This window comes from Lactuca sativa, chromosome 1 (genome assembly GCF_002870075.4).
Source record: "Lactuca sativa cultivar Salinas chromosome 1, Lsat_Salinas_v11, whole genome shotgun sequence".
Taxonomy (NCBI): Eukaryota; Viridiplantae; Streptophyta; class Magnoliopsida; order Asterales; family Asteraceae; genus Lactuca; species Lactuca sativa.
The window spans coordinates 144,434,638-144,575,755 of NC_056623.2; the positions used below are offsets into that span (position 1 = coordinate 144,434,638).

Sequence of the window (141,118 nt, forward strand, 5' to 3'; positions counted from 1 at the left end):
CAATAAGCTTCCAATTTGACTACCATGGGCTTAGAACCCTAATTGGGCTCTAATTGGACCCACACTAATTTATTTCAACACTATGGGCCATGTTGGGCCTAGAATGAAATGAATTAAAAGCCTTGATACATGAATAACCTAAACTAGTCCAATAAAAATATAAAAATCCTACCACATTCTTTTAGGCTTAAAACATACCCAAATTAACTCTAATATTGGGCTTAGGGGCAAAGGCCCAAATTTTTCCTTTTCCCTTCCAAATTCTCGGCCCAAGGCCCAAGTCCAAGAGGAAATGGAAGAGTTGACTATTTGCTTGCCGCCTCATTTATACCCAACATGTTTCCATGCACATCTCATACTTCTAGGAGCATATCACTTCAAAGATCACTTCTTTTCTTCCTCTCTCTCTCTTGCTCTCGGCCATATCCAAACACACACACAAAATTCACTCATTCTTCTCTCAAAGAAACTCTCTCATTTCTCCTCCATAATTTCGAGATTTAAGGAGCTTTCAAGGAGAATCCATCACCAAAAATCATCATCTAAGGTAAGTTGATGACTAATCCATGATCTAGCTACTTCATTTCATCAAAAATCTCTTCTAAATCTATTCCAACTTGTGATCATGCACCTTAGAAGTCAGCAAACTCGAGATCTACCAAGGAAAGGTGCTAGGGCCGAAAATCACTTCACTTCTCTTCCATCTTCTCTCCAAAACCGAAACTACCCCCCTAAGGTGAGCTTCATACCCCCTATTTTCTGTTTTTATGAGTTTTGTGGGGGGGGGAGGGAATACAAGTGAAAGTGTAGATCTATATGTGTTTTGTATGCCTTGTATGATTTCTATGCTTATATGTGTGATTTTGTGTGTTTATAATGTTGGATCTAGCCATAAACCCCTAAAAATCGAGATATACTTTATGTTAAATGATATTAGCATCAAATATATTTCTACATACAAATTGTTCCAAGAAAAATAGCTAAATGGTCTGATAACATCTTCTTTGGGCTAAAAACTCAATTTTTTGACATAAAATGCTAAAAAAATAAAGTTAAAGGGCCCAAATTGACAAATTGTGAATTCTGATGGATGAGAAGTGTCAAAACAGTTTCAATATAGTGTTTTCTGGAAATATAAACTTTTGGAGGATTACAAATATGAATTTCAAGCTTAATGGGCTAAAATGACAATTTCGGTCCAATAGGGCCCATTATGCGAAATTTTCTGTTTTGGAGGGCCAAAACTGTGTTTTTCTGTAAAACAGTGGACTACTAGTGTTCCAAGTACTTTTCAAAGGTTTAAAATGCTTTTCAAATTTAAAAAGGACCAAAGTTGCAAAATTTTTCCAATTTGGGCCAAAATTGTAAAAACTGCGAAAAAGAGGGGTTATAACCGAGAAAACTGCATTTTCAGGGACTTAAACTGTTTTCAATGAAAAATATGCTGAAAAATATTACTTTAAATAATTTTTGGTGTTAAAATGTCAAGAAAAATGATTTAAGGACCAAACCGGAAAGTTATTAAATTAAAGGGTTGAAAAATGTAAATTTTACAAACAATGAGGGGCTGAAAACAGAAAACTTCCAAGGCTAATTCAATACACGCAATTTGATCAAATAATGGCACTGCGACTATCGACGAAATACAATACACAACAATACCAAAAATCGTTGTTAAACGAATTGATTCGGTCTCGAATGCGAACATCGACGCCTACATATCGAGATTTAGCGAACTATCTCTGTTGTGCCCGGGTATGATCACAACCGAAGGAAAGAAGATTGAGCGATTTATCTGGGGACTGACACCTCCCATTCAAGGGAATGTGATAGCTGCGAACCCTGAAACGTTTGACAGTGCAAAGAGATTGGCGAAGAGGTTGTATGATCATAACAACAAAAGGGAGAGAAGCCAGTGGAGGCTGAGAAGAAAAAGGAGGGTGATGGCAAGAAAGGGAGGAACAACAAGAGAAAGGGGCGTCAGGGCCCCGAGACCTCTAAAAAGCAGCAGACGGTGGTAGTTAACGCCGTCACCGCACCGGTTCCAGCCACACCACATGCTCCAGCCTCAGCTACTTCAAATGCTTCAAGACCCTATTCCGGTAATCTTCCCAAATGCAATAAGTGCGGTCTCCATCATCACGGCGAATGCAGGGAACTCCATTGCACCAGTTGCAACCGAAGGGGACACACTGCAAGGTTCTGCAGGACTTATCCTCCCCAGAATCAAAATCAGGGAAACAACCACAACAACAACAACCACCGCAATAACAATAACACCAATGCCGGCGACAACAATGCAGGGCCTAGCCACACCTGCTTTGGGTGTGGAAGGACGGGGCACTTCCGCCGAGATTGCCCTAACAACAACAATTCAGGAAACAGAGGAGCAGGAAGGATGCTGACTATGGGTCAGGGTGATGCAGTTCAGGACCCCGCAGTTGTGATCGGTACGTTTCTCCTAAACCACACTTATGCATGCATCTTATTTGACACCGGAGCGGAGCGAAGTTTCGTAAGCGAAAAGTTTAGACATTTACTAAAACAACAACCCCAGAAACTAAATGAAACCTATACGGTGGAAATGGCCAATGGGAAAACCGAATCCACTGGGGAGATCTACATCGGATGTACCTTAACCCTTAACCAACACGTCTTTCGAATAGACCTAATGCCAGTATCAATTAGGAGTTTCGATGTGATTATCGGCATGGATTGGTTAAGCCCCCACCATGTTGACATTATGTGCCACGAGAAGGCCGTTCGCCTTCGTCTCCCAAATCACGACCCTAGTAATTTACGGGGACAAACCTAGCACGAATCTTCGTCTCATCTCGTGCATCAAGGCACAAAAACATCTGCGAAAGAACAACTTAGCGTTCTTGACTCACATAGTGGACAAGACCAAAGAAGAAACTAACATCCGAGATATTCCGGTAGCGTGTGAATTTCCAGACGTGTTTCCTGAAGATCTTCCAGGAGTACCCCCAGAGAGACAGGTTGAGTTCCGAATCGACCTCGTTCCAGGAGCAACTCCTCTCGCTAAATCACCCTATCGGTTGGCTCCTGCTGAAATGCAGGAATTGTCCAGCCAACTCAGTGAGCTTCTGGACGAGGGATTTATCCGACCTAGCTACTCGCCATGGGGAGCTCCGGTGCTCTTTGTCAAAAAGAAGGACGGATCTTTCAGAATGTGCATCGATTACAGAGAGTTAAATAAACTCACTGTTAAAAATCGCTACCCACTCCCATGAATCGATGATCTATTCAACCAGCTCCAAGGAGCTAGTTATTTTTCTAAAATAGATCTACGGTCCGGATACCATCAACTCAAAGTCCGGGAAGAGGATATTCCAAAAACCGCTTTCCGAACCCGCTACGGACATTATGAATTCGTCGTAATGCCCTTCGGTCTAACAAATGCACCTGCCACATTTATGGACCTAATGAATCGAATCTGTCGACCGTTCCTTGACAACTTCGTCATTGTGTTTATCGATGACATCCTCGTCTATTCTCGAAGCAAAGAGGAGCATGGCCAACATCTCCGACAAGTCCTAGACACTCTGCGATCGGAAAAAACTGTACGCCAAACTCTCCAAGTGTGAGTTCTGGTTCCGGAGTGTGAATTTCCTAGGCCACGTAGTTAGCCAAGACGGAATTCATGTGGACCCCTCTAAGGTCAAAGCTGTGGAAGGATGGACAACTCCGACCACGCCCACAGAAATTCGTCAGTTCTTAGGCCTAGCAGGCTACTATAGGAGATTCATTCAAAACTTCTCTAAGATCGCCAAGCCGCTTACCTCACTTACACAAAAGGGTGTACCATTCAAATGGACAGACCGACAAGAGATTGCGTTTCGAACTTTGAAGCAAGCTCTCTGTAGCGCTCCTGTACTATCTCTACCTGAAGGAACGGAAGATTTTGTGGTCTACTGTGACGCGTCGAATAAGGGCTTAGGTTGCGTTCTCATGCAACGTGGAAGAGTGATAGCATATGCGTCCCGCCAACTAAAAACGCACGAAGTAAATTACACGACCCATGACCTAGAATTGGGAGCTGTAGTCTTCGCTCTGAAAATTTGGAGGCACTACCTGTACGGTACGAAGTGCACCATCTTCACGGACCACAAGAGCCTCCAGCACATCTTGAACCAGAAGGAGCTGAACATGAGACAACGAAGATGGGTGGAATTACTAAACGATTACGAATGTGAGATCAAGTATCACCCAGGCAAGGCCAACGTGGTAGCTGATGCATTAAGTCTGAAGGAGTACTCTAATCGCCGTACGAAAACTCTCTCGATAACCATTCAATCTCATCTGGCCACTCAAATTGCATCAGTCCAGTCGGAGGGTATGAAAACGGAAAATAGAGCTAGCGAGACATTGCGCGGGATGGAGAAGAACCTAGAAGCAAAGGAGGATGGGGTATACTACTTCATGAACCGTATGTGGGTCCCAAAAATCGGAGGATTTAGGGAGGTTGTTATGAAGGAAGCCCACAAGACGCGATACTCCATTCATCCTGGTTCGGACAAGATGTATTTGGACATTAAACAACACTATTGGTGGCCTAACATGAAGGCGGAAATCGCGACCTACGTTAGTAAGTGCCTTACGTGCGCCAAAGTGAAGGTGGAATACCAGAAACCTTCAGGGTTGTTACAGCAACCGGCAATCCCTGAGTGGAAATGGGAGGGGATTTCAATGGATTTCGTGACCAAGCTACCCAAGACGTCGGACGGACTGGACACCATATGGGTAATAATCGACCGACTGACGAAATCTGCCCATTTCCTGCCAATCAAAGAATCCTACAAGATGGAGAGATTGACGCGTTTGTACCTACGAGAAATTGTGAGACTCCATGGAGTGCCACAGTCTATTATCTCGGATAGGGACAGTAGGTTCACATCGCGCTTTTGGCAATCACTCCACAAGGCAATGGGAACTCATCTCGACATGAGCACTGCGTATCACCCACAAATGGACGGTCAAAGTGAACGAACCATTCAAACGCTTGAAGACATGCTTCATGCGTGTGTGATAGACTTTGGGAAGTCTTGGGATACCCACCTACCGTTGATCGAGTTCTCATATAACAATAGTTACCATTCGAGCATCAAGGTGGCTCCTTTCGAAGCACTGTACGGGCGTAAATGTAGATCACCGTTATGTTGGGCTGAGGTAGGTGACACCAGCTAGCAAGGACACATACGTCGGATAGGGCACTAACGGGACCAGAGATCATTCGCGAAACCACAGAAAAGATCGTCCAGATCAGAGCTCGATTACAAGCATCGCGTGACCAACAAAAGAGCTACGCCGACAAACGGCGAAAGCCCTTAGAATTCCAGGTCGGTGATCGAGTACTGTTGAAAGTCTCACCCTGGAAAGGGGTTATACGTTTCGGAAAACGGGGAAAGCTGAACCCGCGATACATTGGACCTTTCGAAATCGTCGCCCGAATAGGTCCGGTAGCCTACAGACTGCAACTACCCGTAGAACTAAACGGTGTACACCCCGTGTTTCATGTCTCTAACCTGAAGAAGTGCCTATCATATGAAACCCTTGTCATTCCTCTTGACGAAATCAAAATCAATGAGAATCTCCTGTTTGTTGAAGAACCAATCGAAATCATGGACAGGGAGGTGAAGCGTACTAAGCAAAGTCGCATCCCGATCGTGAAAGTACGGTGGAACGCAAAGCGTGGGCCAGAATTCATGTGGGAACGCGAAGACCAAATGAAACAAAAGTACCCTCACCTATTCTAGCATTCTCAAATCTAGCTTCAAACAGAATTTCGGGACGAAATTCCCTCTAACGGGGGGATGATGTCACAACTGGAAATTTTGTGTCATGTAATCTATACACTCAAGTTAATGTGAATCAAAAACTTCAATCAAATACATCATACAAGTACTACAAATAGTCATCAAACAATTGGAAACCCTAGAAGTTCTTATTTAGGTCCACCTTGGACTAGAACTTCCTTATTGAATCCAAATGGACCAATAAGCTTCCAATTTGACTACCATGGGCTTAGAACCCTAATTGGGCTCTAATTGTACCCACACTAATTTATTTCAACACTATGGGCCATGTTGGGCCTAGAATGAAATGAATTAAAAGCCTTGATACATGAATAACCTAAACTAGTCCAATAAAAATATAAAAATCCTACCACATTCTTTTAGGCTTAAAACATACCCAAATTAACTCTAATATTGGGCTTAGGGGCAAAGGCCCAAATTTTTCCTTTTCCCTTCCAAATTCTCGGCCCAAGGCCCAAGTCCAAGAGGAAATGGAAGAGTTGACTATTTGCTTGCCGCCTCATTTATACCCAACATGTTTCCATGCACATCTCATACTTCTAGGAGCATATCACTTCAAAGATCACTTCTTTTCTTCCTCTCTCTCTTGCTCTCGGCCATATCCAAACACACACACAAAATTCACTCATTCTTCTCTCAAAGAAACTCTCTCATTTCTCCTCCATAATTTCGAGATTTAAGGAGCTTTCAAGGAGAATCCATCACCAAAAATCATCATCTAAGGTAAGTTGATGACTAATCCATGATCTAGCTACTTCATTTCATCAAAAATCTCTTCTAAATCTATTCCAACTTGTGATCATGCACCTTAGAAGTCATCAAACTCGAGATCTACCAAGGAAAGGTGCTAGGGCCGAAAATCACTTCACTTCTCTTCCATCTTCTCTCCAAAACCGAAACTACCCCCCTAAGGTGAGCTTCATACCCCCTATTTTCTGTTTTTATGAGTTTTGTGGGGGGGGGGGGAGGGAATACAAGTGAAAGTGTAGATCTATATGTGTTTTGTATGCCTTGTATGATTTCTATGCTTATATGTGTGATTTTGTGTGTTTATAATGTTGGATCTAGCCATAAACCCCTAAAAATCGAGATATACTTTATGTTAAATGATATTAGCATCAAATATATTTCTACATACAAATTGTTCCAAGAAAAATAGCTAAATGGTCTGATAACATCTTCTTTGGGCTAAAAACTCAATTTTTTGACATAAAATGCTAAAAAAATAAAGTTAAAGGGCCCAAATTGACAAATTGTGAATTCTGATGGATGAGAAGTGTCAAAACAGTTTCAATATAGTGTTTTCTGGAAATATAAACTTTTGGAGGATTACAAATATGAATTTCAAGCTTAATGGGCTAAAAATGACAATATCGGTCCAATAGGGCCCATTATGCGAAATTTTCTGTTTTGGAGGGCCAAAACTGTGTTTTTCTGTAAAACAGTGGACTACTAGTGTTCCAAGTACTTTTCAAAGGTTTAAAATGTTTTTCAAATTTAAAAAGGACCAAAGTTGCAAAAATTTTCCAATTTGGGCCAAAATTGTAAAAACTGCGAAAAAGAGGGGTTATAACCGAGAAAACTGCATTTTCAGGGACTTAAACTGTTTTCAATGAAAAATATGCTGAAAAATATTACTTTAAATAATTTTTGGTGTTAAAATGTCAAGAAAAATGATTTAAGGACCAAACCGGAAAGTTATTAAATTAAAGGGTTGAAAAATGTAAATTTTACAAACAATGAGGGGCTGAAAACAGAAAACTTCCAAGGCTAATTCAATACACGCAATTTGATCAAATAATGGCACTGCGACTATCGACGAAATACAATACACAACAATACCAAAAATCGTTGTTAAACGAATTGATTCGGTCTCGAATCAATAACAATCCGAAAATACTAACACGACGATAACTCGATTCATACACGAAAACATTTGGTAATTCAACATACATGCGAGTGTGCACAGACGTCTACGCACCATCTTTGGGCCCCAAAAGTGTAAAATCTTGTTCGTTGGGCCTAGCTAGCCCAATGACCTGATCTTAAGGCCCGAAGACTTCTACCTTACGAAGTGTTGGGTTTTACCGATCTAACACAACGTAAAAGGACTTTCAATGGCTTGTATACTATTGGTCCCCAAGGGTCCTTTGGTATTGCTAGTAAAGTCGATATTTCATGCGAGGCGGGTCAGGGACCCCTCGTACCTTTTTTTTATCCCCAACCGGTTAATGGAGTCATCGGGGCCTTCGTGTCCTCTTTCTTTTCGGATGTGGGACTACACGTAGTCAGGGCGGTTGGATAACGTGATTAGTACGAACGACGCTTACGGGATCGTTAGTAAAGCTATAAATTGGTCGTTTGTGTAACGCGTGTTTGTAGTAAATAATCATGCTCAAAAATAATCCAACGTCGCCTGGGATTGATAACTTCACGCGTTGCAATGGTTTCATTTTAACTTCATTAAATTCAAGAATTAGGAAAACATCGGGTTTTCCTAGGGTTTTTCAATACATATGGACTCGAAAAGTATACAAGTTTAATGAACAATTTTTACAAGTATAGAAACAAACAAGCATACCTATGGATCTTCACAAACGTTTTCAAAAGCTTTTCTTTTCAGAAAATATCGGATTTTCTGGTGGTTTTCAAACGACACGAAACATTGTTTTTCAAATACCGCTTATGAACTCACCAACATTTCAAATGTTGACGTTTTTCAAAATACTTGTATTCTCAGGTAACAGATAAAGTGAAGGAAGAATTGTACTCAATGATGTTTTGTTGTGTGTTAATTAGTATCGAACAATCTACCTTTGAGAATGTAATGTTTTGAGACAATGTAATGGATGTAAACACTATCAGTTGTAATATTCAAATGTTGGTGACGAATGATGTTATGTTTCATGTATATTCATTGTGATGGTATTCAATTGAGTCACGACAGCCCCCGGACGTTTCTGCCGTCTGGTTCGGGGGTGTGACAACTAACTTTACCAAACTCAAAATATTTACATAACCAACCCCCAAGCTATATACAACTATACACATTTGTCTTAAAGTAAATATATTCCAATACCTATTAGTGATGAACAAACCTACTGCTCCCTTTATTGTGATGCCCTGGGTCGTGGCCCGACTCGCCCTAGGCTTGGGCCGTCCTTGTGGAGGGAACATAGTAAATCTTGAAATTTTAGAGTTTATCAAGGTTCATAGGTGTTAAGAAGGTTGAAATCTTCAAGATCCATGCTTCTTTGCCCAAGCTTTCATGCATTACCACCAAACAACACCATAAGAGCATAAATGAGCACCAAAATGAATTTAGGAGAGAGGATGTGTTTCAAACATCATAAGGGAGGCTAGGGTTTCTTTAGAGATAAATTAGAGGTGGTGGAGGATGAAAAATGCCAAACCCTGGAGTTAAATGCACTTAAATAGGCCCAAATCCCAAGGCCTAAGGCCTAATCCCAAGCAACGGGGGCGCTTCACAACCAAAATGAGGCACTCTGTGCTTCGGGCCTCATTTTAGTTCACTTCCAGTTTTCTTGTGGCAGATTCCTTCACGCTTTGATCCATAACCCTATCTTTTCGTAGACTATAAAACCCCCAAACCAAAAGTGAAAATACAATCGGAAAATGGGTATTACAATTCTCCCCCACTTGAATTAGATTTTGTCCTCGAAACCCGTCTCGGCTAGAATCTCAAAACCCAGCTACATGCTTAACACATATGCTTCCTCTAAACCACTTCATAAAATCTAAGCATCCGTAATGGGATTTGTGAGACCATTCGGAACCTAACCAAAGGTAAAAGAACACACGAAACACTCAACTGCATCGACTACTTTTTTCCCACTAACAGTACGACCCATCTCCTCAGAAAGACCACTCAAAACAGGAAACCACCAGTCTATAACTCCAAAAATCATACCAAAAAGTATAGCGATCATCCCTCTGTCATGCCCACCCCTAGTCCATAACTGGGAATACCACCAAACCATGTTGAACCGAACACTCGAAAAATCTGATCATAAATTCCCAACTAATCCGAGATCCAGAAATTCATGCCTAAAAGACCTCAAATGCACACTTGACTTCCTGACAAGTTGTAACACCGAAAATTTCAAACAATTTTTTTCATTTCAAAATAATCGTTTAATTCTTAGAAACACTTGTTTAAAATCTCATTCATAATCAAATTACAAAAACATGACTCCATTTCAATTGTATAGAAAACCAGGATCCTCAAACATGACTCTTTCTCTGGTGTGTACAATCAAGCCGGTGCCGTCCCGTGATACTGAAAGAAACCTGCAACACAACATAAAACAAAACACTGTAAGCACGAAGCTTAGTGAGTTCCCCAAAATACCACACACATAACATATATTAGCCGCTCGAGGCTATATCTCTATGGGTCCGTGCACCCAAACTCTATGAACCCTCAGGTTCTAACTCTGTGAACCTTCCGGTTCTAACTCTAGGAACCCTTCGGTTCCAACTCTGTAAACATGCACAGCATAAATCACATAGAAATAATGCAGTACAACACATAACATACATAACATACAAATACTCTGTCACATAACTCTGGTTACCTACTCAAGGTAAGGTATAGTGAGAAGGCTCACCTGGCAAGCAGAAAGCAGATATCCCCACACTTAAATCTCGAACTCGCCACCGCCTAACACGTAAGGCAAATACTCTCATGAATATAACTCTCGAGACTAGAATCAAGCCTCTCATGGCACCTTCTTAAGGGTAAAACACTATTTTACCCCTCTCTTGGCCCAAAGGCCACATCGCTGACCAAACCCTAAAAGTCAACGGTCAACCCTTGGTCAAAATCAAAGTCCTCAGTCAAAGTCAACCCCTGACTGACCCTACTCGCCGAGTCACCCCGAGACTCGCCGAGTCCAACAACTCTAAGTCCACTCGCACACAACTCACCGAGTCATCCCTTGACTCACCGATTCTCGACTCAACCTGGGAATATCGGGACCCTTCGACAAGACTCGCCGAGTCTAAGGCTATCATCAACCTACTCGCTGAGTTGTTCTTCCAACTCGCCGAGTCCCAGCTCATCTTCAAGCAACTCGTCGAGTACACCCATGTGACTCGCCGAGTACCACCGGTCTGAATCCATTCAGAAGCATTCCAGGCCATGCAATTGCTCCAAAACATAGATCTAGCCTCCTACCACTCATCCATCACGTAAAGTGGCAAACTTTACGTGAATCCAAAGAGATCTAGGCCATTTGCACATTGGGCTAGGGTTTGGGGACATGATGGCTCCACAAAACACTCCAACACAGGGACTTTCATGCTCTCTGATCCTTCTCCATTCCAGATCTGAGGTAGCAACCTCAGATCTAACCTCTAGACTTCCAATTACATCCATAGACAAGTTCCCACAATTCCCAAAATGAAGAAACAACATAATAACAGCCCAAGAACGAGATATTACCTCCAAGAGATGCCCCAACTGCAATGTAATTCGAACCCAAGCAAAGCCCCTTGCTCCAAGCCTTCAATCTCCCAAAAATTCCTTCAACAATTACTTCTCCAAGCTCCAATCCACTCAACAATGGTGCTTCTCCGCGATTTAGGGTTTTCTGAGGCTCAAGGGGTGATAAGGAGGTTGGGAGGAAAACATAATGTTCTTTATATAGGGCTCAACCCCGAGAATTAGGGTTTTCTCCAATCAGCGCCTACTCGCCGAGTCCTCCTCACTAACTCGCCGAGTCGGCTACTTAGCACGCGACCCAGTCGCGACTCTACTCGCCGAGTCCATCCATGGACTCGCCGAGTCACTCTTTCACAACTTACTCTTTTAGCCCTTCAACTCTAGTCTTGATATTTCGGGATGTTACAATTCTCCCCCACTTAAATTAGGCTTCGTCCTCGAAGCCTATGGCAACTCGACTCCAAAATACTCCCACGACGCGCCACCTGGCCCTAACTGGACCAGGTTCCTCAAGCATAACCATCGAACTCGAACTCACTTCCTCTTTCCTTGCGGTGTCCTGACCATTGTCTCAAACCGGGCACCGGCTGTACCCTCTGATAATCACACTCAACAATCGAGAATTACCCGAGATGCATCACTGCTCCAAATCTCAACAATCGCTCGACCCATAAGGGCTAGAAAGCCATGAACCATCGGATCCCCGATCCGAATCCCACTCTATCCATTCCGTGCTGACAGAAAGAACCACTCTTCAATCTCAGAGCAACTCCCACGAGTTCTCCTCTTGCAATCACATACGCATGCTGAACTTTCCCAGCACCCTCAGTTTGGGAGAAACCCGATGCATTGATGATATCCTCCAACATCCCCCCAGGATGAACCACTAGTACATATCCAATACCCTGATCAGAATCAAGCTGGGAGTCCCAGACTCCCTCCCTGCATCCATCTTGAGACTCTTGGCTCTACTCCCGCAGAACCCCTTCCGCGTCCTCAACAGACATCCCAACATGATGTCATTCCATACCACTGTCACAGACACAGTGTTCAACCACCATACTCCAAATCATCCATTCTCACTACTACTTTCACTTCCTTGAACCAACACTCCCCCCCCCGGGGGGGGGGGGTTACATACCTTTCTCTTCCCTTACCCAGGGAAACCACTAGCCAACCTTGCCACTACTCCATGTACCACACATGCTCTGGATCTGCTCGCAAGGGCCCTCGGGTCCATGCGCTACCTCTCCCCAACAAATGAGGGTCCGACACCTCCTCCCATACAACAGCTCAAAGGGTGGCATACCAATGCACTAAAGATGGCTGTTGATATAGGATAACTCAACCAAGGATAAATATGTGCCGCAACTCCCTCCGAAATCTAATACACATGCCCGAAGCATGTCTTCGAGCGTCTGAATCGTTCGCTCGCTCCGAAGTGTCCTCAGACATCATCATGATAAGTTCTAGCTCATTTCTCATATCCCTCTTCGAGACTGAGCACCAGGCCAACTTTTGACTCCACAGCTGAGCCTCCAAAGGTCACCCATGTCATGATCCAAATAACCCACTAACTTCCTCCCTGTGACCATTATCCCGGCCCAGGGACGCACAAGTCACAAAATTCTCTTTTCCTCATGCAAGAAAATACAATCTCACCGAGGATCGCCTCAACTCTGATCTCTGGTTTCTGTTGTGCATCTCGCTGCATCTCCCGACAGAGACGGTGACCCCAGTCTCGCCCCCGGTTCAACACCCAGGCTCCAGAACTCAATACTAGGGATACTCAAGCCCAAAACTCTTCCACATCATACACTGATCGGAGATCATTCCATCATCACATTCTCTTGCCATCTAGTGAGTACTACGGCTCCCCGCAGTATCACAACACCCTCTGACTAGTGAGTACTATGGCTCCCCGCAGTATCACAACACCCTCTGACTAGTGAGTACTACGGCTCCCCGCAGTATCACAACACCCTCTGACTAGTGAGTACTACGGCTCCCCGCAGTATCACAACACCCTCTGACTAGTGAGTACTACGGCTCCCCATAGTATCACAACACCCTCTGCTTAGTGAGTACTACGGCTCCCCGCAGTATCACAACACCCTCTGACTAGTAAGTACTACGGCTCCCCGCAGTATCACAACACCCTCTAATTCCACTAGCTCATGATCCGCAGACTATCACAGGCAGCTACCCATACTCGACTCGAATATGCATCACAGACTCTGGAGGCAATCGACATATCAAAATGCCCACCCTTGCGAAGGTCCACTCTTTTAATAATCTCCCTGGATGCCCATACTCGAAGGGCTCCCACTAGATCCGTAGATACCTGATACACCACAAGTCGCCTCAACTCCAGATTCACGAGTAACCCCGAGATAAAGATATCATACCCGGATACCTCGGAATATCCCAACCGAATCATCACAAGATCCTACCATAACCACTGATCTCCTGCCCCCAAGCATCATATAGATACAATAATATATTTTCTCTGAACCCCATAATTAGATCTACATCTTTCCCAAAATGCAACTTCAGTGTATCCAATTTCTCAATTGGAATACGAGAAAACGCTAGCGCTACGAAATACGCTGATAATTCTCCAAAACCCTTTTTCCCACTGCTCAAAATCCACGCAAGGATACGCATACCGACCCGGGAGTTGGCTGCCCAATCATTCTCTAACAACACTGACCACTACCAGGTTCCTGACCATTAGACACCTGCCGTGGAGACATTCATCCTTCTCAAACAAGTACCTCCCGCATTAACTCACTCTGACCCCCTTCCCTCGATCACCGACATCTCTGGTCTCATGATTTCTTACCGCAGATCTCTATACTCCACTTATAACTGCTCTTGGCAAATCTCTACTTTCTTACATACGGTACCCGGTTCTCCCCCACTCAGGGTTCGAACCATCACTAATTAGCACACAACCAACCCACAACTATTTTCACCAGCAAAATCGCACCTGCCCCTGGAAAGTGCTACACAACGCTCGATAATCCCCTTTAAGGAAATCAATCGATCTCATATACTCTGAACCTCTGATGGACTCCTCAAAAACTTCTCGACACGACTGCCCCTAGTCGTTCCAAATCTCGTACCAATCTAGCACCAAACAACTCAACTGCTCAATAACATCTCTGGCTCATAGACTGAACCACAAAATCATCATACCCCTCACCTCAACTCATCAACCATCGCTCCCACACCGGGATCATCCCAAGAACAGAGAACCACTCCCATATTCAATACCCAACATAGATAGAAAACTCTCTGCACTGCTAAACTCGACTGGACTCCCCACTGATACCTCTACAATACGCCCTACTATGCTCAAATAGGCGTAACATGGTCCTTGACTATCTCAGTCCCAGCTGACTATCTGCTCATGGTAAATCACTGTCTCGCAGCACACATGCTACCTGATACTCTGGGAGAAATCATCATCAATAACGACCTACAGGGTTTACCCCCAAACCCAAAACTAAAACATCAGGCCTCTCATGTTCCGCACACGAACATAAATAGCACCACTCACATAGAAGGTGACCTCTCCTCTATCGACTGATTGCTCAACTCAGACCGAAATTCTCCTCTCCCTCTAACTCCTTACTAAAATACTCTGATAAGCTCTCGACTTCCCTCTCGAGGGACGCCTCTCCAAACTCAATCATGGCCTACAGGCCTAAAACCCATAGCGTCCAATCTCTACCTCATCAATCGTCACCGGATAACTAGAGAATCACAAGCATCATTCACTACGAACCATGGTACTCATCCCATGACATCTCTTCTCAATATGCTCCGGTGTATGGTACCCGAACCATAGCATCACTCCTCCATCTGCTCCGATGTATGATACTCGAACCATAACATCACTCCTCAATCTGCTCCGATGTATGGTACTCAACCATAACATCACTCCTCAATCCGCTCCAATGCATGGTACTCGAACCATAACATCACTCCTCAATCTGCTCCGATGCATGGTACTCGAACCATAACATCACTCCTCAATCTGCTCCGATGTATGGTACTCGAACCATAACATCACTCCTCAATCTGCTCCGATGTATGGTACTCAAACCATACATCACTCCTTAATACGCTCGTTAGAACCTTCAGAATACTCCCTGTATCAAGTATGGGTCCTCTGCTTTCAGTAGTACGGGCCCATACTACCTGCCACATCTACCCATACTTTCCACACGGACTATCCCGGAGCTCCTAAGTAGCTGCTCGACCTTCTCGTTCACCAATTCCGTCGCGCGCTCGCTCCCCAGCGAAATTCTCTACTCTGCCAGTGCACTCATCTGGCTAAGGTTACTCCCTAGGCTCTTCCCAGATTCTCACACTTCTCTGCCATCAGCTGCTGAAGAGCTCCTAATGATGCCAGCCATCTACCTCCTGAATATCGTCATATTCGCTTGGTAGCTGACTCCCATCACCGAGAGTTCCACAAAGCACGAAGCAAACAGCATTCGAGCATCGAAGAATATATATATATATATATATATATATATATATATATATATATAACTCACTCTGGGTGATAACTCCGCTTGCTTTGCTTATCCTTGGAAGTACCACCGAACTCTGCAACTCTTCCCCTCGCGGGCTCTAACTATTCTTTCTCCAAGTACCACAGTACTCATCTAGGTATCTCCCCTAGATTACTCCTCTACTCAAATCCCCTAAAGGATTCCAATCAAATATTCTCACTCATCACATACTCAAAAGCACATCGCATATCACAGCAATTCCTAGGCTAAGGCATCACAAATCAGGCCACTCTAGCCCTAAGATATGGAATACCTAGCCTGTCTCTAGCATGCAATAATATCTCATAAAGTGCATCATAAATATCTCATAACACAAAAGTAAGGGTATTTTGGGAAATCACCGTTCGGGCTCTGGCTGATTGTACACACTTCTCTTTCTCGTTTTCTCTTTGAACTCTTATTCGCTTTATAAAATGATTTCTTTGAAAACTTTTCTTACTTCCTCAGTTTGAGTCCAGAATTACCCGAAGGCGCATCCGAATCCCTCAAACCAAGGCTCTGATACCAACTTGTAACACCGAAAATTTCAAACAATTTTTTTCATTTAAAAATAATCGTTTAATTCTTAGAAACACTTGTTTAAAATCTCATTCATAATCGAATTACAAAAACATGACTCCATTTCAATTGTATAGAAAACCAGGATCCTCAAACATGACTCTTTCTGTGGTGTGTACAATCAAGCCGGTGCCGTCCCGTGATACTGAAAGAAACCTGCAACACAACATAAAACAAAACACTGTAAGCACGAAGCTTAGTGAGTTCCCCAAAATACCACACACATAACATATATTAGCCGCTCGAGGCTATATCTCTATGGGTCCGTGCACCCAAACTCTATGAACCCTTAGGTTCTAACTCTGTGAACCTTCCGGTTCTAACTCTAGGAACCCTTCGGTTCCAACTCTGTAAACATGCACAACATAAATCACATAGAAATAATGCAGTACAACACATAACATACATAACATACAAATACTCTGTCACATAACTCTGGTTACCTACTCAAGGTAAGGTATAGTGAGAAGGCTCACCTGGCAAGCAGAAAGCAGATATCCCCACACTTAAATCTCGAACTCGCCACCGCCTAACACGTAAGGCAAATACTCTCATGAATATAACTCTCGAGACTAGAATCAAGCCTCTCATGGCACCCTCTTAAGGGTAAAACACTATTTTACCCCTCTCTTGGCCCAAAGGCCACATCGCTGACCAAACCCTAAAAGTCAACGGTCAACCCTTGGTCAAAATCAAAGTCCTCAGTCAAAGTCAACCCCTGACTGACCCTACTCGCCGAGTCACCCCGAGACTCGCCGAGTCCAACAACTCTAAGTCCACTCGCACACAACTCACCGAGTCATCCCTTGACTCACCGATTCTCGACTCAACCTGGGAATATCAGGACCCTTCGACAAGACTCGCCGAGTCTAAGGCTATCATCAACCTACTCGCCGAGTTGTTCTTCCAACTCGCCGAGTCCCAGCTCATCTTCAAGCAACTCGTCGAGTACACCCATGTGACTCGCCGAGTACCATCGGTCTGAATCCATTCAGAAGCATTCCAGGCCATGCAATTGCTCCAAAACATAGATCTAGCCTCCTACCACTCATCCATCACATAAAGTGGCAAACTTTACGTGAATCCAAAGAGATCTAGGCCATTTGCACATTGGGCTAGGGTTTGGGGACATGATGGCTCCACAAAACACTCCAACACAGGGACTTTCATGCTCTCTGATCCTTCTCCATTCCAGATCTGAGGTAGCAACCTCAGATCTAACCTCTAGACTTCCAATTACATCCATAGACAAGTTCCCACAATTCCCAAAATGAAGAAACAACATAATAACAGCCCAAGAACGAGATATTACCTCCAAGAGATGCCCCAACTGCAATGTAATTCGAACCCAAGCAAAGCCCCTTGCTCCAAGCCTTCAATCTCCCAAAAATTCCTTCAACAATTACTTCTCCAAGCTCCAATCCACTCAACAATGGTGCTTCTCCGCGATTTAGGGTTTTCTGAGGCTCAAGGGGTGATAAGGAGGTTGGGAGGAAAACATAATGTTCTTTATATAGGGCTCAACCCCGAGAATTAGGGTTTTCTCCAATCAGCGCCTACTCGCCGAGTCCTCCTCACTAACTCGCCGAGTCGGCTACTTAGCACGCGACCCAGTCGCGACTCTACTCGCCGAGTCCATCCATGGACTCGCCGAGTCACTCTTTCACAACTTACTCTTTTAGCCCTTCAACTCTAGTCTTGATATTTCGGGATGTTACAATTCTCCCCCACTTAAATTAGGCTTCGTCCTCGAAGCCTATGGCAACTCGACTCCAAAATACTCCCACGACGCGCCACCTGGCCCTAACTGGACCAGGTTCCTCAAGCATAACCATCGAACTCGAACTCACTTCCTCTTTCCTTGCGGTGTCCTGACCATTGTCTCAAACCGGGCACCGGCTGTACCCTCTGATAATCACACTCAACAATCGAGAATTACCCGAGATGCATCACTGCTCCAAATCTCAACAATCGCTCGACCCATAAGGGCTAGAAAGCCATGAACCATCGGATCCCCGATCCGAATCCCACTCTATCCATTCCGTGCTGACAGAAAGAACCACTCTTCAATCTCAGAGCAACTCCCACGAGTTCTCCTCTTGCAATCACATACGCATGCTGAACTTTCCCAGCACCCTCAGTTTGGGAGAAACCCGATGCATTGATGATATCCTCCAACATCCCCCCAGGATGAACCACTAGTACATATCCAATACCCTGATCAGAATCAAGCTGGGAGTCCCAGACTCCCTCCCTGCATCCATCTTGAGACTCTTGGCTCTACTCCCGCAGAACCCCTTCCGCGTCCTCAACAGACATCCCAACATGATGTCATTCCATACCACTGTCACAGACACAGTGTTCAACCACCATACTCCAAATCATCCATTCTCACTACTACTTTCACTTCCTTGAACCAACACTCCCCCCCCCCCGGGGGGGGGGGGGGTTACATACCTTTCTCTTCCCTTACCCAGGGAAACCACTAGCCAACCTTGCCACTACTCCATGTACCACACATGCTCTGGATCTGCTCGCAAGGGCCCTCGGGTCCATGCGCTACCTCTCCCCAACAAATGAGGGTCCGACACCTCCTCCCATACAACAGCTCAAAGGGTGGCATACCAATGCACTAAAGATGGCTGTTGATATAGGATAACTCAACCAAGGATAAATATGTGCCGCAACTCCCTCCGAAATCTAATACACATGCCCGAAGCATGTCTTCGAGCGTCTGAATCGTTCGCTCGCTCCGAAGTGTCCTCAGACATCATCATGATAAGTTCTAGCTCATTTCTCATATCCCTCTTCGAGACTGAGCACCAGGCCAACTTTTGACTCCACAGCTGAGCCTCCAAAGGTCACCCATGTCATGATCCAAATAACCCACTAACTTCCTCCCTGTGACCATTATCCCGGCCCAGGGACGCACAAGTCACAAAATTCTCTTTTCCTCATGCAAGAAAATACAATCTCACCGAGGATCGCCTCAACTCTGATCTCTGGTTTCTGTTGTGCATCTCGCTGCATCTCCCGACAGAGACGGTGACCCCAGTCTCGCCCCCGGTTCAACACCCAGGCTCCAGAACTCAATACTAGGGATACTCAAGCCCAAAACTCTTCCACATCATACACTGATCGGAGATCATTCCATCATCACATTCTCTTGCCATCTAGTGAGTACTACGGCTCCCCGCAGTATCACAACACCCTCTGACTAGTGAGTACTATGGCTCCCCGCAGTATCACAACACCCTCTGACTAGTGAGTACTACGGCTCCCCGCAGTATCACAACACCCTCTGACTAGTGAGTACTACGGCTCCCCGCAGTATCACAACACCCTCTGACTAGTGAGTACTACGGCTCCCCATAGTATCACAACACCCTCTGCTTAGTGAGTACTACGGCTCCCCGCAGTATCACAACACCCTCTGACTAGTAAGTACTACGGCTCCCCGCAGTATCACAACACCCTCTAATTCCACTAGCTCATGATCCGCAGACTATCACAGGCAGCTACCCATACTCGACTCGAATATGCATCACAGACTCTGGAGGCAATCGACATATCAAAATGCCCACCCTTGCGAAGGTCCACTCTTTTAATAATCTCCCTGGATGCCCATACTCGAAGGGCTCCCACTAGATCCGTAGATACCTGATACACCACAAGTCGCCTCAACTCCAGATTCACGAGTAACCCCGAGATAAAGATATCATACCCGGATACCTCGGAATATCCCAACCGAATCATCACAAGATCCTACCATAACCACTGATCTCCTGCCCCCAAGCATCATATAGATACAATAATATATTTTCTCTGAACCCCATAATTAGATCTACATCTTTCCCAAAATGCAACTTCAGTGTATCCAATTTCTCAATTGGAATACGAGAAAACGCTAGCGCTACGAAATACGCTGATAATTCTCCAAAACCCTTTTTCCCACTGCTCAAAATCCACGCAAGGATACGCATACCGACCCGGGAGTTGGCTGCCCAATCATTCTCTAACAACACTGACCACTACCAGGTTCCTGACCATTAGACACCTGCCGTGGAGACATTCATCCTTCTCAAACAAGTACCTCCCGCATTAACTCACTCTGACCCCCTTCCCTCGATCACCGACATCTCTGGTCTCATGATTTCTTACCGCAGATCTCTATACTCCACTTATAACTGCTCTTGGCAAATCTCTACTTTCTTACATACGGTACCCGGTTCTCCCCCACTCAGGGTTCGAACCATCACTAATTAGCACACAACCAACCCACAACTATTTTCACCAGCAAAATCGCACCTGCCCCTGGAAAGTGCTACACAACGCTCGATAATCCCCTTTAAGGAAATCAATCGATCTCATATACTCTGAACCTCTGATGGACTCCTCAAAAACTTCTCGACACGACTGCCCCTAGTCGTTCCAAATCTCGTACCAATCTAGCACCAAACAACTCAACTGCTCAATAACATCTCTGGCTCATAGACTGAACCACAAAATCATCATACCCCTCACCTCAACTCATCAACCATCGCTCCCACACCGGGATCATCCCAAGAACAGAGAACCACTCCCATATTCAATACCCAACATAGATAGAAAACTCTCTGCACTGCTAAACTCGACTGGACTCCCCACTGATACCTCTACAATACGCCCTACTATGCTCAAATAGGCGTAACATGGTCCTTGACTATCTCAGTCCCAGCTGACTATCTGCTCATGGTAAATCACTGTCTCGCAGCACACATGCTACCTGATACTCTGGGAGAAATCATCATCAATAACGACCTACAGGGTTTACCCCCAAACCCAAAACTAAAACATCAGGCCTCTCATGTTCCGCACACGAACATAAATAGCACCACTCACATAGAAGGTGACCTCTCCTCTATCGACTGATTGCTCAACTCAGACCGAAATTCTCCTCTCCCTCTAACTCCTTACTAAAATACTCTGATAAGCTCTCGACTTCCCTCTCGAGGGACGCCTCTCCAAACTCAATCATGGCCTACAGGCCTAAAACCCATAGCGTCCAATCTCTACCTCATCAATCGTCACCGGATAACTAGAGAATCACAAGCATCATTCACTACGAACCATGGTACTCATCCCATGACATCTCTTCTCAATATGCTCCGGTGTATGGTACCCGAACCATAGCATCACTCCTCCATCTGCTCCGATGTATGATACTCGAACCATAACATCACTCCTCAATCTGCTCCGATGTATGGTACTCAACCATAACATCACTCCTCAATCCGCTCCAATGCATGGTACTCGAACCATAACATCACTCCTCAATCTGCTCCGATGCATGGTACTCGAACCATAACATCACTCCTCAATCTGCTCCGATGTATGGTACTCGAACCATAACATCACTCCTCAATCTGCTCCGATGTATGGTACTCAAACCATACATCACTCCTTAATACGCTCGTTAGAACCTTCAGAATACTCCCTGTATCAAGTATGGGTCCTCTGCTTTCAGTAGTACGGGCCCATACTACCTGCCACATCTACCCATACTTTCCACACGGACTATCCCGGAGCTCCTAAGTAGCTGCTCGACCTTCTCGTTCACCAATTCCGTCGCGCGCTCGCTCCCCAGCGAAATTCTCTACTCTGCCAGTGCACTCATCTGGCTAAGGTTACTCCCTAGGCTCTTCCCAGATTCTCACACTTCTCTGCCATCAGCTGCTGAAGAGCTCCTAATGATGCCAGCCATCTACCTCCTGAATATCGTCATATTCGCTTGGTAGCTGACTCCCATCACCGAGAGTTCCACAAAGCACGAAGCAAACAGCATTCGAGCATCGAAGAATATATATATATATATATATATATATATATATATATATAACTCACTCTGGGTGATAACTCCGCTTGCTTTGCTTATCCTTGGAAGTACCACCGAACTCTGCAACTCTTCCCCTCGCGGGCTCTAACTATTCTTTCTCCAAGTACCACAGTACTCATCTAGGTATCTCCCCTAGATTACTCCTCTACTCAAATCCCCTAAAGGATTCCAATCAAATATTCTCACTCATCACATACTCAAAAGCACATCGCATATCACAGCAATTCCTAGGCTAAGGCATCACAAATCAGGCCACTCTAGCCCTAAGATATGGAATACCTAGCCTGTCTCTAGCATGCAATAATATCTCATAAAGTGCATCATAAATATCTCATAACACAAAAGTAAGGGTATTTTGGGAAATCACCGTTCGGGCTCTGGCTGATTGTACACACTTCTCTTTCTCGTTTTCTCTTTGAACTCTTATTCGCTTTATAAAATGATTTCTTTGAAAACTTTTCTTACTTCCTCAGTTTGAGTCCAGAATTACCCGAAGGCGCATCCGAATCCCTCAAACCAAGGCTCTGATACCAACTTGTAACACCGAAAATTTCAAACAATTTTTTTCATTTAAAAATAATCGTTTAATTCTTAGAAACACTTGTTTAAAATCTCATTCATAATCGAATTACAAAAACATGACTCCATTTCAATTGTATAGAAAACCAGGATCCTCAAACATGACTCTTTCTGTGGTGTGTACAATCAAGCCGGTGCCGTCCCGTGATACTGAAAGAAACCTGCAACACAACATAAAACAAAACACTGTAAGCACGAAGCTTAGTGAGTTCCCCAAAATACCACACACATAACATATATTAGCCGCTCGAGGCTATATCTCTATGGGTCCGTGCACCCAAACTCTATGAACCCTTAGGTTCTAACTCTGTGAACCTTCCGGTTCTAACTCTAGGAACCCTTCGGTTCCAACTCTGTAAACATGCACAACATAAATCACATAGAAATAATGCAGTACAACACATAACATACATAACATACAAATACTCTGTCACATAACTCTGGTTACCTACTCAAGGTAAGGTATAGTGAGAAGGCTCACCTGGCAAGCAGAAAGCAGATATCCCCACACTTAAATCTCGAACTCGCCACCGCCTAACACGTAAGGCAAATACTCTCATGAATATAACTCTCGAGACTAGAATCAAGCCTCTCATGGCACCCTCTTAAGGGTAAAACACTATTTTACCCCTCTCTTGGCCCAAAGGCCACATCGCTGACCAAACCCTAAAAGTCAACGGTCAACCCTTGGTCAAAATCAAAGTCCTCAGTCAAAGTCAACCCCTGACTGACCCTACTCGCCGAGTCACCCCGAGACTCGCCGAGTCCAACAACTCTAAGTCCACTCGCACACAACTCACCGAGTCATCCCTTGACTCACCGATTCTCGACTCAACCTGGGAATATCAGGACCCTTCGACAAGACTCGCCGAGTCTAAGGCTATCATCAACCTACTCGCCGAGTTGTTCTTCCAACTCGCCGAGTCCCAGCTCATCTTCAAGCAACTCGTCGAGTACACCCATGTGACTCGCCGAGTACCATCGGTCTGAATCCATTCAGAAGCATTCCAGGCCATGCAATTGCTCCAAAACATAGATCTAGCCTCCTACCACTCATCCATCACATAAAGTGGCAAACTTTACGTGAATCCAAAGAGATCTAGGCCATTTGCACATTGGGCTAGGGTTTGGGGACATGATGGCTCCACAAAACACTCCAACACAGGGACTTTCATGCTCTCTGATCCTTCTCCATTCCAGATCTGAGGTAGCAACCTCAGATCTAACCTCTAGACTTCCAATTACATCCATAGACAAGTTCCCACAATTCCCAAAATGAAGAAACAACATAATAACAGCCCAAGAACGAGATATTACCTCCAAGAGATGCCCCAACTGCAATGTAATTCGAACCCAAGCAAAGCCCCTTGCTCCAAGCCTTCAATCTCCCAAAAATTCCTTCAACAATTACTTCTCCAAGCTCCAATCCACTCAACAATGGTGCTTCTCCGCAATTTAGGGTTTTCTGAGGCTCAAGGGGTGATAAGGAGGTTGGGAGGAAAACATAATGTTCTTTATATAGGGCTCAACCCCGAGAATTAGGGTTTTCTCCAATCAGCGCCTACTCGCCGAGTCCTCCTCACTAACTCGTCGAGTCGGCTACTTAGCACGCGACCCAGTCGCGACTCTACTCGCCGAGTCCATCCATGGACTCGCCGAGTCACTCTTTCACAACTTACTCTTTTAGCCCTTCAACTCTAGTCTTGATATTTCGGGATGTTACACAAGTGATTGCTACCTCGTCGCTCCCACGAGTGTAGTCCAAGTAGATCCAAATTATGCATGACCACCTGATAAATTACCCAATAGATCCTCAACTAACATCCTGGTTTGAAGTTCCTGAACCAATTCCCAACAATGGTAACCAAACTCCTAGTAAACAACCCGCAAAAGCAAACATGGATCCATGATTGCAACACTTAGCTAGCAAGTTCCGATGTATAACTAAGACTTCCAACAAAGCAACATTCCACCAAACACATGATCAAAAACCAATTGGCCACTAAACCTTCAATAGTCCACTAATGCTCTAACACATAACCTTGCCAAAACATACTACAAACCGAGACTTAGAGTCTCAAACACATAACTATCGGGTCCAACCCACATCATCCATAAACTCAATGGTTCACGATACGTTGTGAAACCATCTAACCATTGGGATAATAACTTCAGTTCAATATTGTTCTTGATATTATCCCTCCATGGACCTGAAGACTCACGACCAACACCTCAGTGGGCCTATAGGAATTCGACCATCATCTCACCGACCTGTTGGAGCCCAATCAACATCCCCTACCACTCTTTCCAATTGGCCGAACACATCCTGCCAACTATCCAATACATTTTTACCGATAAGGCAGTTACTGATGACCGACCACGTCCTTACTCACATATTTCATCACTTCCCACGTCTTCTTCATGTATCAACAAAAAGGACACAATAGTCACCATGACTCTCAACATTCACCGCCTTCTCATGTCTCCTCCAGGGTTGTGATGTACATGGAAGAGATGTGGGAAAAATTGGTCGTTAAAGATAAGGGAATACAAGTCTCCAACCGGAAACCAACTGTCAGTCTTGTACAAGAACAACGTTTCCAGAATAATGACGCAACAATTTTGAAATCCTTTTTTTTTTATACATTAGATGCCAACTGTCAAAATTAAACCCGATGATCAGATAGAACTCCTTTCAACCGAATAAATCAATCGGTCACCAGCCTCTATAACCACTCCTTGGGTAGAAAACGATCATTTTGTCTAACCTCATGCAACATCAGCTAATGAAGAAGCAATGGGTCTTGTTGATAGACAGTACACCCACCTATTGTTTACTGTCTGAACGTTGTGCTATGACATAACTCTAGCTTTCTACCTGTTAAACGGTATGATTGCTTTTACCTTATCAAAATTGGTCTTAGTATTCATTGACTCATGATAACATTGCAACATTCGTTATACACGAGCAACCAAATCAAAACATGAAAAATTGCTAAGGTAATTTGACTAGATTTAAAAAAAAAAAACTAGATTTTTCACATGTAATTATACATTTAGCAAATGAACATATGCTAAAATGTACGATTACCTACTAAAATACCCTGCCAAATCCTATGATAACTGATTTTCGGGCTAAAAACAATAAAACATAGATAGAGATAAAAAAAATCTAACCGACTGTGTTGTCATTTCAAACTATTTTCTTTAAAGAGAATTTTATAGTGCTCTGTAAAAATGTAGCGTAAAAATGAGAAAAATGATTTTTCCTGTTTTTTTTATCCTCCAACCGAATCAGCCCTTGGCGAAAAGATTTTCACAGCCTATCCATACATATTCGTAGTCAACATGTCTAAAAACTATATAATTATACACAATGTTCTAAAAACCGGTTTAAACCGGCTGGTAAAATCGATTGGACCGGGAACCGGATAAATTAGTGGTTCAACTATCATTAGTTTTATGCCTATTTTTGAACTAGAACGAACCGTCAATTTTTACAAAAGTCCGATTAAATTACACCGGTTGAACGGCCTAAATTGAATAAAACACATGAAAGAAAATTATTTTGCATAACAATTTTTGTGATTTTCTTTTCACATTTATTTATATTTCTTCAAATAAAAATATATAGTAAATGTTATAAAGTTTTTTGATGCGTTTGTATTTATCTAAAACTATATTTTGTTTCGATATTATATTTTATTTTCATTTTAATGTACGTAGATTGATATAAAACTTATGATTATGTGTTATTTTAATATATTTGAATTAATTTACAACTTGTTTTTATATGTATTGTTAATATTTGAACTTGCGGACATCAAATTCTTGATTTATGTATGCATGTGTAGGAAAACATTTTTTTTTATAGAAACCGGTTTACCCTACAGTCGAAAACAAAAAGTGCAGTATTTTTTTGAATATTTTGAAAACTTCGTTATGTTTTTTAAGTTATTTTTCTATTTACCTGAAGTAACCGGTTACCATAATGTTTATTTGTACTAAAAAAACAACAATGATATTTTTTGTATAGAAGAAAAACAACAATGATATTTTTTACTAATGGTTACCTTTTTGTTTACTAAAAAAACAATAGTATTTTTTATACATTTTTATAACCGGGTAACATGATGATTATATTTTATATATTAAAAAAGTAACAATGATTTTTTTTGGGTACATTTTGAGAACTTGTTTACCTTTTGAAATAATTGTTCTCTAAAACAGGTCTTAGAAAATTGACAGGTTATTTTCTAATAAAATTATTTAAGATCCTTTTTCTCGTCATTATCTATTTTTTGATTTATAAATTATAATAATTGCCAGGTGGTGCTACAGTGCCCGCCACCAATCGCTGCGGCGACGCCGCTTCCCCCAAATGAACTTTAAATCCTTTTCAAGCAAACTCGACCTGCGTTTGTGAATAAACTGAAATATATCGAACGGAAAAGTCTAGCATTTCATCGGTAGACTCGTCGATCATCTACATTTTTGGGAATGGAAGCTTAGTTTTCGAAGTGTAAATTGCAATCTGCGGGTTCCAGAAGAAACACCTTATGCTTCTGAAGAGTGCGAATTATCGAATATGTCTTCTTAATCAATTGCTACTTTGCTACTCGTTCTAAACCCTCACTTCCGCGAAGGAAAACAAACCGATCGCCGATACGATTCCAATGCATATCCAACAGCTACATCTCAAGGCCGAAGAACTACAATCTCGACCTTCCAGGTATTCTTCCGTGAATCGAAATCACATAAATTTTCGGAAGTAAAGTGTCCATCATTTACTTGATCTGTTACACAACACATCGATCTACATTGTTTGAGATAATTTCTTATAATTACAACATAACATTTTATATCTTAATATACTGCAAGTCATTGTAAGCCACTAATCTCGATTTTGCTTTGAACCGAAAAAATCAATTTTTGGTCCTTAATTCATTTTGATTCATGGTTTATAACTCCTAAATCTCATTGACCCTATAAATGTTACTTATCGATACCAAATTCAACCACAGCAGGCATGACAAACTCCAGTGAAGCTTGATATCTGTCACAGAGAAACTAGAGTCAGGTCTACCCATGGGAAGTACTATCTTACAGGTAAATGTCAATATTCTGATCATCAATTAATTGACTATTATCTTTGCTGAATTTTTTGAGATTCATTGGTCTTCTAGCATCCTGATAAAGGTAGTAGGGAGCATACTAGGTAACTTTTTAGTTTATTTTTATATGTGAATAAAAAGTAAGCTGAATAGAAGTCTAGAATATATAACTTTTAGTGTCAAATATATGCCATTCAAGTATTCAACCATGTGGTAGTCATTATTGGAATCTAAAAAAGCTGTTACTTCCCTTTTTGGATGCTCCTCAAGTCCATATAGGCCAGTGATGTTTTGTCAGTAGATATGTCGATATTGCACTTATGGTGCATACTGTCTCCTTGATTCCAGCCCTAGAGTTTTAACTGGAGTTTCATCAAAATCATAATGAAATTTCCTGCAGTAAATAGTAATCTACTATTCAATCAAAGACATAAAGTTCATATAAAGGTTTCCATTTCACCAACATTATGTGGTTCAACTTCTCAATCATTATTACTATAAAGATTCCAATTCCACCTATTTTTTGTTCAAGTTTTTCTTTTTTTCAGTGACAACTTTTTAAAGATAACACACTAATTAATATGCAAATGACTATAGAATTATGATCCTTTTGGAATTTCGAAAATAGTACCAGTGATGAAGCTCAATTGTCTATCCATAAACTCATGAAACTTGATTCCAATCCTTGTTAACTTGTATAAATGACTGAAATACCCTTTCGAAACCTATTATTAACACTGCACTATGCTGGTTTCTTTGTTTTCTGTTGTTAAATTTATCTTTTTACCTAAAGATAGTCTTAATTCTTAAAGAAGTTTCATGAACAAGAAATTAATAAAAGGATAATTTAAATACTTTGAGAAGTACTTAAAAAAGCTTCTTGATCGAGAAATCAATTACATTCTAAATCATTTGATAGATTTAGAAGCCAAACAAAAATCTACAAAGTATGAAAATTTCACTCTAGATTGTGTTACAAATGTCATTCAAGTCATGATATAAGTCATTAGAAAAGAGTAAAGGGAAAGATTCCAAGTGGAGAGGCATTTTGGCATTTAATGAAATAAATTCCACTATTTTCATGATAATGCCAAGTCACCCTTGACAATGAACTTTATAAGTATCTTATAGTTGTTGATATAGTCCAATAATACATTATATCATCATGATTTTATAATTTGATTGGAAGAACAAATGTGGAATCTATTTTGATCCCATGTGATTATTATACTTTCCCTTACTTCATAGCTTTAAACATATTAAAATTAGTTTTGAACTATTTTAAGTATGTTTTATTGTGTAAAAACACTCCTACAAGCCTACAATAACATGAACAATATCCTAATAAGAAAAAGAATTAAAGATTGGAGATTTCTCAAAGTAAAATGCTTTAATAAGAAAAAAAAAATTGAAAATACAATGTTGTAATTGTGACTTTGACTTTGACTTTTGGAGTAAAAAGGCTATATTTAGCTTGTTGATTGATTTATATATTTATTTTACAAATTTACAAAGAGTCAAAGAACTTAATAACTACATTACACAATATAAACAACACTATGTCAGAAAGAAAAAGATTTTCTTATAACTTTAAGATAATTTACATCAATTTAGAATCAATTAAGTGGCTTTTTGACTTTAGTATTCGAATCAATAACCACTTAATCTCAAAGAATGAACTTTGACTCTTCCAAGAAACTTTGTTGACCCGAATTCCCAATTTTCCACTTCTTGCATCCCCAAAAAAGTAAAAAAAAAAAAGAAAATCCAAGTCAACTCCCGTGATAATTCGAGTCAATGATATGGAGGTCATGATTTCTTTTTTTGTTTTTTGTTTTTTCATTTTAAAATTCCTCCACTACCACACGTTGCTTTGAAAGGTCATTTTCGACTTTTCAAAATAATTATGATTTATATTTTTGGTCATAAGTCGAATATACCCTTTTGAAAAATTCTGTGGCCAGGAGCAAGGATTGCTAATGGGTCATAAGCCATTTTCCTCCGTTGAAAAGTCTCCCATGTTTGACCAAAGTGGGCCCTCCACTCATCTTGTGTGTGAAAATGTGGTAAATATTGTTTGACTCCTAAGTGGGCTTCTTTGCAGAAATCCAAGATTTTTTTATTCTGACTCAGTAAGTGTTGTAGACTATCTTTTCCTTTGGTGGATAAAGGATTTGCTTGTGATAGAAATGCCACTAAGTAGAATATATCTTCATCTGGTATTACTGCTGAACTCCTGTTGTTCCATCTAAAAAAAAAAGTTTACATAAGTTTCACTTCACCCCCCTGTAGACTTTTTCCTTTGCAAAACTACCCCCTCCGCTTCACTAAATGTTTTTTGTAAGGAATTGAATCTCTCAACTCGTGAAATTAGTTTAGAAAAATTAATAGTTTTACATTTTTATTTATTGTAAACCTCAAATTTATTTTTTTGACTGAAAAAGACCTTGTATATTTTTATTTTTTCCGAAAAAACCCTCAACTTTGTATTTTTCTTGAAAAAAACCCTCAACCTTCTAAATGCTTCTAAATAAACCTTCGGCTTTTTTGGTTTTTCTTGAAAAGACTCACGTTTTACAATTTATTTTGGAAAAAAATGTCTATAAGGGCCAAATTGGAAAAAAATAAAAAAAATACAAGGTCTTTTTTATAGGAAAAAAATAAATTTGAGGTTTAATCCGGGAAAAACATAAAATGTAAGGTCTTTTATGAGATTAACCCTTTTATCTATTGTAATTATATATAACTGAATTTTTGTTGTTATTTATTTCAGTATATAGTATAGGGTTAATCTTATAAAAGACTTTATATTTTGTGTTTTTTCCGGATTAAACCTCAAGTTTATTTTATTTTTTTCCTGAAAAAGACCTTAGATTTTTTCATTTTTTCCGATCTAGTCCTTTTAGTCATTTTTTTTTTCAAAAAGGTTGAGGGTTTTTGCGGGAAAAACTAAAAATGTTGAGGGTTTATTCGGAAACAGTTAGAAGGTTGAGGGTTTTTTTCGGAAAAAAAAAGACAAAGTTGAGGGTTTTTTCTGGAAAAAATGAAAAAACACAAGGTCCTTTTCAGGAAAAAAAAAGACAAAGTTGAGGGTTTTTTTTTGGAAAAAATGAAAAAACATAAGGTCTTTTACGAGATTAACCCTATATTACAAGGGTATTCTTGTCTTTCAATAAAAAAAATTGAATCTCACATTCCAATTCCTTCATATTCCGTTAAAATACGTAAACAAATGATGAATGTAATGTATATAATAACTAACAATAATAACCCAGTTCCATGCATTCAACATTCATCATTGTGTAATTTTATAAAGTAGAGGGGTTGATTTGCCAATCTGAAATAGTACAAGGGCTAAAAAAATTTACTTTGATTTGTTGACTGGGTAAACAAGGACAGGCCCATTGCTTGTATCTGCTAAAATCTTCCCAAAAACTTCATCACCAAATCTCTGAATTTTACTACTTGGAACAAGAAGATTTAGCCATGGATGTGGAACATCCCATAACCCTTTCGCTTGTAGTTTTATCTCTGCTGTATGTACTCTATCCAAAAACTCTATATACGTAACTTCAGTCATAAAAACAGTTGATGGAATATACCTCAACTCAGATAACATGCTCTCAATTTCCTGTTATCAATTTAAAATCACTAACACTTTAATAAATCAAAAATCAAAACTGGTTTGTATTTCGTTCACATTTATCTCACCTCATAAATCTCACCAGTGTTATCTGATGGATTGAAGTATTTCGCCAATTCAAGGCAAAAAAGGGTTTTTCCTTCCGACTTAAATTGACTTGCTTCATCATCATCTTTTGGGTTAAAAGATGATCTCCAATTATTGAGAAGACCTGTTCTGTTTATAATTACAAGTCCTTCTATGTAATCGAATGATTTTTTTGCTGATATTAATCGCTCTTGATCTCGAGTAAATGTCGAAAAATCTGAATACAACACTCTGATCCATTTCACCTGTTTATATTGGATTCAATTATTAGGTTAAAAAAATTAGTTTCTAAATCAAACCACAAAATTGCTCAAATATAATTCAAATATTCGGTAAACTTTTAGATTTTGAAAATTTCAAGGCGAATTTAAAATAAAAAATTAAAAAAAAAAAACGTAACGTACTTTTGCGGTTTAACCACTTTTACTTTATTTTTTCTGATTAAACCATACAAAAGTTTCCAACGTTTTTCCAAATTAATCATTTTGACCAAATATAGGTCTCACTATAATTAACAAAAAGTAACCATTTTGACCTGTTATATCATATATGACTATATCAAGTCAAAACAGTTATGTACGAAACCTTTATCATCAATTAAAAAAAAAAAACTATGTATAAATCCTTAAACCACAAACCCCCCCTTTTTTATTTTCCCATTTTTTTTAATTACATCAAAAAATAAACAAATTACCATTTCCGCTGCCGGTTCAAGTAAAATCCTTGCCCGTGTAATTATCCCAAACTGCCCAAGCCCTCCAAGAACACCATTAAAAAGATCCGCATTCTTTTCTTCTGAACACGTCACCACCTCTCCCTTTCCTTCATCATATTACATAATTACTCATTACATTTTCTAATTTTTATAACAAAAAAAAAATTATTTTTATATTTTATACAAACCTGTAACAACTTCAAGTTGTTGGACATTACTAATCTGAGGACCATGCCGAAACGCCTGACCACTAATCCCCGCATTCGACAACGTCCCTCCAACCGTCAAATGCAAATAATCAGTCCAAGATTTTGGCGCGAATCCAAACTTCAAACTCTCCTTCAAAATATTAATCCACAACTCCCCTCCCGAAACATCAACATATCCAAAATCAAAACCAAATTCAAATTCCATTTTCGGTTTCTTCAACGACTCCATATTCACCACAATCCCTCTGTGCGCCTGAGCCTGACCCTGAATCGAGTGTCCGTGCCCCCTGGCTGCAACCGTGAGCCCAGACCCAACCCCGAGGTCCCACACATGGCTCACGGTTGCAGATATGTCAGACACTGACTCAGGGTGCAGGACTGCAAAAGGAAGGAATTGAAATTGGTTTCCGTAATCTTTCGCCGCGAATTCGTTGTCGGTGAAAGTGAAATGCCCGTCGATACGTAAATCCGGGAGTGAAAATTGGGTGTTGGAAAAACAGAGGTTTAGTTGGATTGCTAAGAAACTTAGCAACATGATTGTGAAACTAATGCTTCTTATGAAGAATGATAAAGATCTCATTCTTTTTTTTTTTCTGGCTAGAAATAAAGAAAAGAGGAGGGGATTTAAAGAGATTTGATAAGGATCCGTGTGTAGACTGTCTCCTTTAAAAGTTTCTGACTCCCAAGGGGGTGCCTTTTTAGCTTCCTTTTTCATGGAAAAAGTCACAAGAAAAAAGAAAGATTTTGCAATCTTTGCACTTATTTGGTTACAGTTACAACCATATTTTTAACTTCCTTTTTACTATCTATTTGCCAATTTTTAGGAAAAAGATACATTCTTACATAGTTACAGGTGTCTAAAGATTAGTCGCGGTTTAGTTTTAGTTTTGATTTGCTGGAATTAAAATGGCAGTGTGGGGTCCACGAAATCATGCGAATTTCAATAAAGTTTTTGGGACCTCTTTCAACCAATGGTGTATGGACAATTGAAGTGATGACAGGTCATTAGAAGACATAGATATCTGTTGCCCATAATCACCCATATGCTTTAGTTTTAATCCAAGTAAGAAAGTTACATCCTTTTTTAGCATCTTACTTTTATATATTTTAACATGCTTCAATTTACTTGTATAAAATATTGCTATTTTACTTTTCATAATACAATACATTTTTTGGTTCTTAAGTATAGTTGAGTTCGAAAATTTGGTCCCAAAAAGTTTTCTCTTGCAATTATGGTCACAAAAAGATAGTAGTTTTACCTTGAACAGGGACCAAAAATGTTACAAGAACCTCAAATAAGCACCAAAATGTCAAAAAGAAAAGTTTTATGGACTAAAATTGAAAAAAACTCAATTATAAAAAATGTTATTACTATGTTTTCTTATTAAATGGGTGAAGTGTTTAATGTTCAATGCTTAAGAGAAATGAAAGCAAGAAGCTATAAAATTTAAGAAAGTACGTTGCTATTCCTTGGCTTTAATTCATTTAAAATTGTAAAAATAAAATGGTGAAGTTTGGGGTGTAGTGCTTTGAATGATGTTGTGACATATATGTGTTTTTTTATGGAATATTTAATGCTCAAAGTTGTCCATTGGATGCTAAGATCCATATCTTGTCCCTCCTTACCACAACACACTTGACCCTTTTTCCTTTGTGGGCTATGTTGTGTGAAATCTCAACCATCAAACCCTACTCCCATTTTGTGGTCCAAAACCTAATTTGACCTAATTCTCTACATACTCACCGACCATTGACAAAATCAAAACAAAAATAAATAAATATCTGCAGTCTGCAATGTGAGAGTTTCAGTTCCAATTAATTCGCCTCCTTACAGACACTAGGGGGTTACTGTGTACCTGATTGTAAACCGAAGAATAATTTTTTTGTGGAATTTAGGATGATGTGATGAATGTACAAGTGTTGATGCATAGGGTACAAGTGGAGTAGTGAGGAGTAAGGACATATCTTTGTGAATGATAAGGGGGACAAGTGGGGTGAGATTGTATGCCACTATGAAAGATGAGATTGGCTAGGTGCCCACTAATGGGGTCCTCTAGAAGTTGGTGATAATAACCATTAACCATAGATGCTAAAGAAAAAGAGTTGGTAGGATTTAGACTGATTTAGGATTTTGCTAATTAAGATTACTAGTAATCATGGATGTTTTATCTAATCATGTTACATGTCTAACTTTCAATTCATTCTACTTGATGTTGTTTTGTCTGATTCACACTCCATCAAAATCTAATTTGATTTTGATATCATCTCTCCATTCATGTCTCACATATCACACATTGTACTTGGACACAAAAATAAATCCATCTCTACCAAATCTTCACTTGTCTGTAACAGTCTATTTATTTCGTTATTCCTATTGTTACAACTTATTCATAAATAATGTTGATTTTGACTAATAAAGTTATAGGGTATTATTTTAAGATGATTTTGTTGCTAATAATATAACTGTTGGTTATCTCATGTTTATCTAGAAATTATTTTCTTAACTCATAAACTTTCTTTTCGTAATTATTACTTTATTTTAATGCATGTGTATGTCGTGCAAATGATGAAAGATACCATCCATATTCAACGGTGGCTTTTATTACCACCGTTTATTCATTAACATCATTTTTCTTATTCCCTTAGACCAGACATATTCCAACTAGATCCTCATCGACCCACATACATATATAAACACATACAAAACCATTAAAAAATATATTTTGTGATGTTAGTATAAAAATAAAGAATTGAATTATTAGTATATAACTATATATACAAATTTTGGTTTAGCTTAATTATATTTGAAAATGTAACTGATACCCGAATCCAATTGCATTTTGAGTTGGCCAGTTATTTATACGGATACCCTAATTACATAATTAAGAAAAATAATAATTACATAACTAAGAAAAAAAGAAGCAACCAAGACACTTTAGCAAAGAAACGTGGGGACTAGAAAGAAGAAGAAAGAGTAAGTGGACATATAAAATGAATAAAAAATGGCAACCAATTTGATTAATAGAAGCTTATGTTTATAGTCAACATATGCCATCAAATAGAAACGAAAATTTTTTAATATATCAACTTGTTTTGTACTTGAAAGATGTATGAAATGAAGCCTTGAAAAGTGAAAACTATAGTGAAAACCACGAAATCCCTTAAAAATGCTAAAAAAAAAACGAAAATTCTATAATTTATCATGGATGCCCACTAAAACTATTAAAATGATATAAGAAACATAATTAAAATTTTATAGAAGTTGGTGATTGGTGAATGAAAACAAGATGAATATTACTTATGATGGGAGTTTTTATAAAATAATATATATATATATATATATATATATATATATATATATATATATATATATATATATATATATATATATATATTTTGAAAAAAAATATCGGTATGGATGTAAAATTAATGAATTTTGATATATGATATTACTCTTTTTATATAATGAAATGTTGAAAGTTATGTGATCGAAATTTGTTCTTGTTTTCTAAGCTTTTTTTTTTTTTTTTTCTCGTTTAAACCTTTTCCGGAAATATGCGGGTAGATGATGAGAGAGAACCATTGGATCATTGAAAAGTGGAAGAAAATCTTTTCAATGAGCTTTTGATCTTGTTAACATCTTTCCATTTGCTAAAATGTTGATGTATCAATTTCTTAAAATGAATAGAAAATTCCTTTTCTTTAAACTTTGCTAAGGTTTGGAAGTTATACGTTAATTGTTGTTAAGTCATTGTTGAGAAGACATTTGCTGTGAAATGAGCAATGTTGAATTTCGTTGACTGTTGACTCATGATGTTTGTTAGAAATATTTAGAGTTATTTCATCTTATTTCAGTGACAATCAAATACTAAAACATTTTCCAACAGTTTTTATCCAGTATTTGAGATTTTTAACAACAATGAAGCTGAATTAATGTCAACACATTTGAGCCCTAGTGGATCAACTAAGTTCTACATGAAATAAGCTCTTAAAGATTGAGCAAAGTCACTACTATGAAGAAACGTGAAGATTATATCCATAAGTATTTATTATGTTCTAGGCAACATTTCAACAAATAAAAATAGTTGATAGTATAAAAAACGGTAATAATAGAACTCATAATCACCCATCAGAATTATTGGTTCTCAAGCTTGCGTTAATAAAATTCAAGATAAACCATGCAAATAAAGTTATGGTATATGCTCTTCAAGATATATAGATAAAACCATAAATGATAAAATGTTATCACGAACATTCACATATCTTAAACTCTCAAAGGAAGATGCCATTTTCTCGACATCAAGTTATCGAATAGCGTTAATAAAATTCAAGATGAACCATGAGAATAAAGTTATGGTATATGCTCTTCAAGATATATAGATAAAACAATAAATGACAAAATGTTATCACGAAGATTCACATATCTTAAACTCTCAAAAGGAAGATGCCACATTCTCAACATCAAGTTATGGTATAGCGTTAATAAAATTCAAGATGAACCATGAGAATAAAGTTATGGTATATGCTCTTCAAGATATATAAGATAAAACCATAATTGATAAAATGTTATCATGGATTTGATGAACACATGGTCATGATATATGAAGAAAGATGCCATATTCTCATATCAAGTGGTCCATGAAATATCTAACATAAACATACGTAACGCTAAACCATTCAAGTTATCATACAAATCTTGGGATGGATTTGACAAAGTAGGTGTTAATTTTGTTGGTTGAAAAACTTGCAAACATGATACCAATTCAATTCATTGGTGAATTTGATGAACACATAGTCATGATATATGAAGAAAGTGTACTAAACCAATACATGATTTTTGGAATAATTTATTGGGTAAATGGCATAAAAAACACTCTTTTTACATAGAAATTCGATTTTGACACCGTGTTTTTTTTTTTTGTGTCAATTTTGACACTGTGTTTTCCAATTTGTTACAATTCTGACCACTTGACCGATTAACCAGGTTACATGCTGACGTGACATGATGACATGTCAGTTTTGATGACGTGGTATACAGACATGATATGCTGACGTGTCAAAACTGATTTTTTTCCACAAAAAACACTAAGTTTTCACATTTTTTTCGATTTTGACACTATGTTTAATTTTTTATTTCAATTTTGATACTATGTTTTTTTTGTTTCAATCGAATATCATTTATCAAATTTTGTTCAATTTTGTCTATTTTCCATTTGAAACCGTATAAATATATTTTTTTATTACATTTTAAACCGTATAAACATATTTTTTTCGTTTAAAACCACATTTTTATTTAAATACAAGGTGTTTTTTTTATTACATATCTATTTAACAGACAAACTTAATATAATAAGAATTACTTTTATTAGAACATTGAATTAAATGTAAGAAAAAAAACATCTTGTATTTAAATAAAAGTGTGGTTTTTAAACGAAAAAAATATGTTTATATGGTTTAAAATGTAATAAAAAAATATATTTATACGGTTTCAAATGGAAAATAGACAAAATTGAACAAAATTTGATAAATGATGTTCGATTGGAATAAAAAAAACATAGTGTCAAAATTGAAATAAAAAATTAAACTTAGTGTTAAAATCGAAAAAGGTGAAAACTTAGTGTTTTTTTTGGAAAAAAAAATCAATTTTGACACGTCATGTAACAGCCCAAAATCTCAAGTATTATTTAATTGCATTTTGGGGGTGTTTTAAAGGAGAGACTCGGCGAGTTGGAGCCAGACTCGCCGAGTGGGGTCTCAGCTTGGGTCGCGGGTTCGCGACTGGACTCGACGAGTCCAGGTATGGACTCGGCGAGTCGACGCTGTTCAGTGGAAAACCCTAGCCGTTCAGTTTGGGACGTATATAAGGGATCTTATGCCGTCATTGTTCGTCTTTTGGCCGATTGAGGAGAACCCTAATCGACTGTGGCATCTAGAGCAAGCTTGAAGGCCATTATTGACTTTGAAGGAATTGTGGTGCAAGAAGAGGAAGGATTTTGGCCAAAGGAAGATCAAGGGGATCGAGTTCTGAGGTTTGGGGACACAGAGAGTACGTTTTCAGGTTATGTTTCGGATCATTCCTGTTATTTTGATGTGTACACGAATTTAGGGTTTATGAAACCCATTTGGAGATTAGATGGATTGTTGTGTCGTTATCCAATGTTTATAACCTTGTATTAGGACCCTTAGAGGTCCAGAAGGTCCCATGTTTGTATATTCGGGAATATATGTATCTCAGGAAGCAGTTCGATCGACTGCATGGCGTGGACTCGCCGAGTCGGATGATCAGACTCGGCGAGTAGCTTGAAGATTTACTGGGACTCGCCGAGTTTGTTCTTCAGACTCGGCGAGTAGAGTCGGGGTGGCCCCGCGATTCTTCCAGGAGTAACTCGTCGAGTCAAAGAGGATACTCGACGAGTAGAAGGGGACTCTTAGAGGATTGAAGGACGACCAGACTCGCCGAGTCGCCAGGGAACTCGCCGAGTCCAGTCGAGCTGACAATGGGCTGTTGACCAGAGTGGACCGGTGTGATTTCTTAGGGTCAGTTAACGTGGAAGATAGAAGTATTACTAAGGGATATATGGTGTTACAGGGAGCTTGTAGCTCGGAGGATCAAGTGCAAGGGATTTCAGGAGTTGCTATCTTCCAGTGTCCGCGAGGTGAGTCTTCTCACTATACTTTACCCGGAAGGGTTTGATTGAGAGACCGGAAGGTCGTATGTGTTATATTTATGCTATGGCTAGAGAGGTAGATGCTTTATATGTGATGTATGCTTATATGATGTATACTTATACGGGCCGGAAGGCGAGACTTCATGTGATAGGAAGAACGGTATGATGTATGACTTATGTGTTATGTGCGTTATGTTACATGTGTTATGTTTATACTGTTATGGGCCGGAAGGCGATTATGTTACGGGCCGGAAGGCAATATTATGTGGATCGAAAGGTCCGGGCCAGAAGGCAATGTTATGTGGACCGAAAGGTCCGGGCCGGAAGGCGTATGTGCGTAAGGTATATTGGGGAACTCACTAAGCTTCGTGCTTACAGTATTTATGTTATGTTGTTTCAGGTTCTTTCAGTAACGCGGAATGGCATCGGCTCGATTGTACACACCGAGGAAAGAGTTGTATTTTGGAGGATCCTGGTTGTCTATTCAAATGAAAATGGAACTATGTTTTGTAATTCGAATATGAATAAGATCATAAACAAGTGTTTTAAAATTTAAATTGATTATTTAAATGAAAAATTTTGTTTTTGGAATTCACGGTGTTACAAATTGGTATCAGAGCCTTGGTTTGAGGGATTCGGACGCGCCTACAGGTGAGTCTGGACTCAAACTGAGGAATTAAGAAAAGGTTTTCAAATAAATAGTTTTCTAAAAGTGAATAAGAGTTCAAAGAGAAAGCAAGAAAGAGCAGTGTGTACAATCAGCCAGAGCCAAACGGTGATTTCCCAAAATACCCTTACTTTTGTATTATGAAATATCTATTATGCACTTTATGAGACATTATTGCATGCTAGAGACAGGCTAGGTATTTCACATCTTAGGACTATAGTGGCCTGATTTGTGATGCCTTAGTCTAGGGTTTGCTGTTATATGTGCGTTATGCTCTTGTGTGTATGTGATGAGTGAGGGTATCTAGTTAGAACGCACGAGGGGTAGAGCTACAGAGTACAGTGGTACTTCTGAGGATGAGCCGAGAAGGTGGAGCTATCACAGCTAAGGAGTCCTATGTATGCTTCGATGCTCGAATGCTGCTTGCTTCGTGCTTTGTGGAGTTCTCGATGATGGGAGACAGCTACTAAGTGAGTATGACGATACTCAGGAGGTAGATGTTTGGCATCATCAGGAGCTCTTCAGCAGCTGATAGCAAAGAAGTGGGAGGACGGCGGAATGGGCTAGAGATTAAACCTAGCCAAGATGGGTGCGCGGGTAGAGTAGAGGATTTCGCTGGGGAGCGAGCATGTAAGATGGGATTGGTGAAAAAGAGCAGGTCGATCAGCTACTTAGGAACTCTGGGATGGTCCGTGTGGAAGGTATGGGTAGATGTGGCAGGTAGTATGGGCCCGTACTACTGAAAGCAGAGGACCCATACTTGATACAGGGAGCATCCTAAAGGTCCTAAGGAACAGATTGAGGGGTGATGTTATGGTTCGGATACCATACATCGGAGCGGATACAGAGTGATGTTATGGTCCGGGCACCATACATCGGAACAGATTGAGATAGATGTTGTGGTCCGAGTGCTATACGTTGGAGCAGCTTGGGGAGTGGTGCTATGGTTCAGGTACCATACACCGAAGCATGTTGAGGAGGGATGTCATGGGATGAGTACCATGGTTTGTAGTGGATGATGCTTGTGGCTATCTTGTTACCCGGTTATGACCGATGAGGTAGAGTTTGGACGCTATGGGTTTCAAGCCTGTAGACCATGATTGAGTACGGAGAGGCGTTCTTCGAGGGGAAAAGCGAGTGCCTATCAGAGTATTTTGGTAAGAGTCAAAACAGGGGAAAATTTCAGTTGAGTTGAGCAATCAGACGACAGAGGAGAGGTCACCTTTTGGGTGAGTAGTGTCATTTATGCTCGTGTGCAAGACGCGAGAGGTCGGGTGTTTCAGTTCCGGATTTGGGAGTACACCCTGCAGGTAGTTATCGATAATGACTTTCCTCAGAGCATCAGGTAGCGGGTGTACCGCGAGACAGAGATTTACCGTGAACAGACAGTCAGTTGGGGCTGAGGTAGCCGAGAACCACACCACACCTAATTGAGAATAATAGGTTGGGTTATAGTGGTAGCAGTGAAGAGTTCAGACGAGTTTTGCAGTGCGGAGAGTTGTCGTCTATGTTGAGAGTAAGTCCCTGTTCTTGTGACAAATCCGGCGTTGGATACGGATTGATGAGTTGAGATGAGAGGAACGATGATGCTGCGGTGCATTCTTCTGGCCAGATATGTTATCGAGCAGTGCAGGTGCTTAGTATTAGATCAGTATGGGATTTGGAACGATTAGAGGCAGCCGTGATGAGAAGTTCTTGAAGAGTTAGCTAGAGGTTCAGAGTATAGGGGATTGATTGACTTCATAAAGGGAGGGACTATCGGGTGTTGCACAGCACCTTTCTGGGGCAGGTACGATTTCATTGGTGAAAGATAGTCGTGGGTTGATTGTATACTAATTGGTGTTGGTCGAACCCTAGTGGGGGAGAACCGGGTGCAGTATGTAAGAAAGCAAGAATTGTCAGGAGTAGTAATAAGTGGAGTATAGAGATGCAGTAGGGAAGCATGAGACCATAGGTGTCGATGATCGAGTAAAAAGGGGTTACATCGGAGCTTGCGGGTCTGGTGGTGCATGCCGCAAGTGCGGAAAGGAGGGGCACTGTGCACGGGATGGTTGGCAGTCAGTGCCAATTCGGGATTTGAGGAGGACAGGATGGAGCAGAGCCCCAGAGGGCTCAGGGTCGTGGTTATCTGCGTGCGACAGAGGGAGACGGAGCAGTGCCGGAGACAGCTGCGGGTATGATGTTTCAGGATGTCTTAATTGTCTTGCATTGATTTGGCGTATTGTCTGTGCTGGTATCTTGTATGGATTTCGTTGCGGTATTCGTTGTTTCGCGGGTCTGGCATGGTGATGGATTGGTGTTTCAGGTTTTCGCTTTGGCATTCGTTGTTCCCTGATGATTGAGTATGGTTATAATTGGTGTTTTAGTGTCAGTAGTCTTGTGCGGTTTTCGATGTGGTGTTCATCCCTTGGGCAGATTGTGGATTTGGTTATGGGTTATTGTTGCGGATTCCTTTGGTTATCGTCCGTGGGGGTTGTTAGGGGAGATGCGGCACTGGGTTGATTGTCGGGTAGCATCTACAGTCGTGGAGTGGATGATTGAAGGACTAGATTCTTGTGAGCGGGTTGATCAGGGAGGATGTGTGTTTTGCTGAAGGTTGCTTGTGCTTGTGGGAAGCAGTCAGTGTGTAATCGTTCTCTTTGTACAGGATTGTTCTGTAAGGTCGTTAATGACGATCGGTGGCAGTTAGTCAGTGTTTTAGTGGGGGAGAATTAGAAAATTCTCCGGGAGATCGATGAGTATGTGAGGGTGCTTAGCTGTTGGGATTCAGCAGTGGTTGTCAGCGCAGAGTATAGGCCGACGAGAGTGAGCGTCGGGTATGCGGGGCGGGATACAGACCTAGGGCATTCTATTGTGGAGACCTGAGAGAAGGTCAGGATCAAGCTTGAGTAAGTGACCGGGGCTATGTGATCAGAGTATTGGTATGTTTGAGATACGTGATGGGTTGTACTGCATTAATCCCACGGGATTATGTTGTGCATGTTTCTAGAGCTGGAACTGGAAGGTTCCAGAGTTAGAACCTGAGGGTTCGTAGAGTTGGGTGTACGGACCCACAGAGATATAGCCTCGAGTGGCTAGTATGTGTTATGAGAGTCGGTCCAGTCATGCTGGAGACTCTGTTGGTATTGCTGGATCAGTTGAGATTGCGGATGGTGCATGTGCAGTGTGATTACATTGGAAGGTCGGGCCCTGGGGTTAGTGATCTTGTTTAGCTGAGGCAGTGATCTTAATGAGTGGAGAGAGTGCATGAGATTGAGAGCCCTGCAATGAGAACCAGAGTATGGGGATAGCGGTTATGCAAAAAGGGTGGTGTCGCTTGGGGCGAGCACCGTGGCACCGGTTGGAGTGGCATTATGGCCAAGAGGGTTCCTTGGAAAAAGGAAAAGAGGAAGGTGTGTAACTCCGAAGGGGTGCAAGTTCACGAAAGTGAAAGCTGCAGAGCAGAGTTATGATTAGAGTATTTCAAGTATGGTTTCGAGCATCGTGTTTGCGGCAACGAAGTAGGAACCCATCCGGGTTGGGATGACTGACGAGACTCAGAAAGGATGCAAGGGAATAGAGAATCTTGAATTCTCAGTGTGATTCTGATCAGGGTATGGGACGGATATTAGCGGTTCGTCTTGGGAGATGTTCGAGGATATCATCAGTGAATCGGGTTTTTCAACCTGCGAGTGTTGGGACTAGTTCAGTATGTGTATGTGATGGCAAGAGGGAACTTGTGAGAGTTGATCCGAGAGGGAGAATGGATCTCTCAGTCGGTCCAGAATGGGCAAAGTGGGCTATGGATCGGGGATCCGGTGGTTCAGGGTTTCCTAACCCTTATGGGTTGAGTGATCGTTGAGATTTGGAGCAGAGTGCATCTTGGGTGATTTCCGATTACAGAGAGTGATGAGCAGTTCAGAGCTTGTACTTTAGTTGACAAGGCAGACTCAGCAGGTTAAAGAGAGTTAGTGATCGTCTAGAGTTAACAGGAAAGTTATGCAGGCAGACGCCGTTACGAGCATGTGATTCCGGTCGGCGACCTCGTATTTCTGTCGGGGTGTTTCAATTTAGGAAGAGGGGTAAATGGGGGGCCCCGGTATGTTGGGTCTTTTCGTGAAGGTATGAAGGTAGGAAGGGTGACCTATCGTTGGAGCTGTCAACGGAATTGGGACGGATCCATGACGCTTGTATGTATCGCAATTGAAGAGGTGTATAGCGGATGAGTCAACAGTGGTTCTACTTGAGAACGATTAGGTGGATGCGAGCCTGTGTTACCCGAGAGGCCAGTGGCCGTCGGAGATCGGAAGATCAAGGTTCTGAGGAACAAGGAGGTACCTCTGGTATTGGTTCAGTAGCGGCCTCGGGAGAGATCGGTAGTGTCTAGGGAAGCCGAAACGTGAGATGCGGGAGCAGCAGCCAGAACTATTATCAGAGTGAGACTTCGAGGGCGAAGTCTAATTCTAGTGGGGGAGAATTGTAACAGCCCAAAATCTCAAGTATTATTTAATTGCATTTTGGGGGTGTTTTAAAGGAGAGACTCGGCGAGTTGGAGCCAGACTCGCCGAGTGGGGTCTCAGCTTGGGTCGCGGGTTCGCGACTGGACTCGACGAGTCCAGGTATGGACTCGGCGAGTCCAGGTATGGACTCGGCGAGTCGACGCTGTTCAGTGGAAAACCCTAGCCGTTCAGTTTGGGACGTATATAAGGGATCTTATGCCGTCATTGTTCGTCTTTTGGCCGATTGAGGAGAACCCTAATCGACTGTGGCATCTAGAGCAAGCTTGAAGGCCATTATTGACTTTGAAGGAATTGTGGTGCAAGAAGAGGAAGGATTTTGGCCAAAGGAAGATCAAGGGGATCGAGTTCTGAGGTTTGGGGACACAGAGAGTACGTTTTCAGGTTATGTTTCGGATCATTCCTGTTATTTTGATGTGTACACGAATTTAGGGTTTATGAAACCCATTTGGAGATTAGATGGATTGTTGTGTCGTTATCCAATGTTTATAACCTTGTATTAGGACCCTTAGAGGTCCAGAAGGTCCCATGTTTGTATATTCGGGAATATATGTATCTCAGGAAGCAGTTCGATCGACTGCATGGCGTGGACTCGCCGAGTCGGATGATCAGACTCGGCGAGTAGCTTGAAGATTTACTGGGACTCGCCGAGTTTGTTCTTCAGACTCGGCGAGTAGAGTCGGGGTGGCCCCGCGATTCTTCCAGGAGTAACTCGTCGAGTCAAAGAGGATACTCGACGAGTAGAAGGGGACTCTTAGAGGATTGAAGGACGACCAGACTCGCCGAGTCGCCAGGGAACTCGCCGAGTCCAGTCGAGCTGACAATGGGCTGTTGACCAGAGTGGACCGGTGTGATTTCTTAGGGTCAGTTAACGTGGAAGATAGAAGTATTACTAAGGGATATATGGTGTTACAGGGAGCTTGTAGCTCGGAGGATCAAGTGCAAGGGATTTCAGGAGTTGCTATCTTCCAGTGTCCGCGAGGTGAGTCTTCTCACTATACTTTACCCGGAAGGGTTTGATTGAGAGACCGGAAGGTCGTATGTGTTATATTTATGCTATGGCTAGAGAGGTAGATGCTTTATATGTGATGTATGCTTATATGATGTATACTTATACGGGCCGGAAGGCGAGACTTCATGTGATAGGAAGAACGGTATGATGTATGACTTATGTGTTATGTGCGTTATGTTACATGTGTTATGTTTATACTGTTATGGGCCGGAAGGCGATTATGTTACGGGCCGGAAGGCAATATTATGTGGATCGAAAGGTCCGGGCCGGAAGGCAATGTTATGTGGACCGAAAGGTCCGGCCGGAAGGCGTATGTGCGTAAGGTATATTGGGGAACTCACTAAGCTTCGTGCTTACAGTATTTATGTTATGTTGTTTCAGGTTCTTTCAGTAACGCGGAATGGCATCGGCTCGATTGTACACACCGAGGAAAGAGTTGTATTTTGGAGGATCCTGGTTGTCTATTCAAATGAAAATGGAACTATGTTTTGTAATTCGAATATGAATAAGATCATAAACAAGTGTTTTAAAATTTAAATTGATTATTTAAATGAAAAATTTTGTTTTTGGAATTCACGGTGTTACACGTCAGCATATCATGTCAGCATATCACGTCATCAAAAACTGACATGTCATTATGCCACGTCAGCATGTAACCTGGTTAACCGGTCGAGTGGTCAGAATTGTAACAAATTGGAAAACACAGTGTCAAAATTGACACAAAAAAAACACGGTGTCAAAATCGAATTTGTGTGTAAAAAGAGTGTTTTTTGTGACATTTACCATAATTTATTTATTGAATCTATTTGTTACTATCTAAATCATTTTTATATACTAAAATTTCTTGTTTTTTTAGGTATTTTATGATTTTCTTGCCACTCATGGAATCAATGATTATAAATGGTAAATAAGTGAATATATTTTTCAAGGATTAAGACCCTTTGATAGAAGCTATTCTACTTGTCTTCCTAACTACAAGAGGGGTGTTCGTTTGGATGAATTGGTTTGATCCGATCCAATCAAGTGAATCCAAATTGATTTCGGTTTTCAAAACATGGATCTAAATAGTCGAAACTAAATTTAAATCCAATCCAATCCGATCCAATTATAATTGGGTTGGATCGGTTTTTATAATTCGGTTTTCAAAAACTGAAACATTTTAAAACGACAAATATTTATAATATTACTAAACTTTACACAAGAAGCAAAAACAAATTACTTAGTTATGATTTGAAATTTATAAACAACTAATAAGAAGATATATTATAGTTAAATATTTTATAGATAGAAAACTTTTGAGTGAAAATGCATATTAATGTTTTTTTATCGGGTGAAACGTTCCTATTTGAAAAAATAAATTACAAAATTATTAAAAAACTATAGATATATATATTATAAATAGATAAATAATAAATGTTTATTCGGTTTTTTTGAACTATTCGGTTCTTATTTTATAAACCAAAACCAATCCAAAATCCAAAATAATAATTCGGTTTTGTTGAAAACCAATCCAAAAATCCGAATATCCGAACCAAATAGTCCAATCCAAATTGTCCAATTGGATAATTCGGTTTTATCCGAATAGTGAACAGTCCTACAAAACATCGTGTATGTGGCATATAAGCGAGATATTTACTGCTGAGGTAAATACATATATGATATATGATGATTTTGTTATATCGAATCATTTGTTTATTTTGATTCATTTTCCCGAATCAAAATCTGTTTTATTCTAAATTTTCTTAATATTCCATCACAGCTTCACTCTAATCTGACAAAGTCTAGTATTAAATCATTTAAATAGTTTAATTTGGAATCAAATGGTAGATATTAATATTGTTTTGAGAAAGAAGGGAGGTTGATCATGGATAAATTGATGTTAGGCAACAAATGATTTAATTAATTTTTTGTCACTCGTGAAAAACGGATTATGCAAATTATAGAGATTGGGCGATTTCAATTTGCAACTTTGATGAAGTGGATTGGGTTTCGGGTTGGGTCGGTTTTTATACATATACCCAAATTGCATAACACAGAGGAGCTAAGAAAAAAAAAGCAACCAAACCACTCCACTTTTGTAAGCAAACGTGGAACTGAGAAGAAAGAAGAAAGAGTAAGTGGACAGATAAAATCAATGAACAATGATAATCAATTTGATTAATAGAAGCTTATGTTTATCGTAAAAAATGTGCCATCTAAGAGAAAATTAAAATTCTTAATATATCAATTTTTTTTTTAATTTTTAATTATTATTATTATCTTTTGTATTTGAACGATTTAGGGTGACACGATTATTCTTATAGAACAGATTATCATAGAGTACTGTGGTATGTCATATGCGTTTGAGGTATATATTTAATTAGATATATGCTATTACATGTTATGTGTTTGTCTACAAGGTTCTTTTTCTTTTATATATTTTTGTTGTAAGTCTTTATCAATCATTTCATTCTTATTTAATCTTATTTAATCTTACTCTTAGCTTATTCTAACATCGCACACATAAAATATGTTTGAGCATTATTTTCATGTTCATCAAGTCTTTCAAAAAGATGTTTCCAATTGTTATATCTGTTATCTGCTAAAGAAATTTGATTATTATTAAATAGGTTCAAATAATTTAAAACAAAAACAATACACTTTATCTACTCGTTTAGAACAAACTAACCGAACACTTATTTCACAATTACATAGTTTTTTAGTGTAGGTATCATAAGAAAAATGTCTAGATAAACTATTTTTAGGAAACACAAGAATACATTCTCTAATTGATCATTTTTCAACTAATTTTTCTTTTACTCTATTGTCAATATTATCCCACTTACGTAGATCATAAATATTTAAAGGAAGAACAAATTTATGATCATTTTCATTAATATCATTTTCATTACTAGTATTATTTTCATTATCATTTTCATTTTCATTAGTGAAATTTTATTTCATTATCATTAGTTTTATTTTCATTCTCTATCATTGACATTATTTTCATTATCATTTTCAATTTCATTCTCATTATTGTTATTTTCATTCTAATTAATGACATTATTTTCATTACCAATTTCATTCTCATTAGTAACATTATTTTCATTATCATTGTGGCTATTTTCTTTCTCTTTTGTGATATTTTCATGTTCAATTGAAGCATTAGCATGATCTATTTATTTATTTTAAATATATTTTTATAAAGACAAAACTACAAAAATGGTCCCTGTGGTATGCATTTTTTTGAGGTTTTAATCCAAACCATGTCTTTTTTGGCTTCGTGGTCCTTTTGACATAGTTTCATTGTGTTTTTGGTCCCTCCGAATTGTGAAATGACTGTAATACCCTTGGGGTATTTATTTTCCATTTTTATTTCATTTCTTTTTAAATATAATACTATTTTATTTATTTTAATAATTAAACAAATAAGAATGGGACCCACCTCTTTCTCTCTCTCTCTCTCTCTCTCTCTCTCTCTCCACTGAGACTACTCCCAAGCTCCAAGTTCTTCTACTTGAACAAGATTTGAGTTATGAATAATACCTAATTACTTCCTTATCATAACCCATAAAAAGATTTTCCACCTCTAACAAAACCTAGAAACTAACTTCATGTTCAAATTCAACACACACATGCATACACCTGTAAAAATGGAACCCATATCGATGGTGATGGTGGTGACTTGCGATGTTTTAGTTTTTCATCTTCCCCATCTCTAGATTTCAGTTCCTATTTCAACATCCCCATATGAGAGCTAGTCTAATTTTAATTTTGTTTTCAACGACAAGGAGGTGGTGTAGGGCTCTCGAAAAAAAACGAAGGCCCCTGAATCGGAGACGATGTATTTGATTTCTTACCACTACCACAATTAATTGACCATAAATCGATCTTAAACTTTCACCATTTGTTCACTCAATGTCGATTCAGCCAATACGATACCAACGGAGGAGAAGTCAAGGATAAGTTTGAATCTATAGCCAACTCCATCTTGTTTCTTGAACAAGGATCAGAAACCCAGAAATTGTTTCAAAAACCTAGAAATTCTGGTAACCAAATACAAATAAATGATGTGCGTATTCGATCTCGAAAAATAAGAAGCAAACACTAGAGAAATAAAGGAATAAAGCTTGCTCCGGTGGTGGCTGAGAAATCTTGAGGAAGAGAGGGGCAGCCAATCTCTGACGAGCCCTCCTTGGTTCTTTTTCCTTGGCGCTAGTAGCAACACACGAAGGGGGAGGAGACGATCTTTAGGGGTGTTTGGGTGGTGTTGCTCAGCCGGAGGATGAAGGAGAAGGAAGCCTCGGTGGCCGACAACCTCTTCCCCGGTGGTGAAGAAAAACGGGAAGGCATGACTGAAGGAAGGAAGTGAGAGAGAGAGAGAGAGAGAGAGGACAGGCGGGTCCCATTTGATTTGATTTAACATTTATATTTAAATAAAAGAAAAAAATAATTAAGTAAATGGAAAAAACAAATTAAAAGGGAAAAATCGTCTTTTCAAGTTTATCGGGGACCAGTTTTACAATGAAACTAACCCAAAAGGACCACGAATCCAAAAAGTCCGTGGTTTGGACCAAAACCCCAAAAAAATGAATACCACAGGACCATTTTTGCAATTTTGTCTTTTATAAATTTATGCATGGTTCTTTTTAAGCTTGTACTTTTTATTCTCTTTTTTTGTTTCTTTTTCTTTTTTACTTCTTATAGTTATTATATGTGGACTTTTTAGTTAAATAAAACAATGATATGAAAAAACAATGGTAGGCTCTTGTCAAGTTGCTTCCTTTTTTTTTTTTTTTTTTTTTTTAATTTCAACTAGATTATGACCCGCGTAAAACACGGGTAACATATAAAAATACATATAAAAGTATAAAAAGTTGGCACAATAATTAAATAGAAAGTAACAGAAATAGAATTAGTTTTATTGGTAACATTGAAAAAAACAATGAAATGCTTGAATATCTATAACCGATGAAGGACCTCTTTGTAAACAACGTTTTTTGTTTTATTAGTTGGACGACCTTGTCACATATGAGTACATTCAATACGATATATTTTTAATTTATACTCTTCTTAAGTTCGGGAACCAATGTCAGTTGTCTTTTTTCTTTCTTGTTGATGTATCATTTAATGCAATGCAAATTGGTGCTACATTTGGAGCTTTTAGTGCTATTAGTCGATTTATGAATGATCTTCTAGTAAGTTCATGTTTTTTTCAAAAAAAATTACAACTTTTTATATTTTCTTCGAGTTAATGTTTTATTGATTTGTAATAATAATAATATGATTGGTGTAGGAGAGTCCTTAAACACTTGTGAGAATTACATTTGACTCATTGTAACATGTTATTTTTTAAAAAAAAAAAAATTAACCTTTCAAAAAGAATTATTCCTTCAAGCTCTTTTGCATTTTTTATTGCAGCCATTGATTTTCTTAGTTCCAGACATATATGATGTTTACACTCCTCTCCCCTTTGATGTTATTGTTCCACTTTCTAAGGTGATGAAGTTACCAAAGACTGGTGTTGATGATCATTGGACATAATCAAATAACATAAATGCTTTTTTTGTACCAATAAGTTGGCATAAAACTCAACAGTTCTTGAATATAGGAAGAGTCTACTCTTCAAAATTGAAATTGGAAACTATAATAAGGAACAAGTTCGTGTAGATGTGCAGTCCATAATCAAATCCAACCGTCTGAGTATACCTGAAAGGCTAATTTTCTAATGGAGAGCATGACAAAATCACCGATGAGAAATTTATTTGGTGGTGAGTTAAAAAGCTTTTTGAATTTCAAATTCCTATGAGGTGACTTCATATTGAGCTCTCAAGAAGTTAGAATAATTCGTATAGATGTGCAGTCCATAATCAATACTCTTATAATGCAAAAGTTAAAAGATTTTACAAAAAAATGAAAATAAAACGCCCTAAAAAAGAAGTGTAAAATGGTCATTTACCAAACTTTAGATGACTGCAAAAAAAAAAAGAAAAAAAGAAACGCTCTTTGTTCATACTTACTTCACACATACATCATTTTAATAATGAAAATGTCAATTTACCTATAAGGAAATTAAAAATAAATAAATAAGCCAAACCTGAGATCCTTTTTGACAACGTATGCATTCGATTTAACTATATTGGATCTTGGAAAGCAAATATATTGGTTAATGCAAGTGAAGGATATGGAATTGATTTTCCAACATCCATTTTTGGGTTACATCCACTTTCATATCCTTTTTACACATACTTCGGCTCTCATCATGTGTGATTCTTGCTTCTGTTAAAAAATACAAAGTTATACAATAATACAACCATATAAATCAGATAAGAATTGCACTTTTAGAAAACATGCATATTATGGAATAAGGTTAGAACACGTTTGGTCTTCAAATGTATGAATCTTAAGAATGACCTAACTACAAAGATTCCCAAGTATAGTGTCTCACGGTTGGTTTTTTATTCCAGTGAAAGGGATTGTATCCCATTACCTCGATGATATATTATCTAAGAAAGTAAGAAATAAGGCCAAATGGAACTTGATGGCAAAGCACCATTCTTTCGTTGGTTATACTGGAAAATATATAAATTTTATAAATTCTTAGAAGTGGATATATTTTGTTTTGATAATCAACCTTCTATACATAAAAATCCCAAATCTTCCCGATAATAAACTTTGATAGTACATAGTCATTACATTTTTTTTTTGTCTCAATAGCTTAAGCATCTAATAACGGCTTAAGGATATGAATGTAAACTAAAGAACTACATACAATACATACCTAATAACCTCAAATGCTCCATAGCTTCAAATATTTTTCTCACACTTCTTATCTCAACTTTTACATATTGACGACATGTCTCCAATGGGTTGAAACGCTTCAAGACTTATGAAATTGTTCATAATCTGTAATGATAACATAATACTTTTTAATCTTAATCCAAATATAAATTCTATTCGAGTACTTAAAAAACTACATTATGGTGTCCCTGCTTTACAGTATTAGAAAATTAAATAAAAAAAAATCATACATTTTTTGCAACTTTTTCATAAATTGCATGAAAAGATCTATCAATCTTTTTCTGGTCAAGGATTTAATCTCCCTCATCATACCAAAATCATAGTATATTAATGATTCATGATTAATTATTCATCCGAGCCAATTTCAAGGTTTCTAAGATGAGGATCAACATGAAAGAAACCGTTTGGTATCTACATAAAATAGGAAAAATATATTAAAAATACAGTAAAAAATAAAAGCATTTTTTATTTTTTTTTAAGGAGTGTGTTCATCTGAGTGTTGGGCTTCTTATTTTGGGAGTTTTTCGATACTCTTTTTTGGTCCAAAAGAAAAGTTTCATTTTATTTTAGAGGCAAAATTATAAAATTATTTGACCACTTCTATTTTTTATGATCGTACAGATAAATATTGACCACTTTTTTATATTATTTTATCAACTACTCAATCAATTTGAACTCTAGATAACTCACCTAATATCTTTTAACGACAACTTCTTTGTCTATTCTATTGTTTTCTACAACTAAAAGCAAATACAAAAAAAAAGATATATTTAACTATCATATTACTTGTTCCATCACTAACAACAAAAAAAATCTAGCAAGAAACATATTTGAAGATTGAATTGCTACCGGATGCAAATCGACTCCTTTTTTATTCCATTTTTTGTCTATCTTCATCTGCTGATACCATAAAAAAAATGGTATTTGCAAGATGGTGTTAGATGTTCTTGAGGTACTGAGTGAATGTCAGTTGACATCAAGAACACAATTGTGTTCAACAAAAACCCAAAATCAACATCAAGATAGCCCTGAAGAAAAAAGTAAGCACATTAAAGTTATATATATATATATATATATATATATATATATATATATATATATATATAAAACAGAAAATGGTGAAAAAATGAGGGAAAAGAAGAAAACAGTAACAAAAATCGTATAAAATGCAAAGCAAGAGGTTGGAGTGGTGTAGAAAACAAACCTATGAATAAATAAAAAAGACGAATGCGTTAACTGTGTGTATGTCGTCTTTCTAGTTTCGACAACATATAGAAAGAGGGAGGCGAAGAAGGAGCGGCGATTCCCTTAATTCCCGAAAGCAAGGGTAGAAATTAGGTTTTTTTCATCAAAATTGAGAAATAAAGACCCGAAATCGAAACATAACAAATCAATTATAAGTCGTTGTGCGGAGAAACAAATAACTGACCGGAAGAATGAGAGCCCTAAGGTGAAATGCAAGAAATATGAAGAAAGGGAAGCAGACGAAATAGATGAGTGCTTGCGGTTGTGATCATAATATGAAAGGGATTCGAGGTTACATAAGGAGGAATCAAAGAGATAAAATTATGGATTGTCTGCGCATAGAGACATGGCAAGAGAAATTGTATCTGGATTCGAGGTCGTAGAAGGGAGAATAGATTGAATCGTTGTGAAAGAAGATGTACGCATCATTGAAATTAGTGGGAGAATCTTTCTTCTGTATTTTCCAGCACCATTGATCTTCATATTTTCTTCCCTGCAATAAATTGAAAATAAAATAATGACTGTGTTAGCGATTTTCAAACCAGAACAAAAGAAACGGGTAATGAGAGATGGGGTTGACCAAATGATGATGTCATTAATAAATTTCCTAATTTTAAAAATAATTTTATTTTTGGTGAGATTTAATTGTCATTAATAGATTTCCTAGTTTTAAAAATAATTTTATTTTTGGTAAGATTTATTTGTCATTAATAGATTTCCTAATTTTAAAAATAATTTTATTTTTGGTTAGATTTAATTGTAATTAATAGATTTCCTAATGTTAAAAGTAATTGTCATTAATAGATTTCGAAAAATTGATGGACCAAAAAAAAAGGTTGACCAAATGATGATATCAACATAACGATCTAATGGTAGAAAATATATAAATAAAACACAATCAATGACCCTGATTGTTGAAAGTGATGTCACAAAGTTTCTCTTTTAATAATATTTAAAGATTACCTAAACTCATTACACATAGAAACATACACATTACTCGCGGATATGAAGAATAATCAAAAATATAAATTGAAGACTTGTTGTTAAGAGAAATCGAAAAAAAACACTTTTTGGTCTTGTAAAAGTACACTCTTGGGTCTGATTCAATCATCGGAAATTTGAAATCAAATTATCAAGGTTCAAAAATAGATTTTGGGGTATGATAGAATAAACAAAGAAATCGGTTTGGGCTTATTCAGATAAAATAGAAGAAATCAAATTCAGAATATAAAAAAATAGATAAAGTAAAGCAATTAGAAAATCAAAATTTGATATCTTATTAGATGTTATTGCTTCTAAGCTTCTTAATGGATGATGGCTCACACACTCAATGGCACTGGAAGTCTGGAACCAATTTCAGAAGAATAAAAATGAAACTCGATGAAGATGATGGACAATGGATCGATATTACTGATTTGGGAGTGTAGAAAAATCATAAAATTAAAACTCGTTCTCCTTTAATGCCAAGAGAGAGAAGGGGGACAGTTCAATGCTCGATGGTATTGAAAACTTAAAAACCGTTAGTCCTCTTCTGATTTCTTTGTTATTTTAGCATAATTGGGCAATTTTAGGGCCCTATGTTATTGTCCAACCTGCCCCCACTTATTGGGTTTGGCCTACATATTGATAGTCTCTACCTAAGCATGCATCCGAATAGCCGAATGAGATGATTGAGGTACCCCGATCATTACCAAACACCATTGTTGGCACTTGAAGAGAACTGTAATCGAGATTTAGAAAGCAATCATGATTATATGAATGAAAAGTAAGAACACAAGAAGTAAATATTAACCAGATCTTATATTGATGAAGAAACTGATTACATACTTAAGCAAAGAGAACATGCGAATGATTAATGAATCATTCGTGTATTCGATCCCTCTACTTCTAACCTCAGTCCCTATTTATAGGAAACCTAAGTGTACAAAAAATATACTAAGTCCTGAACTATACGCTTCGCACAAATGAAGACTTAGTAAAATAACTAACATGCAAAAACTAAAGAAAACAAACACTTTGACTTTTACAATATCTAGACTCTACATTCTCCCCCTTTGTAAATAGTCGAAGCTATTCAGTTTGTGAGATTCTGAACAGCTGAGTGCATTGTTCTTTGGATTTCTGAATACCAAGTGATTATCTTTTTAAGCTCCTTCCTATCTCCTTCATTATTCTTCGTGCAATTATTCATACGAACAATAAAATTCGTATATTGCGAAGTGGTGTATCTTTCTATTTCTGAGACTTTAAACAAAAACCTCTTAGGCTTCCCCTTCGTATCTTTGCCTGCGAAAACCATGCCAAAAGGTTTAAGGCATATTTCTCCATCTGCGTACTTCTTTAATTCTGTTTGAGGCAAAGGTGATTCCCAAGAGACTGTAACTTTTCTTCCAAGGCCTGATGCAAGTTCTTCATCAGTCAGTGCCAAACAATCATAGTAGTTATCTATGAATATCTTGATATGTGCGAAACCAAATCTGAACACATCAGTATCATATCCTTTTAGCTTGTTTTCTTCCATGTCTTTAAGGATAAATGCCACTTGAATGAGATCATTTAGATTCATCAAGGGAAAATCAGCAATGGTAAAATCAAATGCCTTGTTATCTGCACGAACTACGAAATATCGAAAGTTTTGAAGCATGTTCTCAAACAGTACATCCTTCTTGATTGTTAGAACTTTCTTGATTTTCATTAAAGACCAAACTTCCTCTTGATCCTTCGCAAGTACAACATGAAATCTGATCTTCAAGTAGGTGTATTCATAAGCATTTTAAAATTTTTCACTGATCTTGTACTGCGCCGTAATAAACATCATTTTGTTTATTGGAAAATCAAGTTGACATCTGTCTGAATTCGCAACATCATAACTTCTTCTAGGATTTTTCTCAAACTCGTACAAGTGATTCCCCAAGACTTTGGATTCAATGGTTTCAAATGAGTACAACTTCGCAGGATCACCCTTGTTCAAAGTTGGTGGGTCACTTGCTCTTTGCCTTAGTATGCTCTGAATTTGTCTTTGTTTTTCCATTTCAGCTTCAACCTCAGCTTTCTTTTCTTCTTTCGACTTTTCAATAACCACCTCTTTGCCTTTTCCAGTATTTACTATTTGAGGTTTCGCACTTGAACTCCCTCCTTATGTTGAACCAATTTTAATTCCCTTAGAAATTGGCTTCGTTGTTACTATTGTTGAAGGAATTGGTTTCGTGATTACAGGCAAAGTTTTTTTTAAGCTGAGTTGAATGTATCTTTCCAACAATTTTCGCATCATCTCCTTTACTTCCTTTTGTTTCTCCCCCTTGCACCCCTGTGAAAGCAGGTGGGGCATTCTTTGGTAAAACGGAAGTAAAATTGGTAATCGGGGCCAACGCCTTCTGAATAGCTTGCTCCAAAGTGTTGACTTTAAGCGTTAAAAATTCCGGAGTAAGAATTGATTGTTGAAAAAGCTGCGAAACACAACTTTTTAATTCAGTCACCAACTGAATTAATTTTGAAAACTACTCCTTATTTTCTTGATGCTTGGCTTCGATAATTTGAGCAGACGGTTGATAATCAGTAGCAAGCTTGGTAAGTGCTTCAACAACAATATCAGCATGTTTTTGTACATCCAAATTTTGCGAATTAAGCTCTTGAAGCTCCTTTGCAATTTCTTTCTTTAACTCCTCAATTTTGAAGTTAACATCTTCCTTGACCTTCTTCACATCTTGTACAAAAAGAACATGTCGTTCTTTTGTAACAATTTGCAAATCTTTTATAGCGCCATCAAAAGATTTTCCTTGAGCTTAAATGCGAAGCTCATTATTCTTATCTGAATCATCAACTTTGGCAGTTATTCGTTTTTCTGCAGCTTTGATCATAGATTCAACCTCCAAACCCGATATAGATGACTTTGTACCAGAATCAGCTTGTGATTGAATAATTGCATTCAACTTTCGATTCAGGATTTTAAATTGCTTACCTGACATAAGCATATGATCAGGTATTTCCTCCTCCTCTGAATCAAAGTGTAAAGCTTCAAACATTCCTCCAAAACCTCCTCCTTCGGTTTCTTCACCAGACTGAGCTTGCGAAGATATAGGTTGTGGTATTTCAGGTGATGGAGATGGAAACAAGGTAGTAAAGGGATGTTTTAAAGGATGATCAAATATGGATGATGTGGTTGTATTTGTATTTGGAAGAAGAAATGGTGGTAATGAAGTAGATAAGTTGATTGGCAATGTAAGTTCAACATTCGTGATAGGTGTCCCCGTATTAGATACGTTAACAACCTTATCAGAAATAAGTTCCTCCTCATAAACTGATTTGGTAGTAACAACTTTGAGTGGAATGGATGTAGTAGTGGAAATTTGCGAAGTAATTGGAAGAGAAATATTTACCATTGTTGAAAGGGAAACAGGTACCACTTCATCATCTAATGATTCATTGGGAATAATCATCTTCCTTTTCTTGTAGAGCTTTTGAGTAATATGCTTCGCAACCTCTTGAGCTCTTTTTCTCATTGAACCAGGAGAAACAGGAGCCGGAATGTCTCTAAACACATCCCCCTTACTACTCACCTCAGTTTTGCGAATAGTAGGAGAAGTAGTCGTCTTTTGTGATGATTTGCAAAGCTTCTTTAATACCCCTGACTTTGTCGGTATAATCTCCTTCATGGTTTTGGTAGAAAGCTCATCTTTCTCAACCTATTCAACCTTTGACACTTTTGGAGATTCGTGTTTTTTTTAGTCTTCTTCTTCTTCTTTGATGACTCAGCACTAACTTCAAGTAACACTCCAGTTCGCACATTAGGATCAAAAGTCTTGATGTATCGAACTAACACCTTGTGAGTAGAGGACACTTTGCGAAGCATTGCATTAGGAATTCTTGCGACACTTGTGAAGATATTTTCATCATCTTCAACAACTTTGGGAAACTGGTACAAAGAAAATTTTGCAACTTCTCATTCTTCAGGAACTTGAATGCCTTCTTTTGCATATACTTTTTCTAAAATCAAACTCCAGTACCTTGCACAAGAAATCCCCTTATCAACACTTGTGTTTTCTAGGCTTTTGTTGAACTCCTTCCAAAGCTGAGTTCCATAATCAATACTTAAATCGTAGTAAAGACCCATAACCATGGCATAAACCTCCATTCGTCCCCTGTCTAGACCTACACTCCTTCTGGTCAAACATCTTAGAAAGATACCAAATAAGAAATTCCAGATACATGGTAAGCTTGATTTCCTGAAGTCACTTATCTTTTCAGGAGTGGGTTGATGTCCCATCTCATTGAACATGAAGATAATTTGTGAATTGGTGGGTTTAAAGAACGGTGGGTTATGAGGAATGTCCAGGAAGTCAATGAACATGTTCTTGTTAAGAAGAACCCTCTTGTTATTCACCAAATTGAAGGTTATGACGTCTGTTGCATAGTTGTATGACGCAGTTGATGCCGCCATTGACAACCAAATCATAGGAACAGGAAAAGAATTGAACATAGCAGTTGATAATGGTGACCTTTTCAGTGCAACGATCAACATCTTTAATTCTTCTGGGTAGGATGAGACATTAGGATCAACTTGGTAGTTTGTGCTTTGAATCTTCATAAGAGACTATGAGATAACTTCTTCTGTGTTGGATTGAGTAGCAGCCATTGTTATTCTGAGAAATTTCTTGAAAGAAAAATTAGGGCTTTTTGTTTGTCTGAGAAATTTGAATCGCGTAATGATTATCAGAAAAGATTATCCCTTTTGTATGTTAATCTCAAAGATGAACTGTTTCCAAAAATAGAGTAGGCTACGTGTTCCTGGAAACTTGCAATCAATAGTCGTTGTAATGATCATGCCCCATAAAGTGCCTTGAAACTAGGGCCAACGGTTACTAGAAACTGTTCATGAGTACAGCTGTGTGAATGTAGACCCTTCGGTATCGAGGTTGGGCTCTTTCGTTCATGGGATTTTAAACGAAGTCATTTGCCAGTCTTGCGAAATCATCAGTCTAAGTTGGTATTACTTAGAACCTCAAGGATTTCGTGAGTGCATGTGATTCAAAGAAATGAGATAATAAGCAAGTTAAAAAAAATTGGAATTCTGTGATGTCAAAATTTATTGACATAAAGCAGTAAAACCCCAGGCAAAGGTTGCTTCATTAATTACCAAGAGAGATAATCAACTGCTTTCTCATTTTCCCGTGAAATACAATCGAATACTTATAGAAAAATATTGAAGGGCTTCTTTTATAGGCTTAATATGGTGGTTTGCGAATTTTGTTACATATCATCCTAAACATAAGGTGAGTAATTGTAACCGAAATTACTTGTTTGAACATTGTGTTCAGGAACAAGATTGCTTTGGATTATTTTGAAAAGTGACAAGAATTTCAGATATATACTCACTCGGAAATTATATTCAAAAAAAAAATTTAAGTGCTGGATCCTGTTGGGAAACAAACTTCATGGGTTTCGAAAATTTGATCAGGATCACTCATAAGAATGAATATAATTTGGAGTATATGAAATATCAGGTACAGAAACAAGTGTTTTCGTAAAAATCTAGAACATAGTTCCCCGTCAATTCCTTAACTTGTGAAGTTTTTGGGTTTCACTTAATTCACGGACTCATGAAACAAGATCATTAACACAGAATGATGACATGTCTAAATCACGATTGGTTTGATCAAGTGATCTCTTGGACATGTGTCTTTGTGTGTGCATCGTGTTAAGAAATTTTGTGATGAAAAAGATTGGTTATAAAATCGAATGTACCTCTGTTATTTGTGGACCAAACATAAAACTATTTACTCATATGAGAAGAGTAAGGTAGCTCTTTTTGACTAATGCGTATATAAGCCTGATTGGGAAGAAATTTTCATAAGATAATTTCATTAAGGCTTTCGTTTCTCACACATAGAGTCATATGAGGCTTGTGTCAACATGCTGCATCATGCTTCTAGGGACATCCTAACTAGTACAAAGTTGAAAGAAATGATACCTTCCCATAGAAACATATAAGCATGACCTCTTCGCATTATGCTCTTGACTAAAACTAAAAACACACAAAACTTAAAGAACAAAGTTAGAAAGAAAAATATTTTTGTGATTTTGTATTTTTCAAAAATTAAAGACAAAAGAGAAGAAAATCTTTTTGTTGTTTTTGAATTTTTCAAAAATAGACAAACAAATGAAAATATTTTTGATTTTTCATGTTTTTCGCAAAGCAGAAAAGAAAAATATTAAATTGAACCTTAGTTACCAAATGTGCGAATGCGAAGCAATGCGAAGCCTCTTAACGCACAGTAACTTCTGAATGATTCTGAGTCAGAGCTGCTGAATGGACCTTTCATTCGTGAGTTATTGATTTTGGCACTGAATTCGCATCGATCATCCCTAAACCTACTAAAATTCTTACAAATGATTTTTCATCAAGAGGTTTAGTAAAAATATCAGCAAGTTGTTCAGTGGTTTTAACAAAATGTATTTCAATATTCCAATCTTCCACATGATCTTTGATAAAATGATATCGAAGAGCAATATGTTTTGTCTTTGAGTGTTGTACTGGATTATGACAAATGCGAATTGCACTTTGAGAATCACAATACAAGGGAATCTTTTTCATATTTATAGCATAATCATGAAGTTGACTCTGAATCCAAATGATTTGCGAAGTGCAAGTAGCAGCTGAAATGTATTCAGCTTCAGCAGTTGATATAGCAACACAAGTTTGCATCTTCGACTGCCAACTCACCAATTTTCCATCCAATAGTTGACACCCACCACTTGTACTTTTTCTATCCAAAGTACATCCTCCTAGATCAGAATCTGAAAAAGCTTGAATGAAGAATCCCGATTTTGAAGGATACCAAAGTCCTAACGAAATTGTCCCCTTAAGATAGCGAAAAATATTTTTCACTGCAGTTAAATGAGGTTCTCTTGGATTAGCTTGATACCTAGCACAATTACATACTGAAAACATAATATCAGGTTTGCTTGCAGTTAAGTACAATAACGACCCTATCATGCTTCGATAAAGAGTTAAATCAACTGCAGGAGTATCTAATGAAGGAGTTAGTCTTGTTCCCACTGCCATTGGTACTCTCAACTTCGTGCTGTTTGTCATTCCAAACTTTTCAAGCAGGTTCTTTGTGTATTTTTCTTGGTTGATTAAAATTCCATCCCTGTTCTGTCTTATATTTAAACCAAGAAAATTATTAATTTTTCCCATCATGCTCATTTCAAATTGACTCTTCATAAGATTTTCAAATTCAATTGACAATGCTGGGTCAGTTGAGCCAAAAATAATATCATCAACATAAATTTGAACAAGCATAAGACGATTCCCAACTTTCTTACGAAATAATGTGGGGTCAACTGATCCTTGTTTAAATTTAGATTGTTTCAAAAAATTTGTAACTGTTGCGTACCAGGCTCTTGGTGCTTGTTTTAACCCATAAGCTGCTTTGTCTAGTATGTATACATGATCGGGATGTTCCTCATTTATAAATCCTGGTGGTTGTTCAACATAAACTGTTTCTTCTAGTTCTCTATTTAAGAATGCACACTTAACATCCATTTGAAAAACGTCGAAGTCTTTATGAGCTGCATAAGCTAAAAATATGCGAACTACTTCGAGTCTTGCGACAGGAGCAAATGTTTCTTCATAGTCTATTCCTTCTTGTTGCGAATAGCCTTTAATAACTAGTCTAGCTTTATTTCGAATAATATTGCCATCTTTGTCGGTTTTATTTTTAAAAATCCATTTTAATCCGACAATCGAAACATCAGAAGGTTTAGGAATTAATCTCCAAACCTTATTTCGTTCAAATTCAGGCAGTTCAGATTACATAGCAACAACCCAATCTGAGTGTTCCGTAGCATTCTTTACTATCTTTGGCTCTATTTTCGAAATAAAAACATTAAACATACACAATTCTTGGTTCGCATTTAGTACCTCATTTTTCGCATGAATTTGAGCTCTTGTCAACACACCATCTTGTGGATTCCCAATCACCTGTTCTTTGGGATGATTCCTTGTCCATCTCTCAAGTGGTGGAAAATCAGGATTAAACTCCAATTGTGCATTTTCGTACATATCTTCATTTTCAGATCCTGCAACAAAAAAATTATCATTTAATTCATGAAATTCATCATTTTCATCAAGATTAATTGTTTCTGTTGCATCATGCTCCCCCTCAACATGATGTTCATCTTGATTCTCCCCCTTAAAATGATGTTCCTGTTGAAATTGCGAATGTTCCCCCTCAACTTGATGATTCATAGTTTCATTCTCCCCCTCGAAAGTTTGCTCTCCAGATACAGCTGTAGTCGTATGCTCCCCCTCCATACGAACTTCAGGCACACTTTCGCAAGATATTGACTTTGTAGTAATTGTTGAATCATCAGTATGTTTTGAGGATTCTGATGTTTGATTATCAGGAGCATGTACTTCTGCATCAATTGCCCTATCAGGAATTCCGAAAATTAAGTCATAATCAAAATCATTGATATCTGAATTTTCAATTTGAGTATCTGAATCAACAAGAATTGATTTATTTTCAAATTTAATATCCGTTTGTTTAAGATAATAATCATCGAAGGTTAAGTTGAAAGTATCTTCAACTTTTCTTGTCTGCTTGTTTAACACCCTGTATGCAACTGAATTTTGCGAATATCCTAAGAATATGCCTTCATCAGCTTTAGCTTGAAACTTGATCAAATTATCTTTTAGATTCATTATAAAACACCTGCAACCAAAAACATGAAAAAATTTTTACATTAGGTTTTCGATTGTTGAGTATTTCATATGGAGTGACATTGAATCTTCGATGAATGAATGAACGATTCTGAGTAAAACATGCAGTCGACACAGCTTCAACCCAAAGATATTGAGGTAAGTTCGCATATGTTAGCATGAACCTGGCTGCTTCGCATAGAGACCTATTTCTTCTTTCAACAACACCATTTTGTTGTGGAGTATATGGTGGTGAGAAATTATGCGAAATGCCTTTGGCTGTGAGAAATAAATCCAGTGTTTGATTTTTAAACTCAGAACCATTGTCACTTTTAATTCTGCGAACATTCTTTTTAAGACTTATCTCAATCTTTTTGATAAAATCAATCATCGTCTGAGCAACTTCAGATTTTAACCTGAGAAAAAAAATACCCATGTAAATCGAGAAAAATCATCAACAATAACTAAAATGTACCGCTTTTTATTGATTGTAGCAACAGTCGACAGTCCACATAAGTCAATGTGAAGAAGTTCCAACGGTTCCACGATCTTTGAATCTATCACAAGTGGATGACCTTTTCTATGTTGTTTTCCTTGTTCGCAAGCTGCACACAAAGTATCATTGTCAAATTTTAATATAGGTAAACCTCGAACCAAATCTTCAGTGACAAGCTTGTTAATATTGCGAAAGTTCAAATGAGACAATCTTCTATGCCAGAGCCAGCTAACATCATTAGAGGCCTTTGATAGTAGACACACTGCAGGTTTGCCCACAATCGGTTTGATGTCTAGTGTAAACATGTCTCCATATCTTTTGGATTTGAGAAGTACTTCATTTGTCTCTGTTTTTGAAATGATACTTCCTTCTTCATTAAACACAACTTGATTTCCAGTACCCACAACAAGTTACGAAACACTAATCAAGTTATGTTGAAGACCTTCGACATAAGCAAGCCTGTTAACTGTGAATTGTCCATTTGTGACTTTTCCATAGCCTTTCACTTGACACTTGTGATTATTTCCAAATCTGACTACTCCAGCATTTGCCAAACTTCTATAATCTCGCAAGTTTTCCTTTCTTCCAGTCATGTGACGATAGCAACCACTATCAATATACCATTTCTCATCGTATTGCTCGTCACATATCACCTGCATTTATTGAAAGAATTTAGGAACCCAAGACTTATTGGGTCCTTCATTAGTAGTATTGAACAAATTCTTTGAATTTAAAAACCATGTTTTCACTTTGTCTGTGACATTATCAATTAAATCAACATCATCAGATCTAGATATTGAAATATAGTTGTTCGATAGTTTTGGATTTCCATTGACTTTCATCTCATCCTTCACAACTTTCGCAACTTTCATAACTGGTTTCTACTTTTGTACAGGAACTTGCGAATCGTGAGATGATGAACTACCAGTTGAAGACTCATTCACAAACTTGTCAAATGTAGTCTTTATCTGTTGCTTTGAAAACTTCCCATTTTGGTATTGTTTTCCTTTCCCTTCAAGCCAATTGTTGATCGTATATACATCAGATTTTCCTTTTGTATACGAAACTTTGGTCGGTTTTGAGATCGAAGGATTTGGAAAATTTGGTTGTTTGGGTGAAAATATTGGTTTTGCTTGAGTTTTGACATTCAAAGTTGATGAATTATTCTTTAATTTGCCAACATTTTGAAACTTACGATCATTCACAAAATTTTGCGAAGTCTCAAATTTTATAATGTTGTCAAATTTCCGAACAGATTTATCATTATTTTTCATTGAAATTTTGTCAACAGAATATATTGGTTTGTGAAAACTTGTATCCTTTTGTTTGTTTATTCTCTGAAATTTTGATGGTTTTGTCTTTGAAATTTGTACTTTCTCAACTTTTGGTTTATCATTAGACACAACTTGCCAAAAGATTGCTTTTCTTGTTTTTCTTTTTGAAACATTGTTTTCTTTTGAATACTGTCCAACCATCAACTTAAATTCATGAGAATTTAATTTCACTTCCAACTTTGATTTTTCATCTCTTTCAAAAACTTTGTTTTCTTTTTCACTTTTAACCACCTATTTTTGTGATGATTTTTGACTTGGAAAAACATAAGAATTTTGAGTTAAATTGTTTTATACTGTATTTTGATTTGCAAAGAAACCTTCAGTAGTTGACCTTTGATTGTCATTTTCAACCATTTTGTTGAATTCAGGTTTAATTTTCTCAACATTTCCTGTTGTGACAAAGACTTGATTTGGAAAAATTGTGTTATTTGTACATGTAAAATTTGGATAAACCATAGTGTTGGTTTCCAAATAATCTGCACCTTTGTTATTAAGAATTTTGTCAAATTCTTTTGTATCACCAAACACTTGATTAACAACAACTCGTTGAGGTGTTTCATGCGAATCCTTCACTTCTTTGTCTTCATCAGTGTCATCAGTATTACAGCTTTCAACTTCCACATTATCAAAGTCGCAAGTTTGCGAAGTAGAGGGTTTATCATTTTCATCATTTACTATCGAATCAACTATAATTTCTTTACCTTTGACCTTAGATGTGATATTAATGATAGACAATTTAGAACAATCGACCTCTTCTTCATCTTCGATCTCACTGATTTCACTCACATTATCTGAATTGTCATCGACATCAGCATAATTGTGTTGAGAATCGAGAGTTGACGTTTCAGTTTTCTTTAAGATTTTCACTTGTTCATTCTTTGTCAAACTTTCATTAACAATACTAACCAATTCATCCGCATTCAAAAATTCATCAATTTTGACAATACCATATGCGAATCTATCATCAGGTATTTTGTCAAATTGAGCAATTGTGTTTTCGCAGTTATAAGAAACAACATCAACTTTTTCGCGTTCATATTCAAGAAAAGGTAAAAGTTTCGTATGTTGTTCTTTGCTTATTTCAGATGAATGATGTAAAGCTGTTAACTTCGCATATAAACGTTTAGCAGAGTTACAATAAATGTTTCTTTGTACTAGTAACAACCTAACATCTTTATCTAGATTGTTTATATTACAATTTACATTTTTCATTTGCAATTCAAGTTTATCTACTCTGCTTCGTTTTATTTCTAATTGTCTTCTTGTCTCAACTAGTTGCAATTTTAGATTTTGTGCTTCTGTACTAGCAGACACAATAACAAAATGAAAATAAGCAACGGTATCATCAAATGAAGTTATTTCAGCATCATAAGCCGATAAAGGAATATTAAATGATTCAAGAATAGCACGTACCTTAGTGGTCATTGGAGATTTATCAGTGGACTTGGACATAAAGCATCGTCCAGAAAAATTCTCTTTGCAATTATCTTCATAACTTGCGAACATTGCACCATGAGTTGGGTGCCTCATTTCTTCATCATCAGATCCTGAAGACCAGATCTGATAAGTTCCACTTTCTTCTTCATTAGACTCTCCTTTCGCAACTAAAGACAATCCTTTTGCCTTCGCACGCACCTCCTCAAGCTTCTCTGAGTAGTAGGCTTCATCTTTGATTTTGCTTTTCTTCTCCTCTTTCTTTCTTAGCATACAATCAGCTGCGAAGTGATTTACACCATTGCAGTAATGACAATCAATTCCAGAATCACCTTTTAGTTTCTTCTCTGCCTTCGCATCTTTCTGCTTTTCTTCAACCTTCTCAAATTTCTTCTTCTCCTCTCTTCCAGTTTTTATGAAACCACTCTTTGCATCAGTTGGCTTTCCTTTTGGATTGAAAGGCTTTTTGAAAAATTTCTTAACTCTGTTGTCTGAATAAAATGCAACTGCTTCATCATCAGAATTCATTAAGAAACCTTCATTGTCTGATTCTTCCTTTTCACCAGTATCTATTTCAGTAACCTTTGAAACTAAGGCCAAAGGACCTCCTAGACTCTGTTTCGATTCTTCAAACATTTCTATAACTTTGCTTTCATGTGTTTTCAATTGGTTGTAGAGATCATTCAAGGAAGTTGTATCAAAACTTTGTTGGTTCTTTATCATCATACTCACACTACGCCATTCTTTGCGAAGACCCATGATGAATGTTAGATTGAATTCCATGAGAGATCTTGTGATTCCATACCTGCTGCAACGATAAACAAGCTCATTCAGACGATCATAGTAGTTTTCAAGAGTTTCAGCATCCTTTTGTCTGAATTCCTTAAGTTCAACAAGACATTGCTTAATAGAATTGATCTTTGTCTTTTCACTACCTCGATACTTCTCTTTTAGTGTGATCCAAATGTCCTTGGCTGTTTTACAAGTATGAATGTAATTGTAAACCACAGGAGGCAAAGCACCTCTTAGTTCTCTCATACACCTTTTCTCATTTTTCTTCAGGCGAATCTGTTGTTCAGCAACTTCTTCTGAAGAAGCAGATTGTCCAATTGATTGAACATTATTAGGAAGTAGACTTTTTCCACTGATACAATTCCAGAGCTCTTCATCAATTCCATTTAAGTAATCCTCCATCCTATCAGCCCACTGATCATAGTATTCAGGGATTAACATTGGAATTTTGGTTGAAGAACCAAGTAAGTGAGAGAAAGAAGTCATGGTATTCATGTTGAAGTTTACAATTGATGAACACGAGAATTTTTAGAAAGCTTGAAAAACTTGATGAATTTGTGAATTGATCACCAATTGCTAATCGATCACTCGACTAAACAATTCAAATGCAGAATCGATTCAAATCTGAAGATCAAGAGAGATTTTCAGAACCAAAATGCGTGGAAAATTTTGAGTAAAATTACTACTCAAATAGCAAATGATTCTAAAACGAAAATCAGATCAATGCAGTTTGAATCCTGCTCTGATACCAATTGAAGAGAATTGTAATCGAGATTTAGAAAGCAATCATGATTATATGAATGAAAAGTAAGAACACAAGAAGTAAATATTAATCAGATCTTATATTGATGAAGAAACTGATTATAGACTTAAGCAGAGAGAACATGCGAATGATTAATGAATCATTCGTGTATTCGATCCCTCTACTTCTAACCTCAGTCCCTATTTATAGGAAACCTGAGTGTACAAAAAATATACTAAGTCTTAAACTATACGCTTCGCACAAATGAAGACTTAGTAAAATAACTAACATGCGAAAACTAAAGAAAACAAACACTTCGACTTTTACAATATCTAGACTCTACAGCACTTAGGCATACGCAACGAGCAATGCATGTTTTGGTATGGTTGAAGTCTCCATGGATAAAGATGAAAAGGAAATATATCAAAAGCGTACGCCCACCACTGTTAGACGATTGTATAAATGATAACATTATAGTCTGTCTGAACCAAGATGATTCACTAATTTTTGTTCTACGGATTCTCATCCGTAAACTGATAATGGAGTTTTGATGCATATATATATGGTGACTTTGGCAACAGATAGTTAGAATGTGATGTAAGTTTTATATGTATGTTATTAGTTAACAATTTAGTTAGGTTACTTACTCTATTTTATACATATGTTAATCGACAACACATCATGCTTTGTATTTTGTTGCTTCTAGAGCAAAGGTCAGATGATGTTCGGTGGATATTTGTACCGACAACTTTCAAAACTGATGTAAAGGATTGGCATGGCATGGATGCTGGATTCGTTTACCTAACTTGGTCTGAATGTGATACAATATACTTGCGTTTCAATTACATTACCTAAGTCATAGTCATTAATGACAAAATGTTATCTGATGATTTGTTATTCCCAACCTTTTGTGCAAGTATACATCCCCATTAACATACAAGATGCCCACTAGTTTTTGGAGGTTTTGGATTTCCGGTTGTCCACTCTCACTATATATATGATAGTTATGAGTTGTTTGGTAGCCTCTTAATTGAAAATTTTAAGGGTTATGCTCTTAAAAATTCAAATTCACATTGTTGGATAACATCTTGTTATTTTCCACTTAATAAGAAAATACCATCTTATTTGGTTATACCTCACTATGCATCTGAAAAGAAAAAAAAGGACTGTGTTTCTTATTTTTTCCTAACCATAACTTTGTCACCATATTCTTTCCTTTCTTGTATCCGTCAAAAACACCCACATCCATCTTCTGATGGAGTTTGTAACTAAAAATGATAGTTTTTCTTATTACAATAATGGAAGCATTATTTAAAAGGGAAGTTGTCAGAAAAGTTCCAATATTTTTGGAAAAGTTACACTTTAGTCCCAAGTTTTTTTTTTGAACATAAAAGTCCTGATTATTTGTAAAAACACGATAATATGTCGTTTTCTGTTAAAAGAAAAAGAAGTCTTTTTTGTTAATTTGAGCCAAAATGAAATAATTAGGATATTTAGACAAAAATGCAAAAATGGTCCCTGTGGTTTGTCATTTTTTGTGGATATGGTCCAAACCTTTTAAAAATTGGATTTCTGGTCCTTATTGAAAGGTTTGTTTTTGGAACAAGTCTCTGGGGTTAACAGCCGTTTGTTTGTGACTGTTAAACCCCTTACGTGCATTGCACACGAGGGCATAAATGTCTTTTTACTTGAGGGACCATTTTTACAATTCTTGAAATAAACCCGCTTCTTACCGTCTTAGCGCCATACTACACACAAAATCACAAAATATTTAGTTATCTCTTCCACTTCCATCTTCTTCGTCATTCGTTTTGAATGCAAAAACCCTAATCAAGATTTGGTCCAAGGTGTTTACTTGTTTTTGCTTTTCAACTGTAAATGGTGTTCGTAATGTGGGCGATTAGGCCAAAAGGCGAGACGTATGACATCATAAATGAATATGGTTAGTTTCACTTATCCTCTGTTTAAGAAATTTTGTTAGGTTTCTTGATGATCTGAAGAATAGAGCAAAAAATACAAACATCTGATAATTTCTTACTTAATGTTTTTTGTATCTTGTAGAGTGTGTACCAACAATGTTCAGCATAAAGCTACACCATGGTGGAAATTTTACGAAGCTTCCGAACACGAAATATGTTAAAGGTGAAGTGCGATATATTGATTTAGTAGACATTGATGAGTTCTCAGTTCATGAACTAGACGCAATGATGATAGAGCTAGGTTACTCTGTACCCCCAGTAATATATTATCATTTTAGGATTCCTCATGAAGACTTGGATTTTGACCTCAGAGCTTTAGGGAATGATAATGATGTCTTGAATTTGGCTCAGTATATTGGAGATAACAAGGTCATTGAAGTGTATACAGAGCATGGAAAAACTAATTTGCTGACCTATTTTATGTCTCCAAAAGGAAAGCAAAAAGTTATTATTAAGGAGTTCTGTGATGGTGATCTTCCAAAAGAAGCAAATGTACCTCAAGTACCAGCCAATGATAAAACCCCAATGATAGATAAAGCTAATGATCAAACACAGTTGGCAGGGTATATGTCCTTGATACTCTTTGACAAAGTCCCTACACATGTTTCACCACGTATAGAAGAAATGGAAGGGTGAACTCAATAGTTGGTCAAAGTTCTTGTGCCAAAAAGCTTTGTTTAGTTGAATTGGATGATGTAGTAGAAGATCAAGGTGGTGATCATGCTAAGTTGGATGATGTTGTACAAGATCAAGGTGGTGAGAATCCTAAATTAGATGATGTGGTACAAGATCAAGCTGGTGAGCATGCTAACATGGATGATGTGGTTCATGATCAAGAGGTTGAGCATGCTAACATGGATGATGTTGTACAAGATCAAGGTGGTGACCATGATAACTTTGATTATGATGACTTTCATTATGAGAAATTTTCTCATGATCACTTTGATCCTTTTGATGGAGAACATTATCAACCACCAGAAGATGAGAATGTTGAAGACCATCAGTCTGAACATGAAAAGTCTGCTGACAGTGATGATCTTGGGCAACAATCAGAAGAACAATATGATGAACTTGTTGATGATGAAAACAATGTATCAGAAGTGGAGGTGAAGATGACTGACTTTAACCTCAATCTTGATAAGGATTATGGTTGTGTTCAAATGGATGGGTTTCATAATGGGGTTGGGACAAATGATGAACATGAGGACATAGAAGTCATTGACAATGATATATGGGATTCTTTAGATGAAGGGTCAGAAGATGAAAGGAAAAGAAGATATGTTCTTAAAAATCTGGCTAAGGAGAAAAGATGCAATCTTGGCAATGTCCATCAGGCCAGTTTTTATGTTGGGCAAAAGTTTAAATCAAAGAAAGAATTGAAAGAAAAAATTGACATGCACGCACTAGAATGTAACATCCAGAAATATCAAGAGTAGAGTTGAAGGGCTAAAAGAGTAAATTGGGAAAGAGCGACTCGGCGAGTCCATGGGGTGGACTCGGCGAGTAGAGTCGCGACTTGGTCGCGTGTTAAGTAGCCGACTCGGCGAGTCAGTAAGATGGACTCGGCGAGTAGGCGCTGAGTGGAGAAAACCCTAATTCTCGGGGTTGAGCCCTATATAAAGAACATAACATCCATTCCCCCAGCCTCTTTACTCCTCCTCAAGTCCAGAAACCCTAACCTTCGTATGTGAGTGGATCAAGTCGCATTTGGGAGCTTGGAGAAGCAATTGTTGAGGAAATCTTGAAGAAGAAGAGGCTTGGAGCAAGGGGCTTTGCTTGGATTCGAGTTCCATTGCAGCTGGGGTGTTCTTTTGAGGTAATATCTCGTCCTTGGGCTGTTAATCTTATGGATTCATCATTTTGGGGTTTGTGGGGAGCTTATCTTGGTATGTTTTGGAGTTTGGAAGTTAGATCTGAGGTTGCTACCTCAGATCTGGAGTGGTAATGGTCCTAATGTCCATAAAGTCCCTGTGTTGAGTGTTGGGTGAAGCTATCATGTCCCAAACCTTAGCCCTAATGTGCAAAATGCATAGATCTCTTTGGATTCACGTAAAGTTTGCCACTTTACGTGATGTATGGGTTGTAGGAGGCTAGATCTATGTTTTGGATCAATTGCATGGCCTGGAATGCTTCTGTATGGATTCAGACCGGTGGTACTCGGCGATTCACAATTGTACTCGACGAGTTGCTTGAAGATGAGTTGGAACTCGACGAGTTGGATGAAGATGGCCTGGAACTCGGCGAGTTGTATGAACAACTCGGCGAGTAGGTTGAAGATAGCCTTAGACTCGGCGAGTCTGTTCTTGGACTCGGCGAGTGATGTCGAAGAGTCCCAATATTTTCTGGTTGAGTCGAGAATCGGCGAGTCAAGGGATGACTCAGAGAGTTGTGGGCGAGTGGACTCAGAGTTGTTGGACTCGACGAGTCTCGGGTGAATCGGCGAGTTAGGTCGCGAATTGAGGGAAGTTCTGAGTATGGGGACTCGGCGAGTCACCAGGTTGACTCGGCGAGTCACCGGGTTGACTCGGCGAGTAGAGTCAGTCAGGGGTTGACTTTGACCTTGTCCAAAGGTTGACCAGTTGTCTTTCAGGGGTATTTTGGTAATTAAGTGTATTTATTGAGTTGAGTGTGTTGGTGTTCAGTGGAGGAGTTTGTGTCGGAGCTTGGAGCAGCGGGATCTTATCCTTTCAGCCGGCAGTTTCGAGGTAAGTTATCCTCACTATATCAACAGGGTCTAAGGCACCAAGGCCGGCCCTTATCGGATTGAGATCCGGGTAGTTGTTGTTATGTTGTTGCTATGATATGTTAGCATCATGAGAGCTAGGATGGTATATGTTAGAGACCTGATTGAGATCGGTATCCTGAGAGATAGGGAGATGCTATGCTAGTGACCTGTTAGGTCGGTATCCTGGTTAGGATGATGATATTTTATGTGATCTGTTTGATTTGCTTGTTGACTGTGAATTGCTATATGATTGTATGTATATGTGCACATGGTTGTTTGGACTGGAGTTGGGTTGAGGCGGGTCCTACTGTGTGCTGTAGGCCAAGATACCCAGGGCAGACCAGTTGTTCCGAAGGCCCAGCGAGCGGTCCGGATAGGCTGTAGGCCCCAAGAGGGCGGACCAGACATGCCGAGGCTCGGAGAGTGGACCAGGCAGACTGAAGGCCCGGTGTGGGCAGACCAGTCATATTGTAGACTCAGAGAGAGTGGACCAGGTAGATTGAAGGCCCGATGCGGGCGGACCAATCACACTACAAACTCGATGTATGTGGTTAGATTCGGACAATGGACCAGGTGGATTGAAGGCCCGGTGCGGGCGGACCAATCACACTGTAGACTCGAGGTTTATGGCTAGACTCAGAGGGTGGACCAGGTGGACTGTAGGCTGGTGCGGCGGACCAGTCACACAATAGACCCGAAGTGCATGGCTGTTCTGTGATTAGATATGTTCTGGCATGTTATGCGTGTATGGTGTATGTGGTTGGTATATTGGGGATATCTCACTAAGCTTTCGGGCTTACAGTTGTGGTTTTATGTTTTTCAGGTTCTTCAGAAGACCGTGGCAAGGCGAATGCATGATCGTACCGCTCCTCATGATTTTGTAGTAATGTGATTCTGGGAATACGTTAAATGTTTTGTATTGAAAACCGTTTTGTAAAGATTTAATGGAATCGAGCTGTTTTTGAAAAATTTAAAATTGGTTGTATTTTTCGGTCATTACAAGTTGGTATCGGAGCCTTGGTTTGAGTGAATTGGAGGAACATTCGTGTGACTCCAGTCTCAAATCGAGGAGAGTTTTCAAAAGAGTATTTAAAATGGTTTTCAAAATGAGTAAGGGAGGACGCGGAGGTACGATCAGCCGGAGCCAGTAAGTAACCCCAAAATACCATGCATGTTATTTGTTTTTGAGCTTTGATAGAACAGCATGCTAGTGATAGGCTAGGGATCTTCAGGATTTCATGATATGTTGCTTGATTTGTGATGCCTGTAGCCTAGGGTTCCTTATGGGGTATTTTCAGTGTTCCTCTAGTGGTGAGGGTTGAGCGTTGTTATACATGTTTCTCTAGGGTGTTGTGGTAGTACTTCATACAAATATGGGTAGGTGTGGAAGGTAGTATGGGCCCGTACTACTGAAAGCACAGGACCCATACGCGTATCAGGGAAACCATGATCTCTAGGGTTGGGTTGGGAGAGTTGGATCCCAGGATAGTGGGAAGAGTCTGAGATTTTGTGTGGTGTTTTTCAGTATGGAGATTCCGAGGCATGATGAGAGTGGATCCGGATCAGGATCGGGAGCAGGAGAGAGAGTTCCGGGCGGATCGGTACCGCCCGAGGTTATCGGTCAGATGAGCACGTGCGAGTTGGATGCGAGGATTCGTGAGATCCTGCGTGATGAGATTGCTGAGTTGTTCCGGGCTGAGTTGCCGGAGCTGTTTGGGTCGATCAAGACTGCCATGGTTGAGTATTTTGATGAGCGCTATGCGGCTCTCGCAGAGACGGCTGCCGCGACGGCTACAACGGCTGTAGCGGCGGCAGGGGGAGGGGCTGGTCGGGGCTTTCAGTATCGGGACTTCGATAATACGAAGCCTCCCACCTTTGATGGAGTTCAGGACCCGATCGTCGCTATGAGATGGTTATCAGACGTGGAGGGGTGTTTCTTCACGTGTTCATGCCCTGCTGATCAGAGGGTGAGGTGTGCTCTGAACCTGTTGAGGCTCAGGGCGAAGGATTGGTGGAGATTGACCACGGGGTCATATTCGGATGCGCAGAGGGCTGCGGTTTCATGGGATCAGTTCAGAGAAATGTTCAGCACTCGTTATGTTCCGCAAGTGGAGAGGGAGAGATTGGCTCAGGAGTTCCTGGAGCTGAAGCAGGATTCGGAGTCGGTGACTGAGATCACCAGGATGTTCACTGAGAGGGCGATGTTTTGCTCTGAGTTCGCTTCGGAGCAGGCTCAGATGTCCCGATATCTGAGTATGCTCAAGAGGGACATCAGACAGTTTGTGTCTGCGCAGAGGTGTGAGACCTTGTTGGAGTTGCAGGAGGCCGCTAGGCGGCGTGAGTTAGAGATTGAGTTGCAGTTGCGTGAGCTGAGAGGCTCCGGTGCAGTCGCAGCCGGCGCCGAAACGGTCCAAGACCGTTGGTGTTAGAGTGGGGGATCTGAGCAGCCACACTTGTGGGAAGTGTGGGAGGGGTCACACCGGAGTTTGTAGGTCCGGTGGTGCATGCCGCAAGTGCGGAAAGGAGGGGCACTATGCGAGGGATTGTCGGCAGTCAGCGCCGGTTCGGGATTTGAGGATTTGTTATCATTGTCATCAGATTGGACATTTGCGGGTCAACTGTCCACAGCTTGCTGCAGGACCGGTGCAGGCCCCAGCACCGGCCACTTTGAGGATCACATGCGGAGGTCAGGGTGGAGTGGAGCGCCCAAGGGCTCAGGGTCGTGCTTTTCAGCTTGTAGCAGAGGAGGTCAGGGTAGTGCCAGATGCAGCTGCAGGTATGTTTCTTTCTTGATGTCTTTTTATCTTGTGTGTATTGTGAAGTATTGTTTATGTGTTGGTATCTTTGTGTGGTTTTCGATGCGGTGTTCATAGTTTTGAGGTTTGTGGTTTGGTTATGGGTTATTGTATTGGTAATTTCGTTGGTTATCATTCATGAGGGTTATTGGTGGAGACCTGGCATTGGTTTGAAGGCCGGGTAGCATCTGCTTTTGAGGAGTGGCTAGCTGTAGATTGAGTTTCTTTCGAGCCGGACGATCAGTGTGGAAATGTGTTTTGTTAAGGGTCGTTCATGCTTGTGGGAAGCAGTTTGCGTGTAAGTGTTGGTTTTGTGCAGAGTTGTTCTGGGAGGTCGGTGATGGCGACCAGTGGTTGATAGTTAGTGCCCTAAGTGGGGGAGAATTGGAAAATTCTCCGGAGGATCGTTGAGTATGTGAGATTGATGAGCTGTCTGGAATTCAGCAGTGATCTGCCAGCCTAGAGTGTAGGCTGGTATGAGTAAGTGTCGGGCATGCGAGGCGGGATACAGACTTAGGGCATTTGATTGTGGAGGGCCTGGGATCAGGCCGGGATCGATTGTGTGTGATGGAGATAGAGTTCGGAACCCCTAGGGGGCTAGAACAGTATGCATGGGAGGATTTCCCGGTGAGATGACTCGGACGAGGAATGCTAGTTGAGCGGTCCGGATAGACTGAAGGCCGGTAGGCGTACCAGTCAGGCCGAAGGCTCGGAGAATGGTCCAGCCAGACTGAAGGCCCTAGAGGGCGGTCCAGATTGGCTGAAGGTTCTGAGAGTGGTCCAAATGGGCTGAAGGCCTGGTGAGGCGGTCCAGTCATGCTGAAGACTCTTCAGGTATTGTTGGATCGGTTCGAGGATATGGATTGTGTATGTTACAGTATGATTGCATTAGAAGGTCTGGCCCTGGGTAGTGATCTTGATTAGTTGAGATAGTGCAGGGGCTTGAGAGTCCCTGCGATGAGAGTCAGAGTATGTGTGTTGGATGGATAGCGGATACGCTATAAAAGGGTGGTGTAGCGTTGGGCGAGCACCGTGACACTTGTCGGAGTGACAATGTGGCCAAGTGGATTCCTTGGTAAAGGAAAAGAGAGAGGTGTGTAACTCCGAGAGGGAGTGCAAGTTCACGGAAGTGAAAGCGGCAGAGCAGAGTTATGATTAGAGTAATTCGAGTATGGTTATTGAGCAGCGTGTTTGCAGCAGTGGAATAGAAGCTCATCCGGTTTAGGATGTCTGTTGAGGTCGCGGAGGGAATTCCGCAGGTGTAGAGCCAAGAGGCTCGAAAGGGATGCAGGGAGAGAGTCTTGGGCTCTCAGTGTGATTCTGATCAGGGTATTGGGTATGTATTAGTGGTTCATCCTGGGGGATGTTTGAGGATATCATCAGTGTATCGGGTTTTCCCAACCTGAGGGTGCTAGAGCTAGTTCTGCATGTGTATGTGATTGCAAGAGGAGAACTCGTGGGAGTTGCTCTGAGATTGAAGAATGGGTCTTTCCGTCAACATGGAATGGATAGAGTCGGAATCGGATCGGGGATCCGATGGTTCATGGTTTTCTAGCCCATACGGGTCGAGTGATTGTTGAGATTTGGAGTAGTGATGCATCATGGGTAATTCTCGGTTGTTGAGTGTGATTATCAGAGGGTACAGCCGGTGCCCGGCTCGAGACGGTGGTCAGGACACCGTAAGGAAGGAGAAAACGAGTTTCTGGTTCTATGGTTGTGTTTTGAGAAACCTGGTTGGATTAATGCCAGGTGGTGCATGACAGGGGTATTTCTAAGAGTTGTGTTGCCGTAGGCTTCGAGGACGAAACCTAATTTAAGTGGGGGAGAATTGTAACATCCCGAAATATCACGAGTAGAGTTGAAGGGCTAAAAGAGTAAATTAGGAAAGAGCGACTCGGCGAGTCCATGGGGTGGACTCGGCGAGTAGAGTCGCGACTTGGTCGCGTGTTAAGTAGCCGACTCGGCGAGTCAGTAAGATGGACTCGGCGAGTAGGCGCTGAGTGGAGAAAACCCTAATTCTCGGGGTTGAGCCCTATATAAAGAACATAACATCCATTCCCCCAGCCTCTTTACTCCTCCTCAAGTCCAGAAACCCTAACCTTCGTATGTGAGTGGATCAAGTCGCATTTGGGAGCTTGGAGAAGCAATTGTTGAGGAAATCTTGAAGAAGAAGAGGCTTGGAGCAAGGGGCTTTGCTTGGATTCGAGTTCCATTGCAGCTGGGGTGTTCTTTTGAGGTAATATCTCGTCCTTGGGCTGTTAATCTTATGGATTCATCATTTTGGGGTTTGTGGGGAGCTTATCTTGGTATGTTTTGGAGTTTGGAAGTTAGATCTGAGGTTGCTACCTCAGATCTGGAGTGGTAATGGTCCTAATGTCCATAAAGTCCCTGTGTTGAGTGTTGGGTGAAGCTATCATGTCCCAAACCTTAGCCCTAATGTGCAAAATGCATAGATCTCTTTGGATTCACGTAAAGTTTGCCACTTTACGTGATGTATGGGTTGTAGGAGGCTAGATCTATGTTTTGGATCAATTGCATGGCCTGGAATGCTTCTGTATGGATTCAGACCGGTGGTACTCGGCGATTCACAAGGGTGTACTCGACGAGTTGCTTGAAGATGAGTTGGAACTCGACGAGTTGGATGAAGATGGCCTGGAACTCGGCGAGTTGTATGAACAACTCGGCGAGTAGGTTGAAGATAGCCTTAGACTCAGCGAGTCTGTTCTTGGACTCGGCGAGTCTTGTCGAAGAGTCCCAATATTTTCTGGTTGAGTCGAGAATCGGCGAGTCAAGGGATGACTCGGTGAGTTGTGGGCGAGTGGACTCAGAGTTGTTGGACTCGACGAGTCTCGGGTGACTCAGCGAGTTAGGTCGCGGATTGAGGGAAGTTCTGAGTATGGGGATCGGCGAGTCACCGGGTTGACTCGGCGAGTAGACTCAGTCAGGGGTTGACTTTGACCTTGTCCAAAGGTTGACCAGTTGTCTTTCAGGGGTATTTTGGTAATTAAGGGTATTTATTGAGTTGAGTGTGTTGGTGTTCAGTGGCGGAGTTTGTGTCGGAGCTTGGAGCAGCGGGATGTTATCCTTTCAGCCGGAAGTTTCGAGGTGAGTTATCCTCACTATATCAACAGGGTCTAAGGCACCAAGGCCGGTCCTTATCGGATTGAGATCCGGGTAGTTGTTGTTATGTTGTTGCTGTGATATGTTTGCATCCTGAGAGCTAGGATGGTATATGTTAGAGACCTGATTGAGATCGGTATCGTGAGAGATAGGGAGATGCTATGCTAGTGACCTGTTAGGTCGGTATCCTGGTTAGGATGATGATATGTTATGTGATCTGTTTGATCTGCTTGTTGACTGTGAATTGCTATATGATTGTATGTATATGTGCACATGGTTGTTTGGAATGGAGTTGGGTTGAGGCGGGTCCTGCTGTGTGCTGTAGGCCAAGATACCCAGGGCGGACCGGTTGTTCCGAAGGCCCAGCGAGCGGTCCGGATTGGCTGTAGGCCCCAAGAGGGCGGACCAGACGTGTCGAGGCTCGGAGAGTGGACCAGGCAGACTGAAGGCCCGGTGTGGGCGGACCAGTCATACTGTAGACTCAGAAAGAGTGGACCAGGTGGATTGAAGGCCCGATGCGGGCGGACCAATCACACTGCAGACTCGATGTATGTGGTTAGATTCGGAGAGTGAACCGGGTGGATTGAAGGCCCGATGCGGGCGGACCAATCACACTGTAGACTCGAGGTTTATGGCTAGACTCAGAGGGTGGACCAGGTGGACTGTAGGCCGGTGCGGCGGACCAGTCACACAGTAGACCCGAAGTGCATGGCTGCTCTGTGATTAGATATGTTGTGGCATGTTATGCGTGTATGGTGTATGTGGTTGGTATATTGGGGATATCTCACTAAGCTTTCGGGCTTACAGTTGTGGTTTTATGTTTTTCAGGTTCTTCAGAAGACCGTGGCAAGGCGAAGGCGTGATCGTACCGCTCCTCATGATTTTGTAGTAATGTGATTCTGGGAATACGTTAAATGTTTTGTATTGAAAACCGTTTTGTAAAGATTTAATGGAATCGAGCTGTTTTTGAAAAATTTAAAATTGGTTGTATTTTTCGGTCGTTACATAGAAACTAGGAGGAATTTATATTATAAAAAGAATGACAAGCTTAGACTTCGGGCATTGTGTAGAGGTGTAGTCCGTGTCATCAATGCAAGTGGGGTGGTGGGCCTTAATACCAAAAATAAAAGCAAGGGCAAAGAGGTAAATTCAGAAAAAGTAAACTGTAGTTGGTTCCTTCATGCTTCTAGGTCAAACACAGAATCTCCCTGGTTTGTAAGGACATTAAATGACACCATACTTGCCTTCAAAGTAGGAAGATTAGAGATTGCACTGCTACTTTTATATCCAAGCGAATCATGGACCAAATCGACACGCATCCAGGGATTCCTCTTCGAGCATTGCAGGAACAACTTCAAAAGGACTTCGAGGTTGGTGTTTCTATTGACAGAGTATTCAGGGCCAAGGCTATTGCAACTAAGATCGTGGAGGGTGACTATACGAAACAATATGAGATCTTGAGGGACTATATCCTTGAATTGCAAGCAACCAATGTTGACACAACTGTCAAGATTGATGTTTACAGTGAACAAAACCCATCAAACCCAACGAGGAGGTTTAAAAGAATCTACATTTTCTTAGGTCCCCTGAAAAAAGGTTTTAAGGCTGGCCTCAAGGATCTTTTGGGTTTCGATGGTACGCATATGAAAGGGCCATTTCCTGGGCAGGTTCTAACAGCAGTTGGGTTGGACTCTAAAAATGGTATTTACCCCCTTGCTTATGCCATTGTTGAGACAGAGAATAAAAGTAGTTGGGTATGGTTCTTGCAGTGTTTAGGAGAATACTTGGATCTTGGTTCAAACTCTAACTTTACTTTTATCACAGATCGACAAAAGGTATCTCTTTCTAACTTGTATTATAAATTACTTATTATTATATAAACTAAATACTTAATTTTTGTTATTGTTCTAGGGTTTAATACCAGCAATAGCCCAACTATTCCCATGTGCTGAGCACAGGTATTGTCTCAGGCACATACATTAGAACATGAGAGTGAAATGGAAATTGAAAGAGTGTAAGGATCATTTATGGAGATGTGCAACTGCAACCACTGTACCTAAATTTGAACATTGCATGAAAGAATTTAGCAACTATGACAAGGAGGCATGTGAATGGCTTAGAAAGATTCCTCCAAAACACTGGGCAAGAAGCCATTTTACAGGTACATAAATTACCATAAATTACTATATGTTAAATGTGTACTTGTACTTAAAACAATATGTTAATTTTTTTAATAGGCAGAGCAATCTCTGATATACTGTTAAACAACCTTTGTGAGATATTTAACGGCAAGATAATAGAGGGAAGAGATAAGCCTATCATAGGTTGTTTGGAGTATATTAGACAATACCTGATAAAGAGAATCTGTAATGTTATGAAGGTGATGGACAAGGATAAAGGGCCTTTAACACCCACTGCAACAACCATATTGGATGTAAACAAGTCTCATGCATCACATTACATTGCTAGGTGGAATGGGGGTGAGAAATACCAAGTCACTGGGGCATGGCAAGACCAACATGTTGTAGATGTAAACACATGTACTTGCAGGAAGTGGGAGCTAATAGGCATCCCATGTAAACATGCCATTGCAACCTTTTATGAAATGACCAAGAACTCAGAGGATGTTGGTGACATTTACAGGTGGGTCAATAAGGTATACTGGTTGGATACATGGAAGAATGCATATTCCTATAAGGTAGAGCCCATAAAAGGAAGAATAATGTGGCCTAAAAGTTTGTGCCCCACCACACTTATCCCTCCAATACATCATAAGCAACCAGGTAGGCCTACAAAGAAGAGGAAGAAAAGTGAGGATGAAAAATTGAGTTAGAGTCAAAGAGGGAGTCAAAGTCAGACTGGTACTCATGGTGTAAGTTAGGAAGAAGGCTGTAAAGTGGGTCCTGATGGAGTTCAAAAATTAACAAGGAAATATGTCAGTGTAACATGTGTAAAATGCAAAAACAAAGGTCACAACTCAAGGACATGCAAAGGTCAAGGAGGTGGAAGTTAGGTGGAAGTTGAAGATCAAGGTTGTGTTTGTTTTGGCAGATGTTATTTGCTACTTTTGGAAGTGTTTTGATGTTAAAAAACTTATGACTTATGGTTATTTTGGTTTTCATTAGTATGATAAGTATTAGAACATATATATATATATATATATATATATATATATATATATATATATATATATATATATATATATATATATATATATATATATATGGTTGCATATTTTGGGATAATGTAATTGCACTATATGCTTGTAGTCTATTATGTAATTGTAGCCTTGGTTATTATGGTTTTTGGTTATTGTTGTTTATTATAACCATTACAGTCAATTATTCACATTAACCTTTCTTTCACCTTACAAAAACTACAAAGAACCTTACAAACAACATAAGCAATTCCATAAAATTCATATTTATATCAGGAAGTCATTTACTACATAAACAACTTACTTTGACCTTACAAACAACTACAAAGAACCTAGGTCAAAGTACCAAAAACCATTAATCCACCAAAAAACCACACTTTTATCGATCTTCAACAAATAAAAACCCACCCATCGACCTATTACCTAAAACTAAACAGACCTTATGAACAAAATCACAAAAAACACCCAACTAGCCAGTAACATGATCTTTAGAGCTGTGCACCAAGCTTGCATTTGGTTAATATTTCTCAATAGTCCAGGAATAATGACTTTAGACCTTTCCCACATGGGGGGATCAACCCATCCGATGAAGCGACAAGCAGAATCCTTCAAAAAGGGGAAAATAACAAATGTTATTTGATTACAAATCAAAATGGGTGCAAACGAATTTCTTTACCTTTTGAGGGCAAGCATAGAAACGTCTGCCTGGGTTCTTCGGTGTCCATGAGCATTTCACAACAACAAACTTACCAAAAAAATAGAGAACCATCGTGTGATTAACTGACACCCCGACTGTTAACAAAGATAGATGGGAGAAGGAAGAGAGAAGGAAGAACAACTTGAAAGTTGCAGAACAACGTTTGAGGAAGAACTTGAACGTTGGGGAAGAACGTTGGGGAAGTCTTTATATATTATTTCAAGAATTGTAAAAATGGTCCCTCAAGTAAAAAGACATTTATGCCCTCGTGTGCAATGCACGTGAGGGGTTTAACAGCCACAAACAAACGACTGTTAACCCCAGGGACTTGTTCCACAAACAAACCTTTCAATAAGGACCAGAAATCCAATTTTTAAAAGGTTTTGACCATATCCACAAAAAATGACAAACCACAGGGACCATTTTTGCATTTTTGTCGGATATTTATGTTAAAAAAAAACTTGGGACTAAAGTGTAACTTTTCCAAAAATATTGAGACTATTCTAACAATTATCCTATTTAAAATAATTATTATTTTAAGACCGTTTAAAACAAACCCATCACAGATCCAATTACATGTGCTAAAAAATTATACTTTTTCTTATGACAACCTTTAGAGCCTATTATCCCAGTTGAAATTGGTGAGTCGAAGAAGATGGCAAAGAAAAAGAGTATCATCTTCTCTATTGATATCCGCTAATAAGTTCAAGCCACCATGTATTCCAGTTCTCACTTGTATTTAGAACTTCTTAATCATTTACAAATTAAACATGGTTTAGTCTTAAAATAGAAGCATTTAAAACTACCAACACTTTCACTAGTCTTCTAAAGATAGAAAATAGGAGAGGGGAGAGTTTTGTTCTGAACAATGAGAGAAGAAAACCAAATACCAACCTCAAATGAAAGGCTTTGCTTCTCTTAAATTCACACACAAGATAAAAGGATCATACCTTCATCATGGTCAAAGGTAAGGCTTATAAGGAACATGATGTGTGTAAGATTTGTGAAAATAAGCAACCCCTACCCATATTTTGGTGGTTTCGGCCAAAAACATAAGAGAGGAGAAGGGTGGTATGGTTTAAACTCCATCTCATCTTCCACATTTACATGTTTTAATCTAATAAACACAAATAGGTCCAAAAACTTGTACTTGACATATTAATTCATACCTTATGAGTTAATACTTTAAAAACACTCTTTGGAAAATAATCAAAATATTATTTTCATAAAATAATAATTTTTCACTTTAAATACAAGAGTTGATAATATTTATTAATAATCAAATTCTAATAAATATTCAACAACTGACTACTTGCTAAATGTATGACCCTATAGAATCATATATCAATTGGTAATATCAATCCAAAATGATTCTTAAGCATATAGATTCAACATCCTTTCATTTGCATCTCGTCGTACTTCACACCAACACTGACCGTTGTGTCGCCTTCTTCAAACGTACCGTCGTGTGCCACCATTTGTTGGTACCAAAGTTCTTCAATCCTTCACGGACGACCTGATAATCGTTGCACAATTCCAACAATTCCTTTCCTCCATCGTCCTCACTGTTCTGTTGGTTCCCCGACTTTCTTTCAGATGAATTCGAATTGTCCAGCACCTCCACCGCCCCTCCAAAGTTCCACCTTGGACAATAAAGCTTGAAATGGTAGATGATGTCATCTCCACCGGAAGCAACTCCTCTTCATCTTTGTATTCTTCACAACAAAAACTCAATCAATCTCATAAATAAATTGACAAAGCAAAAGGAAATAAATGAAAGCTTTTGGAGCGATTCCCCTTCGTTAATCGCCCCTTTAAAATGTAGAAGAAAAGAGGTGATGGATGAATGTATAGAGTTTTGACACAACCAAGAAGAAGGGCTTGTTTATATGGACTCTGTTTAGGTTGGAGAAGAGCAACGACAGTTGCGACAGAGAATGGTGTTCGTGGTGGTTGTGGTGAAGAACCGTCTTTAGGATAATAAAGCTGGAAAATACATATTGGTGGAGAAGACAATGAAAGTAAGATAATGGATGGATGAAATACACGTAGCTCCAAAACGAAGCCGACGAATCCAAAAGCAAGTTGGCTTAGAATTGTTATTATTCATAAACCGACAATGGGTTTTAATTATATATATATATATATATATATATATATATATATATATATATATATATATATATATATATATATATAATTGGATGATTTTATTATGATATTCCTAGAGGTGGCAATGGGTCGACCTGGGTTGGGTTCGAGTTCAACCCATTTAATAATTAGGTTGAAAATTTCAACCCAAACCAACCTGTTTATTTAGATGGATTGATATTTCCAACCCAACCCAACCTTTTAGATAAATGGGTCTCACCGGGTTGACCTGTTTATATAGTTTCCGACCCAACCTATTAAATAAATGAGTTAAACTTGGGTTAACCCATTTAAAATCAATTAAATAAATTATATAATTAAATATTATACCACTTAAATTATAAACCATAAATAAAACTTCATAATTATGACAAAAGCATAATCCTAATTGATAAATACAAATAAATTATTCAAATAACATTAAAAATATTTGGTTTCACAGTGATTTTAGAGAGTGACCAGTATTATCGGCGCTAAAAAAAGGATGAAAATTATGATTAAATTTTACTAAACATAGATAACATTAATGCAACATTATAATTTATAAATTATTACATTGATTAATACATGATAAAATTCAAATAATATTAAATTAAATATATATATATATATATATATATATATATATATATATATATATATATATATATATATATATATATATTAAAGTTAAATGGATTGAGGGGTTGAAAAATGTTTGATAATTTTTACCCAACCCATCCTATTTAATTAAATATGTTAGACGGGTTGACCCATTTAAGTTAAATGGGTTGAAAATCTCAACTCAACCCGCTAATTTTGTGTTGGGTTAAGGTTGGGTTGATTTTTACCATCTCTAGATAGGGGTGTTCGTTTGGATGAATTAATTCGATCCGATCCAATTAAGTAAATCCTAATTGATTTCGGTTTTCAAAATATTGATCTGAATAATCCAAACTAAATTCAAATCCGATTCGATCCGATCCAATTACAATTTGGTTGGATCGGTTTTTATAATTCGGTTTTCAAAAACTAAAACATTTTAAAATGACATATAAATATAATATTATCCAATTTTTATAGAAGTAGAAAAAAATATTTAATTGTGATTTAAAATTTATAAACTACTAAGAATGTATATCATAATTTAATATTTAATAGATAAAGAACTTTTAAGAGAAAATATATATTAATGTTTTTTATTAGATGAAACTTTTTGAACTTATTTGAAAAAATAAATTATAAAATTAATAAATAGTTATAGTTATATTAAAAATAATAATAATAAATTGTTACTTGGGTATTTTGTATTATTCGGTTCATATTTTATAAACCAAAACCAATCTGAAATCCAAAATAGTAATTCGGTTTTGTTGAATTAATATGTCAAGTAATTATTTTGTGTAATAACACCTCCCATATTTGTCATTTTTATATATTTTTTCTATAAAATTTAATATATAAATCTTAGTTATCATCATATAACGAATGGGAAGGTAAACAGGTAACAAGTTGTGCCGCTAAGACTTTTTGTATGGTAAAACCAATTCTTATGAAGACTGTATTCATAGAGATAGGGGATATAACATTGCTATGCATGATCCATTGTACTCTATAAAGAAGCTTTACCGCATTCGGTGCAAGGAAAGCAAACGTATCAAATGCAAAGGGTAATGAACACATGTTGATTTTACATGCACGATTTCTCATGTTTGGTGGCATTGCATGTAGCATCTTTTAATGCAGTATGTCCCGCCGTGAAACCCCCGACCATCAAGCCTACGAGAGGGGATACCCCTGTAAGGTCCATACATACGTGTTTCCCTCCAGCCCATCCAAAAATCAAAACGCCACACGATCTAAGGGTTGACCTTCCTTTTGTCGGGCCATTCAAGAAATTCACAGGAGCCTCTTTCTTGGCGGAAACCCCGACACGCTTAAATATGTTGACCAGAACATCCCTAACCATATCGTGCATGTATTTGAACCCCATGGGTTCTTTGCAATGAATCGCATTCTCTCCAAAAGAGTCCAAACATGCCTTGTGGCACACTATACATATCTCGTTAGCTGGGTATATTGGAATCATGAGTCGATATTTGAGGATGGTACGATACTCCCCAGGGGACCTATGTTGGCCAAGCCCATCTATAGGTATAACTAGAAGAAAATCTTAAGCATGTAGTGCACGTAAACACTGAAAAACTGCTTTCTGCCAAGCCTTCATGTTGAAATGCACTTCCATATCTTGGATAATTTTACTAAAAAGAGCACTCGCCAATGTATTCTGGGATTTATGGGGTGTCCTTAGTAATAAAACTACTAAGGTCAATTTTCGAAACTTTGTTACAAAGGGAAGCTAAGGCACAAACATAATCAGAATCCATACCATATATGTCACTGATGTGTAAATAATTATGCACTAGTTAAACCTACTAATGTAACTCATCATTACTTCCTAAAGCAGTGTACCTTGTTGAAAATAGAATAGCACAATAGTCGGGTATCGAACACAGGGAACGAAATGTTTAGCTAATTTTATCTACTAGCTATCCTAATTTACTATTTAATTAATAAAAAGGGTTTTTCTCTAGTTTTGCAAGACTAGAAATTTAATTAAACAGACTAACTATTATCATCTAATGAAACAAAAACTAAATTAAAAGCAAGAAACACAAAAGACGATTTTAACCAAGGTGATTGAGCGACTTTCATTTAGCTTCAATATACTTGCTATTATGGTTGATTTATGGAAGTGTAATGGATTAATGCTTTGCTGGTTACCGATTCCTAAGATGACCAAGTAGACCTGTGTTCGGTTCGAGTTAAAGTAGACTTATAACTGATTGATTAATTTGGTTTATTAAATCAATTCAATATATGATTGGTCATCATATATTAGCTCCTACAATTATTTACCAACTTTTCTATTTAACCCTAGGTTTTGGTCAAAACTCTAGCCCTAGAATTTTGCAATTCAAAAAGATCATAAGATTCAAGTTCAATAAAAAATGATGGTCATGCGAACTTAATTAAACTCAACAATAAATATAAAAGCAGTTCTCATAAGCATAGAAGGTTATTTAATAAGCTAAAGTAACAAATAACTAACTAGACATCATCCAAACCATAAATCAAACCATAAAAAGTCAAGCAATGTAAACTAAACGAAAATATGTTGGATTGGGTATCTAAGCCCATAACTATAATTGGTATATACTTGAATTGATGGTAGCACAATCTTTTTAAAGGGAGAGAGAGAGAGAGAGAGAGAGAGAGAGAGAAAGAAAGAGATTGGTTTATTAATTTATTACTTGGTTAATAAATTAATTAGAAATAAAATAAATGATTTGTTAATATATTATGAGAATAATATATTAATTAGAAATAGTATTATTTAGTTAAGAATTAATCAGAAATTAATTGAAATTAATTTTGGGATTAATTGGATTAATAAAAAATACAGGGGTTATGGTGTAATTGAACAATAGTTGAACAAGAGGTATTCTAGAACCATCCTAGAGCCTTGGACATTTTCCATGGTTCTAGAGGATCTATAATATCTATAATTATCCTTGGAGGATAATTAGGAAACTAGATAAATACCAAAAATAAGATAATGTTATTTTATTATTTTGGGACTTATCTAGGGTTTCTTAGCACACTATATAAAGGCCCTATGCATAATAATTTGTTAGAAGCATTATTAGAGAAGTTAGGGATGGAATTCTAACCTATCTCCTCTATCTCTCTCTCTCTCTCTCTTCATGCTCCTTGGTCGCTAGGGTTTGGGTGTGAACCATTAGAAGCGCGACACTTGTGACGCTTGCTTCTAAGAGTCTTTCAAGGAGGAATTCAAGATTATTACAATAACAATCTTCAAGGTAAGCTTCTTATTCTTATGAATTAGTTTTCATAGGAAAAATATTATAGATTATGCATTCGTAGTATGTTGCTGTATGTGAAAGACATAGATCCAACTAGGTTGCATGTGCCCTAACTATTTGAATTGTTTGAATAAATTTCCGCTTAGTGCATTGTCTTGTAACCTCCAAAACCCATCAAATTTGTAGGTTGTTAGCCCATGATTTCAGCAAGTAAACATAGAAAAATGAAATTCAATTTAGCATTCATGATTAAACTAAAGAAGAAAAACGAAATCAGAAGTTGTATTGCCACAAATCTCTTGAATCCAAGCTATGATCGACCTTCTGCAACTCCAAGCTTCACAGTGTGTTCTTAGCCTGAAATAGACGATAATAGCTCCAAAAAAGTTGAGTTTTCGGAGGATAATGACTTCTATATATAGTTTTCCTGAATCCTGATCACCACGACGTGGCCTTCGTGTTTATCTAGTATTTAACAAGTCTTCTAGATCCATCTAGGAAATCCAAAACGCCACGTCGGGGAATGTCACCATGACATGGTAAGTGTATTTTTTTTTCTTCACTTTAGCCTTGATCCAAATGAAGGGTTTTGAGCATCCTAACAACCTTAAGGTGCACATACAACCCTAAATGCTTTGGATCTATGTTTTCTCTAATTATACATGTAAAATGATTTTCCAAAGCATTGGCCTATCTAGCATACAATCATGGGTACTAGTATAACAACAATCTTGTTAGAACACCTACCTTTTCTTGTAGATTGATTCCTTGGACCTTTAAGAGCCTATCACCTCAAATGTGATGCCTCAAATGCTTTACACAACGCCACCAACAATGGAGGACGTGAGAGAGGATTCCTTGCTTCACAAAAATCGGCTAGCACTCTTCTAGGCTCACTTAGGTGCCGATTTTGGTAGCCTTAGGATCTCTTATATAGTGTGGCAAAACTAGGGTTACACCATGTAAATCCTAATGTGCATGACTTTCCATATTCCTTATGCTCCATGGGTTTAAACCTCCATGGATCATCCATGGGTTGTCACATGGGTTTAGCCATCCATAAGGAATCATGGATCATTGGCCCACACCATAAGAATGAATGATTTACCAAATCAACCCCTTATATTTAATTAGTCTCTTTTGATCACAAAATTAATTCCAAATTAATTCTTGATCAATACTAATTAAATAATATGATTTTATATTAATATATTAGAACTTATAATATATTAATAAATTGTGTATATCCTCTTCTCAAAAGTCCATCCTTACAAATTGTTCCGGTACCATGCAACCGAAATGGAACATGCTACTCTCGGTTTAAGTATATACAATTATAGTTATGGGCTTAGACACTAAATCCAACAGCCTCTCACTTGGATAAGTCTAATAACTATAACTGCAAGTACGACTTAAAACACCGACTAGAAATCATAGCTCACAAAAGCCTCTATCGAACTGAGACACTCCATTTTAGATAAGTGATCATATAATCCTCTGTTCTCAAGATATCAGCCAGATAAATACATGGAACAACGTCATAATTATTGTCCAACAATTTGTTTCTCGATCTCCGATTTGTTTGACATAGAACTTAATCGAACACATCAATTTAATTCTGACCGGCCCCGAAACATAATTCAAAACAAAATCATCGAGGGGCCCAAGATATCACTTTTAATCCTCCAAGGACTAAAAGGAATAGATAAACTTCGACTCATATGCTTGTACTAACTATTCATCAAATTATACACGACAACACGTTTTATAGCATCAAATTATTAAAGCGGTTTCGTACTATCAGTGCACAACCAACTCATAGTCAACAACTCATATCTCTTGGTTTGAAGACATATATGATATTATCGTCTCACGATCACTCGAGATAAATTCCATGAAGTGATACAAGTGAGCGTGGGTTTAATCCAATACTCAGACCTTATGAGCACTCACGAATGTTGCAACAAACTTTGCTATGCCTAATACAATTCAGACAAATCTACAAGCCTAATTCATGACGGTCTTGATTCAATACCTACTTCCAACGTATGATCGACTGTGGATAGTTTGAAGAATATAATTATTCTGGAAGTCAAAACATGCAAAGTGAAACAATAGTAAATGATTGACATAAGACAGTATCATACTAGTAAATAAAAAGCAACTTTTATTTAAGCATCAAATGTCAATTACATTTCAACTATTACAAGTTTCGAAAGCTATCTAATCGTTAAAACTAATATTGTCCTTCATCCTGATGCGCCTCGCATGCTGCAAATGCTTAACCCTACTCAGTCCCTTCGTGAGGGGATCTGTTGGGTTCTCATCAGATAAAACCCTCTTTGCCACGAGGAGTCCTTCTTCTATTCGATGTCTAATGAAGTGGTATTTTCTGTCGATGCGCCTAGATCTGCCATGATCCCATGGTTCCTTGGCTATGGCAACTACACTCTCGCTGTCACAGAAAATCTCCATAGGCTCCTTTATAGCTGGTACAACTCCAAGGTCTCCTATGAAGTTCTTCAGCCATATTGCCTCCTTCGCCGCCTTTCTTGCTGCTATGTACTCTGATTCGCAAGTGAATCGGCTACCGTCTCTTGCTTGGAACTTTTCCAAGTTATTGCACCTCCATTCAAGGTAAAGAACCATCCCGATTGAGAGTGGAAATTATCCCTGTCAATCTGAAAGTTGGCGTCGCTATACCCTACCACTCTCAGTCATCCTTCATAGTGAAACACTTCTCAAGCCAGGACTTAACCTCCTACAAGGTTGGGATGTCATTTCATATGAGTAGTATGTCATCCACATACAATACCAAAATGCTAACTATGCTCCCACTAGCTTTGACATATACACAGGATTCATCCTCGCTCCTCGAAAAGCCAAACTCTTTAACTTTCTCATTGAAACAAAGATTCCATCTACGAGATGCTCGTTTCAATCCATAAATGGATTTCTCAAGCTCACACACTCTATTAGGTTGATTTGCATCAACAAAACCCTCTGGCTGACTCATGTAAACATCCTCAGCCAACTTTCCATTAAGGAAAGCGGTTTTCACATCCATTTCCCATATTTCATAGTCATGAAATGCAACTATGGCTAGCATAACCCTAATAGACTTAATCTTCGCTACTGGCTTGAAGGTCTCATCATAGTCAACCCCCGGAGTTTGTGTAAAGCCCTTCGCAACCAGACGCGCCTTATAAGTGTGTACCTTCCCATCCATATCGATCTTCTTCTTGAAGATCCATTTGCACTCGTCTGTCTTACGACTCGGTACATTGTCAACTAAGTTCCAAACTTAATTGTCATACATGGACTGAATCTCGCTGTCCATAGCCTCTTTCCATTTAGTCCATAGCCTCTTTCCATTTAGCAGACTCGAGGCCTGCCATGGCTTCCTTATAGTTGTTAGGTTCATCTAAATTTACCAGTGTTCTATCACTGATAAATGTATCACCTTTTGTAGTAATATGGAAACCATAAAACTCGGGTGAAACTCTAACTCTACTGGAACGCCTCACAGGTACAGACTCGTCAATCGGATCAACATGAGTTTCCTCCTTAGGTTGATCGCTAGTGTTTGAGATTCCTTCACCGCTTGACTCTTGAAGTTCTTCAAGGTCAATTTGCCTCCCACTGTCTCCTTGGCCTATGAGCTCTCTCTCGCGAAAGACTCCTCTCCTCTCAACGAAGACAACATTGTCACTCGGTCTGTGGAAGAGATAACCAAAGGATTTCTATGGTAGCCAATGAAAATACACCGCTCACTTCGAGGTTCAAGCTTTTCATGAGTCTCGGGTCTCACGAAAGCCTTGAAACCCCAAACCTTGATGTGGTCTAATGTGGGAGCCTTCCCAATCCACATCTCATGAGGTGTTTTGGCAACCTTCCTAGTTGGGACTAGATTAAGGATATGGGCGGTAGGTATACCCCCAAAATGAGATAGGTAACAAAGCTTGACTCATCATCAAACGAACCATGTCCAACAAGGTTCGATTGCACCTCTCGGCCACACCATTGAGTTGTGGTGTCCTAGGTGGCGTCAACTGTGAAACAATTCCACATTCCTTAAGATAGTCATGGAACTCAATACTAAGATACTCACCACCCCGATCGTCGGAGCATCTTTATCTTCCTACCCAACTAATTCTTCACTTCCTGTTTAAAATCTTTGAATTTCTCAAAGGTTTCTGACTTATGCTTGATTAAGTAGACATAGCCATATCTAATGTAATCATCAGTAAAAGTCACATAGAAGCGGTTAGCATCCCTTGTGGCGGTTCTGAAGGGCCCACACACATCGGTGTGTATGAGATCCAACAAACCTTCAGGCCTTTCACAAGTACCAGTGAAGGGTGATTTAGTCATCTTTCCAAGTAAGCAAGATTCGCAAGTGTCATCCGACCTTAAGTTGAATGACTCTAAAACTCCAGCCTTTTGGATTTGGCCTATGCGCTTCTTGCTGACATGTCCAAGATGACAATGCCACAAGCATGCCTTGTCCAATTTATTGGAAGAATCGATATGCAACACATTATTTCCTATGTTGTTTACAACATACACAATTTCATATACACCATTACAAGGTAATGCTTTAAAATAAAATAAACCGTTGTAAAAAGCATTAATAGCACCAATTTCATTATCAAATGAAAAAATATAGCCTTGTTTGTACAAACCATGAAAGGAAATAATATTTCTCGCCATTTCAGATGAATAGCAACAATTATTCAAATCTATTTCTAACCCACTACTAAGAAATAAAGAGTAAACTCCAATATTGGTGACGGGTGAAACTTTCCTATTCCCCATGATCACGTTTATCTTCCCATGCTCCATATCCTTACTTCCTTTTAGGCCCTGCACATCAGAAAAAATGTGAAATCCACAACCTATGTCAAGAACCCAAGAGTTAGAATGTGATGAGTTTTTAGATAGAATAGTATAAATACCTGCATAGGTGGCCTTAACCTTCCTATCTTTAACATCCTGTAAATATTTGGGGCAGCTTCGCTTCCAGTGCCCTTTCTCGTGATAGTAGAAACACTCTGCTTCCTTAGGAATAGAAGAAGGAGAAGCAGAACCAGCCTTGGTCCCACTTGAAGAGGATCCATCAAGAGACTTTCCCTTGCGGCTCTTTGAGGGAGCCTTCCTCTTCTTCCCTTTCCCTTGTCCAATTTCCAGAACAGGGGCGGTGGTAGGAGTAGTAACAACCGATTTACCTTTGAGACCACTTTCATCAGTCCTCAAAAGCCCTTGAAGTTTGCTAAGTGTGACCTACTCCTTGTTTATATGAGAGGTCATGCGAAACTGATCATAACATGGAGGTAAGGAGTGTAGAATGATATCTATAGCCAGCTCCTGAGGGAAGTTCACATTTAACTTTAACAACTGGTCCACAAACCTTTGCATTTTCTACAAGTGGTCGATGATGGGTTCACCATCCTTCATCCTGGTTATTATCATAGAAGAGATGATTTCATACCTCTCTTGACGAGAACTCTGATGGTATCTTTCCATCAGGTCCTGGTGCATCTCAAAAGGGTAGAAGTTCCATAGGACTTTTGGAGTTCAGCTGTCATGGTGGCCAACATGATACAAGACACCTTGGTGGCATCCTTCTCATGTGCCCTAAACTTTGCAATCTACTCAGGAGTAGCAGAAGACTCATCGATTTCCTTAAGGCCTTTATCTAGGACATATTCCTTGTCCTCATAGCAAGTGACCACCCTGATGTTCCTAATCCAATCATTGAAGTTGGAACCATCAAAGATGACTCTCCCATAAAGGTTCATGAGAGAAAAGGAGCCAGTAGGGTTTGAGCCAGAAGTAGTATTGGAAGACATCTAAAAAGAAAGAAATACAAAGTTTAGATTAGATAGAGAGTCCTTAATATAACAACCAAATGAAATATTAAGTCTAGGACCCAACACAATATTTTACAAATTAGAAGAGGGATACCGTAATCTAACTTGAAAAATATTTGAAGATAGGTAAATGACGATTTACCAATTTCCACCATGAAAAACGAGATTGATTATTAAGTTTTAATTGAATTAAAACTCCTAGATCCTTTGAGATTCATTGAAACAATTTAATGGCATGTTTAAATCTCGATTATGCCCTTCAGGTTTGTGACTGGGATACCGAGGATCACAAAAAAGGTGTGAATAACCATGCAAAATGTGTTTGGTACTCCCGATGTCAATTATCACCCAATCAATGTGTCGGTTAACCACACACACTCCATTGGTCTTATGATAAACATCGAGCCACCCTTTGCCACCCTTAGTAGTCCAAGTTAATGTGTCGGTTAACCACACTCTCCATTAACGACTTGGCAAGGTGCAAAGTGCAATATTCATGGATTAGCATCAATTTCACATTTTTCTAAAGTAACTAAGATTGAGAATTTAATAAAACATTTAGTTAATTTATTATTATCGTTATACTTTTAATGAGAATTATAGTACTATCCTACCCGTTCGGCTAACGACCCTCCACCAGTCAAGGAAGCGATGGGTGAGAGTGGACACCCATTAAACTGCCATATTATAGGCAGTAACCTTATACCCCTCTTATAGACTGGCTTCGTGAATGAGGCCTACTAACAGTAAGACTGAATTGATCTTATACATATATATATATATATATATATATATATATATATATATATATTATTAAACTTATAATACTATAAAGTATAAGGGTTGAATTTTAAACTTTTAAAATTCTAGGGTTTGGAATTAAAGTATTCTTAAGTGACTTTACAGATTCCAAAACTTGAGGGTAAGTTTTGAAACTTTTCAAAACCTTTCATTTCTATAACTTATAAGTTTTAATGACTTTTAAGGAAAAGACTTTTAGAATTCCATAACTTGAGGACAAGTTATGGAGTCCATTAAAAGGCATTTAGATCAACAATTAAACTAACAACAAAAATATCAAATAATGTCTATGATCTAGCAAAAGTCATAATCAAAGATAATTCACATCAATAATTTTCAAGAAATCATATAAACTAATATAAATCTTGAAACTTTGACAATTATCTTCTAATTGGACAAGCATGATCATTACCCTATTGAAACACATGTTTCAAGGTTCAAAAAACAGTTTAGGGTAATGATCCTAATCCAATTTCTGGCAAAACGTCAAAAATCTGCCCACTGGAGCACCAACTCGGCGAGTACATGAACTGGACCCGTCGAGTTGGTCATTTAACAAAGGGACTCGACGAGTCACCCAGTGGACTCGGCGAGTTCACTGGGCAGAAGGAAGAAATTCGACTTTTTACTCTTTGAAAATCAATATAACATCAAGTATAATAGAAAACAAGCCTAGACTCTGATACCACTAGGGTTTTGAGCATCCTAACAACCTTAAGGTGCACATACAACCCTAAATGCTTTGGATCTATGTTTTCTCTAATTATACATGTAAAATGATTTTCCAAAGCATTGGCCTATCTAGCATACAATCATGGGTACTAGTATAACAAAAATCTAGTTAGAACACATACTTTTTTTTTGTAGCTTGATTACTTGGACCTTTAAGAGCCTAGAACCCCAAATGTGATGCCTCAAATGCTTCACACAACACCACCAACAATGGAGGACTTGAGAGAGGATTCCTTGCTTCACAAAAATCGGCTAGCACTCTTCTAAGCTCATTTAGGTGCCGATTTTTTTAGCCTTAGGGTCTCTTATATAGTGTGGAAAAACTAGGGTTACACCATGTAAACCCTAATGTGCATGACTTTCCATATTCCTTATGCCCATGGGTTTAAACCTCCATGAATCATCCATGGGTTGTCACATGGGTTTAGCCCAACATAAGGAATCATGGATCATTGGCCCACACCATAAGAATGAATGATTTACCAAATCAACCCCTTATATTTAATTAGTCTCTTTTGATCACAAAATTAATTCTTGATCAATACTAATTAAATAATATGATTTCATATTAATATATTAGAACTTATAATATATTAATAAATCATGTATATCCTCTTCTCAAAAGTCCATCCTTACAAATTGTTCTGGTGCCATGCAGCCCAAATGGACCATGCTACTCTCGGGTCAAGTACATACCAATTATAGTTATGGGCTTAGACACTAAATCCAACACCAAATTCCCAACTTCCTGCTTCCGTTTTGCTCCGAGCATGTCTTTTACCTCTATAACACAATATACAATAGATTAAGTACCTTTTGTTCTAAAATGGGCATAAAAATGGCTAGAAATATTTAGATATGATGTAAAATACATGTATAGATATGCACATATCAGCCACTATCTCGTAAGCTATGGTCTTGCAATACCCAAGATTGGGCCCTTGAGGCAACAAAAGCATATGAGGTAGCCTTTACTGCTGAGTATAAACCTAAGCCACCAAACCTAATGGGTAGGGAAGCAATTCACCATTGTATGTGGCCAAAGAAAGGACCACCACAAACCACAATGTCCTTAATCGCCCCGTACAACCCATTGTCAAAGAACAACGCTGCCTCCTCAATGTGCTCGTGGGTCGAAGGCACCAATGCCAACCTACTAAATTGTGTATGTAAGATGATTGATGTCCTTGTGACTCTTGTATGCTTTCTTGCATTATTGTATATACGTGCTGGCCAGCTGGGTCTTATTGTTGCTACTGTGATATGTGATACTGTATGTGTTGAGACTTCGAGTAGTCTCCAGGGTTGCTGATAACCCATAGGGCGTGTTGTTTGCCCACTGAGACTTTAGGTAGTCTCCAAGGTTACTGATAACCCATAGTTGTTTATTTGTGTTTTGCTGTGTGTGGTATTTTGGGGAACTCACTAAGCTTTGTGCTTACGGTTTGTGGTTTAAATTTTTTCAGATTTTCTTATATTAAAGGAGGGGAACAGATTGATTGCGTCGCATCCATTGGAGATTTCCGCACATGATAATATTTTACGATACTCTAGTAAATGTTTGAATCAAATGGTGTCATCTACATCCTTGTTGTTGTAAATTAAATAAATACTTAATGTTTAAATGAAAAAAATTGGGTTGAAATATGGGACGTTACAGAAAACTAGCTATATATAGATAAGGTATGTATTTAAATGTTATATACAACTTTTTGAGCACTTACATTAACCAGTTGGTTAGTATGTGACTTGTTAGTTGTTATAAAGAGAAAAACACAAAACATCATCATGCCCTCCTTCTCATAGCTATAGCTTTTGAGACCTGAGGTAGGAGGATTTTTTGATTAATTTATTCCAAATGCTTGTCCTTTGAGACCATGTGCAACACCCTGTTCGGGATCATTCTGTGATTCAGGGTTGTGGGCTGGAAGTCGAGTGTGTAAATGATTTGGGCCTTAAGGAGGTGATTGTTTAGACCTTTTGGATGGAGGTAATGATGGTTTTGAGATCTAAACCTTTGAATTATGTTTTAGAGTTAAAGGGTAAAACGAGAAAAGTTATAGGCCGAGTTCTTGCATGAAATATGGATTTTTTAGAGAAGTTTTTAGTCCAAGATATTTAGATAATATTTTAGAGCTCTTCAATACCTGTCCGTGGATATAAAGATCGTCAAAAATGGAGTTGGAACGAAGAAGTTATGACTGTTTGAAGTTAGGGAGATTTTGGGTTAAGCCGCATACGTTGGGCATACTCAAAGTGTACGATGGGCGTTCTATGGCATCCCTAGTACACTGGGCGTAAATTTTGTATGTTGGGCGTACGCGATCAATGCCCAAACCCTATTTTTGTGGTTTGAGCCCTATTTAAGTTCCTTAACTCCCCAAACCCATTTCATTCTTAGTCTCTACCTCTCCAACACCCTTTCTTGTAACCTTAACCCTAGATTGAGCCTTGTGGGCAAAAGAAGGTGTTTTTAAGTGCTTTGGAGTGTTCTTGGTGCACCTTATAGAATAAGGAACTCATTTAAGAAGTATTGGTTGCATTGGAGCTTGTAGATCCAGACTTTGTTCACCTTGGTCTTTCTTCTAGAGGTATAAAGCTTGAATCTTGATGATGAAATTATTATCTAGATAGTGTTAGGTGTTATGAGCTTTTGGTCACTTTAAGTGAATAAAGTTTAGATCTTGAAAGTTTGTGACCTTGTTATGGATAAAGTTGGAAACTTTATCCATCTAAACATCATTTTGATTCAGATCTGAAAGTTGGAGGCTTGTACTTAATAGATTAAATTGAAACAGATGCACTTTTGGGTCCTTTTGAGACATAAGGACTAGATATTGTTTGTTGGGACCATTCTAATGAATAAAGTTGGAAACTTTATCCATTATGAAGCTATTATGAACCATAAAAATGTGATCTTGACCCTTCTATCCCTTCTATACAAGAGTTGTGGGTCTTATTGGGTTAAGAACTTAGGGTTTCGGACATTAAACACTTTATAGCCATGCAAAATCATAAAGTTGGAAACTTTATGACTTAGGAAATCATTTTGGGCTTGGATATGAGTTTTGGACGTAAGGGCTTAATGAAATAAGCTCTTAATGGAGTTTTGGGAATGGGTTGCGTATGCTGGGCGTACCTGGTGGTACGTTGCGCGTACGCGGTCAGTGCCCTGCTTTTGGCCAACATCAAAGTATATTAGGCGCACTCTTTTGGTATTCAGGGCGTACTCCGCCAGGAAGAAATATTGACTTTTGGATCTTGACCGTTGACTTTGACTTTGACAAGGATTGACCAAGTTTGACATAAGGGCATTTTGGGTAATCTGATTTATAGTTTAAGATTTAGGTTCCTGTTAATTGTATAGGTGACCGGTAGAGATAGCTTTTAGAGAAATGATTGGTGCAACTATTCTTTTAGACTGTGATGTGAGTTTTCTCACCATATCCATGGGTCGAAGGCACCAATGTCGGCCCATTACGTTTTATGTGGAATGCTAGTTGTCTCCGTGATGCTTGTATGAAAGATCAGGATATGGCCCATGACAAATGTACGAAAGACCAGGATCTAGCACCTAGAAATTGTATGAAAGACCAGGATCTAGCCCCTGACATCTGTATGTAAGACTAGAATTTGGCCATCAGAACTGCAAGGAAAGACCATGGGGGTAGCCCATGACACTTGTATGTTTTGGTATGTGGTATTTTGGGGAACTCACTAAGCTCTATGCTTACGTTTTCATATTTATGGTTTCAGGTACTTTCAGTTTGAAAGGGAAGGGTTCGGAGTGACTGCACAACATCCCCCATATTTTTTTGCATTGGCAATTAATGATATTACTATGATGTTTAAACGATATATTCACTTTGATTGGTTCTGCAACAACTCGTTTGTATGATTTATTGTTTTTTTTTTTAAATTACCTTAGATTTTTGGGACGTTACACCATGCTTTGACTAGCTAGATGGTATGGTGCCTTATTACTTTTGTTTAAGTAAATAAGTTAGTGTATAGAGTGGTTTTGAGTTAGTTTTTTTGGATGACTTCTTTTTCTCCATTCTCTCTTAATTTTCGAGAATTTAAGGACTTCTCCCTTCCCCATGTTTTGCATTTTGGGAGCATGTTTTTGATTGATTAAGTTGTTTCTCCTAAAGCATATTTTAGTATATGTATTAATGGATCAAGAATAAACGTAATAAAAGTGAAGACTAACATGTTTTCGTAGTTGATACTTGCGGCGGATACTTCTAGAGAATATTTTCTTTAAATTGTTTGTCATCTTTATCAACTTTCTAATTGCCAAAAGGAATCAAAGACTTCAAAGGTTGTAATATTTTCCTTTTCTATGGTTTAATCTTTCTAAGTCTTGGAAAATGACATCTGGTGGGTAAAATGGTTTTAGTTTATTCAAATTTATAAATGTTTCCGTTGCTAATTACGTCGAATTTGTCACTATAATGTAACAGCCTAAAATTTCAAGTAAAAATTTTCATTTAATTTATAAAAATTCCCATTTAATATTTAGAAGTTCTAATCACATTAATTCCCATGATTCAAATATATAATCATATTATTTAGAAAGATCAGAGTGTCCATTACAACTAGTGGGGGGAAATACTGGACAGTGCAGGCTGCATCATCACATCGGGCCTTGCCCTTAGATCCTGAAGTACCTGAAACAACCAAAAAATTGTAAGATAATGCTTAGTGAGTTCCCTAAAACATACCCAACAATATATCTACACAATTCCATACAAACATACATATAAGGATGCCATGGACTCCCTCCATGGTCTTCATCCGGAATGCCATGGGATACCCCATGGTCTTACACCTATGGGCCATGGGTTACCCTATGGTCTTAACCATTTTCCGTGGGCTCCCCCATGGTCTGTACATAAACACATAACACAACAAATAACACATTCACTACACATACAACTATTAAATCTTCATAAGAAATATGGACCGACCTTGGTGCCTTCGACCCATTGGTATGGTGACGAGACTCACCTCAGTCTGCTGAACACAAAAGCTGCTCGCTTAACAGTTTGATACCTCACACTGAACAATGGAAGAAATAACCCTAATTAGGATTATAACTCATCTTAGTCAAAGAGTCCAAAGACCTAAGCCTAAGTCCTTTCATGATGGCCCAAAAGTCTTTCCTTTACTAATGGGCCTAGGATCCAAGATAAAAGCTATTAATGGGTCACATGTCCCAACAAGACCAACCAATAAAAGTATGGCCCAAAACCGAATAATAGCCCACCAACCCTAAATGGGACTAGGCCTAAAACAAAATAAGGCCCAAAAAGCTCATAAGTCCACACAAAGCCCAAACCCATCTGGGGTGCGTACACCTAACGTATAACTCCAGTACGCTTAGCGTATTGAGCCTCCTACATGTATGCACAACGTACACAAGGTTACACCCGACGTATAAACAAAAGATGCACCAACAACCATTAAGTGCTTAATACTTGGAATTTCAACGTCCAATTTTAGATTTGATCTCATTAAGACTTCCTAAGGCATAAAGGTTGCAACTTTATGCCCTTGCATTCCATAAGGGACTCCAAAACATTATTCTTCTCATTAAGGCTTCGTATAAGACCTCAAACCCATGCATGGAATCTAAACAACCTTCAAGATGGCACCTTTATGCATCTAGCATTCTCAAAGAGCTTAGATCTAACCATCCTAGTCTCTGGAGTTGCTCAACTCACAAGAGAAGGTCGAAGAACCAAAAGGGACTCCATAACAAAACTTTATCTCAAACTAACAAAAGAGATGACAAGGTTATGACTTTATACCTCCAGAAGTTCCTTAAGATGAACTTGATGCAGGATCTAGAAGCTCAAGGACACCCAAGACTTGATCACCACCTTTTCCCTGTTGAATTCCTTCTAAAATGGCCACCAAAACACCCTTAAGCTCAAGAATCACAATCACAAGAAAATATGGGGTTAAGGGACGAAATAAGGCTATGGAGGCTGATTAGGGTTTGGTCTAAATTGTGAAAAGGTTACTTAAATAGGTCACAAGTCCGAAAATTAGGATTTTGGCCATCAGCCATGTACGCCCTACATAGCTACTCGTACGCCCCGTGTACGTGGTTCACCTCCGCGTTCAATCCTCCTTAGTACGCTAAGGGTACTCATAAGTACGCCCAATGTACGAAAGGGACCAATTTTGCAATGAAATTTAATCTAAAGGGTTGAAGGGTAAATGCATGGATTGAAGTGTTATAACTCTCCCCCACTTGAGCTAGACTTTTCCCTTGAAGTCCGCAGTCGCAAACAGTTTCGGGTAATGCTCTCGCATCTCCTCCTCCGGCTCCCACGTCCATTCGGAGCCCTTCCGATGCCGCCATTGCAACTTTACTAGCTTCACTTCTTTGTTCCGTAGGGCTTTTCTTTCTATCCGGAATCGAAATGGGTTTCTCCACATAATTCAGGCTCCCATCCACCTGAATACCATCCAAAGAAATGACTGCGGCCTCATCAACTACACACTTTTGGAGCTAAGACACGTGGAAGGTGTTGTGAATCTGACTAAGCTCATCCGGAAGGTCCAACTGATAAGAAACCCTGCCGACTCGGGCAAAAATCTTGAATGGACCAATGAATTGGGGCCCCAAATTTCCCCTTTTATAAAAACGGATGACACCTTTCCAAGGTGACACCTTAAGCAACACATAATCTCCCACCTGAAACTCGAGATCTGACCGGCGCCGGTCAGCGTAGCTTTTCTCACGGCTCTGCGCAATCCGCAGTCTATTATGCACCCGCTGAATCAATTCAGTGGTTTTAAGCACCACTTCGGTGCTACCCATGACTCAATGCCCCACCTCCCCCTAACAAACTGGATTCCTACACCTCCGCCCATACAACATCTCAAATGGGGGTCGGTCGATACTAGCATGATTACTATTATTGTATGAGAACTCTGCTAGTGGAAGGTAAGTATCCCAACTCCCTCCAAAGTCTAATACACATGCTTGAAGCGTATCCTTGAGCATCTGGATCATCCATTCGCTCTGTCCATCAGTCGGGGGTGGTAAGCAGTGATGAAATGCAACTGAGTACCCAACTCCTCATGAAATTTCCTCCATAATCGGGAGGTGAATCGAACATCGCGGTCCGAGACCACAGATATCGGCACTCTGTGCCTGACCACCACCTCCCACACATAGATATCTGCTAACTTCTCAGCGGAGATACTCTCAGAGATCGAAATAAAATGAGCACTCTTGGTCAACCTGTCCATAATAACCCAAATGGAATCAACACCCCACGCCGTCCTCGGTAGCTTTGTGATAAATTCCATGGTAATCTCTTCCCATTTCCACATGGGAATAGGTAACGGCTGAACCTTGCCCTAAGGCCTCTGATGTTCGGCTTTGACCTTCGTACAGGTCAAACATCTCTCAACAAACCACACAACTTCCCGCTTCATACAGGGCCACCAGTAGCTCAATCTCAGGCCTCGATACATATTTGTGGCCCCTAGATGGATACAGAACTTGGACTTGTGAGCCTCCTCCAAGATCTTTTGCCTCACTCCCCCAAATGCCGAAACCCATACTCTGCCACACTAGGTCAAAAACCCCCGACTGTCTCGGACAAACAAAGGAATATGCCCTCGAATCTGCTCAGTCTTCAAGTTCTCCTTTTTTCAATCCCTTAACCTGTTCCTCCTTGATCATATCTAATAAATGTGAGATCACCGTCATCCTCCAGCAAACATCTCGGATCGGAGCATTTTCCGCCTTACGACTCAAAGTATCTAACCATCTCCTCTGTCGCATGTTCAAATACTGTTGATCCATCAAATACTTCAAACTCTTGTGATCGGTAAAGATGGTGCATCGAAATCCATATAAATAATATCTCCAAATCTTGAGGGCAAACACCACCGCCTCCAATTCCAAGTCATGAGTGGGCTAATTCACCTCACAAGGCTTCAAATGCCTCTAGGCGTAAGCAATCATATGCCCACTCTACATCAGTACAACTGCCAAACCTGAAATGGAAGTGTCTCAATATAGCATAAAATCATCCAATCCCTTAGGTAGCGCCAAAATCGGGGCATCGCATAATTTATTTCTCAAGGTCTCGAATGCCAGTTGCTAATATGGACCCCATCGAAAATTCACACTCTTCTTAGTCAAGCGGGTCAAAGCTACGACAATCTTGGAGAAATCCTAGATAAATCTACGATAGTACCCCACTAAACTCCGCCTCGATCTTGGCCGGATCCACCAAGATACCCTCTTGGTTGATGATGTGCCCCGAGAACTTCACCTCACACACCCAAAACTCGCATTTGGAGAATTTGGCATATAGCCACTCCCTCATCAAGCTCTCTAACACCTATCTCAAATGCTGCTTGTGATGCTCCTGATGGGTTTTAAGCATAACATACAATTCTATGTCTGCATGAAACCCTAATTGATTGGATCTAAGTTTTCTCTAACTGAACATGCAAACTATGAACACAAAGTACAAACCCTAGATGGCTAGTGTATAATCAAAATTCACATAAATAAAAGGGTTATAATACATACCTTAAAGATTGTTATTGTAAACAATCTTGATTCCTTGCTTGAAAAACCTTTGGTAGCAAGCGCCACAAGTGTCGCGCCTCTAATGGTTCACAAACAAACTCAAGCAACCAAGGAATACTATATACATATATATATATATATATATATATATATATATATATATATATATAGAGAGAGAGAGAGAGAAAGGAGTAGATCAAAATTTCGGCCAAGGCACTTAGAATGAAGGGATAGGCCAAAATTTACCCAACGGAGGGTTGATATAGGTGTTAGGAAAGTATTAGATAAGGCAGGTGTATCCTAGATAACCCTAATCTCTTAACTTCATCCCTAAGGCATCCAAGGCACCCTTAGAGCCCAAGGAATCCCTAGGAGCATCTAGATTTCGTTCCCCCTACCATATGGAGGTTCTAGTATTGCCCAATGCTCAATTATTGAACAATTTCACCTTTAGTACCTGCATTTTCAATTAATTCATTTAATCCTAAAATTAATTCCAAATTAATTTATGATTAAATATTAATTAAAAAAATATGATTTCTAAAAAATATATTTGTTCCATAATACATTAATAAATCATTTATTTAGATATCAAATTAATTTATTAACCAAGTAATAAATTAATAAATCATTATTTTCTCTCTAACAGTCATCCTATTCAATTGTCAAGTTTGAAGGCAACCCAAAAGGACTGTGCTACTATAAATTCAAGTACATACCAATTATAGTTATCGGCTTAGACACCTAATCCAACAGTATCGCACTTGGATAAGTCTAATAACTATAACTGCATGTATAACTACCAAATTGACTGGCAAATTGTAGCTACCAAAATCCGCTATCAAACTCTGGCCCTGTCAGTACTGTGTCCTAAGATAAGTGATCAAATATTCCTTCGTTCAACAAGATATCGTATGGACATGAGACATGGATTATAATCAATCTCTCTGTCTAAGATTTGTTTCCGATTTCTGATTTATGACGACTGATATTAGACTACTAATTGAACACATCAATTCAATCCAGGGTTGGCCAAGCGCTTTAGATGTCATCACCAAATCATCGAGGGGCCCACATATATCGCTTTTACCGTTTAGGCCAAAAGGAACGGATAAACATCGACTCATATGCTTGCAATATTCACTCATCAAATCACGCACAAAAATATGGTTTATAACATCAAGTTACTGATGTGTTTACGTATTATCAATGCAAAACTGACTCGTAAAAAACAATTCATATGTCTCCGTTTGAAGAATATAAAATATTATCATCTCAAAATTACTCCCGATAAAATCCATGCAGCAATTCCCTGAACATGGGTTAATCCAATACTTAAATCCCCATTTCAAAAGTACTCATGAATACTACAACAAACCATTGCTATGTGTAACTCCTTAGACAATCTACAGTTCGATTCATGACAGTCTTGATTAGGGATGAGATTTAGAATCGGAAAACCGGAACCGAAACCGTTAGAACCGGAATATATAGAACCGGGTCCGGTTCTGGGTTTGGGTCCATCGGGTCCGGGTAAACCAGATCTAAAAACCAGAACCGGTTTTTGGAACCGGAACCACTTTTAGGGCCGGAACCGATTTTTGTGAAACGTTTACAAGATGCATATCTTATTCGTTTCAACTCCAATTGACATACGGTTTTTTCCAACATGTAGTTTAGAGTTTGTACATGATTCTAGACTATAAATTTGTCATTTTTAGTTTTATATTAATTGACTTACATTCCTCAAAAGTCGAGATATCAAAGCTAGAAGTTTTTAGGTTTTTAGTTTTTTTTGTATTCGGTGAAAGTTTTAAAACATGCATATCTAATTCGTTTGAAGTCGGATTGACATGTGGTTTTTTCCAACTTCTAGTTTACAGTTTGTACATGAGTTTAGACTATAATTTTTTCATTTTTGGTTAAAATTTAATGATTTACAGTCATCCGAAGTCGGGATATCAAAACTGAAAATTTTCAACTTTCCAGCTATTTGTTTTTCTACTTTGTATTATGTGAAAATATTAACACAAGCATATCTCATTCATTTGAAGTCGGATTGGCATGCAGGTTTTTCTAGAGTGTATTTTAGAGTTTGTTCATGATTTTAGACTCTAATTTTGTTAATTGTGGTTTCGTATTCAATAAGTTACAATCCCCCAAAGTCGGGATATCAATATGAAAATTTTCAAAGTTCAACCCACTAAGTAGTAAGTAATTACCAAAAAATTCCGGTTTTTTCGAGTTTTCCGGTTCTAAAGCCACTTTATCCGGTTCCAACCTACCCACTTTGATGTTTCCGGGTTTTCCGGTTCTAGACCCACTTTACCCGAAACCATACCCGGAATCGAATCGGAACCGATTCTTATATACCGGTCCGGTTTCCGGTTCTATAAAATCCCGTTAACCGGTTTCGGGTTTCCCGGGTCCGGGTCCATCCGGTCCGGGTTTGGACCCACTTTCATCCCTAGTCTTGATTCACTACTTACTTCCAAAAATATGATTGTCTGTGGATGTTTGAATAATCCAATTATTCGGGAAGTAAAACATATGAAGTGAAACACATTAATAACCTCATTAACTATTGTCTCAAAACTAAAGAATATAAATAAAACACTTAGTATTTAATCACCATATTAATTAGACTTTATTAATCATATAATGTTTCGATTAATCAACTAAACACTTGAATTAAATGTTAGTCATGCCATGTTATAAACATGCATACTATGTCTCTCTATGGTTCTTCCTTTGTGAATAGATCGATTTGAAATAATTCCAACAATGCACATATCACAATTCCAAATCCTTATTTGAAGTGTAAGAATTCCAACTTCTTTTCCTCACTAAATGTGTTAGAGTCTAACCTTGCAAGCAATATCTTTTTGTGATGATGTGGTCTGAAAGTCACAAAGACTTTTCCAATGATGTCAAAAATGCTCCATTGGAACTTTGTTACTTAGTACAATTTCATGGTAATGAAGTATCAAATTCAAGGTAACTCCTTGAACACCCTCCTTGCATTAAGGTTTGTAACTCACATGTAGATTTAAAATAACCAACTCCCATCATGGAAACATTTCCATATTCCAATATGAGTATCAATTATGATCAAGAATTATTCCAATATGAAAATGTCACTATGGTCTATCAAAATACTATACTTCCAACTGTTTATAACCAACCAATCTTTAGCAAACATCAGATTGTTCTTTAACAATCGTTTAATAACTTTAGTCACATCTTGTTCTAGTCCTTTTTCTCTCTCAATGCCCTAGGCATTTGAAAAATCAGAACAAGCGAATATTATAGCATATGTAATCAATCTAATATGCGAGCCAAATGGGATTCCACACATAATGTCTTACATAAAGACTATATACTTGATCAGTCTCTCGCTATAATATTTTCATATATAGGATTTCCTATGTTGAATCACTTCAACACGATAATCATATATGTTCATGACTAATTTCCATTAAAATCCTTCAATATAAACTTTTAGATTTGAGTGAAGTATGAGTTCCCTCTCCCCTAAAACTTTCTATAGCAAAACAATTCTCAGATATAGCAATTGCAAATTGAAAACTTTGTTTGTTATAAATAGTATTGCTAACTCTCAATACTTACGATAATAATTTGGCTCCCACTAGCTTTGACATGTATCCAGAAATCAACTGGACTTCTAGAAATCAATACTATTGACTTTCTTCCTAAAGTGCAGATTTCTGATACGTGATGTTTTGATAAGTCTACATCTAGACTTCTCAAGCTCATACACCTTCATTAGATAGCTTATGTGTGTCTGTCTAAACCCTTTCAGAACTTATAGAAATAGGTCCTAAATGTTCAAACTATTTCTTTCCATTTCTCGCAATTCAAACTATGAAAAAGGATGTTGTAATCATATGTGAATTTGAGAACGCATTTTCACAACTGCTAACCATAATGATATTATTCAGATTTAAAATCTACTAGCGAAAGTGTTTCCTCATAATCATTTTCATCAATTAGAGCGGAAACTTTTTCCACCTAGATTTTGTGGTGTATGTGTTCCCATCCATGTGAATTTGTCACTTCCAATCTACAATCATAAGATAAGGTTGAGGAAAAAACTAAAATCAACTTTAGTTCTTCCTTACATGGATTGAACTTTACTAGTTCTTAATATCTTGCCTTCTGGCTGCACAAGCGCCTACCAGCACTTCCAAGTTGTCAAGTAGCTCACTTCCATTGATCAATCTACCATCACTGACCAATGTGCTCTGCCTATTTCAATCACATGAGAACCGTAGAACTCATGAGCTTTGCCGACTCAACAGGAAGATGCATAGAAACCAGAATTTGTCAACTTAACACGATAGGTTATCAACCTCAGGTTGTGTGCTAGTGATAACTAAAAGGTTTTTCTTGATTGAATCTTGAAATCATTCCAAGATCAATAAGAATCCCACTGACTTCTTGACATATAAGTTTCTTTCTTCAAGGAACATTCCTTGAAAAACAAAACCAAACAATCAAAGGGTAGTGTGGGTTCTTATCAAGAAAACACTTCATTTAATTGGTACTAGTTTATCTTTGTTTTAACCAAAACATCACAACTACCAATTTCAAATATGGTAGAGTAAGAAAACATTTCCTTTCCACATTTCATGAGGTTTTTATATACCTACTTAGTTTGAAATAAGCTTTAACATATGATTCGAAGTTACTAGAGTGTGACTCTAAAACTTGATTTCGAAACGAAGTATGACTCATCTCTTGATCAAACTATTTCAACAATATCTGATTCCTATTCTTAGTTGAGACAATTTCACTAAGATGTCATTAGAGGATCAATTGTAACATAGTTCCATGATCATTAAGATGATCATAAAACATAATACTAAAGTATTCTCCTTTCCTTTCAGATTGGAGAAACCTTTATCTTTCTGCCTAATAGATTCTTCATATTTATTCTGCCATTCTTTGAAACCTTTCAAAGAATTAGAATTACACTTAATCTTATAAGTATAACCATATTTACTGAACCATCAGTAAATCATGATGAATAGATTTATCGTCCTTTGTGGTGGATCTGAATAGCCCACATCAATGTGTACTAGACCCCTTTAGTCCTTCACTTTGACTCACATAAACATGTGATCAACGTATTAGTCTTAATCTTCCAAAGATCAAGATTTTCATACATCACACAATTCGAATTGTATGACTCCAAGTTTCTATCCAACTGAAACTTAGGCGATGAGAATTCCTTTTCACTTGGTTGATTATGACATTTCCACAAATGACACAACTAAGAATCAAATCTACATTTTACATTGCTAATAATAGAAATATAACTACCAATTTTCATAAATTCCATTGCAAGGATATATAAAGTAAATAAATCAAAAAATTCATTTTTATTTATAATATGCAGAAAATTTGTCCTTACAATGAAAATATATGAAAACTATGTTTCTACATATTTCCTAAGCAATCTATTAATCTATCATAACTCCTAAGCAACAACTTCAAATTCTTATCATTGAACCATGTGATCGAAATCCATCTCTCACGATCAGAATTAGCTTACTCTTCTTAAGCTTCCTTCTTTTTCTTAGATTCTGCAAAACATCAAAATGTGACTATCACATCATGTATTAAGAATCTATGAATAAGAACTTAATAAAGTAGAGTTAGATAGTAGATGTACCTGAAGTAGAGTCATACAACTTGAATTTACTATCTTTGTGATCTTTCAGGTAGTCAGGGCAGCTTCACATCCAATGTCCCTTCAATTGGCAATAGAAACATATAGACTCTTTAGGAATGCCACACGGGACTATCTCAGAATTAGCCTTTCTCTTTACCATATGGTCAAACAGTTTAACCATGGTCGATCCATTTCCATTGGGAAGAGAAACATTTTATGGACTACCAATGTTGCCATTGTTAATGTCCATGGAAACTTGGGGAACTGATCCTTCAAAAATATTCACTTGATTTGTGCTCTTAAGCATTTCTGCTTCAACAACAATCAACATATATGTCAGATCGATTAGGGTCACGTCGTTGTCCCTCTCATAAAAACCTTTTATGAACTGACTATATGAGTCAGGAAGCGAGACTGAAACCAAGTCAATGGCCAGCTCCCATCAGAAAACGATACCTATCATCCCCAATCTGTTAATGTGCGATTTCATTTTTAGAACGTGCGCACACACAGAATCCCCATCTCGACGCTTGCATGCCAATAGGGCTTCAGTGACTTTGAATTGTTCAAGTTGAAGAAATCGTAGGTCGGGGAGAATCACTGGAGGATGTGGAGGAAGAGTTGGAGAAGCATGATTTCCAGTTTCACCAATTGAAGAAGGGAACATTCTTTCACCTTGATCAACGTGTGGAAGATCATCTTCAGATAAAGAAGGAAAACCATTTCCAGAAAGATTAGGAAGACCATTGTTGTCTGAACTTGACATCTATAAAGGGAGAAAAGAATTCAAGTTAGTTGATTTATTTAATCCTTAATTATTAACCCAAAATTTAAAATTAAGTCTAGGATCCATATTTTCTATTCGAATTCTAAAGAGGGATGTCGTAATCAAATTCAAATCTATTTTAGGTAGGTAAGCATTTACCAGTTTCAATCTTATGAAATTCCTAGATTTTTTGAGATTCATTGAACTATTCAATAGCATGTTTAGTCTCAATTATGCTCTTACTTTGTGACTGGGATGCCGAGGATTACAAAAGAGATGTGAATAACCATGCAAATTATCTTGATACTTTCGATATCATTTATCATATGAAATTAACGTGCCGGTTAACTACACACGCTCCATTAACTTTACGATAATTTGCGAGACACCCATTGCCAACAATATTAGTCCCATATTAGTGTTCCAGTTAACCACACACGCTCCACTAATGACCAATAAGGTGCAATGTGCAATTTCATGGGTTAGTATCAAATTCACATTTTTCCTAAAGTAACTAAGAATGGGATTTTAGAAAAAGTTTAGTTACTTTATGTAATTATACTTTTAATGAGGGTTAAGTGTCCTATCAAAACCGTTCGACTAATAACCATCCACCATACAAGAGAGTGGCAAGTAAGAATGGATACCCAATGACGGTCATTTTAGAGGCTGCTTCCTTAAACTCCCCCTATAGTATGGCTTCGTGAATGAGGCGTACTAGCAATTCGACTTACTCATCTTATACATATGGTAAATATTAAACTTTTAATATTACATACAATATAAGGTGTATTTTGACATTTTAAAATACTAAGGGTTTAATCTTTTAATAAATTAAACATTTAATTTAATTAAACTTAAACCGCATATGGATTTATTAATTATCATTAACAAAATCCATAAGGATATATTTTAGGGTTTTTTCATTGTAAATTTCCAAAATTAAACCTTTAATTTTAAATTACAAAGAACCCAAAAATATTAATTGTTTAATCCAATTAATAATTATATAGTAGCTAATTATGGATATAATAATTATCCTTTAATTAATCAAATAATTAAATCATTAACCATATCCATCGGGATAATTACAATCAAGTAAATCATCATTATCTAATCCATAATTATCTCCTAACATTTAGGTTTTTATTGAATTATCTTATATTACCAAAAATCAGATTATGGTAGAATTAATAAAAGATTAACCATGGAAATCAAGTTAGGCAAGTAAATCTGAAAACAGATAAGACGCTCCAACTCACCTAGTTGGAAGACTAAACTCGACAAGTTCATGCAACTCGACGAGTTCTAAGAGCAACTCGACGATTTCAATGAACCAAATGTTAATTATGTTTCCTTATCCTTTGAACAAGATCACTATTGCATCTATTCAACTAAAAACTAATCCTAGGATCTGATACCATTGATAGGTTTTGAGCATAACATACAATCATATGTGTGCATGAAACCCTAATTGATTGGATCTAAGTTTTCTCTAATTGAACATGCAAACTATGAACACAAAGTACAAACCCTAGATGGCTAGTGTATAATCAAATTTCACATAAAGAAAAGGGTTATAATACATACCTTTAAGATTTTTATTGTAAAAAATCTTGATTCCTTGCTTGAAAGACCTTTGGTAGCAACCGCTACAAGTGTCGCGTCTCTAATGGTTCAAAAAAAACACTCAAGCAACCAAGGAATACTATAGAGAGCAAGGAGTAAATACAAAATTTGGCCAAGGCACTTAGAATGAAATGTTAGGCCGAAATTTACCCTAAGGAGGGTTTATATAGGTGTTAGAAAAGTATTGGATAAAGCAGGTGTATCCTAGATAACCCTAATCCCTTAACTTCCTCCCTAAGGAATCCAAGGCACCCTTAGAGCCCAAGGAAACCCTAAGAGCATCTAGATTTCGTTCCCCTACCAGAGGGAGGTTCTAGCATTGCCTAATGCCCAACTATTGAACATTGTCACCTTTAGTCCCTACAGTTTCAATAAATTCCTTTAATCCCAAAATTAAATCCAAATTAATTTATGACTAAATATTAATTAAAAAATATGATTTCTAATTAATATATTATTTCCATAATACTTTAATAAATCATTTATTTAGATTTCTAATAAATTTATTAACCAAGTAATAAATTAATAAATCATTCTTCTCTGTCTAACACTTATCCTATTCAATTGCCAGGTTTGAAGGCAACCCAAAAGGATTGTGCTACCATCGATTCAAGTATATACCAATTATAGTTATGGGCTTAGACACCTAATCCAACAGCTCCTTGGTCTTAGAATATACCAAGATATCATCAATAAAAATGATCACAGACTGGTCCAGCATCGGTTGGATCCTTTTCCGCGTTCGAGAATCCCCTCCCTTCTTCCACTCCGTCCCGAAGAGTAACTAGGACCAATTTAGTCACGTTTTCATGTTCCAACCTACAAATCCGGTTCATGAGATCCATAAACCCCGTCGGAGCATTGGTGAGCCCAAATGGCATCACCACAAACTCATACTGACCAATTTGAGTTTTGAAAGCCTTCTTCGGTATATCTTCATCCCTAATCCTCATCTGATGATACCCCGACCGAAGAGCAATCTTGGAGAACCAAGATGCACCCTGAAGTTGATTGAATAGATCATCAATCCTCGAAAGCGAATAACGGTACTGTTGGATTAGTATCTAAGTCCAAAACTATTTTTGGTATGTACTTGACCTAGTTATAGCATGGTCCTTTTGGGTTGCCTTCACACTGGTGACTAGACATCATGGTTGTTGAGGAGAGAGGCTGATTTATTGTTAAGAATAATAAATTGGGGTATAATTATGATTTGTTAATATAAATATATGAATAATATATTAATTTGGAATCATATTATTAATTAGTATTTAATCATAAGTTAATTAGGAATTAATTTTGGGATTAAAGGAATTAATTAAAAATACAGGGGTTGTTTTGTAATTATTTGATAGTTGAGACTTTGGGCCATTGGATCACCTTTATTAAGGCTTGGTCGAAAATCCTAGAAGGATCTAGGAGTTTTCATCCAAGGGCTTAAGGAAAGGAGTCTGTGGGTTTGCTTAGGCCCTAAGCTAAAGGATTAGGGTTTCCAACTTGAAACCCTAGTTGACTTCAACTATAAATAGCACCCTAAGGCACTCAAAATCGGAACTCCTTGGAGAAAACTTTGTAGAGCTGATTTTGTGAGCTTGTTACCCTCTATCCTCTCTCTCATATTCATCCGCTCACTCAAGTGTGTTTGTGAGCCATTAGAGGTACTAAACTTGTGGTACATGCTTTCAAAAGCTAAGGAGATTCAAGAAACAAGTCGTTATTACTACATAACAAAAAAGGTGTGTATTCTATTCTTTTATGTGAATTTAGAAAATTATAGAAGCATCCTAGGTTTCTTTTGTGTTCATAAAGTTGTATGTCTAATAGTGAAAGCATAGATCCAATTAGGGTTGCATGCACACATAGGATTGTTTGTATAAAACCCATCAATGTTATCAGAGCTTTTGGTTTAGTTTTCAATTAGATTTGATACAAGTGTATGAATATAAAAAATTAGGGTTTATGGCAAATAAACCCTAAGGGCTTGATTTTCGAAATTAGGGTTCCTAAACCCTAGTTTTCGAAATTTTGTTAGGGTTTCCCAAACCCTTTCCTTAGGCCCCAAGATTTCGAATTTAGGGTTGTCTAACCCTAGGGTTTTCGAAATTGCCTCCTCCCCAAGATAAGATTAATAAATTTAAGGGATTAGGATAATGCCATATCTTGTAATTACCCCTTTAATTGTTTAAAATGGTAATTAAAGATTTTTGAATTATCCCATCCCAAATTTTCGAATTTTAGGGGATTAAGGGATTAGGTTGAATTAGTTGTTTAACTTAATAGATAATCCTCCAAGATTTAATAATTCAAATTAATTGTTTAATTTTGGATAATTATTAAATCAAAGTTTTAATATGTAAAATTGTAAAATTAAAAGGTTTTAATTTTCAGAAATTTTAAATTTGATTAAAACCATAGTATTTTGAAATGTTTAAAATACACCCTTATACTATTATAATATTATAAGATTAATAATTATATATATATATATATATATATATATATATATATATATATATATATATATATATATATATATATATATATGTATAAGATTAAGCTAGTCTTACCGTTAGTAGGCCTCATTCACGAAGCCGATCTAGAAGGGGGGTATAAGGTTGCTGCTTATAAAATGACAGTTTAATGAGTGTCCACTCTCACCCACCGCTTCCTTGATTGGTGGAGGGTCGTTAGCCAAACGGGTAGTGTAACACCGAAAATTTTCAAATAATTTTTCACATTTTAAAAACACACTTTCATTCATAATAGTTATAAAAATGTCATTGTATCACATAACAATCCAAAACAACACATCCCAAGATCATAATATGTAAAAGCTCCTCATGTGTGTATTGATCATGTCAGCGCCTTCCCGCGATCCTCACTGGTACCTGAAACACATAACACAAAACACTGTAAGCATAAATGCTTAGTGATTTCCCCAAAATACCACACACAACACATATTAGCCACTAGAGGCTATAACTCTGTTTGACCCTCTGGTCAATGTGTCTCAGTGGGACCCTCCAGTCCCATAACTATGTGGACCCTCTGGCCCTAACTCTGTGGACCTTCCGGTCCTAACTCTGTAAACTCTATAACATACATAGCATAAATCACATAGAAATTTCATCATGCAAAAGCATACAAATACTCTGTCACATAACTCTAATTACCACTCTAGGTAAGTATAGTGAGAAGACTCACCTCGGGTAACTCGGTTATCTCGAACTCGGTAAAAATCTGGTCTAGCCTCCGCCTAATCATATGAAACAAATACTCTAAATCAATACATCTCTCAAGGCTAGACTATTCCCTCTCTTAGTACTCTCAGAAGGGTAAAAGACCATTTTACCCCTCTCATGGCTCAAAGACACACGTCCAACTTCTAGATCTGACCATTTCCAAGCCTCTTAATCCATAAAGTTGGTGACTTTAAGCCTTTGCATGGCTGGACAAGTCACTAATACCCATAAAATTCCATTTCTAACCCTAGAAAGCTCATAACTCAAGCATGTCCTCATAACAACGACCAAGTTGGGATTTTTATGGATCTATAACACAAATATCACTGAAATGGAACAGATCTAGGTCCATGGAGTCCATTACACTCGTAAAGTCTCCACCTTTGGGACTTTTAACCCTAGAAATGGTCCATGCAACATCAAACTAAAATAAAGAGGAAAGTTTTGAACTTTATACCTCTAGATGAAGCTCCTTCCACTGAGGATCTCAGATCCAAACTTGCACTTCAAGCTCTAGCCTCCACAAGCTCCTCTCTTTCTTCTTCACTAACACCAAGGCACTTTTAGCTCAAAACACTCACACACACACTTAGGGATGAAGGAAGGCTCTCTTAGGGTTTCACTCTATGATATGGTGGCTAAGAAATGTGCCTTAGCATCCCTTATATAGTGCACAAGCCAAATATTAGGGTTTGCATCTGGACCCTCTACGCCCAGCGTACCCAAGCGAGTCTGCATCCAAATTAAGCGCATGAGTATGCACAGTGTACTCCCCAGTACGCCCCGTGTACTCATTTGCCACAAAACTCACTCAAGGGCCAAAATTGACAACTTGACAAAAGAGAAGGGCTAAATAGCTTTACCTAAATTTCAAGATGTTACAGGTAGGATAGGGCAAACTAATTTGAGTTCAACAGTCATGGTTGCTGCCTGTAAAATGACAGTTTAATGGGTGTCTACTAAATGTTTTTATAAAAATTCCCAATCTTAGTTACTTTAGGCAAAATGTGTATTTGATGCTATTCCATGAAATTACACTTTGTACCCTTGCCAAGATATTAGTGGAGCATGTGTGGTTAACTGGCACACTAATTTGGGTCTTAGAAAAGGTGGCAAAGGGTGACTCAATGTTTGTCATAGATCAATAGAGCGTGTGTGGCTAACTGGCACATTGATTAGGTGACTGTAACATTGAGGGCACCATGTACATTTGCATGGTTATTCACACCCTGTTTGTGATCCTTGGTGTCTCAATCACAAACTTAAGGGGCATATCGAGATTTAAACACACCATTGAAAAGTTCAATGAATCACAAGGATCTAGGAGTTTCAATACATTTAAAACTTAATTACGTTTGTTTTTCATGGTGGAAATTAGTGAATCGTCATTCACTTACCTTCAAATTATTTGTTGTTTAGATTACAACATCCCTCTTCTAAATTGCAAATAATGTTGTTGGATCCTAGCCCTAATTTCTCATTTGGGTGTTTAATTAGGGATTCTTATCTAATCAAACTTTGTCTATTTTCCTTTTCAGATGTCGAACTCAAAAAACGCTTCAGGCTCAAACACCTCAGGATCATTCTCAATCATGAATTTGTGTGGGAGGATGATCTTCGATGGAAACAATTTTAATGATTGGATCTACAACATAAGTATGGTCACCCACTTCGAGGACAAGGAGTATGTCCTCGAAAAGGAGCTGAAAGAGGTGGATGTGAACACTACTACTCTCGAGGAGATCGTTGCCTTTAAGGCCCATGAGCATGATGCCACGAAAGTCCATTGCATCATGCCAGCGACCATGACTGCTGAACTCCAAAAGTCCTATGAGGACTTCTATCCCTATGAAATGCATCTAGATTCGCTTGAAAGGTACCACCAAAGTGCAAGGCAGGAGAGGTATGAGATCATCCCTTCGATGATCACGACCAAGATGAGAGACCTAGAGTTTGTCACTGCTCATCTGCAGAAGATGCAAAGATGTGTTGACCGCCTGCTGAAGTTAAATGTTAACTTCGATGAAGAGCTAGCGATTGACATCATTCTTCATTCCCTGCCACCCTGCTTCAACCAATTTCGCATGACCTACCACATGAACAAAGAAGAAGTCACGTTGATTAAACTTCAAGGGTCGTTGAGGACTACTAAGAGCAACCTCAAAGACAAATCCGTTGCATAAACTCCTACTCTTATTGCTGCCCCAGTATTGGCTATTGGGCAAGGAAAGGGTAAGAAGAGGAAGGCTCCTTCAAAGAGCCACCATCAGGGAAAGTCCCGTGATGGAACCTCTTCTAGTGGAACCAAGGTTGGTCCGACTGCACCCACCTCAAGCCCAAAGGATGCAGAGTGCTATCACTGCCACGACATAGGGCATTGGAAATGAAGTTGCTCGAAGTATCTGTAAGATATCAAGGATGGGAAGATAAAGCCGTCCTTCACAGGTATTTACACTATTCAATCTAATGACTCATCACATGTTAGTTCTTGGGTACTTGATACAGGATGTGGTTTTCACATTTGTTATGATTTGCAGGGCCTAAGAAGAAATAGGGATGAGGAGCATGGGAAGATAAACTTGATCATGGGGAACAGAAGAGCGTCGCCTGTCATCAAGATTGGAGATTACTCTTTAGTGTTTAGTAATGGATTAGGACTAGATTCGAATAGTTGTTGTAATTCGCCAGAAATAGCAAGAAACATCATTTCTTTTCATGGTTTGTATAGACAAGGATTTAGATATTCATTTGATAATGAAAAGGGTTCTATTAATGCTTATCTTAATGGTGTTTTATATTTTGAAGCATTGCCTTGTAATGAAATATATGAAAATGTGATGGTTGTAGATAACTTAGAAAATGATGTGTTGCATATCGAATCTTCCAACAGTTTGGACAAAGCATGCTTGTGGCATTGTCGTCTTGGACATGTCAACAAGAAACGCATAGCCCAACTCCAAAATGATGGAGTGTTGGAGTCATTCGACCTTAGGGACGATGAGGTGTGCGAGTCTTGTTTACTTGGAAAGATGACCAAGTCACCCTTTCACTGGTACGTGTGAAAAGGGTGAGGGTTTATTGGATCTCATACACACCGATGTGTGTGGGACCTTTAGATCCACCACAAGGGATGCAAGCCGCTTCTATGTGACTTTCACTGATGATTGTAGCAGATATGTGTATATCTACTTAATCAAGCACAATTCAGAAACCTTTGAAAAGTTCAAAGAGTTTAAGCGGGAAGTAGAGAATCAGTTGGGCAGGAAAATCAAGATGCTTCAATCCGATCGAGGTGGAGAGTACCTTAGTCTTGAATTCCATGACTACCTCAAGGAATGCGGATTAGTTTTGCAATTGACGCCACCTAGGATACCGTAGTTGAATGGTGTGGCTGAGAGGCATAATCGAACCTTGCTAGACATGGTTCATTCCATGATGAGTCGTGCTTCGCTACCTATCTCGTTCTGGGGGTATGTGTTAGATACTGTCTCCCATATCCTTAACTTATTCCCTACAAAGAAGGTTGCCAAAATACCTCACAAGATGTTCATGGGGAAAGCTCCCTCGTTGGTACATATCAAGGTTTGGGTTTGCGAGGCTTTTGTAAGACAAGAGACTCACGAGAAGCTTGAACCTCTTAGTGAGCGGTGTATTTTCATTGGCTACCTGCAAAATTCCTTTGGATATCTCTTTTATAGACCGAGTGACAATGTTGTCTTCGTTGCGAGGAGAGGGGTTTTCCGAGAGCAAGAAATCATAAGCCAAGGGGACAGTGGGAGGCAAATCGATCTTGAAGAGATTCAAGAGTTGAGTGATGAAGGAAACTCTACCTCTGGCGATCAACCTAAGGAGGAAACTCATGTTGAACCAATTGACGAGTCCCTACCTCTTAGACGTTCTAGTAGAGTTAGTGTTCCGATTGTGTTGTATGGTTTTCATATAACAAGTGAGGGTGATACGTTTATTATTGATAGTACACTAATAAATTTGGATGAACCTAATAGCTACAAGGAAGCCATGGTAGGCTCGGAGTCTGCAAGATGGAAAGAGGCGATAGACAGCGAGATTCAGTCCATGTATGACAACCAAGTTTGGAATTTGGTTGACAATGTTCCAGGTCGTAATACGGTCGGGTGCAAATGGATCTTCAAGAAGAAGACCAACATGGATGGGAAAGTACACACTTATAAGGCACGATTGGTTGCGAAGGGCTTTACTCAAACTCCCGGAGTTGACTATAATGAGACCTTCTCACCGGTTGCGAAGATAAAGTCATGCTAGCCATTGTTGCATTTCATGACTATGAAATATGGCAGATGGATGTCAAAACCGCTTTCCTTAATGGGAAGTTGGTTGAGGATGTTTACATGAGTCAGCCAGAGCGTTTTATCGATGCAAAGCATCCTAATAAAGTGTGTAAGCTTGACAAATCCATTTATGGATTGAAACAAGCATCTCGCAGATGGAATCTTTGTTTCGACGAGAAAGTCAAAGAATTTGGCTTCCTGCGAAGCGAGGATGAATCATGTGTATATGTCAAAACCAGTGGGAGTATAGTTAGCTTCCTCGTATTGTATGTTGATGACATACAGCTCATAGGAAATGACATCCCAACCCTACAGGAAGTCAGATCCTGGCTTGGGAAGTGTTTCGCTATGAAGGATCTCGGAGAGGCTGCCTATATTTTGGGAATAAGGATAGTGAGAAACAGGAGTAAAAGACTAATAGGACTTAGTCAGAATACTTACATGGAAAAGGTACTAAAACATTTTAGTATGGAGAATTCCAAGAAAGGGGAGTTACCGATCCAAAACAATGCCAAATTGATTAAGACTCAAAGCCCAAGTACCGAAGTCAAGATAGCAGAAATGAGCCGAGTACCTTATGCTTCCGCAGTTGGCTAGATCACGTATGATATGACTTGTACTCACCCTGATGTGGGCTTTGCTTTGAGCATGGTCAGCAGATATCAAGGTGTAACATCCGGATTTACATGTACCATATTTAAACTGTTTATTTTGAGTTATGAGGAGGGACTCGACGAGTTGACGCCTAGACTCGTCGAGTAGGATCGCAATTTGCTGACTGGATTAATGAACGGACTCAACGAGTCGATGGGTGGACTTGACGAGTCCGCGCTGTGGGTGGAAACCCTAAATCCTCGGGCATGTGCCCTATTTAAGGACCTGATGGCCCTCATTTGCGGCTACCAGTCCAGAGAGAGAAACCCTAGTGAGCTTGAGCGTGTGGTGTGAGAAGAAGGGCTATTTTGATCCTTGTTGGTGTGGTTTTTGCAAAGAAAAAGGAGATTCCAACAAAAGAAGGTCAAGGGGGTTGCTATTATGTGGTTTCAAGCATGGAACTCCATCTTTGAGGTATTAAATCGACCCTTCTTCTGTTTTAGTGTAGAACCCTTAAATCTAGGGTTTTCTCTACCCTTTATTGGCTTGGATATGATGCTTATAATGTCCCTTTGAGTATTAAACTCTGGATCTGGACCTTGAGAGGTCTAGAGAGCCCCAAACTCCCTGCTTTATGTTGTTCCATTAAAGATATGAACCTAGGTTGCCATTTTAGAAGCGATTTCACCAAAAGGAGTCTTATATTTGTTGCATGGGTGTAAATATTGAACCTTTACGTAATTATTTAGCCTTGGGAAATCAGATCTTAGGTTAGAGAAACAGATCTGACCTCAGAAGGTCATTTGAGTGTTGCCATGGAAGGGACTCGCCGAGTCCATAAGGGGACTCAACGAGTCGAGTCGGGTTGCCCTGCGATTCGCGACCAGTGGTAACCCGTCGAGTGAAAGGTTAAGTCGACGAGTCGATTGAGGATTTATGAGGATTATAAGGACACGCATGGACTCACCGAGTCACACGAGTGCACTCGACGGGTTTGGTCAATGTTTGACCATTGAATACAATTGTCTTTCATTGACTTTTAGGGTTTGGTCAACATTTGGACTTTTGGACCATTCGAAGGGTAAAATGGTCTTTTAGCCTTCTGAGGGAACATTGGAAGGGACTAGTCTAGCCTGGAGAGCCGTTATTGATTTGAGATGATTGCTTATGTGTTTAGGCGGGGCTAGGTCATTGTTACGAGGTTCAGGGATACCGAGCACGTGAGTTACTAGACAGCATACGAGGTGAGTCTTCTCACTATACGTTACCTAAAGTGGTAATTATGTGTGACCGGAAGGTCCTATGTGCTATGAAGAGTATGTGATATATGTTGATAGGTGATATGCGATATGTATGTGTTATGTTATGTTATGTTATGTTATGTTATGTTATGTTATGTTATGTTATGTTATGTTATGTTATGTTATGTTATGTTATGTTATGTTATGTTATGTTATGTTATGTTATGTTATGTTATGTTATGTTATGTTATGTTATGTTATGTTATGTTATGTTATGTTATGTTATGTTATGTTATGTTATGTTATGTTATGTTATGTTATGTTATGTTATGTTATGTTATGTTATGTTATGTTATGTTATGTTATGTTATGTTATGTTATGTTATGTTATGTTATGTTATGTTATGTTATGTTATGTTATGTTATGTTATGTTATGTTATGTTATGTTATGTTATGTTATGTTATGTTATGTTATGTTATGAGTAGTATGTATTTGGACCGGAAGGTCATCATGTTATGGACCGGAAGGTCAACAGTGTATGGACCGGAAGGTCAAAAGGGTATGGACCGGAAGGTCATTACGTGTAGAACCGGAAGGTCTACCAGGGTTGGGACGGAAGTCCCATGAGACACATGGACCGGAAGGTCCCATAGAGCTATGGCTTTGAGTGGCATATGTGTTGTATGTGGTATTTTGGGGAACTCACTAAGCATTTATGCTTACAGTGTTATGTGTTATGTGTTTCAGGTACTAGTGAGGATCGCGGGAAGGCACTGGCATGATCCGTACACACTGGCAGAGAATTTATTTTATGATCTTGGGATATGTTTTTATCATGATGACATTTTTTGAACATGAGATTTGAGAATATTGAAATAGTTTTATGTTGTTTGAAAAATGAAAAATTGTTTAAATTTTTACGTCGTTACACAAGGGAACCCTGGCAGAGCACATTGGACCGCAGTCAAGAATATTCTTAAGTACCTTCGGAGGAATAAGGAATGGTTTCTAGTCCTCGGTGGGAGTGATGAATTAAGGGTGCGAGGGTATAGTGATGTCAGTTTTCAGACCGACCAGGACAACTACCGTTCTCAGTCAGGCTGGGTCTTTACCCTGAATGGAGGAGCAGTAACATGGAAAAGTTCCAGGCAGGAGACCATAGCTAATTCAACATGCGAATCAGAGTATACAATGGCGAGCGAAGCATCGAAGGAGGCGATATGGTTGAAGAACTTCATCGGAGACCTTGAATTGTGCCAACCATAAAGGAGCCTATGGATATATTATGCGATAATGAAGGAGCGGTTTCCTTGACCAAGGAATCAAGGGATTATGGCAGATCCCGACATATCGACATAAAATATTATTTTATCAGACATCGGGTGGAAGAGGGACTCCTCGTAGTGAAGAGGGTATCATCGGAGGATAACCCAGCACATCCCCTTACGAAGGGACTGAGTAGGGTTAAGCACTTGCAGGACGCTAGGAGCATTGGGCTGAAGGATGATATTAGTTTAGATTAGAAAGTTTCGAAACATGGAATAGATAATTTGTAATTGACATTTGATGATTAAATAAAGGGGTATTATTTATGAGTAAAGTTACTATCTTATGTTCATTATTTACCTATTGTTTCACTTTGAATGTTTTGACTTCCTGAATAATAAGATTATTCTAACGTTTCACAGTCACTCATACTTTGGAAGTAAGTATGAAAGAAGATTGTCATGAATTGGTTTGTAGATTGTCTAAAGTGTATTAGACTTAGCAAAAGTTTTCTACAACGTTCATGAGTGCATATGAATAACATTTGAGCATCGGATTAAACCCACGCTTGCTAGTATCACTTCATGGAATTTATCACGAGTGATCGCAAGACGATAATATCATATGGTCTTGAAACCTAGATATATGGTTTATTGTTTGCAAGTTGGTTGTGCATTGATAATGCGTAAACGCATCAATAACTTGATGTTATAAAACATTGTTGTGCATGATTTGATGAGTGAATAGTAAATGCATATAAGTCGAAGTTTATTCTGTTCCTTTTATCCTAAGAGGGTATAAGCGATATCTGGGCCCCTCGATGATTTGGTTTGACTTATGTGTCGGGCCCGGTCAGGATTGAATTGGTGTGTTCAATTAAGTTCTATGTCAGACGAACCTGAGATAGAGAAACAAAATGTTGCACAATAAGTATAACTATGTTCCATGTAATTATCTGCACGATATCTAGAACAGAGGACTATACGATCCCTTATCCCTTATCTAAAGGACAGGTTACTGATAAGATCAGAGTTCGACAACGGCTTATGAAAGCAACGATAGCTAATCGGATCCTGAAGTCGTAATTGCATTTGTAGTTATCATATTTATCCAAGTGGGAGACTGTTGGATTAGTGTCTAAGTCTATAACCATTTTTGGTATGTAGTTGACCTGGTTATAGCATGGTCCTTTTGGGTTGCCTTCACACTGGTCACTAGACATGATGGTTGTTGAGGAGAGAGGCTGATTTAATGTTAAGAATAATAAATTGGGGTATAAATATGATTTGTTAATATAAATATATGAATAATATATTAATTTGGAATCATATTATTAATTAGTATTTGATCAGAAATTAATTAGGAATTAATTTTGGGATTAAAGAAATTAATTAAAAGTGCAGGGGCTGTTTTGTAACTATTTGATAGTTGAGACTTTGGGCCATTGGATCACCTTTATTAAGGATTGGCCGAAAATCCTAGAAGGATCTACGAGTTTTCGTGGAAGGGCTTAAGGAAAGGATTTCATGGATTTGCTTAGGCCCTAAGCTAAAGGATTAGGGTTTCCACTTTGAAACCCTAGTTGACTTCAACTATAAATAGCACCCTAAGGCACTCAAAATCGGCACCCCTTGGAGAAAACTTAGTAGATCCGATTTTTTGAGCTTGTTACCCTCCATCCTCTCTCTCTCTCTCATATTCATCCTCTCACTCAAGTGTGTTTGTGAGCCATTAGAGGTACTACACTTGTGGTACTTGCTTTCAAAATCTAAGGAGATTCAAGAAACAAGTTGTTATTACTACATAACAACAAAAGTTGTGTATTCTATTCTTTTATGTGAACTTAGAAAATTATAGAAGCATCCTAGTTTCTTTTTGTGTTCATAAAGTTGTATGTCTAATAGTGAAAACATAGATCCAATTAGGGTTGCATGCACACATAGGATTGTTTGTATAAAACCCATTATCTTTACCGTTAGCTTGTTCAGCTCCCGATAATCAATACACATCATGTGCGACCCATCCTTCTTTTTCACGAATAGGATCGGTGCTCTCAAGGGGGAACTGCTTGGACGAATGAATCCCCGGTCTAGTATCTCCTAAAGCTGCGTAGACAACTTCTGCATCTCAGGCGAAGCTAGACGATACGACACCTTGGCTATCAGAGCCTCACCAAGCACCAAATCAATTCGAAACTCTACTTGCCTCTCGGGAGGCACCCAGGCAACTCCTCTGGGAATACATTAGGTAATCTCGCACAATAGGTACCCTGCTTATCTCTGACGTGGCCTCTACCCTCATATCCAAGACATAAACCAAAAACCCAGAACAACCCTGTTGCAGGAGTCTCCTAGCCCTCACAGCCGAACAGAGAGTTGGCCCATGCAATGCTCTCTCCCTATGAATAATCAGTTCTCACCCACTTGGGGCTCGAACTCTCACCAGTTGATGCTTATAATCTATCATGGCCCCATTGGGCCCCAACCAATCCATTCTAATGATTACTTTCAATCCCCTCAAAGGAATCGGTACCAAATCGATAAGGAATCTCTCACCGAACATGTTCAGGATACTCCTACGAAATACTCTCGCAGCGCTCACGGTGCAGTCATCCGTAATCTCCACCTCGAGCGGGGAATCTAAAGTCCCCGGAGCATCTCGAAACTTCTTGCTGAGTGTAAGAGATACAAACAATCAGGTAGCCCCCGAAAAAGAACATGAGCCGACAACCAATTGACAAAAAAATCCCTATACAAGATCATAATATCATGAGCATAAAAATAAAGTAAATAAGACATAAATGGATCACATACCAGTCACGACGTACGGTGCTCCTTAGGCCTCCTCTGTAGTCAGCTAATATGTGCGGCTCTTCACCACAGGAGCCTCTACCTTGACCGGGTGGCCATCTGTAATCCATATTGTAGTGGGCACAGGCGATACCAATGGTCCTCCACCCCCAGACCACATCGGACAATCGACCTTTTTATGACCGGTCTGGTTGCGGTGGAAACAGATCAAGCCCTTCTTGGAGAAATCCCTGCTAACGTGGCCCGGCTGGCCACAAGCATAATACGTCAAGCCTGTTGCCTGATAGGCTCCACTGTGCGGATTGCTGCACTTGACACATTGACCCCGACGTTTCTGGCCTTTACTAGAAGGATCGAAGGTCTTAGGCTTTTTCGCCTGACCCACTGTTGTCTGCACTTGCTCCAGCTTCCACTTTGTCTGGAGCTCCAACTCAATTTCCCATTCTCGGATCTTCTCTACCATATCATTCAGGGTCTTCACCTTAAAAAGCTCACAAACTCACGGATATCATCCCTCAACATGGAATGATAACTCGTCTTCTTCATCTCCTCACCTGTCGCATACTGCAGAACCAATAATGCCCTCTCCCGATACTTGGCGGTGATCTCCGCCACAATCTTTGTAGTCTGTTGCAAATCCTGAAACTCCCACACTAAACGATGCACATCAATGGCTGTTGCAAACTCCCGAGCAAATCCTACAACTCCCTCACTAAACGATTTTTATGGTTCAACTTCGTATCTAGGCTTAGGGTTTCCACCCTTAGTGCTATATGAATCTCATTAGCACTAAAGTTTCAATTTTTAAGGTCCTTTTGTGACCATGCATGAGTTCTAGTCATTTCCATGGAAGTTAGTTGCTATATTCCAAGTTTGGGTCCATTTGGTGGGTTCCAAGTCACCAAGTAATCGACTTTATGAGTTAAGACATGTTAATGGAGTCAGATCTATAATTTGGACTTAAGGTCTGGAAGGATTAAGCACTTTTGAGGAATATAGCTTAACAGGGTAGTACGCTGGGCGTACAAGCCAATACGCACATCGTACAAGCCATGCAGTCTGTACGCTTAGCATACAGAGGAGTACGCCCTGCGTACTCACAGTTTTCGGCTTCACGACATTTGGGCCTCGGGTTGGGTCAAACTTTGGACTTCTTAGCTTTTGGTCCTTTGTGGGCCATCAAGAGTCAGTTATTAGGCCAAGGTCATGTTTAGGCTCAAGGGTTTGAGGAGTTGGGTCCAATTTAGAAAATTGGGCCATTAGCGGGCTTGGAAAGATTAGACGGAATTAGGCCTTAGTTATGGACCAAAGTAGATCAGGGGTAAAATGGTCATTTTAACCGAAGAAGGGTTATTGGATTTTGACCAAGTGTTGTTGTGATATTGATAGTCGGGGAGTCGTTGGAGCAGCAGTTAGAGATTCCTTACCGTGAGATTCTGCATTCAGATTTGCGAGGTGAGTTTCCTCCTATAGGAACGGGTCGAAGGCACCAATGATGGCTTGTTTATGTATGCTATTGTATTCCGGACTAAGGTCCGATGTCGCGCAATGCCTGATGTAGGTTTATATGTTTCCGGACTTCGGTCCGATGCGGGGGAAAGCTCGAGGAATGTTTGTATGCTTGATGTCTTCGTGATTCTTGCATGTGCTTGTTTTAAATGTTTTGGACTTTGGTCTGATGATGGGGAAAGCCCGAGGAGTGCTTAAATGTTTATGTTATATGCTTCTGGATTTTGGTTCGATGTCGGGTGGGGCCGAGGAATGTTTTCATGTTTATGTTATGTGATTATGTTTATATGTATATGTTGATATGTGATATGTATACTAGATTTCGGTCTGATGTCGGGCGGGGCACAATGTAGGGGGCTAGGCCCATGTTATGTTATGTGATTATGTGTATGGTATGTGGTAGTTTGGGTAGACTCACTAAGCTTCGTGCTTACAGTGTTCAGTTTTGATTTCAAGTACTTTTGGTAGCAAGGGGAAGAGCTCGGGATGACTGCAGTGCACACACCATGATTTTAGCCTGGGATTTTTTACTCTGATATGTTTGACAGATGTTTACAATGTTTTGAGAAAAAATGACATATGATTTTCATGTGATGTTTGATAACTATGGTTTTATTAATAATTAAAAACAAAATTTTTGGACCGTATTTTTGGGATGTTTCAAGTTGGTATCAGAGCCTTGGTTTGAGGGATTCGGGCACACTCTCGGGTGTGTCTGAACTCAAACTAAGGACTTCGTATACAATTTTTCTTAAAAAAAACATTTTTATGAAAAGGAATTTGAAAATAGAAAAAGGGTGTGGTGCATGCAATCAGCCGAGCTAAAGTAAGTACTCGATCCCAAACTACCCATACAAGTTTATGTTATGATATGATTATGACAACTGCATGCTAGATTAGGGTTGAGGATCTAGGAATGATGCCTTGTATGCCTGTTATATGTGTATGAGAATTGAATGCTAGTTTAGGGCTAAGGATCTAGGAAGGATGCCTTATATGCCTGTTGTATGAGCTTATGAACTGTATGCTAGTACTGATTAGTCAATAATATGATGGCATGAGTAGGATATGCTTGATTATATTTACTCAATGCTCCAATGTTGCTTGCTTTGTGCTTTTAGGAGTTCTAGTTATCTTTAACTAACTAGTAAACGAATACGTTAAGTTACATATTACGAGGACTAAATAATTTTAGAAGGTTAGGTTTAGCTCTATTTCACAGCTCTTGTTTGAGTATGACCGTTGTAGGGTAGGACCTCTCATTCGAAGAATTATCTGGTCTTAGTGATATGTAATGGTATTCGCGAGCTAGTTAAGGGGAGATAACAGGGAATTCTTATGCAACTGATGGCGGAGAGTGGGTCGGAGATTACCCTAGGGCCAAAGACAGCCTTTCAGACTCGCTATGGTCACTATGAGTTCATAGTGATGTCGTTTGGGCTCACCAATGCTCCTTCCGCGTTCATGGACCTTATGAACCGCATGTGCATACCGATGTTGGATCGGTATGTGATAGTCTTAATCAATGACATCTTGGTTTATTCCAAGAATCAGGAGCAACATGAGGAGCACCTGAGGGAGGTGCTGGAGACACTGAGGAGAGAGAGACTTTTCGCAAAGTTCTCCAAGTGTGAGTTCTGGTTGCGTGAGGTGCAGTTTCTGTGGCACCTTGTCAACCAGAAGGGTATTCTGGTCGATCCGGCCAAGATAGAGGTCGTGATGCAGTGGTAGGTTTCGAGGTCTCCATCTGAGATTTAGAGTTTTTTTGGTCTAGCGGGTTATTATCGGAGATTCATCCAGGATTTCTCCAATATTGTTGTTCCCTTGACCCGACTGACCAAGAAGTCTGTAACATTCTGTTGGGGGCCTGAGCAGCAGGCAGCCTTCGATACTCTCAGAAAGTGGTTATGCGAGGCACCGATTCTGACTTTGCTGAAAGGCATCGATGATTTCGTGGTTTACAGTGACGCTTCGATCATGGGCATGGGTGCAGTGTTGATGCAGTGGGGTTACGTGTCACACCCCCAAACCAAGGATGGTGGAAACGTCCGGGGGTGGAGGACTTCATGTATAGTATCACAACAACGATTTTAATAGATCTCAAAGTAAAAACAACCAACATAAATATAATTGAAAATTTTACACCATAGTATAAGTTTACATGTTTCCAAATCAATTACATTATGTTAACAAAAATGAAATGTTTGACGCCTTAGCGTTCCATCCTCAAAAGCTGTTGATTTCCCGTTTTACTGATTCCCTGAGAATACAAGTAGTTTTGAAAAAGTGTCAACAATTAAGTTGGTGAGTTCATAAGAGTTTTATTTGATAAAGCTGTCATTTTCCTTGTAAAAGCGAATGAGTATGATTCCAGAAAATCCAATGTTTTCTTTATAGAATGTGTAAGGAAAGCTCCTATATTATGCAATAATGTACCCTAGAAGGACCCATAGATTTCCTCTATAATCACCCAGTGTATATAAGTTATATAAAATTTAAGTTAAATAAACTGTCGAATATAATGGGTCTACCCTAGGTCCACAACCAAACAAGGAACAGGAAGTAAGGTGGGCCCACCAATTCTAAGTCGATCACAACTAAATTCTTATATAACTCTGACATATACACTTAGCAATTATAACCGGAAACTAACAAATTCTAGATGGAATGTAGTTCTAATATCATAAAACCATTTTGTGTAAACCCGGTACTTTGTAATGTACCCCTTTAGTTATGAAAACCCGGTACTTTGTAATGTACCCCTTTCTCTAGACCCGGTACTTTGTGTTTGTACCCCTTTTATATGAAAACCTGGTACTTTGTAATGTACCCCTTTGTATAGACCCGGTACTTTGTATTTGTACCCATTTTATATGAAAAGAAAACCTTTCGTAATGAGTTTGAAATGTAATTGTAACATAAACTATACCTATTATAGTTTATCATAATGTTTGTAATGCTTATGCAACCTAACTATACCTATTATAGTTTAGCATATTTGTTTGTGGTGTATAATAGGCTTAACTATGCCTATTATAATTTATTAATATTATTTGTAGCCAGGGTCGGTCCAGACGGTGGGCAACCCGGGCGACCGCCCAGGGCCCATGACTCCAGGGGGCCCAAAATTTATGAGCTATGTAGTTTATATATAAAAAATAGTACCTAAATGATTTTTAGGGCCTAAATTTGGTTGAAACTCAATTTAGCTCAAAATATAAACAATTTAGTTTGCTTTTTTTTTTTTCTAAGTGAAAACATCTATATTAAAGAGTAATGATATTTTTCTGAATCTTTATTATATTTGCATTTGAGGAACCCTTTTTTTTCTTTTCACCCGGGCCCCCATTTATGTTTGGACCGGCCCTATTTGTAGCGGTAGTAACCCCTTGTATATGATTCGTACCTTTAGACTAGGGTAATAATATGTACTATCAACAATATATATATATATATATATATATATATATATATATATATATATATATATATATATATATATATATATAATGACACACACCTTGCTCAGCAAGCTACAAGGTGTAAATGAAATTGTTAACCATTTTCTAGTTTTACCTTGTTTTTCCTATTCTTACAAAAATAATAGAAAAATCATTTGAAGTCGAAATTAGAATCCGTAAATTCTGAGATCTTAGAAATTTGTCTATTTTATTCATAATTTTTATCATGATTTTTAGTGACTTTAACTTGTGTAAAAATGTCCAACTTCACAGACTGGTCCGAAGTGGTTTCTGAAATGATAGGTTGTTTTGTAAAAAATCACCATAAATTGTAGAAAAATCGCGTGGAGATATACAAGCATTCATTTTAAAGGTATTAACCTGAACTATTTTCATATAAAACAGTTTTGGAAAATAAAAAGTTTATGAAGGTCAAAACAGTCCAATAATGGGATTCAACTTTCCTGTTGAAAGTTGAAGATAGAGTTTAAGTTATATTATGGTGATTTAACTTGCATTCCCCCCCCCCCCCCTAAAAATTGAAGAAAACATGAAAATGTAGGGGTATGAACTCACCTTGTGTGTTATTAGTGGATGGATGTTGAAGAAAAGAGGTGTTCAACTCAAGAACGCTTAGAAGATGTTTTGAAGATTCGAAGATCTAACATGAATGTGATGATGTTTGTGTAAGATATCCATGATTTGAGTAGAAAGAAGTGAAATAATCGTATGGAGGATGTTAATACTTACCAAAAGTAGAAGAAAAGCTTGGAGAATAGCCTTGAATCTCGAAATTTTAGAGAGAGAAAGTGAGAGAAAATGAAGTTTGTTCTTTGGTGGAAAATGAGAGGAATGAGAGAAATGTGAGGAGAGATGAGGGTTTTCCAGCTCTTGACTAAGTGTGTGGCTGGAAAATGGTGGGAAAGGTACTATGGAATGACTAGGTATGGTGGAAGGATAAGGGTGGGTCATGTAGTGGGCATGGGGTGGTTGTGTGTGTCATACACTAAAGCAAAATCAACACTCCACCTTTAGTATCTCACCCACTAATCGGACAATGATTGCACTCAAAAACGTGATTATTCATGAAGTATGGGGTTTTATATGTTAAAACATGATTTTGGGTGAAAATCCCACACAAAAATAATGGAAACGGGCCTAAAACGAAGTCGTAGTCGAAAACTAGGAAGAAAGGCTGAATATGTGAGGCTTCTCGCATGGGGGACCGAAGGTGCAAGGTTTCGGTCCTTAGAGGGTGGGACCGAACTTCGGTTGTGTGGCTAGGACTGAAATGGACCGAGAATGCATGGAGGCGAAATGGACCGAAGGCGAAAGGAGGTTCGGTCCGAAGGGAGAAGGTTCGGGTTCGGTTCATTGGCAGCTTCGGGTTCAGTTCAATGGGCCTTCGGGTTCGGTTCTCAGCAGGTTCGGTCCCAATAGGGGACCTTCGGCCCTAAGAGGGTTCACCCCTAAAGAGAGGGTTTCGGGTCCTTAAGGCTATTTTACCCGTTTTTACCCCGTTTCAAGCGGTTTTCGACCCAGTTAAGGGTCGGGATGACCCGAATGATTACAAAAAGTTAAAAGAACTTTCCGGAGAGAGTTGGGAGAGATTTTTAGTAAAGAGAGATAGAGTGAAAAAGATTGGGAGAGGCTTCTTTTGGGACCTTTTTGAGTGTTTGGCTTCGCAACGCAAGGTCCGTAAACCCCGTTAAGCCATGTTTAAGGGTCCTACACACTCTCGATGAATGTGCAATAGTGTTTTATCATTTTGCTATCTCACTTACCCCGTTTAGGGTTTAAGACTTTCAATCATGCGAACCTTCCAACTGATAACTTCTTATTAAAACAGCGAGTTATACAGTAATTAACATAACGTAAACCCTAGTATACAAGGGTTAGTTGAGTTGACCGGTTTGACTTGTTGACTTTATTTGACTTTGACTTGACCAGAATTTGACGGTTGTCACATCACGTGATAACATACGCTTCCAGGCAGTTGAAGCCTCACGAGGCGAACTACCCGACGCACGATTTGGAGCTGGGGGCTGTAAGTTTCACCCTCAAGATTTGGTGACACTATGTCTATGGGGTTCGTTGTACCATTTACACGGACCACGAGAGTTTGAGGTACCTCATGGATCAGCTGAATCTGAACATGAGGCAACGTTGGTGGTTAGATGTGTAACACCAGCAAAATTTAGGTCAAAAAATAAATTGTTAAATAACCTTAATTGGGATAAATAAAGTGATAGAGATCGTAACTAGGTTTCAAAAAATTATAAAGGACACTAAAATCCGAGTTATAACGAAGAAGTTATGACCGATCGAAGATACGCGACAATACCGGTAAAACACTATTAAACATAAAATGAGAAATTTCAATAAAATACTTTTCAACCTTAGGTGTCTAAATGAAAGTCGTAGATATCCCAAAATCATAAACATACATAAAAAGAATGCCCAAATCTGACTTCATATGAGGAAGTTATGATTTTTCGAAGTTTCGAACATAGCAGTAGACAGCTAAAAACTCGAAATCGAGATCGAGCGACTTTTTGCCAACATGACCTAAACAAGGATCGAATATCTCATCAATGGTATTACAACGGTGAAAACTCTGACGAAAACGGACGTCAGATGAAGAAGTTATGAATTTATAACGGAGTTTTCCTGTCCCGGCCTACTAAAAATAAATAATAAAAATAAAATCAAAATTAGCCGACGTAGTCTGAACAAAAGTTGTAGATCGTAGTCTCACCTACGCGTGGATATAAAGAACGTCGAAAACGGAGTTCGTATGAGGAAGATATGAATTTTTGAAGTTTATTAAATAATTAAAATATTAAATTTAATTATAAATACCCGATATTATCCGAAGAAGGAGGAGTCACCGGTCTGATCCGGATTAGGCCCAGCGTAATGCCTCGGTACGCCCAGCGTAATCCGAGGATTCAGACCCTATAAAAAGGGTGCGAGGGGTTCCGGGGTTATTTGCTCATTTCTTCTCTTTCTTGTGTCGAAGATCTGCGTTTAAACCCTCGAAACCATCCCGAAGTCCCGGTTTTCATATCCAAGTTCGGAAGGAAGTTTTATGCTCCCGAGATTCCCTAGATTCCTGAGAATCCAAAGAAAATCAACTTTTTCAGTCAAAGTTCTGCTCGATTTTCATCTCACCTTCTTCAATCTATCAAGTGAGTTCATACCCCTATAATTACGTTTTCAAATGCTTTGTAAATGCTTTTATACACTTTTAAAGTGGGGGATACAAGTAAACACACGATTATCCTCGTGTGAAAAACATAAATTTTTTGCTATACTCTTTGGTATTTAATCAATCATATGCAATTTATAACTGTGTTTCAAACAATAGGATTTCATATACTTCAAACTGTGTTATCAAACAAACTACTTTTAAATCGTTTTATAAATTGACATCAATTCATCAGTATTTATTATTAAACTCTTCAAAAGGTTTTACAAAACTTCCTTTTTAACTTATATATATCGTCAAATCCATGCCTATATATGTATAGTTATGTAAGTAATGTTTAAAGGACTTAGAACTGCTAACCCACTTTATTTCCTTTTTCTTGTTTGAATGTGTACTTAGAGTAATCGGTTAGTTGTCTGAAGGTCATCTAAACATTAGCTATATATTATGTATACATATGTAGATATAAAAGTACCAGTCAATCATTCAAATACTATAAAGAAGAATACTATAACAGAAATTACTAGTAAGCTATTATAGGTATAGTTTAGGAGAATACTATCATAAACAAATATTAAATGGAGAATATTATAACAGAGAATACTACAACAGAGAATACTATCATATACAAGTACACACATAGAATACTATCATATACAAGTACACATAGAGAATACTATCATATACAAGTACATACTAAGATACTATAACAAAAAGAACATACTAAGATACTATAACAGAAAGAACATACTAAGATGCTATAGCATGGAACAACTACAGGATCTAACTATACCAATGATCACTAACGCATTGTTCTAAACAAAAGGTGATAATAAATTGGGTATACATGATCATATAACTTTAATGTGGATACTACGGCCTAGAAATTCATTGCGGAAGTCACTCTTGTTTCCCAGAATCTCTTGTAGGGAGAACGTTTAGTATGGGAACTACTTATCACATTATGACCTTAATAAAACAAATATGTTTTCAGGTAATTAGTACTGCAGGTTGTCAATTCTGAAGACCCCTGAGTACTTACTTTTCCCATTACTTTCATATAGTGACAGTTCTACTTCAAAGTCAATGCAAGCTATTTTCGAGTTAAGATAGTTATAAACTAGGGAAAAATATCCACTTTTATAGAGAAACAAACATTCAAAACAGTCGGGTCTTGGCAAAAGACTAATTCTTATACTAGTAGGAAATATGGGATTTTCTAGAAATTTTTAAACATATACAAACCTTTACATTGAATATTTACAAACATTTTCATTCGAACTTTTACAAACATTTACGTTCACACCTATACAAACATTGACATTAAATACTTATGAACTCATCAGCTTAAACGCTGATCTACGCTTTTAAAATAACTTGTATTCTCAGGTCGTAAGTAGACAGGTACCGATGTCAGGTTTTGAGAAGAAAAAGCACGTTCAAGACTCGTCTTTTATTTTGATTACTTGTTTTGGTGTCATATTACTATGAAAGAACACACATGTATTAAACTATACTATTAATGCAATGGATGATGTTGTTGCTTGTTTACTACTTTGCATTGTTATGATACTGTACATGACGTCCTCCGCCCCAGAACGTTTCCGCCAATCCGGTTTTGGGGTGTGACAAGATGTGGTAAAGGATTATAACTGTGAGATCCTTTATCACCTAGGGATGGCCAATATGGTAGCCGATGCTCTTAGCCACAAGGCAGTGACGACTCCGATTCGAGATATATGTCTGAGGATGACAGTGATTACCCCGTTGCTGGAACGAATTCGGGAGGCACAGGTTGAGGGTATGGAGGAAGAGCGCCGGAAGTGTGAGCAGATCGTAGGCTAGGTGGCCTCATTTGATTATGACAGTTGTGGGTTGTTGACCTTGAATAGGAGGTTTTGGGTTCCGTACTGGGGCGGTGTACGTCAGGTTCTGGTGGATGAGGCCCACAAGTTGAGGTTCTCCATCATCCTTGGGCGACGAAGATGTATAAGGATCTTCACCCTGATTACTGGTGGGCCTACATGAAACAGGACATAGCTTGGTATGTGGAGTGGTGCTTGACTTGCAGGAAAGTCAAGGTCGAACACCACCGACCTCATGGCAAGATGCAGCCGTTGGATATGACTGTGTGGAAATGGGAAGATATCACTATGGATTTCATCCCAAACCTTCCCAGGACCGCACATGGATTAGATTCGATATGGTTCATCATGGATCGGTTGACCAAGAGTGCTTGTGTATTGGATTTTGGAGGTAGTTGGGATGCGTATCTTCCGTTCGCGAAAGTTTCGTATAACAACAACTACCACGCTAGCATAGATCGACCTCCCTTCGAGATGCTCTATGGGAGGAAGTATAGGACCCCAATCTGTTAGGGAAAGCTTGGTCAAAGAGTTATCGGGAGTACCGAAGTGGTACTCAAGACCACTGAGAAGATTCAGCAGGTCCTGAGTAGGCTTCAGACTGCTCAGAGTCAGCAGAAAAGCTATGCCAACAAGCACCGTTCAGACTAGGAGTTTCAGGTGGGCGACATGGTTCTCCTTAAGGTGTCACCTTGGAAAGGTGTCATCCGGTTCAGGAAGCGGGGCAAGCTAGGCCCCAGGTACATCGGTATATTCAGGGTTTTGGCTCAGGTGGGCCGGGTTGCTTATCGTTTGGATCTTCCAGTAGAGCTCAGCCAGATCCATAGCACTTTTCATGTCTCCCAGCTGCAGAAGTGCTTAGTAGATGACTCCATAGTTGTGCCTTTAGAGGATATACAGGTTGATGATAGCCTGAACTACATCGAGAGACCAGTATGTATTCTCGACAAGAAGACGAAGGAGCTGAGGAACAGGAGGGTATAGTTGGTGAAGGTGCAGTGACAGCACCGTAAGGGCTCGCAGTGGATTTGGGAGCTCGAGGAGGAGATGAGGTAACACTACCTGGAGTTATTTCCAGGTGCAGCGGACTTCGAGGATGAAGTCTGATTTAAGTGGGGGAGAATTGTAACATCCGTCACTTGAGGTAATATTTGTTTTAAAATATTTGTAATTTATTTGTTGGGCTATGGAATAAGTAATGGATTATTGAGTGGACTTTAGCAAGTGGGCCGATAGGATTGGGCTACCCAAAGACGTACGTTGGGTGTAAGTGGCGTACGCGGGGCATAGTGCAGCATTGGATGCGGTGATCGGAGATGCGTACGCGCAACGTACCAAGGTGTATGCGAAACATACGCTAGAAGACTCAAAACCCTAATTTTTAGGGTTTAAGCCATATAAATACAACATTATGAGTCAAACCCTAGCCTCCTTACCAGCTTCTCAACCTCAAAAACCCAAGATAGCCTCTCATTCTTCATCCTTGTATGCTTTTGGCTTTGTGAAGTTCTTGGTGGTGTTTAGAAGCTTGAAAGGAGAAAGAAGAAGTTGAAGAAGAAGAACTTGAGTAGCTTGAGCTCAAGGATCCGAGATAACATCACCATTTGGCACTCATTTGAGGTAAAAAGCTTTCAACTTGCCTCATTAGTGCTTAGATCTATGTTAATGGAGTTTTGGACCTTTTTAGGTCCCAAGAATGGATTTTTATGGTTCAACTTCCTATCTAGGCTTAGAGTTGCCACCCTTAGTGTTATATGAGTCCCATTAATAGTAAAGTTTCGATCTTTAAGGTCCTTTTGTGACCATGCATGAGTTCTAGTCATTTCCATGGAATTTAGTTGCTATATTCCAAGTTTGGGTCCATTTGGTAGGTTGCAAGCCACCAAGTAATCGATTTTATGAGTTAAGACTTGTTAATGGACTCAGATCTGTAATTTGGACTTAAGGTCTGGAAGGATTAAGCACTTTTGAGGAATATGGCTTAACAGAGTAGTACGATGGGCGTACAAGCCATGCAGCCTGTACGTTTAGCGTATAGAGGAGTAGCCCTGCGTACTCACAGTTTTGGGCTTCACGACATTTGGGCCTTGGGTTGGGTCAAACTTTAGACTTCTTAGCTTTTAGGCCTTTATGGGCGATCAGGAGTCATTTATTTGGCCAAGGTCATGTTTGGGCTTAAGGGAAGGCCCATTTGAGGAGTTGGGCCTAATTTAGAAAATTAGGCCATTAGTGGGCTTGGAAAGATTAGATGGAATTGGGCCTTGGATATGGACCAAAGTAGATCAGGGGTAAAATGGTCATTTTACCCTAAGAAAGATTATTGGATTTTGACTAAGTGTTGTTGTGATATTTATAGCCAGGGAGTTGTTGGAGCAGCCGTTGGAGATTCCTTACTCTGAGATTCCGCATTCAGCTTTGCGAGATGAGTTTCCTCCTGTAGGAAGGGGTTGAAGGCGCCAATGTCAGCCCGTTTATGTATGCTAGTATATTCTGGACTAAGGTCCGATGTCGGGCACTGTCCGATGTAGGTTTATATGTTTCCAGACTTCGGTCCGATGCGAGCGAAAGCTTGAGGAATGTTTGTATGCTTGATGTCTTTGTTATTCTTGTATATGCTTGTTTCATATGTTCCGGACTTCGGTCCGATGTTGGGGAAAGCCCGAGGAATGTTTATATGTTTATGTTATATGCTTCCAGATTTCGGTCTGATATCAGGCGGGGCCCGAGGAATGTTTTCATGTTTATGTTATGTGATTATGTTTATATGTATATGTTGATATGTTATATGTATACCGGATTTCGGTATGATGTCGGGCGGGGCCCGATGCCAGACTTCGGTCCGATGCGGGGCGGGGCCCGATGCAGTGGGAAAGGCACATGTTATGTTATTATGTGATTATGTGTATGTTATGTGGTAGTTTGGGGAGACTCACTAAGCTTCGTGCTTACAGTTTTCAGTTTTGGTTTCAGGTACTTCCGGTAGTAAGGGGAAAAGCTCGGGATGACTACAGTGCACACACCATAATTTTAGCCTGGGATGTTTTTACTCTGATATGTTTGACAAATGTTTATGATGTTTTGAGAAACAGTGACTTATGATTTTCATGTGATGTTTGATAACTATGGTTTTATTAATAATTAAAAACAAAATTTTTTGACTGTATTTATGGGATGTTTCACAATACTACCTACCACACCTACCTGTACCTTCCCCAAGGCCATACCTGATATCCCTAATTCATCCAACCACAAATTATGAACCACAAGCACAACAATAACTTAGATCCTAGACTATTCTAGGATTTCTCAATCTTTACCAAACCAAAAACTCAAATCAATCATAGGAGGTTGCCTTATGCATGCAAGTTATACACAAAGAGAATCACATATAATGTCAAATAAAGCTTCTACCCTAAATCACAACCATATAAGGAACAAGAATAAGGCAGATTCCTTCATTCTAGGGCTATGCAATCCTAGGCATGTAGAACTTTGAAAGCATACATTAGAAAATAATCCATTCAACATCAATTTCCATATATACTATAACATGGCTAAAACATTGGGAACAGTTACTTAAGCTTGGCCAATTACGTGCATTGCACTCTCCCCTTTTACTTACAAAAATCATTTTCAAGAAAATTTTAACTTTTGGTTTCTTTTGAAAAACAATTTTACCATTTCCTTAGTTTGAGTTCCGACACACCCAAGAGTGTGCCCGAATCTCTCAAACCATCTCTCAGATACCAACTTGCAATAGCCCAAAATTGCAAGTAAAAATTTTCATTTAATTAATAAAAATTCCCATTTAATATTTAGAAGTTCCAGTCACATTTATTCCCACGATTAAAATACATAATCATATTATTCAGAAAGATCAGAGTGTCCATGACAACTAGTGGGGAAAAATACAAGAGACTGCACGTTGCGCCATCATGTCGGGCCCTTGCCCTTAGATCCCGAAGTACATGAAACAACCAACAAATTGTAAGCTAATGCTTAGTGGGTTCCTCAAAACATACCCAACCATATATCCACACAATGTCATGCAAACATACACATAAGGATGCCATGGACTCCCTCCATGGTCTTCATCCGGAATGCCATTGGCTACCCCCATGGTCTTACACCCGTGGCCAATGGGCTCCCCCCATGGTCTTAACCATTTGTCGTGGGCTCCCCCACAGTCTTTACATAAACACATAACACAACAAATAACACATTCACTGCACATACAACTACTAAAGCTTTATAATATATATATATATATATATATATATATATATATATATATATATATATATATATGGGTCTGACTTGGTGCCTTCAACCCATTGGTATGGTGATGAGTCTCACCTTAGTCTGCTGAACACAAAAGTTGCTCGCCTAACAGTCTGATACCTCACACTAAACAATGGAACAAATATCCCTAATTAGGATTATAACTCATCTTAATCAAAGAATCCAAAGACCTAAGACTAAGTCCTTTCATGATGGCCCAAAAGTCTTTCCTTTACTAATGGGCCTAGGATCCAAGATAAAAGCTATTAATGCGCCACATGGCCCAACAAGCCCAACCAATACAAGTATGGCCAAAAACCAAATAACATCCCACCAACCCTAAATAGGACTAGACCTAAAACAGAATAAGGCGCAAAAAGCTCATAAGTCCACATGAAGCCTAAACCCGTCTGGGGTGCGTACACCCAACGTACCACACCAGTAAACTTAGCGTACTGAACCTCTTGCATGTACGCGTAGCATATACAAGGTTACGTCCGACGTACAAACAGAAGATGTACACCATTAAGTGCTTAATACTTGGAATTTCAACGTCCAATTTTAGATTTGATCTCATTAAGACTTCCTAAGGCATAAAGTTGGCAACTTTATGCCCTTGCATGCCATAAGGGACTCCAAAACATTACTCTTCTCATTAAGGCTTCATATAAGACCTGAAACCCATGCATGGAATCTAAACAACCTTCAAGATAGCACCTTTATGCA

The 141,118-nt window shown here is 38.6% G+C and overlaps 2 protein-coding genes across 11 annotated transcripts; both read left to right on the top strand.

Moving 5' to 3' along the window:
* Window positions 1–27,103: 27,103 nt before the first annotated feature.
* Window positions 27,104–72,178, top strand: LOC111910015 (uncharacterized). 10 transcript variants are annotated; one of them, XM_052764174.1, is made up of 3 exons: window positions 27,104–27,637; window positions 27,930–28,014; window positions 70,104–72,178. In XM_052764174.1, exon 3 carries the CDS (start codon window positions 70,834–70,836, stop codon window positions 71,455–71,457), a length of 624 nt encoding a protein of 207 aa, XP_052620134.1. In that variant the 5' UTR covers window positions 27,104–27,637; window positions 27,930–28,014; window positions 70,104–70,833; the 3' UTR covers window positions 71,458–72,178. The 10 variants fall into 10 exon arrangements, 2 of the variants coding, with proteins under 2 accessions (XP_052620134.1, XP_052620135.1); XM_052764175.1 differs by having other exon boundaries at window positions 27,105–27,637; window positions 27,933–28,014; XR_008224264.1 differs by lacking the exon at window positions 70,104–72,178 and adding an exon at window positions 34,570–35,984 and having other exon boundaries at window positions 27,112–27,637; window positions 27,930–33,736.
* Window positions 72,179–79,959: 7,781 nt separating this feature from the next.
* LOC122195631 (uncharacterized) lies at window positions 79,960–81,494 on the top strand. The gene is made up of 4 exons (XM_052766725.1): window positions 79,960–80,496; window positions 80,573–80,619; window positions 80,695–80,822; window positions 80,899–81,494. The coding sequence occupies exons 1-4, from the start codon at window positions 79,960–79,962 to the stop codon at window positions 81,492–81,494; spliced, it is 1,308 nt and encodes a 435-aa protein (XP_052622685.1).
* Window positions 81,495–141,118: the final 59,624 nt, after the last annotated feature.

Excerpts from the sequence above, each read along its gene's own strand:
- LOC111910015 (XM_052764174.1), top strand. The coding sequence starts at position 70,834 with ATGGATGATGTGGTTCATGATCAAGAGGTTGAGCATGCTAACATGGAT.
- LOC122195631 (XM_052766725.1), top strand. The coding sequence starts at position 79,960 with ATGGACCAAATCGACACGCATCCAGGGATTCCTCTTCGAGCATTGCAG. Across the intron at positions 80,497-80,572 it reads TTATCACAGATCGACAAAAG|GGTTTAATACCAGCAATAGC; the intron begins GTATCTCTTTCT and ends TTATTGTTCTAG. Across the intron at positions 80,823-80,898 it reads GGCAAGAAGCCATTTTACAG|GCAGAGCAATCTCTGATATA; the intron begins GTACATAAATTA and ends TTTTTTTAATAG.